The sequence below is a fragment of the Ranitomeya variabilis genome, chromosome 1 (genome assembly GCF_051348905.1).
Source record: "Ranitomeya variabilis isolate aRanVar5 chromosome 1, aRanVar5.hap1, whole genome shotgun sequence".
Lineage (NCBI taxonomy): Eukaryota > Metazoa > Chordata > Amphibia > Anura > Dendrobatidae > Ranitomeya > Ranitomeya variabilis.
The window spans coordinates 712317937-712462115 of NC_135232.1; the positions used below are offsets into that span (position 1 = coordinate 712317937).

Genomic DNA, 144179 nt, shown 5'->3' on the forward strand with positions numbered 1-144179 from the left:
CCAATCCGCTGCGGATCCGCAGCCAAATCCGCACCGTGTGCACATAGCCGAATTCTAACCCTAACCCTAGTTCTAACCCTAGCCCTAACCCTTGCCCTAACCCTAGTGGGAAAAAAAAATATTTTCTTTATTTTATTATTGTCCCTACCTATGGGGGTGATAAAGGGGGGGTTCATTTACTGTTTTTTTTTAATTTTGATTACTGTGATAGGTTTTATCACAATGATCAAAATGTACCTGGAACGAATCTGCCGGCTGGCAGATTCGGCGGGCGCACTGCGCATGCGCCCGCCATTTTGGAAGATGGCGGCGCCCATGGAGAAGACGGACGGACACCGGGAGGCTCGGTAAGTATGAGGGGGTGGGATCAGAGCACAGGGGGGGGGGTGGTGGATCGGAGCACGAGGGGAGCGGACAGGAGGACGGGGGAGCGGACAGGAGGACGAAGGGAAGTACGGGACAGAACGGAGGACTGGGGAGGAGATCGGTGGCGGGGGGCACATCAGGGTTTCCAGCCGTGGTCGATGATATTGCAGCATCGGCAATGGCTGGATTGTAATATTTCACCACTTTTCATAGGTGAAATATTACAAATTGCTCTGATTGGCAGTTTCACTTTCAACAGCCAATCAGAGCGATCGTAGCCACGGGGGGGGCGAAGCCACCCCCCCTGGGCTGAAGTACCACTCCCCCTGTCACTGTAGGTCGGGTGAAATTGGAGTTAACAGCATATGCGTCACAGGTCGGATTGGCTCCGACTTTCATGACGCATACGCTGTGTCACAGGTCGTGAAAGGGGTTATTATATTGATCTCTGAGTCTTTGAATGTCCTCTAACTTTAACTTCATAGTGCTATTGGGATCTATATAATGACAGCAAGAGGGTCCAATAACCTGACACATACCACCCTGTGCTGTTGTTAAGTAATCCAGTACTATAGTATGTTGATTAGTGACTATGATGAGTTGGTTTTGGACAGCAAGAGTAGTATTAAGTATATCCAATATATCCCAAATTTGATCATCTAGATAGTCTCTGGCCCTAACCAATTTATCCCACATTTGTGTAATCATAGGGTAAATGAAAATAGAACTGACAATTTTTATTGGCTATACCCATCTGTACTACATGTGGTCTCCCCGAAGAGAAAAACCAAAACATTATGCCCCTAATTCTTCCACTAGTCCGTTTAACCAGCTTGCAGTGCGATGAGTGGATCCACGTCGGCCTTCCTTCCAGCTTTACTGACGTAGGAGTGATAAGGAGGACCTGATAGGGACCGTCATACAAGGGTTCTAGTCCATGTTTTCTGACATGCCTTTTCACAACCACAAAATCACCAGGCTTCAAGTTGTGACAAGTGTTGGTTTCTGCTGAATCTGGAAGGGAAGAAGAAACAAGACCATGGGTGTTAGCAAGATTTTTACTAAGCTGAATAACATATTGAACAGCACGGTCAGTTTCCTCTGACAACTGCTGAGGCTGGACATTTGCAACTGGGGGCCTGGCACCAAACAATATCTCATATGGGGAAAGGCCATGTTTTGCAATAGGGGTAGTATGAATGTGGTACAGTACAATGGGTAGGAGCTCTGGCCATGGAGCCGTAGTCTCCTGCGTCATTTTGGTCAATTGTCCCTTCATTGTGCCGTTCAGCCTCTCAACTTTCCCACTGGATTGTGGATGGTACGGAGTATGGAGGGCTACAGTGGATCCAAGCATTGTCAGAACCTCCTGATACACATGAGAAGAAAAAGCCGAGCCTTGGTCACTTTCAACGGCTTCTGGAACACCATATCTGCATATGACTTCCATCACCAGTTTCTTTGCTGTAGTTTTTGCAGTCATGTTGGTAACGGGGAATGCTTCCGGCCAACTGGAGAACATGTCGACAACCACCAGACAATATTCATACCTTCCAGACTTAGGCAACGTGATGTGGTCTACCTGGAACCTTTGGAAAGGATAGTCGGGCTTAGCAAGGTGCTTCGGGGGTACACGTTGAAGTTGACCGGGATTGCACGTCTGACAGATGTTACATGCACGGATGAGAGCTGTCAGGACTGTAGAAATACCTGGAGCCCAGTAGAATTTTTGTACCAGGGCTAGGGCCTGTTTTTTTCCTCGATGTGTGGGCCCATGTGCCCACATGGCAATAGCAGGGTACATCCGCTTAGGAAGACACACAAGTTGGTCTTTTTTCCAGAGACCATTGTCCATACGTGCTCCATCAGCCTTCCACTGCTTCACTTCTTCATTTGGGGACATTCTCTGCATCAACATTAAGCGGTCTCGCGGGGTCCGGCAGAAAACCTCAGTCTGGCGCAGATCATCAGGTTCCTGTAGAGTCAGTGTTTCTTGTAACTGTTTACGCTGACAGCGTGTGGTCACCATAGCTGGTATGGTCAGTTCAACAGGTAGGAAGCAGCAGCTTTTGCTTGCATATCCGCAAAGGCGTTACAACAGTCTGTGGACTGTTCCCAGGATCGTGCGCCTTAAATTTGATAATGGCCACCTGAGTAGGTAATTTGATTGAGTCCATGAGGGTTTTAACAGCTTCAGCATTCTTCACTGGAGTCCCGGCGGTAGTAATAAACCCTCGATTGGCTCATAGGGCTCCGAAATCATGAGCAATACCAAATGCATACTGTGAGTCCGTGTATATATTAGCCCGCCTGTCTTTGGCCAGAACACATGCAGTAGACAGAGCCTGAAGTTCGGCTTCTTGTGCTGACTGTGAGGGAGTGCAGCTGCGTGCACTACAGTGTCTTCCGTAGTAACAGCGTATCCGGTGTGGAATCTGCCAAACTCATCAGCATATCTTGAACCATCCGTGTATAACACCAGATCAGGATTTGGAAGTGGATTTTCCTTGACATTTGATGGAGTAGCTGTCTCTTCAGTCAGGAGTTGGTAACAGTCATGTTGGAGGGAATCCTCATCACTGCCATACTTCTTGGGGACCAAGGCAGTAAAGTAGCGGGGTTGATTGTAGTACAGCGATGCAACTTGACGTAGTCAGGCAAAAAGAGTGTACACTGCAGCCGCAAGTGTCGTTGTACGGTCAAATGTCTTGGCTGTTTGAGTGTCAGTATTGCTGCAATATCATGCGGGGCAAAAATGTGCGACTCATGTCCAAGAATTATGTCTGCAGTCTTGTCATGCAATGAGTGAGCGTCGTAAACTGCCCTCATGCAACTTGGTGATGCTCGGGCCACAGGGTCGAGGCGGGCCGAATAATAGCCCACTGGCCGTTGTCTATTGCCATGCGACTGTGTGAGTACCCCTGCTGCGTGTCCTTCATTCTCAGACACATACAAATGGAATGATCGAGTATAGTCCATGATGCCCAAGGCAGGGGCGGAAGCAATAAGTCGCTTAAATTCAGAGAAGGCACGATAAAGGCTTTCCATACAAACCGGTGATCTTTCCTTATAGTTACTTATACCGTCTTTCAGGCATTGTAGAGAGGTTGCATTATGCGGGATGCGTCCGGTATCCACTGACGACAAATAAGTACAGTCCAAAAAAACGCTGGAGTTCAGTCTCATCTTTCGGAAAAGGAAGGGAGCTGACGGCTATTTTCTTTCTTTTGTGAGGTGTCTGACACACTGAAGGAGACAGTGACCCAAAAATATCACTTAACCAAGGCAGAACTGAAGTTTTGAGGCTGAAACCCGACAGTTCAGATCTGCCAGATACTTGAGGATGCTAACAGTGGCAGCAATGGCTTCCTGCTCTGTTCGTGCACACAACAAAAGATCATCCACATACTGAAGCAGCGTGACATGTGGGTGTTCTAACTGCCAGGGTAAAAGACACTCGCCCATATTTTTTGCAAACTGATTGGGACTGTTTTGGGCCCCTTGTGACAAAACTGTCCACGTCAATTGTCGTCCTTGATAAGTGAATGCAAACAGAAGCTGGCAATCTGGGTGTAATGGAATGCTGAAGAAGGCATTAGCAAAATCGATGACTGTTAACCAATCCTGAATTATCTGGGACAAAAGAGTATGTGGATTAGGCACCATCGGAGTTTCTAAAACAGTAGCTGCATTAACTGCCCGTAGATCTTGTACCAGCCGGTACACAGGGGGTTGGCCACAAGGGCGTGTTACATGGGGAAACACAGGGTACCAGGGCACCATTATCGAGTAACGTTTGTATTTGCCTCTTGAGGCCCCGCTCCTGATCATGTTTCAAAGGGTACTGATGGACTTTGGGAAAAGGGGCACCAGGTTTGAGAAACACTTTTACTGGTTCTACAGGCATTTTCCCTATATCATCTGGCCCTTTTGACCAAAGTTTGGGTGGTATCTCTGAGAGATATGGGGTGGGTCGCTGATCCTCAGGCATTATTAGGGGAGGATCTGGGCCTATCAGGGCCACCATAACCGTGGGAAGGGCGTGTAGGATACAGATCTCCTCATTGTGTTCATCTGCATAGGCGTTATATAATGTGAGGACCATCTGACCATCATCTTGGAATTGTATTCTGGAGCGGAACTGTGATAATAAATCTGCCCCCAGTAAATTTACCGGACATGTGGGAGAGATTACGAACTGAGCAGTAACTTCAGGGAAAGGTCCCACAGGGATTGGTTTTGTAAGAGTATGTTTATTGGGTCAGCCATCTACTCCAATTAAAACAAGCTCTTGGTCTGAGAATTGAATAGGGATATCCGTAGGTACATCTGATGGTTTGATTATGGAATTGTCCGCCCCAGTGTCTACCATAAACTTGACGAGGGTGTCTCCGACAGGAAGCGTGACTGATGAGCATGCCCCAGGTTTGGTGGAGGACATTGTGATGGCAGACCCTGGTTGGCCACTTCGTCAGTATGGGCGATTATCAGGATTTTGAGGCTGTCTGTAACCAGTGTATCCCCCAGAGTTCCCAGTATTCAGGTTACGGGTGGAATGGGGAACCTGAAGGTAGCATCTGTAAGCAGGAGTATGACAATCTCTATGAAAGTGACCGGGCCGGCCACAGCGCCAGCACTGCAAGTGAGAATTGGCACGGCGGGGCTGGGGAGTGGGGTTCCCAGACATAGGGTTAAAAGGGATATTGGAGTAGGGAACTGAATTTGTGTATGGTGGGAGGGCAGGAGTTGGAGTCTACTGCTGGGCAAGCCACTGATAAGGAACGAGCTGCGTCCTTGAAGCTGGAGTGGGGCTGAGGTTGGAGCAGGAATCGCTGCGGCTACTGGTTTAACCTTTGCCTTTCCTGTTGATGCAGAGCGGGCTAAATTCTTCTAAAAACTTTTTACTATTTTCAATGCATCATCCGGAGTGGAAGTTTGGATGTCAGGTCGCCAAGCTGTTGAGGGAGGATCTGGAGTGACCCTTCACGGTTGACTCTGTGATTTTCAATTTGATCCACAGAGCGTTGCCAGCAAATGAAAATGACCAGACGGAGACGTGTGTCTCTGTTTGGGAGGATTGAGCAGATCTCTGACCCCCCGTTTATTGTGTCGCACTTTTAATAATCTTAGAAGTTATACTTCAACCAATCAACATAAGAACACGCTCACAGTTCTTAACCTGTAAGAACTCAGGATCAGTCTGTACGTTAAGGTCTCGTAGAACAATACACCTTCAGTCTCATGTCTTGTTCAGGTTGAAACAATCAAGGTCTCATAACTATGAACTTTTACCTAGTAACAGAATTTATCTCAAAACAGCAAGATGAAGTCGAAAAGCACAAAATGAAGCCTGCTTTAATTTTTCTTAGTTTAACCCTTCACACCCCCATATCTCCTGTGACCAGATGTCATTATAGTTCACTCCATATCTCCTGTGTGACCGGTTGTCATTATAATCCCCCCATTTTTCCTGTGTGACTGGTTGTCATTATAGTCCCACCCATATCTCCTGTGTGGCCGGATATCATTATAGCCCCCCCATATCTTCTGTGTGACTGGATATCATTATAGTCCCTCCAAATCTCCTGTGTGACCAGATATCATTATGGTCCCCTCATATCTCTTATGTGACCGGATATCATTATAGTGCCCCCCATATCTCCTGTGTGACCGGATGTCATTGTAGTCCCCCCCATATCTCTTGTGTGACAGTATGTCATTATAGTCCCCCCCATATCTCCTGTGTGATGGAATGTCATTGTAGTCCCCCCCATATCTATTGTGTGACAGGATGTCATTTTAGTCCCCCCCATATCTCCTGAGTGACCACATATCATTATAGCCCCCCCATATCTCCTGTGTGACTGGATGTCATTATAGTACCCCCCCCATACCTCCTGTTTGACCGGATGTCATTATAATGCCCCCATATCTCCTGTGTGACCAGATGTCATTATACACAAAGAAAGAACCTGGCACTCAACTTAATGCTTGTGAGATTTTAATCGTAGTAGCCAAAAACGTTTCGGTCCTATATCTGGACCTTCATCAGTTACTACAAACGTGAGCATAAAAGAAAACACTATTTACAAATATATACAAAAAGAGACAAAAAGAAAAAACATAATGTGCAAAGAAAATATATACATAGTTCGAAGAACCACAAAGTTACAAGATGCAAGATGTCACATCCATGACAAGAAATACTTAGGTCATCTAGATAAAGAACTGGAATAGACAAGTGTCAGGCTGAGTGAGACCGCCGGATATCAAGCATGGGGGCGTGAGACAAAAAACAAGGGTGGAACATACCGTACTATGATGCAAAAGTAGAAAAATGACTGTAGTGTCATATAAGGCACAGCATAGTCTGCGTCTGTGGTAATATAAAGGAAATTACAATGGCATAGGTACGTATGAACGTGTTGTGAGGGAGAGGTAAACAGGGAGGGGGGGTTGGGGAGACAGCATACCTGGTATAGCGCAGATAGGTTTTAGGCACACAGAATGGACTGTGGATGAAGGAAAATAAAAATATCTATAGTATACCATTAGGTATACACGCTCAGAAGACGCAGCCAGTGGCGATCTGTAAGTGGAAAAATGCCAGGGACAATAGTATTATTTACGCTGATTTGTGCTGTGCTTGTGTCCAGACGCGGTATCCCCGCTAGTCTGGTGTGTAGTGAAAGTGCGCGCCTTAAATGGACAGGGGGCGGTGCCGGGACTCTGTCGCTTGGCAACCGAGGGGCGCACAGTGAAGCCAGAGATGGCGCTGCCGGAAGTAAAATGGCCGTGCGTGTCAGCTGTGCTGTGGTCTGCGTACCACAGTGTAGGAGGACGGTATGTGATGGGAGGTTCCTGGAAGAAGGAGGTGCTTGTGACGTCCAAGTGCTGTGATGATTATTACAGCAGTGCAGCTTGTCAGATGGTGAATCTATAGAACAGCGTGTGGAGGTGGAGCAGTCCAAAGGTGCTAGCTTCAGAGGGAGGGGTGGTAGCGAGAAGATGAAGACCCCAACAACATCAATACAATCGGTTCTATGGAGAAAAGGAGGACATTAGAATTGGGGCTCAAAAAACAAATAAATACACAACCATTGGAAAAATATACTGGAAAAGCTAGTAAAACCGGAAACTGATTATTATAGCAGAGGATAGAGGAAGATCCATCATATTGAAGCTTATAATATAACATGGAGGTATTAGTAAGCGGAATGGAAAAATTGATAACCCAAAAATACATGGATGTATACAAATCCTTTACATCTAAGGTGACCAGAACCACGTTTGGAGGGATGTTACCTAAGCCTTTGAGAACATTGAGAAAGGCCCCTGTATCCAGTATGAAAGATTTGGATTTCTGTATCAAAGGGGTAAGGCTAGGTTCACATTGCGTTAAGGCAATCCATTAAGAGCATAGCGCTAGCGGATTGCGCTAACGCAATGTTTCTCTAGGGTCCGCGTTCGGTGTCCCCGATCTGCGCTAGCGAGGAACGGACCTCGCCAGGCCCTCCGGGGCTTACAGGAAGACAATAGCCTGATAATCATAATCAAACCCGCCGATAAAGGCGGGGCCCTCGTTGTAATGAACAAGTTGGACTACCTGAGTGAAATCTCACGCCAATTGGGCGATACTACTATTTACCAAAGATTACAGAGGGATCCCACGGCCAACATACGTCAAAAAATCACTGACACTCTCCATAAATATACCCAATTGGGGATCTTAGACGCCAAGACCTGTGGTTTCCTCACCAACTCTAACCCGGTAATCCCGGTCTTTATATCTTTCCTAAAATACATAAAAGCCTGGAGAAACCTCCTGGAAGACCAATCATGGCTTCCACGGATTCAATACTCTCCCCCATCGCCATATATTTAGAAAAAATCCTTACCCCTTTGATACAGAAATCCAAATCTTTCATACTGGATACAGGGGCCTTTCTCAATGTTCTCAAGGGCTTAGGTAACATCCCTCCAAACGCGGTTCTGGTCACCTTAGATGTAAAGGATTTGTATACATCCATCCCACATATTGAAGGCATTAATTCCGTTCACAAGTTGCTTACACATTCCAGGATGCACGAGGACCAGATTAACCTTTGTGTGGAACTTCTAACCATTATTCTAACTATGAACCATTTTATGTTCCAGGATGATTTTTATCCCCAGATCCGCGGCACCGCAATGGGCTCTATGCCTCCCTATGCAAATTGTTATATGGCTGAATTTGAGGAGAGCCTCATCTACAGTAACCCACTCTACCTCGTCCACGTTCTCCTTTGGAGACGTTATATAGATGATGTCTTCTGCATTTGGGGGGGCTCGTTGGAGTCCCTTGCCTCTTTCTTTGAATGGCTCAATGCATCATGGCCAGGTATCTCTTTTACGATGTCCCATGATCCACACAGGATCAACTTCTTGGACACTATGGTCATACTGAACTCTGACGGCTCACTGTCTACTAACCTATACACGAAGAGTACAGACCGCAATAGTCTATTACACTACACAAGCCTTCACTACTAAGCGATCCATTCCAAAATCCCAGTTCCACCGGGTCTCGAACATCGTTTCAGACACAGACCTCCGCTCTCAAAGGCTGAAAGAGATGACTTCTAAATTCTTAGACCGTGGTTATCCGATTGAGGTTCTCAACAATGCATGTAGACCTTCTACGCCCAGACTCAACAGATCCTCGGCTCGTGTCCCGTTCGTACACTCATTCCATCCGTTTGCTTACATTATACATAAAACGATACGCAGACATTGGCCTTTATTGGCCAGGGCACACCCAGATATCCCGGAGTTTCAAGAACCTTTTTTACCCTGTTTTAGACGGGCCCCCAACCTGAAAGACTCGCTGGTAAAAGCGGACATTGGCACAAATAAATTGGCACTTCGCCAACGATTTCTCCAAAATCCTACAACGGGGACCTTCCCCTGCCTCCATTGTACCCAGTGTAATAACGTCCTTAAGGGTACATCCTTCCACCATCCCCACTCGGGTAAGACCTTCAAGATTCCTGACTTCTTCACATGTGAGACCTCCTGGGTCGTATATCTTATAAAATGCCCCTGTGGCCTGATGTACGTAGGGGAAACCACACAGTCCATCCGCGATAGAATTTCTAAGCACAAATTCACCATACGGTGCAAAAATCTACTCTTGCCAATCCCTCTACATTTTATAACTCAGGGCCACAATCTCACCCAGTTAAAATTTCAGGTGATCGAACACATACCAGCACCCAGACGTGGGGGTAATAGGATTGCCATATTAAAACGTCGTGAGGCCTTCTGGATACACACTTTGGAAACCCTCCATCCCAGAGGCCTTAACAGAGACTACGATCTAATTATAGCATAGATGGTTAGCACTCGACCATGTAGAGAAAAGGTGCTAGTGAAAAGGAACCAAAGATTCCGTAAGTCCAAAATAGATATAGAATCACTGCACTCAATAGATAAGTATGCTTTCAAGTGAATAAATTTTATTTACGGTGGTGGATGAAGCGACAGTATTTTGACGTTTCGGCCGAACTCCGGCCTTTATCACATAGTCGCTGGAAAAAATATAAAACAATATATACAATCAGAATGTTTCATATACAAATATACAAGATATTTACAAAATATAAGAGAGCCAGTCTATCCAGGTTGATATGGGTGCAGATATGAAGATGCATCTAGGCTGGCAACATCCAAGAAAAAGACACTGGGTATCAGTAGTACAGGAATAGGTATAAAGCGTAAATGATTAAATCCAAATTAAATAAAATAAACATGGAGCATACCCTTTAAGGTCACCGAAAGGTTATTGGCACCGTTTATTGGGATATCTCAAATTGCTGATATATATCCTAGAGGTGAAAGGAGAGGGGGAAGAATAGTTAAGAAGGTAGCCTAAATATCACTGGCCAAGTGTAACATTGAGAACAAGGACTTAGATGTAGTTTATGGTGGTGCGTCTCTCAATGATTTAATATGGCGTGACCGTGGGTGGAGGAAGGAAAAAAGAGAAGAAGAACCAAAAGGAGAAAAAAGGGGAAGAATATGCATATGTATATATATATGTACCAGTTTAGTGGATGATCCAGGAGGGGTTTGCAGCAAGCCAAAGGAGCGCTGTCCTGACCGCTGTCCAGTACTTACAAGAAATAGGAGGCGCAGTGGCTCCAGCAAGACTACTGCGCCTCCTATTTCTTGTAAGTACTGTTGCACACATTCAGTGCTCACCCAATAATCGACTCCATCGCCATCACATGCCACTTACCCTGACAACTTTGCCCACTATAGCTCAAGCACCACAGTCAGGACAGCGCTCCTTTGGCTTGCTGCAAACCCCTCCTGGATCATCCACTAAACTGGTACATATATATATACATATGCATATTCTTCCCCTTTTTTCTCCTTTTGGTTCTTCTTCTCTTTTTTCCTTCCTCCACCCACGGTCACGCCATATTAAATCATTGAGAGACGCACCACCATAAACTACATCTAAGTCCTTGTTCTCAATGTTACACTTGGCCAGTGATATTTAGGCTACCTTCTTAACTATTCTTCCCCCTCTCCTTTCACCTCTAGGATATATATCAGCAATTTGAGATATCCCAATAAACGGTGCCAATAACCTTTCAGTGACCTTAAAGGGTATGCTCCATGTTTATTTTATTTAATTTGGATTTAATCATTTACGCTTTATACCTATTCCTGTACTACTGATACCCAGTGTCTTTTTCTTGGATGTTGCCAGCCTAGATGCATCTTCATATCTGCACCCATATCAACCTGGATAGACTGGCTCTCTTATATTTTGTAAATATCTTGTATATTTGTATATGAAACATTCTGATTGTATATATTGTTTTATATTTTTTCCAGCGACTATGTGATAAAGGCCGGAGTTCGGCCGAAACGTCAAAATACTGTCGCTTCATCCACCACCGTAAATAAAATTTATTCACTTGAAAGCATACTTATCTATTGAGTGCAGTGATTCTATATCTATTAGAGACTACGATCTGGCATCCTTTATATAATATAGCCCGGTCTCTTGACACGATATTGGTGACCTCTCATGTGGTCCCCCTGCTCTCCACTACAGAGGCTTAGACCATATGATATTGGTCCTTTTATATGTATTTTTGGGTTATCAATTTTTCCATTCCGCTTACTAATACCTCCATGTTATATTATAAGCTTCAATATGATGGATCTTCCTATATCCTCTGCTATAATAATCAGTTTCCGGTTTTACTAGCTTTTCCAGTATATTTTTCCAATGGTTGTGTATTTATTTGTTTTTTGAGCCCCAATTCTAATGTCCTCCTTTTCTCCATAGAACCGATTGTATTGATGTTGTTGGGGTCTTCATCTTCTCGCTACCACCCCTCCCTCCGAAGCTAGCACCTTTGGACTGCTCCACCTCCACACGCTGTTCTATAGATTCACCATCTGACAAGCTGCACTGCTGTAATAATCATCACAGCACTTGGACGTCACAAGCACCTCCTTCTTCCAGGAACCTCCCATCACATACCGTCCTCCTACACTGTGGTACGCAGACCACAGCACAGCTGACACGCACGGCCATTTTACTTCCGGCAGCGCCATCTCTGGCTTCACTGTGCGCCCCTCGGTTGCCAAGCGACAGAGTCCCGGCACCGCCCCCTGTCCATTTAAGGCGCGCACTTTCACTACACACCAGACTAGCGGGGATACCGCGTCTGGACACAAGCACAGCACAAATCAGCGTAAATAATACTATTGTCCCTGGCATTTTTCCACTTACAGATCGCCACTGGCTGCGTCTTCTGAGCGTGTATACCTAATGGTATACTATAGATATTTTTATTTTCCTTCATCCACAGTCCATTCTGTGTGCCTAAAACCTATCTGCGCTATACCAGGTATGCTGTCTCCCCAACCCCCCCTCCCTGTTTACCTCTCCCTCACAACACGTTCATACGTACCTATGCCATTGTAATTTCCTTTATATTACCACAGACGCAGACTATGCTGTGCCTTATATGACACTACAGTCATTTTTCTACTTTTGCATCATAGTACGGTATGTTCCACCCTTATGTTTTTTGTCTCACGCCCCCATGCTTGATATCCGGCGGTCTCACTCAGCCTGACACTTGTCTATTCCAGTTCTTTATCTAGATGACCTAAGTATTTCTTGTCATGGATGTGACATCTTGCATCTTGTAACTTTGTGGTTCTTCGAACTATGTATATATTTTCTTTACACATTATGTTTTTTCTTTTTGTCTCTTTTTATATATATTTGTAAATAGTGTTTTCTTTTATGCTCACGTTTGTAGTAACTGATGAAGGTCCAGATATAGGACTGAAACTTTTTGGCTACTACGATTAAAATCTCACAAGCATTAAGTTGAGTGCCAGGTTCTTTCTTTGAGTATCACAAGGTCTGGGAACCTACCTGGGCACCACTAGTAGTAGTGCACACGGCCTTATCCTTCAGATGTCATTATAGTGACCCCATATCTCCTGTGTGAGCGGATGTCATTATAGTCCCCCCATATCTCCTGTGTGAGCGGATGTCATTATAGTGACCCCATATCTCCTGTGTGACCGGATGTCATTATAGTGACCCCATATCTCCTGTGTGAGCGGATGTCATTATAGTCCCCCCATATCTCCTGTGTGAGCGGATGTCATTATAGTGACCCCATATCTCCTGTGTGAGCGGATGTCATTATAGTGCCCCCATATCTCCTGTGTGAGCGGATGTCATTATAGTCCCCCCATATCTCCTGTGTGGCCGGATATCATTATAGTGACCCCATATCTCCTGTGTGACCGAATGTCATTATAGTGCCCCCATATCTCCTGTGTGGCCGGATATCATTATAGCCCCCCCATATCTTCTGTGTGACTGGATGTCATTATAGTGCCCCCATATCTCCTGTGTGACCGGATGTCATTATAGTGACCCCATATCTCCTGTGTGAGCGGATGTCATTATAGTCCCCCCATATCTCCTGTGTGAGCGGATGTCATTATAGTCCCCCCATATCTCCTGTGTGGCCGGATATCATTATAGTGACCCCATATCTCCTGTGTGGCCGGATATCATTATAGTGACCCCATATCTCCTGTGTGGCCGGATATCATTATAGTGACCCCATATCTCCTGTGTGACCGAATGTCATTATAGTGCCCCCATATCTCCTGTGTGACCGGATGTCATTATAGTCCCCTCATATCTCCTGTCTGACCAGATGTCATTATAGTCCCCCCCACCATATCTCCTGTGTGACCAGAGAGGATTTCATAGAGCTGGACTCATTGTAGTTATCACACAGATTTATTTACAGAGCAATGTAAGGGGGATTCGCTACGTGGACAGAGAGGTATAGTACACGTCATCACAACTTAAGGGAGAAAGAGGTTCCGCAGGAGCAGCCATGCGCAGCCTGAGGGTTGTGTGAAAGCTGGAAGGAACTTCTGATCAACTCCTCACAATATTCGATGGTGCTTCCTCGGATCAGTTGCAGACTGTGCACATCAACCACCACGTGCGCCCCGTCCTCCCCAAACACCCTGCGGGTGAGAGAGAGACAGCGTGAACCCAACTCCACCTGTGATTCTTTAAAAGTCTCCACATCTACTGAATCATCCAAAATATCTGCAACTGAAGTCACCGAAAGATCCATGCGGTGCCGCCCCACAGAGATCCGCACGCTTCTACCCAACAAAGATGCACGCACTGCTGCCCCACACAGATCCGTGCGCTGCTACCCAGCAGTGATTCACACGCTTCTACTCAACAGAGATCAATGCACTGACGCTTCGCAGAGATCCAGGCGCTAGGATTCTTCTACATGACTAAATACAAGGATGGTAAAGGGTGTGTAGACTTTTTATATCTACTGTATTTTATGATCATCCCGGCTTCTTCTTTACTTACTACTCATCAACTCTCCCCCTCCTCCACACGTCATGTTTCCCCTCCTGCCACTCTCCCTGATTGTATCCTATACTACTTCATTCTCTCAACTCCACTCCATTCCTCCTACCTCTGCTCATCCTCTCCTTCTCCCTTCATTGGCTTGTGGCCCTCTCATTGTCTTCAGCACCCACTCCATTTCTTCTCTCAAGCTTGACCTCCCTTCCCCCTCTGCTCATCCTATTTACCCCCTCCGCTCATCCCCCTATTTTCTCCCCCCCACCTCCACTTGTCCTCCTCTCTCCCCCTCAACTCGTCCTCTTCCTCCCATTTTCTCCCCACATCCCCCTCCACTCATATATACCCCCCTCCGCTTGTCCTCTCTTCCTATTCCCCCCTCCGCTCAACCTATTTACCCCATCCATTCATCCTCTCTCCCCCTCCGCTCATTCTATTTACCCCCTCCACTCGTCCTCCCTTCCCTGCTCATCCTCCCTTCCCCGCTCATCCTCCCTTCCCCCTATCCCTCCGGTCTTCTCCCTTCCTCCTATCCCCCCCCCCCTGTCTTCTCCCTTCCTCCTATCCCCCCCCCCCGTCTTCTCCCTTCCTCCTATCCCCCCCCCTGTCTTCTCCCTTCCTCCTATCCCCCCCCCCCCGGTCTTCTCCCTTCCTCCTATCCCCCCCCCCGGTCTTCTCCCTTCCTCCTATCCCCCCCCCCCCGGTCTTCTCCCTTCCTCCTATCCCCCCCCCCCCCCCGGTCTTCTCCCTTCCTCCTATCCCCCCCCCCTTTGTTATGTTACCACATTGCTTCATGATTTTCACTTCTGCTTTTATGTCCTGAGCCCTGTTCTGCATTTCACCATTTCTCGGCGGCCCCTCACCTGTCCTCGTCTGTCACACATGTGTCCAGAGAGAATTTGTACTGAAATCCCGAGCAGCCGCCGCTGTCCACCTGAAGCCTCAGGAACTCGGGGCCACTGGTCACTTGCCGCAGTCTCTGCAATACAGATGTGACGCCACGTCACTACACAAGATGTCACCTGCTTTATATGGCGAGATATAGAGATCAGCTGGCACTAGGGGATGGCGCCATTCACACCTGGGTTTCATGTGGGGGTGTGAACAAGGCGCCACCCTCCAGGAGCCACAGGTGGGACGGCTCTTACTCGCACACAGCTCTCCGCCAGGTAAACGCCGCCATCCGCTGCCGCGTCAGATGCGCCCCGCACAGGCCGGCCGAATGCTGCCCACAAGGGATGGAGGCTCCTGCAGAAGACAACGGGCCAATTAGAGCAAACCCCCAGCTGTGGCCCCAAGGACAACATGGCACTGAGGGAACAGGAGCTCGTCTCGAATGTCCCCCATACACAAGTGGCCAATGGGGGAAGGGGATAAGCTGCTACCTCTGTCCGGACACCACGAGACCCCTCTGTCCTCTACCTTCCTCAGCCCTCCTCCTCCTCACAAGACCCCTCCGCCTTACAAGACCCCTTCGTCCTCCTCCGTCTTCCCTTCCTCCTGTACCCCAGCTCCTCCGGGCTATCGTGGTGGTCGGGGACCTGGGATCCACTGTGCAACCGAGAGCAAAGGGGGAGGTTTAGGCCTCAGTTGGTCGCGGGTTAGTGTCGCATTGCTGACTACTTGTTCTGTCTGCACCGGACTGGGTACTGCCGCTCTTGTCTCCGCATGTCACACATAAGTAACGACTCAGCAGCAGTGAGAGGACGCAACAGTTGGTGACATGGAGGGAGGCGGAGGAGTACAGGGACTCCAGGGAGGAGCCCCGGGCACCGCTCACCTCCGCCGCGGCCTCAGCAGCACCGAACACACTGCACGAGCTGCCGCCATAGCGCTACAGACACGCCCCCGGGCATCCGCCTCTCTGATTGGAGAACTAACAACATCACGTGACGTCACCTTGGCAATGCGGAAGGGCGGAACAGTCACGAGAAGTCACAAGACCCTTAGCTGAGGTAAGATTCGGAGGATCGGTCGGACGGGTCTGCTGGGGGAGACGAGAGGACGGAGGGGGTCTGCTGGGGGAGAGGGGGGGACGGAGAGGTCTGTTGGGGGAGAGGGGGGGGACTGAGAGGTCTGTTGGGGGAGAGGGGGGGGGACTGAGAGGTCTGTTGGGGGAGAGGGGGGGGGACTGAGAGGTCTGTTGGGGGAGAGGGGGGGACGGAGAGGTCTGTTGGGGGAGAGGGGGGACGGAGAGGTCTGTTGGGGGAGAGGGGGGGGACGGAGAGGTCTGTTGGGGGAGAGAGGGGACGGAGAGGTCTAGGGGAGTGAGAGGGGGTAAGTAGGGTCTGCGGGGAGAGAGGGGGTCGGGGGGTCTGTAGTTTGTGCAGCAGCAGTTTAAAGAACTCGGGCTGCATAAATAAGAGATACTGGGGACAGAGATGATGGGAGTGATACTCTCTGTGTAAGGCCGGTGTCCCACTTGCAAGTGCAATGCGAGAAACTCACGCATCAATATCTGGCACTGCCGCAGGCGGTTCGGACCGGAGCGTTCAGCTGCATAGAAATACTGAACGCGCTGGTGGCAGTGCTGGGTATTGATGCGAGAGACTCGTGCGAGTTTCTCATATTGCAGTTGCAAGTTTGACCCCGGCCTCAGGCTGCTGTCATCTCCCGCAGTTCGGGGCCTTTCCTTTCTATATAGTGATATGGAGACAAAGGAAGAAGGGCACGCATCCCCTCTGTGATCCTCCGTCAGGGTGAATGACTAGAGGAATAGGTGTCCTCTCTCCTGGGAGTGATGGACTTTATAGTGAACACCATGAAGAGCGTAAAGTGACCAACGGCCGCCCAATACGGGGGCAAATGCACCACGTTTCTACTCTCACATCAGGGTCCTTCAGCCACGTGGACACTTTCATGTGCTATAGAAACACAACAAATGCAACAGCAGCTAAACTAAAAGTGCGCAGATTTTATACAAGGAAACGATGACTGTCATGTGAAAAGGATCCCCAAAAAATGCTAATTAGGGATTTAAATACTTGTTATATTCAAAGAATATTCCTGTGTACTCTTTAAATAAAATCTTGCAAGTTTTTGTTGGTATCAGGGTTTTGCAATGCTCTCTGATTACACAGCAAAAAAACTGTTGACGGATTCCCTTTGCAAGCTGAAAAGAATCTGCTGGTGATGAGAAACTAGACTACTTAAAGGGAACCTACCTTCGGATACGCGTGTCCTATCCCGTGGCTGTATCATCTCAATGCTGTGGGTGCCAGTTACTGAGCCGCGCACAGACGAGTCCCCGGTGGCTTTTCCTGCCCTGGATTGACAGGTCTCTGCCTATACGTGCACAGAGGCATGGAGAAGCCGCCCAGGACCCTCCTTTTCCACTAGTCTGCAGCACGGCTCGGTCTTATACTTTTCCAGTGAGAATTGTGTAATTGTAGCAGCTGATATGGAATCTAATAGCCGGTGTCTGTGGTGCCCGATATATGGAGAATTATTTCATCAGTCCAGGTTTGTCTAGCATTACATGGACTTGTCACACCTCCAGATTTCTGCCAGTACTTGTTGATATCAGTGGAGTATTTGTTGTCCCTTGATGTAAGATTCTTCATCTTTTCAGTGTTCATTCAGGTATATATACAGTGCCTACAAGTAGTATTCAACCCCCTGCAGATTTAGCAGGTTTAATAAGATGCAAATAAGTTAGAGCCTTCAAACTTCAAACAAGAGCAGGATTTATTATCAGATGCATAAATCTTACAAACCAAAAAGTTTTGTTGCTCAGTTAAATTTTTATAAATTTTAAACATAAAAGTGTGGGTCAATTATTATTCAACCCCTAGGTTTAATATTTTGTGGAATAACCTTTGTTTGCAATTACAGCTAATAATCGTCTTTTATAAGACCTGATCAGGCCGGCACAGGTCTCTGGAGTTATCTTGGCCCACTCCTCCATGCAGATCTTCTCCAAGTTATCTAGGTTCTTTGGGTGTCTCATGTGGACTTTAATCTTGAGCTCCTTCCACAAGTTTTCAATTGGGTTAAGGTCAGGAGACTGACTAGGCCACTGCAACACCTTGATTTTTTTGCCTCTTGAACCAGGCCTTGGTTTTCTTGGCTGTGTGCTTTGGGTCGTTGTCTTGTTGGAAGATGAAATGACGACCCATCTTAAGATCCTTGATGGAGGAGCGGAGGTTCTTGGCCAAAATCTCCAGGTAGTCCGTGCTATCCATCTTCCCATGGATGCGGACCAGATGGCCAGGCCCCTTGGCTGAGAAACAGCCCCACAGCATGATGCTGCCACCACCATGCTTGACTGTAGGGATGGTATTCTTGGGGTCGTATGCAGTGCCATCCAGTCTCCAAACGTCACGTGTGTGGTTGGCACCAAAGATCTCGATCTTGGTCTCATCAGACCAGAGAACCTTGAACCAGTCAGTCTCAGAGTCCTCCAAGTGATCATGAGCAAACTGTAGACGAGCCTTGACATGACGCTTTGAAAGTAAGGGTACCTTACGGGCTCGTCTGGAACGGAGACCATTGCGGTGGAGTACGTTACTTATGGTATTGACTGAAACCAATGTCCCCACTGCCATGAGATCTTCCCGGAGCTCCTTCCTTGTTGTCCTTGGGTTAGCCTTGACTCTTCGGACAAGCCTGGCCTCGGCACGGGAGGAAACTTTCAAAGGCTGTCCAGGCCGTGGAAGGCTAACAGTAGTTCCATAAGCCTTTCACTTCCGGATGATGCTCCCAATAGTGGAGACAGGTAGGCCCAACTCCTTGGAAAGGGTTTTGTACCCCTTGCCAGCCTTGTGACCCTCCACGATCTTGTCTCTGATGGCCTTGGAATGCTCCTTTGTTTTTCCCTACCCGTGCCCTCCGCTCCGCTAATGACCTCAGGTTAGCATCCTCAATAATCAGAACCTCCCACTCCCGTCTCCAAGACTTTACACGTGCTGCGCCGATTCTTTGGAATGCACTACCTAGGTTAATACGATTAATCCCCAATCCCCACAGTTTTAAGCGTGCCTTAAAAACGCATTTGTTCAGACTGGCCTACCGCCTCAACGCATTAACCTAACTATCCCTGTGTGGCCTATTAAAAATAGAAAAAAAAAACAAAACACATCAGGTTCCTTGCATCGTGTTCTCATACACTTTATGCAGTTAATAGCCCTCTGTGTCTGTACTGCTACATACTTAGGCTGTTAACTGGTTCATGCAGCTTTACATGAACACCCGAGCCTTACACTATGGCTGGTCCAAATAACTAAAGCAATTGTTACCATCCACCTCTCGTGTCTCCCCTTTTCCTCATAGTTTGTAAGCTTGCGAGCAGGGCCCTCATTCCTCCTGGTATCTATTTTGAACTGTGATTTCTGTTATGCTGTTATGTCTATTGTGTGTACAAGTCCCCTCTATAAGTTGTAAAGCGCTGCGGAATATGTTGGCGTTATATAAATAAAAATTATTATTATTATTTCCCATGTTGACCATGTTTGAGTGCTGTTCACAAGTTTGGGGAGGGTCTTAAATAGTCAGAAAAGGCTGGAAAAAGACATAATTAATCCAAACATGTGAAGCTCATTGTTCTTTGTGCCTGAACTACTTCTTAATACTTTAGGGGAACCAAACAGAATTCTGGGGGGTTGAATAATAAATGACCCTCTGAAAAAACGTTTCCCAATTTAAAAAAAAAAATAATCAAAGAAATAACATTTTTTTTTTGCTGCAGTGCATTTCACACTTCCAGGCTGATCTACAGTCCAAATGTCACAATGCCAAGTTAATTCCAAATGTGTAAACCTGCTAAATCTGCAGGGGGTTGAATACTACTTGTAGGCACTGTAGTTTTCAGATGGGGCTACATCAGCGGTTTCTGTCCACGGCGCTGGTGGCTCTTCATTACCTTTGCTTTGTCCACAGTTAGGGTATGTCTCCACGTTCAGGATTGCATCAGGATTTGGTCAGGATTTTCCATCAGTATTTGTAAGCCAAAACCAGGAGTGGAACAATCAGAGGAAAAGTATAATAGAAGCATATGCACCACTTCTGCATTTATCACCCACTCCTGGTTTTGGCTTACAAATACTGATGGAAAATCCTGACCAAATCCTGATGCAATCCTGAACGTGGAGACATACCCTTAGGATTATTTTTTGAATATGAGCTTTTTATCTCCTAAATAGTAATGTTTTGGGATTATTTTTATGTTGTATTTCTTTCCATGTATAAATTAATCCATGCCGTCTTGGTGGTTTTGCGCCGTTTGAGTTTCTGCATTTTATTCCACATACCTGAAGAAGGACCCTGATGTGACAGTCGAAACACGTTGCAATAATCTGCAGTAGAGTTAGCTGTACCTCCCCGATAGCGGAGCATTTCTACATAGTCGGTAAGGAACGTTTCGCTTCACTCTGTGCTTCCTCTTGGCAGCAGGAATCATGTTGCTGGGTCATCCGGCTGAGTTGCTGCTGCTGCTGCTCTTCGTCCCTATTGTGTTCAATGAACCTCTTGTGTACAAAGACTGTGGTGAGTAAATGGGAGTGGGGGATGGGTTGCTCATGATATGGGTTCAGGATCTTACCTGGTATCTCCTTCCTGTAGGCTGCGATAAGGGGAAACTGATAAGTGTGGATGTGTCTCCATGTCCTAAGCAGCCATGTCCCCTGGTGAGGGGCAGTAGCTACAGTATTAATGTGACCTTCATAAGCGGTAAGTTTAGAATCTGTTTTCTCACTCTGCCCCCCCATATCCTTCCACTTCTGTCAGCAGTTGATTGTTGGTCTGTTGTGCACAGATGAGGTGACCCCAAGCTGCAGCGCGATCGTCCATGGCATCATAGAAGGGTTGCCCGTGCCATTCCCACTCCCAGAGTCAGATGGGTGTAAAAGTGGCATTGCCTGCCCTCTTCAGAATGGTGTCACCTACACGTATCTCACCAAGATGGACATCAAACCTATGTACCCAAAGGTAAGTAGGGGGTGCCAGGCGAGCAGAACACCCCCACACACTCTGCAGGCACTCACCTGCCCTATTTATCTGCAGATGAAATTGGTGGTGAAGTGGGAACTGCATGACGCCGACTCCAAGAACCTGTTCTGCTGGCTGATCCCGGTGGAGATCACAGACGGCTGAGTCTCTGCCCCGCATCCCACCCGACCCTCTCTAACCCATGCTGCTGACTGCCATGCAGTTTTAACACAAACAAGAAATTGAAATGTCTTTCTAATTTTGTAATAAAACTTTATTTTCCTGTGTGATCCTACGAGTGCCACAATAAAGCGTTAGCTTCTTGAGCAAGTCTTGTGCCTCATTCATTAGACATGGAGAAGTGGCCCACAGTCGCTGGTGTCACGATCGGTAATATATGAACCCAAAGAGAGATGGGACTGCTGGGGTAACCCCTCACAGTGGAGCAGAAGCCCTCACACCATGGGTGCTGTTTTCAGATAATGACAGGTGAATGACTGCTGGGTCACACACCACCCCATCACTGTACAGGACCTCAGCTATCTACTTCAGGACTATTGTCACCATGCCAATGTAATGAGAGTAGCTGCACACAAGCCCCAGCCAGGAGGACCACTACTGCCCTCATCCAGCAGGGAGCCAGCCCCCAAGCCACTGCACTGTCCTGAAAGTTTCCAGTTGAGTTAACATTGGTTCCAGCTTGTCCTCCTGAGCAGCCCGATAACTGAACTGTAGAAATTCACAGGCAGCATCACACCATCCCGAAACCCTCACAGCCCTCACTGATGGCGAGCTTCAGCAGCCGATGCATCTCCTCATAGGAGTCGTATGTGGGCAAACACAGCTGGTTAAAACTGCAAAGAGAAATCAGCATTATACAAGGGTCACCTGGACATTTGCATCACCGAGCGAGCATACTGACTCCAGCGTCTACATGTTGTACAAGGGCCAACATCAATGATTATTCTGTTTTTGTGAAAAAGCATATTTTGCCAAAGCAAAGAGAAATTTTTTGGGCGAGCCTGTGGCCACAAGTGACAAGAAGGCCAGTGTCCTCCAGTCCAGAAGAGAAGAGGTCATACACCCAGGATACCTCAAAACAGATGTAGAACCAGAAATGTCCAAAATGAAAGCTAATGGTTTTATTTAATGTGCTTCAAAGTAAAGATGACTTCTTCCTCGGGACAAAACCACATGTATACCTGGTATACATGTGGTTGTGTCCTGAGGAAGTCATCTGAACTTCGAAATGCGTTAAATAAAAACACCATCTTTCATTTTGGATATATCTGGTTCTACATCTTACTCGGCAGCGCGGATTACATCCACAAATCTTATTGTATCCGATACGGTCATTTGCTGACCTGTGGATCTGCTGCAGCTGATATCTCCATTAAGATCTATACGCCATGCTAATAGATCTATCAGGTTAGTATAATCTATCAATTTTTTATCCATCGGATAAGACCCTATGTGCGCTGATCTCTCTTACAGTTTCCTCCTTACCCAGGATACCTCAGGACACATGGCAGGGACATGACATAATAGCAGCTCATTGATGTACGTGGTATTCTCACGCAGTTCTGGGACGGCAGCTACAAATCTACATGCCATCAATACGCTGCAGCTTATGAACAATCTAAAGTCTGTTTTAGCTCCCATCTAATCCCTCTCCTGTCCAGATTCAGCTCTGTCACATTATAACAACTTATATAGCCAACTAACATGGTAACAATCATTCAGCTATCTGTACCTATAGGGACTTAGGCTACGTTCACATTTGCGGTCAGCGCCGCAGCGTCGCCGCATGCGTCATGCGCCCCTATATTTAACATGGGGGCGCATGGACATGCGTTGTGCTGCGTTTTGCGCCGCATGGCCGCAAGCGTTGGACGCAAGAAACGCATCAAGTTGCATTTTTTTTTGCGTCCAACTTTCGGCCAAAAAGGACGCATGCGGCGCAAAACGCAGCGTTTTAGCGTGCGTTTTGCCGCGTTTTTGTTTGCGTTGTGCGCTGCGGCGCCGACGCTGCGGCGCACAACGCAAATGTGAACGTAGCCTTAGAGACCCATCATCAAATTCATCATAGCAACCCAAAAAAAAAGGATGACATAAGGTCAGACCAAATACCATAACCAACACACTTTATTAACAATTATTAAAACAAGTGTACAGGAGGTGATACACAAATTGGCGACATATATGAGGACATTGTAAGAATAGCAGGAGGCACGTACACAGGAATGTAAGTCCACAAAAAATTAAATAACTACCACTACTAGTATCAATAGCTTAATTAATCCCATAGGGTGTCATCACCAAATATGAAAAAAATGCAGAAATAATAACAAAAAAATTAGCAAAATGAAACAAATGCACAGAGTGATGCACAGCGGTAGGGGATAAAATCTGCATGCGGAGGCCAGGAAAAATCCCTATAAACCACAATCATAGAATCACCTTAGGCATAGCCATAAACACCAATTAGATGTAGATTCAATATCGGGCCAGTGATAAAGACCAGCATTAGTCAAGCCATAATCCAATAGAAAATGCTGCAGAATTTACCCACCGCAAAGTAGACTGTCAATCCTGGGGACGCGCCTCCGCCCCAACGCGCGTTTCGGAAAACACCCTGATGAAGGTTGTGTTTTCCGAAACGCGCGTTGGGGCGGAGGCGCGTTCCCAGGATTGACAGTCTACTTTGCGGTGGGTAAATTCTGCAGCATTTTCTATTGGATTATGGCCTGACTAATGCTGGTCTTGATCACTGGCCCGATATTGAATCTACATCTAATTGGTGTTTATGGCTATGCCTAAGGTGATTCTATGATTGTGGTTTATAGGGATTTTTCCTGGCCTCCGCATGCAGATTTTATCCCCTACCACTGTGCATCACTCTGTGCATTAGTTTCATTTTTTCATTTTGCTAATTTTTTTGTTATTATTTCTGCATTTTTTTCATATTTGGTGATGACACCCTATGGGATTAATTAAGCTATTGATACTAGTAGTGGTAGTTACTTAATTTTTTGTGGACTTACATTCCTGTGTACGTGCCTCCTGCTATTCTTACAATGTCCTCATATATGTCGCCAATTTGTTTATCACCTCCTGTACACTTGTTTTAATGTTAATAAAGTGTTTTGGTTATGGTATTTGGTCTGACCTTATGTCATCCTTTTTTTGGGTTGCTCTGTCACATTATAGTAAGACATTGCCGAATACCCTGGATGACGCTGCACGCAGAACAACCCGGCACAGATGATATAAAGCCAGACATATGTTTTCTGAAGGTAGCGGGCGTAAGTGGAGAAAATCATGTTCAGAAGAAGACTTCACACACTACAAGTTCAAGCTTGAACTTGTAACTCTATCTGGTAAAAACAAAAGGGACTTTGCATCCTCATCACGTCACTGTCCAATTATCCCAAACGACTCTTCGAAACTTTACACTAGCACCTGAGCCCAAATGTATAAACCTTGATCACCAACCTCAGCACTGATGATCTGGCCACTTAAAAGTGTATTTCCTAGAAAAAGAAATCCCAATATCCACATAATCACCTCAGACCCTGGATCCCCTTCCCTCCCACAACTCAAGCTCACTTTGAACCTGTTACAGAAGTTACCCAAGTGCTCGCTTCTTCTCACCCTACAACCTTCACCAGTGACCCTATTCCCTCACATCTGTCCCTCTCCACCTAACTAAAATATTCAATTTCTCTCTTCCAGTATCTTTCCCTCTTCATTCAAATACACCATCATAACCCCTTTACTTAAAAAAACTCCTCTGGACCACAACTGCTCTGCTAACTACAGAGCCGTCACTAATCGCCCTTCATTTCTAAACCAAAATGCTTGGTCCACACCAGACTGATCTCTCAGATAATGCTCTGCTTCACCCGGTACAATCTGGTTTCCGCTCTTTACACTCTACAGATACTGCCCTCACTAAAGTGTCTAATGATCTAATAACAGCTAAATCTAATAGTCACTGCTGATTCTCTTGGATCTCTCCGCAGCATAAGACCCAGCGGATGACCAGCTCCTCCTCACTATGCTCTGCTGTATCCACCTCAAGAACACCGCTCTCTACTGGTTATCTTCCTACCTTTCTGATAACTCTTTTCACTGTATCTTTTGGTGGCTCTTATGCCTTTGATTTTCCCCATACTTTCAAGGGTTCAGTCTTAGCTCACCTCCTCTTACTGTTGGGACTCCTCAGTTTTCAGTCCTAGATCCCCTTTTACTGTCGGGGTTCCTCACTGTTCAGTCCTAGGTCACTTCCTCTTACTGTTGGGACTCCTCAGGGTTCAGTACTCGCTCCCCTCTTACTGTTGGGGCTCATCAGGTTTCAATCATAGGTCCCCTCTTATGTTTGGGGGTATCTCAGGGTTTAATCCTAGAATACTGCTTTTTACTGTTTAGGCCCCCGCCTCTTCATTTTATACACCACCCCTATTGGACAAACAATTGTAGATTTGGTTTCCCGCACCATCTCTATGCTCATGACACCAGGCCTGCATTACTATAAAACACCAGTGATTGCTCACTGTCTCTAACATCATGTCCTCCCTTTATCTGAAACCAAATCTCTCCAAAACTGAACTTCTCGTATTTCTTCGTCTACTATCCTACCTAAAACCGATATTACAATCCCCTTGAGTGGTTAAACCATAACTGCAGCAGCACTTTCGCTGTCTCAGGGTTATATTTGACAAATAACTTTCCATTATTCCCTATATCTTATCACTTATGTCACCTGCATCTTAAAAACATTTCCAGAATCTAACCTTTTGTCACCTTTGAAACTGAAAAAATCTGTTGCTCTTTTTCATTCTTGTCTGGACCACTGCAACTCTAAATGATCGGTCTTCTTCTAACCAACCTTTCTCCTCTGCAATCTTTCTTCAATGCGGCAGCCAGGATCATGTTCTTGTACGGCCTCTACACCAACGGCTCCACCCTGTCCCTATCATTGCACTGGTTACCCATTCATGACAGAATCTAATCTAATCACTCTCCCCCACAAAGCTCTCTACAGTGCTTCACCGCCCTTCATCTCCTCCTCACCTGTCTATCACCTACCCATCCTCTCCACAATACTGCACCACCATACATCGATCTCCCCCTCACCTATGTCTAACACCCTACCCGCCCTCTCCACAGTGCTGCACCATCGAACATCATCTCATCTCTGTCTACCACCAACCCATCCTCTCTACTGTGCTGCACCACACAAAATTCATCATCTGTCTACCACCCTACTCGTCCTCTCCACAGTGCTGCACCGCACTACTCGTCCTCTCCACAGTGCTGCACGGCCATACGTCTCATCTCTGTCTACCACCCTTCTCGTCCTCTCCACAGTGCTGTAACACCCTACATCTCCTCCTCATCTGTCTACCAACTACCTGTTCTCTCTAGTGCTGCACCACCTTACATCTCCTCCTTATCGGTCTATCACCTACCCATCCTCTCAACAGTGCTGCACCACAATACTTATCTGTCTACCACTGTACCTGTCCTCTCCACAGTGCCGCACCGTCCTACTTCTCCCCCTCATCTGTTTACTACCTACCCGTCCTCTCCACATTGATGCAACATCCTACATCTCTTCTTCATCTCTGTCTACCACCCTACTCGTCTTCTCCAGTGCTGCACCACCCTACATTAATCATCATCTGTCTACCACACTGCTCATCCTCTCCAAAGTGCTGCATCACCCTATATCTCCTCATCTGTCACCTACCTGCCCTCTCCACAGTGCTGCACCGCCCTACATCTGCTCCTCATCTCTGTCTACCACCCTACTCATCTGCTCCAAAGTGCTGCACCACCCCACATTAATCATCTGTCTACCACACTACTCATCCTCTTCACAGTACTGCACCATCCTACATCTCTTGCTCATCTGTCTTCTACCTACCCGTCCTCTCCAGTGCTGCACCATCCTACATATCCTCATTTCAGTCTACCACCCTACCAGTCCTCTCCACAATGCTGCACTGCCCTACGATTCCTCCTCATCTATCTACCACCCTACCTATCCTCTCCACAGCCCTATATCTCCTGATTGTCTACCATCCTTCCTGTCCTTTCCACAGTGCTGCACCACCCCATATCTTGTTCTCCACCCTGCCCCTCCTCTCGTGTTACAAAATTCCACATTTCCTCCACATCTGTCTATCACATATCCAAACCCTCCACAGTGCTGCACCGCCCTACATCTCCTCATCTCTGTCTACCACCCTACCTGTCCTCTCCACAGTGCTGCACCACCCTACATCTCATCTGTCTACTACCCATCCTCTCCACAGTGCAGCACCATCCTATATCTCCTCATCTGTCACCAACCTGTGCTCTCCAGTGCTGCACCACTCTACATCTCCTCATGTCTACTACCTACCTATGCTCTTCACTGTGCTGCACCACCTTGCATATTCTAATCTGTCTACCACCTACCCATCCTCTCCAGAGCTGCACCACCATACATCTCCAACTCATTTCAGTCTACCACCCTACCTGTCCTCTCCACAATGCTGCACCACTTTAGAATTCCTCCTCATCTACCACCCAACCTATTCAGTGCTGCACCACCCTATATCTCATATGTCTACCACCCTACCTGTCCTCTCCAGTGCTGCACAGCCCTAGATCTCCTCCTCATCTGTCTACCACCCTACTACCGTCTACTCCAGTGCTGAACCGCCCTACATCTCCTCATCCATCAACAACCCTATCTTCTCCGCAGTACTGCACTGCTCTACATCTCATCTCTGTCTACCAACCTACCTGTCCACTCCACAGTGCTGCACAACCATACATCTCATCTATCTACAACCTTACCTATCCTCTCCACAGTGCTGCACCACCCTACATCTCATGTATCTAGCACCCTAGCCCTCCTCTCCACAGCAGTGTACCACCCTGCATCTCCTTATCTCTTCTAACCTACCTGTCCTTATCACAGCACTGCAACACCCTGCAACTCCTCATCTATCTACCACCATACCCGTCCTCTCCACAGTGCTGCACTGCCCTGCATCTCATCTCTTCTAACTTACCTGTCCTTACAACAGCACTGCACCACCCTGCATCTCCTCCTCATCTATCTACAACCTTACCTATCCTCTCCACAGTGCTGCACAACCCTACACCTTCTCATTTATTTACAATCCTACCTATCCTCTCCACAGTGAGCACCATCCTACATCTCCTCCTCTTCTATCACCCCACCCATCCTCTCCCCGCAGTGCTGCACCACCATGCATCTCCTCCTTATCTACCACCCTACCCATCCTCCTGCATCTCCTCATCTATCTACCACCCTACCCGCCCTCTCCACTGTGCTACACCACCCTACATCTCCTCCTCATTTATCTACCACCTACCTGTCCTCTCCACAGTGCTGCACCATCCTACATCTACCACCCTACCCTCCCTTTCCACAGTGCTGCACCATCCTACATCTCCTCCTCATCTATCGACCACTCTACCCATGCTCTCCTTTCTGTAACTGATCTAAATCCTTCTCCAATACTTCTCTGGTGCTGTGCCAGTTTTCTGGAATACGCTAGTCTGGACAATATGATTAATACCTAGCCCCCAAATTTTTAAGCAAGCCCTAAAATCACATGTGATTAGGCAGGTCTATCACCTTCACCGTTCTAACTCTTCCCTGTTCTCTATTTCTAAACTTTCCTCAGACTCTGTCCTTTCTAACTCATCTGTGTCCACATCCTCCATGCACCCATTAGAACTTGGTGACTGCACTTAGACAGATCCTGGCTGGTGACGTATCTTACAGCTGAAATGCTTTATTTATTAGAATGATGGCCGGGCCGTACAAGACAAGCTTGATACCCATCATGTCCCCCTATTTCCTCATGGATGTAGATTACGAGTAACAGGACCTTCAGTACTCCTGTAACTAGTAAACTGTGTTCCTCTATAATGTCTGATATTATCTGTACTTGTCCCACATATTGTACATCTATGCGGAATATGTTGCCACTATAGAAATGAAATTAGTATTATTATTAGCAGAGCAAAGCCCCAAACCGGTGACAGCGGTGGCAGAACCTTGGCCAGGCGACCGAGCGGCGGCGGCAGCAGACCAACGGGCTGCGGCAGCAGAGCCCTCGCTAGGCGACCGAGGGTGGTGGCAGCAGAGCCCAAGCGACTGAGGGGTGGTGGCAGCACACCCCAGGCCATGCGACCAAGGGATGAAGGCAGCAAAGCCCAAGCCAGGCAACCGAGGGTGACGGCAGCAGAGCCCAGGCAAGGCGATCGAGGGGCGACAGCAGCAGAGCCTTGGCCAGGTGACCTTGTAACCAAACAGCCTGAAAGAAGCAGCTCCACAACTGAAAGCTCCGACATGTGGCATTTACCAGGTGTGTGCGGTGGGCAACGTGCCATGAGCAGGGGCTCCAATGATCTGGAAGCTTGGACACAGAGATGCGAATCCCCCGGGAGGCAGCTGAGAGCAGCCGGTTGTGAACTGCAGCAGACGAGCCAATTCCTCCTGAGTGAAGCTGTAGACGACAGCCCAGAACCATGTCATGACCTACAGGGACCGACAAGATGACAAAGGTGAGAAGGACATTGGAAATACTGAGCGCAGCAATACTGCCAAGGGCCTGGAGTGAGGTGAAGCATTCTGTACAGAGAGAAAAGGAGAGGTAAGAGGGGCATTACATACAGAGAGGAGAGGTAAGAGCAGCATCGTATACAGAGAGGACAAGTAAGAGAGGCATCGTATACAGAGAAGAGAGGTAAGATAAGAGGGGCATCATATACGGAGAGGAGAGGTAAGAGGGGCATCGTATACAGAGAGGAGAGGTAAGAGTGGCATCATATACAGAGAGGAGAGGTAAGAGGGGCATCGTATACAGAGAGGAGAGGTAAGAGCAGCATCGTATACATAGAGGAGAGGTAAGAACGGCATCGTATACAGAGAGGAGAGGTAAGAGTGGCATCATATACAGAGAGGAGAGGTAAGAGGCATCGTATACAGAAAGGAGAGGTAAGAGCAGGCATCGTATACAGAGAGGAGAGGTAAGAGGGGAATCATATATGGAGAGGAGAGGTAAGAGCAGCATCATATACAGAGAGGAGAGGTAAGAGTGGCATCATATACAGAAAGGAGAGGTAAGAGGGGCATCGTATACAGAGAGGAGAGGTAAGAGCAGCATCGTATACAGAGAGGAGAGGTAAGAGTGGCATCATATACAGAGAGGAGAGGTAAGAGTGGCATCATATACAGAGAGGAGAGGTAAGAGGGGCATCGTATACAGAGAGGAGAGGTAAGAGGGGCATCGTATACAGAGAGGAGAGGTAAGAGTGGCATCATATACAGAGAGGACAAGTAAGAGAGGCATCGTATACAGAGAGGAGAGGTAAGAGGGGCATCGTATACGGAGAGGAGAGGTAAGAGGGGAATCATATACAGAGAGCAGAGGTAAGAGCGGCATTATATACAGAGGAGAGGTAAGAATGGAATCGTATACAGAGAGGAGAGGTAAGAGGGGAATCATATACGTAGAGAAGAGGTAAGAGAGGCATCGTATACAGAGAGGAGAGGTAAGAGAGGCATCGTATACAGAGAGGAGAGGTAAGAGAGGCATCGTATACAGAGAGGAGAGGTAAGATGCATCGTATACAGAGAGGGGAGGTAAGAGTGGCATCATATACAGAAAGGAGAGGTGAGGTAAGAGCGGCATTGTATACAGAGAGGAGAGGCATCATATATGGAGAGGAGAGGTAAGAGCATCATATACAGAGAGCAGAGGAGAGGTAAGAGCGGCATCATATACAGAGAGGACAAGTAAGAGGCATCGTATACAGAGAAGAGAGGTAAGATAAGAGGGGAATCATATACGGAGAGGAGAGGTAAGAGGGGCATCGTATACAGAGAGGAGAGGTAAGAGGCATCGTATATAGAGAGGAGAGGTAAGAGCGGGCATCGTATACAGAGAGGAGAGGTAAGAGCGGCATCATATACAGATAGGATAGGTAAGGGTGGCATCGCATACAGAGAGGAGAGGTAAGAGCAACATCATACAGAGAGGAGAGGTAAGAGCGACATCATATACAGAGAGGATAGGTGAGGTAAGAGCGGCATTATATACAGAAAGGAGAGGAGAGGTAAGAGCAGCATCATATACAGAGAGGAGAGGTAAGAGGGGCATCATATACAGAGAGGAGAGGTAAGAGGGGCATCATATACAGAGAGGAGAGGAGAGGTAAGAGCAGGATCATATACAGAGAGGAGAGGCAAGAGCGGCATTATATACAGAGAGGAGAGGTAAGAGCAGCATCATATACAGAGAGGAGAGGTAAGAGGGGCATCATATACAGAGAGGAGAGGTAAGAGGGGCATCATATACAGAGAGGAGAGGTAAGAGGGGCATCATATACAGAGAGGAGAGGAGAGGTAAGAGCAGGATCATATACAGAGAGGAGAGGCAAGAGCGGCATTATATACAGAGAGGAGAGGTAAGAGCAGCATCATATACAGAGAGGAGAGGTAAGAGTGGCATCATATACAGAGAGGAGATGTAAGAGGGGCATCATATACAGAGAGGAGAGGTAAGAGCAGCATCATATACAGAGAGGAGAGGCAAGAGCGGCATTATATACAGAGAGGAGAGGTAAGAGGCATCGTATACAGAAAGGAGAGGTAAGAGCAGGCATCGTATACAGAGAGGAGAGGTAAGAGGGGAATCATATATGGAGAGGAGAGGCATAAGCAGCATCATATACAGAGAGGAGAGTAAGAGCAGCATCATATACAGAAAAGAGAGGAGAAGTAAGAGCGGCATTATACACAAAGAGGAGAGGTAAGAGTGGCCTTATCTAAGAGAAAAGTAATGTGGAGCGAAAGTTGTCAACGGGATGTGACTGGGGAGCGGGTAATCATTATTGGGGTTTACGAAGTTTGAGAGGTATTAGAAAGCACATTCAGGACAATGAATGAAGCTTCGCCACGTTCATTAGAGGAAGGCACAGAATTTTGGACTGGAATAGAAGTGCTCCCATGTGCTGGCAGAACCATTGACTGGAGGAGCTGATCTCCTGTGTGTTAGCAGAACTATGGACTGGGGGAGCAGATCTCCCGTGTGTTATCAGAACTATAGACTGGGAGAGCAGATCTCGCGTGTTTTCAGAACTATGGACCAGAGGAGCAGATCTCCCGTGTGTTATCAGAATTATGGACTGGGGGAGCAGATCTCCCGTGTGTTATCAGAACTATGGACCGGGGGAGCAGATCTCCCGTGTGTTATCAGAATTATGGACTGGGGGAGCAGATCTCCCATGTTTTATCAGAACTATGGACTGGGGGAGCAGATCTCCCGTGTGTTATCAGAACTATGGACTGGGGGAGCAGATCTCCCGTGTGTTATCAGAACTACGGACTGAGGGAGCAGATCTCCCGTGTGTTATCAGAACTATGGACTGGGAGAGCAGATCTCCCGTGTGTTATCAGAACTATGGACTGGGGGAGCAGATCTCCCGTGTGTTATCAGAACTACGGACTGAGGGAGCAGATCTCCCGTGTGTTATCAGAACTATGGACTGGGAGAGCAGATCTCCCGTGTGTTATCAGAACTATGGACTGGGGGAGCAGATCTCCCGTGTGTTATCAGAACTACGGACTGAGGGAGCAGATCTCCCGTGTGTTATCAGAACTATGGACTGGGAGAGCAGATCTCCCGTGTGTTCTATGGACTGGGAGAGCAGATCTCCCGTGTGTTATCAGAACTATGGACTGGGGGAGCAGATCTCCCGTGTGTGATCAGAACTACGGACTGAGGGAGCAGATCTCCTGTGTGTTATCAAAACTATGGACTGGGGGAGCAGATCTCCTGTGTGTTATCAGAACTATGGACTGATTCACCATGTGTACGAAGAGAGCAAGGCACTCACCGTCCCACAAACAATGTCCTTTATTATGGATACATGTAAAACAGAGGTTGGTTAGAAGTGCAGGCCAGCCCAAAACAGCCGTCGTCCGATGCAGTTTCCAAGTGAAAGCCTCCCTGCCTGTTTTGCATGTATCCATAATAAAGGACATTGTTTGTGGGAGGGTGAGTGCCATGCTCTCTTCTTACACATGCTGAATTTGGACATAAGGTACCGTCACACTAAGCGACGCTGCAGCGATACAGACAACGATGCCAATCGCTGCAGCGTCGCTGTAGAGCTGTCACACAGACCGCTCTCCAGCGACCAACGATGCCGAGGTCCCTAGGTAACCAGGGTAAACATCGGGTTGCTAAGCGCAGGGCCGCGCTTAGTAACCCGATGTTTACCCTGGTTACCAGTGTAAAATGTAAAAAAACAAACACTACATACTCACCTTCGCGTCCCCCGGCGTCCGCTTCCTGCACTGACTGAGTGCCGGCCCTAACAGCAGAGCGGTGACGTCACCGCTGTGCTGTGCTTTCACTTTACGGTTGGCGCTCAGTCAGTGCAGGAAGTGGACGCCGGGGGACGCGAAGGTGAGTATGTACTGTTTGTTTTTTTACATTTTACACTGGTAACCAGGGTAAACATCGGGTTACTAAGCGCGGCCCTGCGCTTAGTAACCCGATATTTACCCTGGTTACCATTGTAAAACATCGCTGGTATCGTTGCTTTTGCTGTTAAACACAACGATACACGCCGATCTGATGACCAAATAATGTTCTGAACTTTAATCAACGACCAGCGATATCACAGCGGGATCCAGATCGCTGCTGCGCGTCAAACACAACGATATCGCTAGCCAGGACGCTGCAACGTCACGGATCGCTAGCAATATCGTTTACTGTGACGGTACCCATATGCTTGTTCTTCGGCTGATCGGCACCCGTGTCCCTGGAGATTTAATAAGCCTTGTATCGTCAAGAGTTGTGCAGCGGTGCCTTTCATCTTTCCCTTTGTTGTACGGATGTGATTTACTGAGAACTATGGACTGGGGGAGCAGATCTCCTGTGTGTTAGCACAACTATGGACTGGGGGTGCAGGTCTATGTATAATTCTGTTCTCATACTATGATACATGATGAATAACACCAATAATCTGCCAGGGATGATCTCTATGCATGAAAGTATAATTTAGGTGTCCAACTGGTGAGCTGTAACCCTTCAGTGCTGGAGTCCTGGGTTCAAATCCTACCAAAGACTACATCTGCAAGGAGTTTGTATGTTCTCCCTGAGTTTGCATGGGTTTCCTCTGAGTTCTACGGATCTTCCACATTCCAGACATAGTGATAGAGAATGTAGATTGTGAGCCCCAATGGGGACAGTGATGATGTCTGTAAAGTGCTGCTAAATATGGTGGAGCTATGTGAAGGGAGGAAAATTAATAAACTGTAAAGTTATGTGTTGTCAGGCCAAAATAAATCGCAATAAATAGGTGGTCCGAAGTTCAAAGCAATTTTCCTCCAAAATCCTTCTCTGTTTAGTTCCATAATCCAAACTATTTTCTAATATACTTGCAATAAAAATTACCCATCATTGCTCTATTTAACTGCGACCGCAGCCTCTGCCCACTGATGTTTCATTTTAGGGAGAGGGCAGAGGCGATCCCAGTGTAGTATAGGTGACCGCAGCGTTTACAGTCTCTGCCCCCTGATGAGCCTTCATTTCAGGGAGGGGGCATAGGCGACCGCATTGTCTGCAGCCTCTGCCCTCCGATGATTCTTCATTTCAGGGAGAGGGCAGAGGAGATCACAGTGTCTGCAGCCTCTGCCACAGATGACGCTTCATTTCAGGGAGGGGGCAGAGGTGACCACATTGTCTGCAGCCTCTGCCCCAGATGACGCTTCATTTCAGGGAGGGGGCAGAGGTGACCACATTGTCTGCAGCCTCTGCCCCAGATGACGCTTCATTTCAGGGAGGGGGCAGAGGCGACCGCAGTGTCTGCAGCCTCTGCCCCAGATGACGCTTCATTTCAGGGAGGGGGCAGAGGCGACCACATTGTCTGCAGCCTCTGCCCTCCAATGATTCTTTATTTCAGGGAGAGGGCAGAGGAGGCCACAGTGTCTGCAGCCTCTGCCCCACATGATGCTTCATTTCAGGGAGGGGGCAGAGGCGACTGCAATGTCTGCAATCTCTGCCCCAGATGACGCTTCATTTCAGGGAGGGGGCAGAGGAGAACGCAGTGTCTGCAGCCTCTGCCCCAGATGACGCTTCATTTCAGGGAGGGGGCAGAGGCGACCACAGTGTAGTATAGGCGATCACAGTGTCCACAGCCGCTGCTCCTCATGACGCTTCCTTTGTGTATTCCAGCATGCATTGTGAATTCTCAATCAAAGTGTCATAAAAAAGGAAGTGGAAAAAAATAGAAAAGCCATTAGATCAAGTAGTGAGGGAAGGATGGAGAATTTTTAATGGAAGTATATTAGAAAATATGAAAAGGACATCACTGCTGCACTCAGTAATATGTGGAGAAACCGCTCAAATCCAAAACCCCTTCAATCCGAAGAGACTGCTGACCATCGGTTATGGTAGTGCTGAAAGGAGAAGGATTAAATATATCCAGGATAGGAGATGAAGTTTCTCTATGACTAAGGGCAGCAATGCCAGAAACGAGTCAGTAACTTCTCCTCCTAGCATGGATATTTTTAATCCTTTTTTAATGAAATGGAATAAATCATTTAATATTTTCATGCACAACTTTCCAATCAGGACCTTCTCCTTTTGCACTAGATTAGAAAATAGTTAAGATTATGGCACTAAATAAAGAAAATTACTTTGGACTTCGGACCAACCATTTAAGTTGTCATCTTTAAACAAAAGTCACAAGAACACCAAAGGGGCAGAGACAAGAACCAGGGAAATCATGATGAAGCACCAGCCTATATCATGGGAGGAGGTGTACTAGCAAGAGGCCTCTTTGCTCAAAGTACCTCCATCAATTACCTCCTGGATGACTCTAATTCTTACCTTCTCCCGGAAATACCAGGAACCCCCAATGACCACAGCATGAGCCTGGAAGTCCTGCACGGCTATGTGCCCAGTACCACACATAAGGAGCTGAAAAAAAAGCATATAATCCTTGTCCACAACAAGAGCTCAGATCTAAGATATAAATCATCCAGATATAGGGAGGTAGCGGGGGTACGAGACCTATCTACACCTGCACCTATAAAGCATCAGTGGCAACGTAATAATGGTCAGAACACCAAGCAATGTGTGATGTTGCAATGTTACATCAGGCAGTGGTGTGTTATCTGTGAGAGAACAGAATAATTTTGTGTCTGTGGTCTCCATCTTGCCTAATAACTTCTGTGTCAATGGTGATCAAATAAATAACTGATGGAAGTTTTCCTTATTCTGTGACCCTATTTAAAGTGCCTACATAGTTATTACATAGTAACATAGTTATTAAGGTTGAAGGAAGACTTTAAGTCCATCTAGTTCAACCCATAGCCTAATCTAACCTGCCCTAACATGTTGATCCAGAGGAAGGCAAAAAAAACCCATGTGGCAAAGAGTAAGCTCCACATTGGGGAAAAAAATTCCTTCCCGACTCCACATACGGCAATCAGACTAGTTCCCTGGATCAACGCCCTATCAAGGAATCTAGTGTATATACCCTGTAACATTATACTTTTCCAGAAAGGCATCCAGTCCCCTCTTAAATTTAAGTAATGAATCACTCATTACAACATCATACGGCAGAGAGTTCCATAGTCTCACTGCTCTTACAGTAAAGAATCCGCGTCTGTTATTATGCTTAAACCTTTTTTCCTCCAGACGTAGAGGATGCCCCCTTGTCCCTGTCTCAGGTCTACGATTAAAAAGATCATCAGAAAGGTCTTTGTACTGTCCTCTCATATATTTTTATACATTAACATAAGATCACCCCTTAGCCTTCGTTTTTCCAAACTAAATAGCCCAAGTGTAATAACCTATCTTGGTATTGAAGACCCCCCAGTCCTCTAATAACCTTGGTCGCTCTTCTCTGCACCCGCTCTAGTTCAGCTATGTCTTTCTTATACACCGGAGACCAGAACTGTACACAGTATTCTAAGTGTGGTCGAACTAGTGACTTGTATAGAGGTAAAATTATTTTCTCCTCACAAACATCTATGCCTCTTTTAATGCATCCCATCATTTTATTTGCCTTTGTAGCAGCTGCCTGACACTGGCCACTAAATGTGAGTTTGTCATCCACCCATACTCCCAGGTTTTTTTCATTGACGGATTTGCCCAGAGTTTTAGAATTAAGCACATGGTTATACATCTTATTACTTCTACCCAAGTGCATGACCTTACATTTATCCCCATTAAAGCTCATTTGCCATTTATCAGCCTAAGCTTCTAGTTTACATAAATCATCCTGTGAATGAACAAATTAAGAAAGATTCTCCATTTTGTGCTTTTCGACTCCAATTTGCTGTTTTAAGATACATTTTGTTATTAGGCTAAAGTTCACAGCTGTTATGAGACCGTGATTGTTGCAATCTGGACAGGACATGAGACTGAGGGTGAATTGTTCTACGAGACTTTGACGTACAGACTGCTCCTGCATTCTTATAGGTTAAGAACTGTGAGCGTGTTCTTATGCTGATTGGTTGAAGTATAATTTCTATGACTATGAAATGTGATACACAATAAACGGGGGCCCAGAGATCTGCTTGATCCCCCCAAACAGATACACACGTCTCCGTCTGGTCATTTTCAGTTGCCGGCAATGCCCTGTAGATTAATTTGGGAATCACTGAGTTAACCGTGAAGGATCACTTTAGATCCTCCTTCAACAGTGGGTGCCCGAACGTGGGGCCGCAAACAGGAACTCCCCTGCCCCCCTGAGGACAACAAGACAAAGGACCCTCGGATCGGATACAGACACAGGAAAATTGGGACTGATCATCCCCCACAACAACCACGGTAAGTTGGCAGTTATACTGTCCAGACTGACCGTTTGGTGTGGTTTTCCTGTGTTTGTGCTGCAAAGAGGATCTGAGGTTTGTCCCCGATGGTGGGGTGATTTTTGGGTGGAATCATATAGAGGTGTAGTTCCGTTGGGAGTCCAGTGCTCGAACCGTACCTCATAAGGGACGGACACCCCAGATTGACCAGTGATGTAATTCTCTTTATAGTCAAAATATTCTGAATTCCTGATCGCTGTTAGAATCAGGCGCGGTGAGGTGATCAAAGATGGGTAGGATGCGTAACTCAGGAATATATAGATATATATGTATATTTCCAGAGATGTCCGGAGGGTTAGTTTGAGACGCCCCCCTCCTCCTTTCACTGAGTACCACGTTTTTTGGGTTGTCCCAGTGGGGGACAGGTAGACCCAGTGGAATAGACTATACGGCCGCTCTGGTAATGTGAACGACTAAAGTAAGGATATTTAGCTCTAAAGTAGAATCATGTTTCCGTGGAAGAACAAGAAGACTTTGAATTTGTGTGATGAATCTGATACTGTTAGCCCAAAGACAGGGAAAGAAATCTGTCAGGAATGTGGGAAAAATATTCTCAATTATGGGTTTTTCTAAGGTGGTCTGGCACATGAATTGTGTGATGAAGGTTTTGTAGAAATTAATAGAAATATTGTAAGTTGAAGTTGGAAGTTGAAAGTGAAATATGGTGCCTAGTTTTAGAAGGAAACTTGTAAGTGATTGTTTGGTTATCAGTGTGATTGAAAGATTGGTAAAAGATTCACCTGCTCGAGTTGAGTGGTTGATATATAGCAAATTGAGGATCAACAGAGGAAGTGAATTCTGTTTTTGTCACATTGAAAAAGGAAAGTTGTCTATTACTATGACAAAAAACTGGATATTTTGTGGTGCAAAAACGAACTGAGAAAGTGACTGAGATTAATGTGTCGGGAAAGCAAACAATTAAAAATTTGGGACAGGGGGTCTCCCTGCTAGATAATATGGTCCCTCCCCAGGAAATTAAGCCTCTACTCCCGACTGTAAGCCCTATGCCCCTTAACCCAAGGCACCAATATATCCTGGACTGCCGAGAAGTTCTATGGGCATCTTATGGTAGTATTTAAAGATCTGGGATTCTCATAGTAAAATAAAGCCCATATACACCTTTTTGTAGTAGCTTTAATGTCCGGCCTTAAATCTGAATTGAAAGAGGCAATAATGTCATTCAGACCCGATATTGAGACTTCAACTCCGGATGATGCATTAAAAGTAGTAAAAAAGGTTTTCAGAACTTAGCCCATTCTGCATCAGCAGGGAAATCAAAGGTTAAACCAGTAGCCGCAGCGATTCCTGCGCCAACCTCAGCCCCCACCCCAGCTACAAGGACACAGCTGGTTCCTTATCAGTGGTCCACGTAACAGACTTCAGCTCCTGCCCTCCCCACCTTACACAAATCCAGTCCCATACTCCAATATCCCTTTTAACCCTATGTCTGGGAATCTCCCTCCCCAGCCCCGCCATGTCAATTCTCAGACCAAGAGCTTGTTTTAATTAGAGTAGATGGCAAACCCAATAAACATACTCTTACAAAACCCATCCCTGTGGGACCCTTCCCTGAAGTCACGGCCCAGTTTGTAATCTCTCCCATATGTCCGGTAAATTTACTGGGGGCAGATTTATTATCACAGTTCCGCTCCAGAATACAATTCCAAGATGATGGTCAGATGGTCCTTACATTATATAACCCCTATGCAGATGAACACAATAAGGAGATCTGTATCCTACATGTCCTTCCTACGGTTATGATGGCCCTGATAGGCCCAGATCCACCCCCAATAATGCCTGTAGAACCAGTAAAAGTGTTTCTCAAACCTGGTGCCCTTTTTCTCCAAGTGCATCAATACCCTTTGAAACATGATCAGGAGCAGGGTCTCAAAGGTCAAATAAAAGGTTAATCGATAATGGTTCCCTGGTACCCTGTGTTTCCCCATATAACACGCCCTTGTTTCCCATTAAGAAAAAGACCCCACCCAGCCAACCCCCTGTGTAGCGGCTGGTACAAGATCTACGGGCAGTTAATGCAGCTACTGTTCTGGAAACTCCGGTGCCTAATCCACATACTCTTTTGTCCCAGATACCTCAGGATGCTGCTTGGTTCACAGTCATCGACCTTGCCAATGCCTTCTTCAGCATTCCATTACACCCAGATTGCCAGTTTCTATTTGCATTCACTTATCAGGGACGACAATTGATGTGGACAGTTATGCCACAAGGGGCCCAAAATAGGCCCAATCAGTTAGCAAAAAATATGGGCAAGTGTCTTTTACCCTGGCAGTTAGAACACCCCTATGTCACGCTGTTTCAGTATGTGGATGCTCCTTTGTTGTGTGCACGAACAGAGCAGGAAGCCATTGCTGCCACTGTTAGTTTTCTCAAGTATCTGGCAGATCTGAACTGTCGGGTTTCAGCCTCAAAACTTCAGTTCTGCCTTGGTCAAGTGATTTTTGGGTCACTGTCTCCTTCAGGGTGTCAGACACCTCACAAAAGAAAGAAAAATAGCCGTCAGTTCCGTTCCTTTTCCATAAGATGAGACTGAACTCCAGCGTTTTCTTGGACTATGTACTTATTGTCGTCAGTGGATACCGGACGCATCCCGCATAATGCAACCTCTCTACAATGCCCTGAAAGACGGTTCAAGATATGCTAATGAGTTTGGCAGATTCCACACCGGATACGCTGTTACTACGGAAGACACTGTAGTGCACGCAGCTGCACTCTCTCCCTCACTGTCAGCACAAGAAGTAGATCTTCAGGCTCTGTCTATTGCATGTATTTTAACCACGGACTCACAGTATGCATTTGGTATTGCTCATGATTTTGGAGCCCTATGGGCCAATCGAGGGTTTATTACTACCGCCCGGACTCCAGTGAAGAATGCTGAAGCTGTTAAAACCCTCATGGACTCAATCAAATTACCCACCCAGGTGGCCATTATCAAGGTCAAGGCACACGGTCCTAGGAACAGTCCACAGACTGTTGGTAACCCCTTTGCGGATATGCAAGGAAAAGCTGCTGCTCTCCTACCCGTTGAACTGACCATACCAGCTATGGTGATCACGCTCTCAGCGTAAACAGTTACAAGAAACACTGACTACAGGAACCTGATGATCCACGACAGACTGAAGTTTTCTGTCGGACCCCGCCAGACCGCTTAATGACGATGCAGAGAATGTCCCCAAAGGTATCAACCACTGAGGACTCTTAATTCTAAATATTTTCCCAAAGGAAGAAGTGAAGCAGTGGAAGGCTGATGGAGCATGTATGGACAAGGGTCTCTGGAAAAAGGACCAACTTGTGTGTCTCCCTAAGCGGATGTACCCTGCTATTGCCACGTGGGCACATGGGCCCACACAACGAGGAAAAAGAAAAAACAGGCCCTAGCCCTGGTACAAAAATTCTACTGGGCTCCAGGTATTTCTACAGTCCTGACAGCACTCAACTGTGCATGTAATATCTGTCAGACCTGCAATCCCGGTCAACTTCAACGTGTACCCCCGAAGCACCTTGCTAAGCCCGATTATCCTTTCCAAAGGCTCCAGGTGGACCACATCACGTTGCCTAAGTCTGGAAGGTATGAATATTGTCTTGTGGTTGTCGACATGTTCTCCAGTTGGCCGGAAGCATTCCCCGTTACCAACATGACTGCAAAGACCACAGCAAAGAAACTGGTGATGGAAGTTATATGCACATATAGTGTTCCAGAAGTCGTCGAAAGTGACCAAGGCCCGGCCTTTTCTTCTTATGTGTATCAGGAGGTTCTGATAATGCTTGGATCCACTGTAGCCCTCCATACTCTCCACAATCTAGTGGGAAAGTTGAGAGGCAGAATGGCACACTGAAGGGACAATTGACCAAAATGATGCAGGAGACTACAGCTCCATGGCCAGAGCTCCTACCCATTGTATTGTACCACATTCGTACTACCCCTAAGGCAAAACATGGCAGGTCCCCATATGAGATACTGTTTGGTGCTAGGCCCCCAGTTGAAAATTTCCAGTCTCAGTAGTTGTCAGAAGAAACTGACCGTGCTGTTCAATATGTTATTCAGCTTAGTAAAAATCTTGCTAAAACCCATGCTTTAGTTTTTTTCTTCCCTTCCAGATTAAGCAGAAACCGACACTTGTCACAACTTGTAGTCTGGTGATTTTGTAGTCGTGAAAAGGCATGTCAGAAAACACGGACTAGAACCCTTGTATGACGGTCCCTACCAAGTCCTCAGTATCACTCCTATGTCAGTAAAGCTGGAAGGAAGGCCGACGTGGATCCACGCATCGCATTGCAAGCTGGTCAAACAGACTAGTAGCAAATAAGGGGACATAATGTTTTGGTTTTTCGCATTTTCCATATTATTGGTAACCGCATGGGACAGCCTAAATTCCCCAATATCCTTGAATAAGTCTGTACAATTTTATAAAAGATTAGTATTACAGATGGGTATAGCCAATAAAATTGTCAGTTCTATTTTCATCTACCCTATGATTACACAAATGTGGGATAAATTGCTTAGGGCCACAGACTTTCTAGATGATCAAATTTGGGATATATTGGATATACTTAATACTACTGTTGTTGTTCAAAACCAACTTATCATAGTTACTAATCAATATACTGTAGTACTGGATTACTTAACAGCAGCACAGGGTGATATGTGTCAGGTTATTGGACCCGCTTGCTGTCATTATATAGATCCCAATAGCACTATGAAGTTAAAGTTAAAATTAGAGGACATTCAAAGACTCAGAAATCAATATGATAAAGACAATGATCCTAATAAGGACAGTTGGTGGGCAGACACCTTCTCCTTTTTTAATCCAGCCAATTGGTTTAAGGGACTTGGGGGCTGGATAGCTGGAATCTTGCAAAGTTTGTTATATATTGTTGCCTTTATCCTTGTTATGTATGTAATACTAAAACTTGTTCTTTGGTGTACACTATGTTCCAAATTATTATGCAACTGACATTTTTATCGGATTTTCCTAAATGGTTGGTGCAAATGACAGTCAGTCTAATAAAAGTAATCACCCGTTAGAGTATACATCGAATTTTATTGAAGAAACCTCCCAATGATAACAGTATAATCTCCAAAATGAATAAACACTTAAAATGCACTGGTCCAAATTATTAGGCACAGCAGAATTTCTAAACATTTGTAATTTGTAAACATTTCTAAACATTTCGCCTCCTGACGAAGCCTGCTCGGCGAAACGTACGTCGAGGCCCTCTCCTGTCCACACCACGCCGGAGCCCGCCATGTCCCAAGGTAATATATCGGCTATTTGTCCAGCATATACATTTTATGCCTAGGACTGGTGGTTAGGCACCGGATGTACTTGTATGCCCTATTCTGAGTTTGCACAGGCTTTAATGGCACTTGATTTGCTGGAGTTGCTCCTTGGATATATTTGTTATCTTAGCATTTATTCTATCCTTTTGGAGGTTCTCCTTAGCGTGCGCTGATACTATTATCACCTTGTCTTTTTCTGGGCATTTTCTTTTGCTCAGTGTGCAAATTCAGTATTTACCTTTATTGTTACCATTATATTTCTGGGCGTTTTCCGGTAGGGTTGTGTCCAGGTTATCTGGACTCGCTGTGTCCTTTCCCAGCCACCTATTAACATCTTGTTGGCTGTTGGTACTTGTTGGCATGTTTTCTTTCCCTCCTCCACCGTTTTTGTCTATGTTTGATTATTGCTTTTCTGTGTATTTGACACTTTAATAAAATTATTTCAGTTCTGGTACCTCTCTTGCTTGGTTGCTCTTTTGTTATTCAGAAGTGTTCTTTCCAACCTGCAACCTAGCATATTGTTTATAGGTTTACATGTTATGGCATAGAGGTAAGCCCTTTGCTGGCCAGGAGGGCATTTTTTGGTTAAGGAAATTTGGGATATATTGGATATACTTAATACTACTGTTGTTGTCCAAAACCAACTTATCATAGTTACTAATCAATATACTGTAGTACTGGATTACTTAACAGCAGCACAGGGTGATATGTGTCAGGTTATTGGACCCGCTTGCTGTCATTATATAGATCCCAATAGCACTATGAAGTTAAAGTTAGAGGACATTCAAAGACTCAGAAATCAATATAATAAAGACAATGACCGTAATAAGGACAGTTGGTGGCAGACACCTTCTCCTTTTTTAATCCAGCCAATTGGTTTAAGGGACTTGGGGGCTGGATAGCTGGAATCTTGCAAAGTTTGTTATATATTGTTGCCTTTATCCTTGTTATGTATGTAATACTAAAACTTGTTCTTTGGTGTACACTATGTTCCATATTATTATGCAACTGACATTTTTATCGGATTTTCCTAAATGGTTGGTGCAAATGACAGTCAGTCTAATAAAAGTAATCACCCGTTAGAGTATACATCGAATTTTATTGAAGAAACCTCCCAATGATAACAGTATAATCTCCAAAATGAATAAACACTTAAAATGCACTGGTCCAAATTATTAGGCACAGCAGAATTTCTAAACATTTGATATGTTTTAAAGAACTGAAAATGCTCATTTGTGGAATTAGCAGCAGTAGGAGGTCACATTAACTGAATAAAAAATCTATTTAACTCCAAAACATTTTAACGGGCCAAGTTACATGTTAACATATGACTAGGGTTGAGCGACTTTTATTTTTATAGGATCGGGTCGGGTTTCACGAAACCCGACTTTCTCAAAAGTCGGGTCGAGTGAAATCGGCCGATCCTATAAAAAAGTCGGGGTCGGCCGAAACACGAAACCCAATGCAGTGCAATGGGATACTATGGTTCCCAGGGTCTGAAGGAGAGGAAACTCTCCTTCAGGCCCTGGGATCCATATTAATGTGTAAAATAAAGAATCAAAATAAAAAATATTGATATACTCACCCTCGGACGCGCCCTGGTACTAACCGGCAGCCTTCCTACCTAAGAATGAGCGCGTGAATGACCTGCAGTGACGTCGCGGCTTGTGATTGGTCGCGAGCGGTCACATGGACAAGCCGCGACGTCATCTAAGGTCCTTCACGCGCTCATTCTTAGGAAGGAAGGCTGCCGGAAAGAAGCAGGGCGCGTCCGAGGGTGAGTATATTCCTATTAGGTATATACTCACCCTCGGACGCACCCTGCTTCTTTCCGGCAGCCTTCCTTCCTAAGAATGAGCGCGTGAAGGACCTTAGATGACGTCGCGGCTTGTGATTGGTCGCGTGACCGCCCATGTGACCGCTCGCGACCAATCACAAGCCGCGACGTCACCGCAGGTCATTCACGCGCTCATTCTTAGGAAGGAAGGCTGCCGGTTAGTACCAGGGCGCGTCCGAGGGTGAGTATATCAATATTTTTTATTTTGATTCTTTATTTAACACTTAAATATGGATTCCGATACCGATTCCCGATATCGCAAACATATCGGAACTCGGTATCGGAATTCCGATACCAGATTCAGAAGATTGCCAACCTCATGGCCGACCCCACACAGGGGTCGGGTCGGGTTTCATGAAACCCGACTTTGCCAAAAGTCGGCGACTTCTGAAAATGGCCGACCCGTTTCGCTCAACCCTACATAGGACCCCTTCTTTGATATCACCTTCACAATTCTTGCATCCATTGAACTTGTGAGTTTTTGGAGAGTTTCTTCTTGTATTTCTTTGCATGAAGTCAGAATAGCCTCCCAGAGCTGCTGGTTTGATGTGAACTGCCTCCCACACTCCTAGATCTTTTGCTTGATGATACTCCAAAGGTTCTCTATAGGGTTGAGGTCAGGGGAAGATGGTGGCCACACCATGAGTTTATCTCCTTTTATGCCCATAGCAGCCAATGAGGTATTCTTTGCAGCATGAGATGGTGCATTGTCATGCATGAAGATGATTTTGCTCCTGAAGGCACATTTCTGCTTTTTATACCATGGAGGAAAGTTGTCAGTCAGAAACTCTATACAGTATACTTTGCAGAGGTCATTTTCACACCTTCAGGAACCTTAAAGGACCCTACCAGCTGTTTCTCCATGATTCCGGCCCAAAACATGACTCCTCCACCTCCTTGCTGAGGTTGCAGCCTTGTTGGGACATGGTGCCATCCACCAACCATCCACTACTCCATCCATCTGGACCATCCAGGGTTGCTCAACGCTTATCAGTAAACAAGACTGTTTGGAAATTAGTCTTATGTCATGTATGTGTGGGCCCAATGCAACCATTTCTGCTTGTGAACACTGTTTGGGTGGCCGAAGAGTAGGTTTATGCAACAAAGCAAGCCTTTGAAGGAGCCTACACCTTGAGGTTCGAGGGACTCCAGAGGCACCAGCAGCTTCAAATATCTGTTTGCTGCTTTGTAATGGCTTTTTAGCAGCTGCTCTCTTAATCTGATGAACTTGCCTGGCAGAAATCTTCCTCATTATGCCTTTATCAGCATAAACACATCTGTGCTCAGATACAGCCACAAATCTCTTAACACTATGATGATCACGCTTAAGTTTTCGGGAAATTTCTAATGTTTTCATCCCTTCACCAAGGCATTGCACTATTTGATGCTTTTCAGGAGCAGAGAGATCCTTTTTCTTTCCCATGTTACTTGAAAACTGTGACCTGCTTAATAATGTGGAACATCATTTTTAAGTAGTTTTCCTTTAATTAGAATCACCTGGAAAACCAATTATCACATATGTTTAAGATTGATTTCAGTGATCCATTGAGCCCTGAGACACAATACCATCCACGAGTTTATTTGAAAAACAAAACAACTAAATCTTTATCACACTTAAATCCAATTTGCATAATAATTTGGAACACAGTGTATTTCTGTATGTATTAAGAAATTTTGCACTAAGACAACTAATGATGAAACCAAAAGCATTGCCACCCCTGCTCTTCTCTACACCGATTTCACAAAGTTATCTGATGGAAGATGTTGAAGCCAAGCGCATGGCTATCTTCAAAAGATCCCCACCACTTAATAATTGTTATTCGTAAATTCTAGTATACAGGGGGGGGGGGGGGGGGGGACGGGTACGCCACAACAGCCATGGCTGGTAACATGGCACCAGCCATGTGAAGACCAGTAGCCCTCGAGCTTATAGCTTGGGATAGTACCTCTGATGCTGGACATTAATTAACAAAATTTATCTAGGGGGGAATGTGAAGGAACAAATTAAGAAAGATTCACCATTTTGTGCTTTTCGACTCCATTTTGCTGTTTTAAGATACATTTTGTTATTAGGCTAAAGTTCACAGCTGTTATGAGACCTTGATTGTTGCAATCTGGACAGGACATGAGACTGAGGGTGTATTGTTCTACGAGACTTTGACGTACAGACTGTTCCTGCATTTTTATAGGTTAAGAAATGTGAGCGTGTTCTTATGCTGATTGGTTGAAGTATAATTTCTATGACTATGAAAAGTGATAAACAATAAACAGGGGCCCAGAGATCTGCTTGATCCCCCCCAAAACAGAGACACATGTCTCCTTCTGGCCATTTTCAGTTGCCGGCAACGCCCTGTAATTTGGAAATCACTGAGTTAACCGTGAAGGATCACTTTAGATCCTCCCTTAACAATCCTGTAATATAAAATGGGCTAATAAACCAGAAGTTCTGAGCCCACCATACAAGGCTGTGCTGTACTGAGTTCCCAAGCGCGCGTTAAACAAATCTTATTAATTTGGAGTTATAAAAGCCATAGAAGAAAATGTATTTCACTAACAAAATTTGGTGCCGAAACCCAGGAAAAGACCTGCATTACACCACGAAACACCAGTAAAAGTGAATTTTAACGCTGAAGCATAAGACACAAGGCTTTTCATACTTTTGTATTTCACTTTTACTGAGAACTTGGTCTACCTCCACTACAAGTTATTTTGCATTAAATAATCCGGTCCAGTAACTTGGAGAAATCTATTTTTATGAACTGTGTGCATGTGATGGGATCCGTATATAAGTATGAAATGTAGTGGTAACTGTACTTGGAGGATTGATAGTGTTGAGGGGTATCTTGTAGCCTGTTTACTTGGTGTTTAGGTGGCTTTGGAGACTGCCTACATATAATTGTAGGATTTTAAATGTCTCTGGTGCCTACCTACATATGAGAAAAATGTGCTGATATAGGCACTTATAAAAGCTTCAAAAGTGCCGAGAACCAGAGCTGAACAGCTTGGGGGTAAATAGAAATAGATACATCTAAAGGAAAAACAGCAATAGTTAGAAAATGTGAAGTCAGGGATGATGTAACAGACTGTAAAAGAATGTGGGAGAAATTGGAATCCCCCTGGTCTGGTCTGTATGGGCTTATGAAAGCAAAATGCTGGCTTACAAGTCAATGGTTGAAGCTGAGCAGTGGAATGTGTTTGAGGACGTAATTAGTGGGGAAGTGTGAAAAAAGCACTGAGTAAAGGAGTGTTGTGTGGATGTTTTGACAATGGACTGGACCAACTTGGAGACCACTGCTGGATGCTCCAGAGCGGCATTACAAGCGGCAGCTAACAGAGCGCCGACTGGTAACTGCAAGAAATGTAATTCTTTATTCTGGACCTTCGCCATGTAATGACAGTTTGTAGTAAAAACTCCCCAAAAATGTGTGGAAGCTTATCGTAACCGCGAATGGTGTATTTCATTAATTTCATTGCCCACATCTTCTATGTTAAAGGGGTTGTGCACTACTAGGACAGCCCTTCTCATTCCCCACAAATGGCCCCTACACAATAATAAAGCATATATTCACCCCCTGCCGGCGTCGTTCCAGCAGTGTCGGCACTCGCAGTTCTGGGTCCCTCATGCGATTGTTGCGACACGTGTCTCCGCTTTCGGACAGATCGAACATGAAGAGGAAGTCCAGGCTGCAGCTGATCCCCGACTTCCTCTTCATGATCAATTCGACAGGAGGCGGGGACAGTGACACCAGGGTCACATGTCACAACAACCCCATAGGAGCGCGAACAGAACAGTGTCAGCTCAGGAGCAGAGTATAGGCTTTATTATTTTATCAGGGCAAAGTGTGGCGTATGAGAAGGGTTATCCTAGTAGTGGACAAGCCCTTTAAACACTAGAGCTAATGATATAGCGATCTGGTAATATTATGTTCCCCTTTGGGCCTGAAGAAATAGAAATAACCTTATTTACATTACACAGAATTCATGACAATTTGTTAAACAGCAATAAATGGCCGATTCTTACCTCTAGTTCATTCTCATCGAATATGCCCAAGAGATTATCAGGGACGAGCTCATTGAGTCCTGTGGAAACAGAGGCCACAGTTAGAGCTGGTCAGCATGAGTCCCCCTGCATTGATCACCACGCGTCTCCCTGCACTAAGGCTAAGTTCACAGTAGCGTTTAGGTCTGCAGTGTGGTGCTGCGGACTTCTTTTCTTAAGCTCCGCCTACTCCTGCATGCGTCCTGCGGACCTATCTTTTACATTGTATACGCAGGGACATGCGTTGTATGCAGATGCGTCCACATGCACTTTGACGTGCCCGCTCAATGCAAGAAAATGCAACATGTTGCATTTGGCGGGCACGTCAAAACGACGCATGCGGACGCATCCAAGGCATGTCCCTGCGTACACAATGTTAAAGATAGGTACACAGAACGCATGCGGAAGTAGGCGAAGCTTAAGGACAAAAAGTCCGCAGCACCACGCTGCGGACTCAAACTCTAATGTGAACCCAGCCTAAATCCCCCATACTGGTCACCATGCATCTCCCCATGCTGACCCCCTGTGATGTTCACCATGCATCCTCCCACGCTGACCCCTGTGCTGCCCACCCTACGCTTGACACTATGCATCCCCCCCGCGATAACCCCCTGCACTCGTTACCATGCATCCCCATGCACTGACCCCAACCATCAGCTCACCTTTCAGGAAATGCTCCACCTCCTCCCGCACCTGATTACAGAGACGATGCTGCGCCAGAAGGTTCAGGTAATAGATCTTATTGTCATTGGAGACTGGAATGTGCGAACCCCCAGGCACCAGGTCCACCATCTGCAAGAGGAAGAAGACTGGCAATCCACAGACATGGCATACTGGACAGGAGGATGGGCGGCTGGCACGTGATGTCCCGTCTGTATACTGTACGGGAAGACAGGCCACATGGTGTCCCATCTGTGTACTGTACGGGAGGCTGCAACGTGATATCTCGTCTGTATATAGTATATGAGAACGGGCGGCTGACACGTGGTGTCTCATCTGTAGACTTCACAGATTTACTCCAATATTAGTCACTGACAGTTCCTTTCATGTTCGATAAAACACGATTACGAGTTCACACACAGCACCCACCTTCTCCAGCTGACCCCCGCGGCCATACTTCTCTTCAGCAAAGACCAGGTCTGCATCAGAGATGTCATGGGACAAAACATACAGAACCTTGGACTGGAAAAAATCAGGGTCGTCCGTTTCGAAGAACTGAAGAGAAAAATAAAATGATGAATCTCCTCATGTGTCCCCACCCTCCCCTCATCAGGTCCTGTTAGTCCCGAATCACCCCCATCCTTTTTGCGAGTCCCGTCTGCTCCATCCCCATCCCCGCCTTCAGGGGTTATGTCCATTTTCTCACCCTGCGGGTCCAGGTGACATATACTGCTCACACCCTGCTGGATCCATCAGTCGCCATCCACATGTGGGGGTTGGCAGGCAGAAGGGCAGTATGGGAAATGTCTGCGCTCAGCAGCCCCATTCCCAGTTCTGCAATGTGACTGTTGGGTGGTCAGAGGAGGGACACCATGCCTCACCTTATAATGCACACGAAGTCCAATGATCTGTGCCAGGAAGGAGCGGGTGAACCGGGCCCTCACCAGCTGCTCATAACCTCCCCCTTGAGACGACTCAAACAGGCATTTTCCTACAACCCTACCAGCAAACTCGTACAGCTTGATGCGTAATCCTGGTGGGCGACATGGATTTGGGTGTACCTAGAAGAGAAACCCCCAAATTATAAAACCCCAAAGACGGCGGGGAGGGAGAGGCAGTCAAGACAAGGACGGCAAGGAGGGAGAGAGAGGCAGTCAGACGCTAACAGCGGGGACGGAGGGAGAAACAGTCAGATGTGGACGGCGGGGAGGGAGGGAGGCAGTCAGATGGGGAGGAAGAGAGAGGCAATCAGATGCGGACGGCAGGGAGGGAGAGACAGTCAGTCGCGGACGTTGGGGAGGGAGAGGCAGTCAATCGTGGATGGCGGAGAGGGAGACGCATTCAGACGTGGACGGCGGGGAGGGAGAGGCAGCCAGACGCGGAAGACAGGGAGGGAGAGGCAAGAGGCAGTCAGTCACGGACAACGGGGAGGGAGAGGCAGTCAGACGTGGATGGCGGGGAGGGAGAGGCAGCCAGACGCGGACGGCAAGGAGGGAGAGGCAGTCAGTCGCGGACAATGAGGAGGGAGAGTCAGTCAGATGTGGACGGCGGGGAGGGAGGGAGAGGCAGTCAGACATGGATGGCGGGGAGGGAGGGAGAGGCAGTCAGAGGTGTACTGTGGGGAGGGAGAGGCAGTCAGATAAGAACGGCGGGGAGGGTGGAAGCAGGTAGCTAGACGTGAACGGTAGGGGAGGGGGAAGAAGTCAGATGTGGACGGAAGGGGAGGGGAAAGAAGTCAAACGCGGACAGAAGGGGAGGGGAAAGTAGCCATACGCGGACAGCTGGGAAGGTCATGGACTCACCAGGCCTTGACTTGTGTCACTAAATCGAGTAAAGAGTTTGTTGTTTGTATCAAAGAGAACTTTACAAATCAGCTGAAACCACTCCCGCCGCGGACCACCCCAATCCAGAGCTGCCAACGAGAGATAATGTCAAAGGGACAGAGAGAAGTCAGAGCCACCAGAGCGAGCAGACACTCACCCTCTTCATCCTGGAATATCACTTCAAAGCTTTTGCTCCAGTCAGAGGCAGAAAAATTTCTTGTTGCTCGTAGCGACTGTAATAAAAGACAGATATTATGGGGTAACAGGGGGATGAACCGGGGGTCACAGGGGGACACCCGATATGCAGGATATAGACTTGTGGACACCGCAGGACTACTACTCACACTCTCCAGCAGCGCATGGCGGCAGACTCTCAAGGTGACTTTGCTGCGATTCTTCTTGCAGTGAATCATTTTAAGCTCTTTCTGGAAAAAACTAACTTTATCCTGGAAAGTCTCTGATCCACCTGAAAAGCAAAACCGTTGTTAGAAGCGGTCCATGGACCATGTCCATCATGGGGTCCACCGCCACTCATCTATAAAGCCTACCACCCCACCAAATGGCACACAGTCATCACAGCCCCACAGCTACACAGCCGTCCCTTCCCTACAGGCACGCAGCCATCATCCCCCACTACAGTCATGTGGCTGTCACCTCCCCCCCACCCACACATACACAGACAGAGACATGCAGCCATCACCTGCCCTCACAGCCATGCAACCATCACCCCCCACTACAGTCGCCCAGCAGTCATCCCCCCCACACACATGCCAGCATAACCTCCCCCACACAGGCACGCAGCCGTCGCCCCCCCACAGGCATGCAGCTGTCACCCCCCCCCCCACAGGCACGCAGCCGTTACCCCCACATACAGGCACGCAGCCGTCACCAGCCCCACACACAGGCACGCAGCAGTTACCACCCGCACACACAGGCACGCAGCCGTCACCAGCCCCACACACAGGCACGCAGCAGTTACCACCCGCACACACAGGCACGCAGCTGCCACCCCTCCCACACACACACACCACCCCCCACTACAGGCACGCAGACGCCACCACCCCCACACACAGGCACGCATCCTTCACCCCCCACTACAGGCACGCAGCCGTCACCCCCCACTACAGGCACGCAGCCGCCACCCCCCCCCACTACAGGCACGCAGCCGCCACCCCCCCCTACAGGCACGCAGCCGTCACCCCCCACTACAGGCACGCAGCCGCCACCCCCCCCACTACAGGCACGCAGCCGCCACCCCCCCCACTACAGGCACGCAGCCGCCACCCCCCCCACTACAGGCACGCAGCCTTCACCCCCCCCACTACAGGCACGCAGCCGTCACCCCCCACTACAGGCATGCAGCCTCCACCCCCCACTACAGGCACGCAGCCTCCACCCCCCACTACAGGCACGCAGCCGTCACCCCCCACTACAGGCACGCAGCCGTCACCCCCCACTACAGGCACGCAGCCGTCACCCCCCACTACAGGCACGCAGCCGTCACCCCCCCACTACACACACACACAGCTGTCTCCCCCTCCCACAGGCAGCCGTCACCCCCTTCCCCCCACTACAGGCACGCGCCCTGTTGTGAATTCGGTTTGTGGGCTCCCCCGGTGGTCTGTTATGGTAGTGTCTCTTATGTGCCTTCCTCCATCTCTGATTACCTGTCGCCACCCTCTAGGGGAGTTTCCTATTTAAGGCTGCTTGGCTGTTAGTCACATGCCGGCCAACAATGTGCTAGTAGCATTCTGTTGCATTCACCTGCCTCAAGTTCCAGTTCAGCTAAGTTGAATTTTGTTTCTTGTTTTTGCTATTTTTGTCCAGCTATCTGCAATGTGACTCTTCAGTGCTGGAAGCTCTTGTGGACAGAAAATTACTACTCCAGTGGCATGAGTTGTCACTGGAGTTTAAAGTAATTTCTGGATGGTGTTTTTGAATAGTGATTTTTAGGTCGACCGTGAAGTAACACTTTCCTGTCCTTCTGCTATCTAGTAAGCGGACCTCACTGTGCTAAATCTGCTGTTCATCCTACGTATGTCATTTCCTCTGAACTCACCGTCAATATCTGTGGGGGCCTACTATCATCTTTTGGGGTTCCTCACTGGAGGTAAGGCAGGCCTGTATATTCCTCTTATAGGGGTAGTTAGATCTCCGGCTGGCGCGTGGTGTCTAGGGCATCGTAGGTACATCCCCCGGCTACTGTAAGTGTTGGGTCAGGTTCAGGTCACGGTCGACCTTAGTTTCCATCACCCGAGAGCTAGTCCGTTTTGTATTTTTATTCCCCTGGTCATTGGGGTAACCATAACAGTTTGGCCGGCCTGTAAAAAATCTATGTGTTAAAATATGCACTAAAGCAGGAAGGAGGAGAAAAGGTTTTTTTTTTTTTTTTCTGTGTTTGAAAGTGCACCTTAGTTTGATCATTTGTATTCCTTGCTTAAACTGCAGTCTTCAGCCTTTTTTTTTTCTCCTCTCCTCTTAACCTCTGAATGCTTGGGTTACACCCATTTGAAACATGGATCCACAGAGTTTAGTTGCAGGTTTGAATAACCTTGCGACAAAAGTACAGAACCTACAAGATTTTGTTATACGTGCTCCAATGTCTGAACCTAAGATTCCTCTGCCTGAATACTTTACCGGAGACAGATCCCGGTTTTTGAGTTTCAGAGAAAATTGCAAATTGTTTTTGTCTCTGAGATCTCACTCTGCTGGTGATCAGACTCAACAAGTTAAAATTGTTATTTCTCTGCTGCGGGGTGACCCACAAAGTTGGGCATTTGCATTATCGCCAGGGGATCCTGCGTTGTTGAATGTAGATGCGTTTTTTCAGGCTTTGGGGTTGCTTTATGAGGAACCTAATTTGGAGATTTTGGCTGAGAAAGCCTTGATAGCTCTTTCCCAAGGGCAAGATGAAGCTGAGATATACTGCCAGAAATTCCGTAAATGGTCGGTGCTTACTAAATGGAATGAGTGCGCTTTAGCAGCTAATTTCAGAGAAGGTCTCTCTGATGCCGTGAAGGATGTCATGGTGGGGTTCCCTGTGCCTACAGGTCTGAATGATGCCATGAAATTGGCTATCCAGATTGATCGGCGTTTGCGGGAGCGCAAATCTGTGCACCATATGGCGGGGTCTTCTGAGGAAAAATCTGTGCACCATATGGCGGTATCTTCTGAGCAAAAACCTGTGCACCATATGGCGGTGTCTTCTGAGCAAAGACCTGTGCACCATTTGGCGGTGACCTCTGAAAAGGCATTAGAGCATATGCAATGCGATCGTGTTTTGTCTAGAGGCGAACGTCAAAATTACAGGCGCAAAAATGGATTGTGCTTCTACTGTGGAGATCCAGCTCATGTTATATCAGCATGCTCTAAACGTATAAATAAGGTTGATAAAAAGGTTGATAAATCTTTTTCTACAGGTACCTTGCAGTCAAAATTTCTTTTGTCCGTGACATTGATTTGTACCTTATCATCTGTGACTGTGAATGCTTATGTGGATTCTGGCGCCGCTCTGAGTCTCATGGATTGGTCCTTTGCCAAGCGTTGTGGGTTTGATTTGGAGCCGTTGGAAGTTTCTATTCCCCTGAAGGGTATTGATTCTACACCTTTGGCTAGCAATAAACCACAATATTGGACACAAGTGACTATGCGTCTTACCCCAGACCATCAGGAGATTATTCGTTTCCTTGTATTATATAACCTACATGATGTCTTAGTGCTTGGATTACCATGGTTACAGATTCATAATCCCGTCTTGGACTGGAAATCTATGTCTGTGTTGAGCTGGGGATGTCGGGGGATTCATGGGGATGCACCTTTGGTTCCTATTTCTTCATCTACTCCCTCTGAGATCCCAGCATTTCTGTCAGATTTTTATGATGTCTTTCAAGAGCCTAAAGTTGATTCTCTCCCTCCCCACAGAGAGTGTGACTGCGCTATTGAATTGATCCCCGGTAGTAAGTTTCCTAAGGGTCGCTTGTTTAATTTGTCTGTACCTGAACATACTGCTATGCGGGAGTATATCAGAGAATCCTTGGAAAAGGGTCATATTCGCCCCTCGTTGTCTCCACTAGGGGCAGGATTTTTCTTTGTGGGTAAAAAGGATAATTCTTGGGTGACAGCATCCGATGTTCATGCTCCCGATTTGGTTCGTGCATTTCATAGTGCTCATCCAGGTCGCCCTGGTGGTTCTGGTGAGGGTTCGGTGCCCCCTCCTTAAGGGGGGGGTACTGTTGTGAATTCGGTTTGTGGGCTCCCCCGGTGGTCTGTTATGGTAGTGTCTCTTATGTGCCTTCCTCCATCTCTGATTACCTGTCGCCACCCTCTAGGGGAGTTTCCTATTTAAGGCTGCTTGGCTGTTAGTCACATGCCGGCCAACAATGTGCTAGTAGCATTCTGTTGCATTCACCTGCCTCAAGTTCCAGTTCAGCTAAGTTGAATTTTGTTTCTTGTTTTTGCTATTTTTGTCCAGCTATCTGCAATGTGACTCTTCAGTGCTGGAAGCTCTTGTGGACAGAAAATTACTACTCCAGTGGCATGAGTTGTCACTGGAGTTTAAAGTAATTTCTGGATGGTGTTTTTGAATAGTGATTTTTAGGTCGACCGTGAAGTAACACTTTCCTGTCCTTCTGCTATCTAGTAAGCGGACCTCACTGTGCTAAATCTGCTGTTCATCCTACGTATGTCATTTCCTCTGAACTCACCGTCAATATCTGTGGGGGCCTACTATCATCTTTTGGGGTTCCTCACTGGAGGTAAGGCAGGCCTGTATATTCCTCTTATAGGGGTAGTTAGATCTCCGGCTGGCGCGTGGTGTCTAGGGCATCGTAGGTACATCCCCCGGCTACTGTAAGTGTTGGGTCAGGTTCAGGTCACGGTCGACCTTAGTTTCCATCACCCGAGAGCTAGTCCGTTTTGTATTTTTATTCCCCTGGTCATTGGGGTAACCATAACAGCGCCCATTACACATTCATCATTGCATTACCAATGTTCAAGTGCAGGAAACGAGTAAAAGTGGCAGCTATGATGTTCCGCTCCTTACAGCAGATTTCTACTGGGGGCTGCAGCCCATCATCAACTTGTAAGGACAAAAGGCCATGCAAAGGGTCCGGGGGCAAGTAAAGAAACTAGGAAAGATACAGACATAGACAAATTAACGGGATCAACCGTAATGCAGAGCGCCACACCCGCCCGCAACCCTCTGACAATGTGATAAAAGGCGTGAGGCCATGAACTTTCCACATTACACCCAGATATGTAAACAGATCAGAAGGTGTACGTTGGACATTTCTCCATTTAATCAGAAAAGAAAATGTCTCATTTTGGAACTGATGGCAGCAACATCTTAGGACAGTTGTGCATGGGTCCCCAGCGTCGTGCAGTGTCTCCTCTTCTCACAACAGTCTGTAAATGTTGGGGAGGTGAGGAGACAGTAACTGGAGTTTTGGGAGAGGAACATTGTCCCCTTTTAGTCTGTCAGAATTACACAACTCGATAGTTCTGGGTATCTGCCAGATTTTTCATTTAATAAGTTCTATTGGCTGGTCCAGACTGCAGGTGGCCAGTGGATCCCTCGGATTCGGCGGAGCCATACTGCTGTCATGGAGGCAGGATGGGGTTTATCATTGTCCTGATGAAATAAACAAGGTCTTCCCAGACCTTACAAGTTGTATGGTTAGAGCAGATGTTGGTCTAACACCTCTATATACACACTCAGGATTGATGTCACCTCCACTAATGTCCCCATGACAAGGCGGATGGTCATTCTGCTCCATGACAAGCCGGATGGTCATTCTCCTCCATGAAAAGCCAGATGGTCATTCTCCTCTTGAGTATGCAGGACCCAGTGTGCGTGGTTTTCATAAAGAATTCCACATTTTAATTCCTCCGACCATAGAACATTTTTCCATTTTGCTATCTATTATTTGCTATCTATTTGTTATCTATTATAACTGATCTTTGGCCCAGAGAAGAAGGTAGAGTTTCTGGATTGTGCAGATATACTGCTTATTCTTTGTATGGAGTCTTCTCTTACATTTGTAGATTGCATGGTGACCTGCAATCACAGATAATTTCTGGATTATTCCTGAGCCCATGCAGTGATTCATGCCTGTATACAGTGCAGTCTGAGGGCCTGGAGGTCACAACCCTCCCATACGGGCTGTTGGCCTTGTCTCTTGTGCAGATGCATTTCTCCAGAATCTCTGGATCTTGTGATATTTTGCATTGTAGACGGATTATATTAACTCTTCCCAATTTTACATTGAGGAACATTTCTGAAGTTGTTCCAGTCGTTAGACGCAGTTCTCAGATTGGTGACCTCTGACCATCTTTGCTTCTGGGAGACAATGCCTCTCTCACATGCTCCATATATACGGTCATGTGACCCACGGGCTCTGGTCCATCAGTACCACTTCTGCAGCATTTTGTAATCAACACCTTCGAGATGTCGCTGCCATCAATTTCTAAATTAATTTGTCTTTCAAACGAAAAAAAGAAATGTCCAACGTCCAGCTTCTGATCTGTGTGATAAAATGTGGTGACGACATTTCCAGGTCATTGTTTTTGCTTTCTGCACATTTTACACAGTGTACCAAATTTTGGGGAATTTGGGTTGAATATGAGAGCTCTGGTAGGAGGAGGCTGGTGACCCACCTTGGTCCCAGGACACACGCGGAAGGTGAAGAGACGCCAAGGAATGATCCGCAGGTAGAACTCCTTGATGGAGAGTTGCTGCAGCAGAAAACACAATGATGAGGAGAGGTGCAGACAGTGGAAACCACGTGCATCCATGCTCACACACCTTTGGGGAGATGTAGAAATACACCTTCTTCGGCTTCTTCACCCTCTCCAGGGCAGAAAAACTGAATAATGGGGTGCTGTCCTCTCTCTGCCTGGGGGAAGATGGGTTTTGCTGCCCAGAAACATTAGGTGGACTAGAAGGAGGATATAGATAACCCTCGAAGAAAACGCCCACTCCAGAGCACGACACATTATTATCCACCACCACCTTCTCCGCATCTACAACACAAGAGGCAACAGTCACAAACCGGCAAGGACTACAAGAAGCAGCATACACACAAGGAGAAGCTCACCACTTAGGACGATGATGTAGAAGTGTCCATTGCTAATAGGACGTCCCTGGTAGCGCACAGTGGCCTGGAAACATCCCGTCTGCAAAAGAGTCAGTGGCATCAGCACCCGCTGTTGTTTTCCATGGCAGACTGTTGTTCGGCAGCAGCCATCGGCCATTCCCACAACGCCAAGCTAGAAAGTGAAAAGAGTCATCTCCAAAGGGGTCTGCTGACGGAGCAGGCGCATGCTGTGGCGACAGGGCCGGGAAGGGGGCCATAGTCTTATGAAGGGGCAGAGCGGACGCTCACCTGACTGAGGCTCAGGGTGTAGCTTTCCAGGTCCTTCTCACTGCAACTGGCCGCATTTCCATACTGGTCACGTGGAGCAATCTGTAGGGTGTGCTGCTCCCCGCAGGTCAGGACCAGGGTAGAGAAGTGGCAGACAATATGTGTCTTGGCAGGAACGACCACACCTTTAAGGAGCAGGCAGTGAGGTCACACTTTTGATACTCAGCATTCAGCCTCTGGGCGCTGCAGCACCTCTTACCTGGTTGGAAGACCTTATAGTATGGACTATTCCCAACACTGAGGCCGCCCACACTGATGCTGATCTGATACCTCCCAGACTGCCGCACCGTGAAAGTGGCTTTCACCACGTTCCTCATGGGATCCTGGACAGCCTCCAGAGTCACCGGGACTTCGACTGACAGCTCCGTGTGAGAGATGCGAACTCGCAGAGCGGCCGTGCCGGTGATGGGAAAGGGATGCCCATTCCTATAGAATAACTGAGGAAAGGCCAACAACTCAACATGGAGCAAGCAGGACGGGAAGCATGTTCCCAGCAGGGCGTCAGGGGTCTTACATGCACTCGGAATCCCATGGACTGCCCCACCTCGCAGGGCTCAGCCCAGTCCCAGGACACCTGGCAGGAGCGAGGCTCCAGGTACTTCCCCTGCACATAGTTGTAGATGGTACGCTCCGTGCCGCGTTCCCGACCTTCATGATGCCAGAACGTTAGGACACGGGAACTTAATTCAAAGAGGAATTTAATCGTGACCAGGAACACGCACATCAAGCCCGTGACGCTGCCTGCAAGAGAAAGAGGGATCAGGAAGGAGCCCGAATGTCAGAAAGCCACACTACCTGGCCAGCGGTGCTCACCAATAACATACAACATCAGGACGGACGACGGACGGCGTCTTCATAGCATCTCCAGCATGTCGTCTCCTGCCAAGAGATCAGATATCCCAGATCAGCGGCTCTCAGCCGGGGCGTCAAGTGGCCCAAAGCAACCAGAGCACAGCTTTCATCCCTGAGACTTTTCAGAAAACATGTAAGCTGCACAGTGATTGACCACACCTGACAAGAAACTGGGGTGAATCAGCATGGTGGTAATACATGTGGTACCCAGACAGGTCAACACAAAGGGATGTAGAGAGGTAGCAAGTGACCACTGCAGCCAATCACTGGTCATACCCCGAGCTCACATGTTGTGCTGAACTCTCATCAGTAAAGCTAGCAGAGCAGCGGACAGCAGGGAGGCGGCGCAGCACCTGTACACCCGACACCTCGATTGTCACCCTCTACGCCCCACAGCCCGATAGTCACCCTCTACGCCCCACAGCCCGATAGTCACCCTCTACGCCCCACAGCCCGATAGTCACCCTCTACGCCCCACAGCCCGATAGTCACCCTCTACGCCCCACAGCCCGATAGTCACCCTCTACGCCCCACAGCCCGATAGTCACCCTCTACGCCCCACAGCCCGATAGTCACCCTCTACGCCCCACAGCCCGATAGTCACCCTCTACGCCCCACAGCCCGATAGTCACCCTCTACGCCCCACAGCCCGATAGTCACCCTCTACGCCCCACAGCCCGATAGTCACCCTCTACGCCCCACAGCCCGATAGTCACCCTCTACGCCCCACAGCCCGATAGTCACCCTCTACGCCCCACAGCCCGATAGTCACCCTCTACGCCCCACAGCCCGATAGTCACCCTCTACGCCCCACAGCCCGATAGTCACCCTCTACGCCCCACAGCCCGATAGTCACCCTCTACGCCCCACAGCCCGATAGTCACCCTCTACGCCCCACAGCCCGATAGTCACCCTCTACGCCCCACAGCCCGATAGTCACCCTCTACGCCCCACAGCCCGATAGTCACCCTCTACGCCCCACAGCCCGATAGTCACCTTCTACGCCCCACACCCCGACAGTCACCTTCCACGCCCCACACCCCGACAGTCACCTTCCACGCCCCACACCCCGACAGTCACCTTCTACGCCCCACACCCCGACAGTCACCTTCTACGCCCCACACCCCGACAGTCACCTTCCACGCCCCACACCCCGACAGTCACCTTCTACGCCCCACACCCCGACAGTCACCTTCTACGCCCCACACCCCGACAGTCACCTTCTACGCCCCACACCCCGACAGTCACCTTCTACGCCCCACACCCCGACAGTCACCTTCTACGCCCCACACCCCGACAGTCACCTTCTACGCCCCACACCCCGACAGTGACCCTCTACGCCCCTCAACCCAATAGTGACCCTCTACACCCCACACTCCGATAATCACCCTCAACGCCCCACATACGGGGCTCGATACCACATCGGATTCAAAAAAATTTCCGGGTCTCCGTTCGGAAACGCGGGTCACGTGACTACAGAGTCGGTTCCGGGTGCAAAGGTGGGACTTCCGCTTTCAGTTGCCAAAGAGCCGAGGCCGGAAGTGACGTCATAATCCTCCGCCACTGAAAGCAGCAACATGGTGAGTGCGGGAGCCAGGGCCGGAGTCGTCCATGATCACCTCCCTGTCGGGCGAACTCTGACCTCTCCAACCTGGCAGGCGCCCCCCTACCTGGTTTGGCCTCTTCTGCCGGCTCCGTCCCTGTCCTCCTCTCCCCTGCCGGCGACCTCCCACCTGGCCTCCTCTCCCCTGCCGGCGCCCCTACCTGGTCTCCCGGCACCGTCCCTGTCCTCCCCTCTGGTCTGGCCTCCTCTCCCCTGCTGGTGACCTCCCATCTGGCCTCCTCTCCCCTGCTGGTGACCTCCCATCTGGCCTTCTCTGACCTCCCCTCTGGCCTGGTCTCCTAAGTGGCGCCATTTAAGCCTCATCTATTTTCCTTGTAAGGACATCCTGATCTACTAGCTGATACGGTCTGCACTGACTGTCCTATCAATATATGACTGACTGTAGTCATCAACCAGTACGTAACTGATGAAGGTCCAGAGAACTGAAACGTTTTTGGTACTACAATAAAATCATTTCTCACTTTCAGCATTAAGTTTAGTGCCAGGTTTCTTCTATTTAGTCTTATGGTGTGGGAACCTACCTGGGCACCTCTTACAGTAGTGCTCACGTCCTTTATTCTCTTCCCTCATGGCCTAACCTCCTTTTGCCGGTTTGTCCACTTTCCTTGATGCCAACTTTTATACTTGACACTTCTTGGAGCAGCCTGAACTCCAGTGGCCCACAGTCATTTAACCCCAGAAGTCACTTTTTTGTTTCCCGCTTTGATTTCCATCTTCGTGTTGGGCTGCGTTCAGTTGTCTACAGAGCAGCGCTCCCTGTGTGTGAATTATTGTTAGGGTGAGCCAGTATTGCTCTGTGTCGTCTTCATCATCGTGTGCACTTATCTTCCAGGGGAAACAGAAGAAAACAAAGAAATATGCAGTGATGAAGCGGAGGCTCAACTTGAGGGACCCGCGCATGTGAGTAGAGACCAAGAATGGACTCCAGAGAAAGGAAGAGTCTGCAGCTCCGCTCTAAACTCTGCATTCCCTTATTTCTAGAAAAGAAAAGGATCGAGCAGCGTCTCAAAAGAAGAAGTTAAAGGATCCAAGCACCATCAAGGAGAGAGAAGTGTACGACAATAAGCGGCGTTCAGTGATGTCACTGCTGATCTGTAGTGATGGATAGGAGGCATTCTCAGTGTTGTCACCGTTGATCTCTAGTGATGGATAGGAGGCATTCTCAGTGTTGTCACCGCTGATCTCTAGTGATGGATAGGAGGCATTCTCAGTGTTGTCACCGTTGATCTCTAGTGATGGATAGGCAGCATTCTCAGTGATGTCACCGCTGATCTCTAGTGATGGATAGGAGGCATTCTCAGTGATGTCACCGCGGATCTCTAGTGATAGATAGGAGGCATTCTCAGTGATGTCACCTCTGATCTCTAGTGATGGATAGGAGGCATTCTCAGTGATGTCACCGCTGATCTCTAGTGATGGATAGGAGGCATTCTCAGTGATGTCACCGCTGATCTCTAGTGATGGATAGGAGGCATTCTCAGTGATGTCACCGCTGATCTCTAGTGATGGATAGGAGGCATTCTCAGTGATGTCACTGCTGATCTCTAGTGATGGATAGGCGGCATTCTCAGTGATGTCACCGCTGATCTCTAGTGATAGGAGACATTCTCAGTGATGTCACCGCTGATCTCTAGGGATGGATAGGGGGCATTCTCAGTGATGTCACCGCTGATCTCTAGTGATGGATAGGAGGCATTCTCAGTGATGTCACCGCTGATCTCTAGTGATGGATAGGAGGCATTCTCAGTGATGTCACCGCTGATCTCTAGTGATGGATAGGAGACATTCTCAGTGATGTCACCGCTGATCTCTAGTGATGGATAGGAGGCATTCTCAGTGATGTCACCGCTGATCTCTAGTGATGGATAGGAGGCATTCTCAGTGATGTCACCATTATCTCTAGTGATGGATAGGGGGCATTCTCCGTGATGTCACCATGATCTCTAGTGATGGATAGGGGGCATTCTCAGTGATGTCACCGCTGATCTCTAGTGATGGATAGGAGGCATTCTCAGTGATGTCACCGCTGATCTCTAGTGATGGATAGGAGGCATTCTCAGTGATGTCACCGCTGATCTCTAGTGATGGATAGGAGGCATTCTCGGTGATGTCACTGAGCCACTGTGCTGCCCTATATATAGTACAGTGCTAACCACTGAACCATCGTGATGCCCTATAGATTCTACAGTGCTAACCACTGCCCCGTCCTATAGATGGTAGAGTTCTGACCACTGAACCCTCGTGCCGTCCTGTAGATGGTACAGTGCTGACCACTGAGCCACCGTGCCGTCCTGTAGATGGTACAGTGCTGACCACTGAGCCGTCCTGTAAATGGTACAGTGCTGACCACTGAGCCACCGTGCCGTCCTGTAGATGGTACAGTGCTGACCACTGAGCCACCGTGCCGTCCTGTAGATGGTACAGTGCTGACCACTGAGCCACCGTGCCGTGCTGTAGATGGTACAGTGCTGACCACTGAGCCACCGTGCCGTCCTGTAGATGGTACAGTGCTGACAACTGAACCACCGTGCCGTCCTGTAGATGGTACAGTGCTGACCACTGAGCCACCGTGCCGTCCTGTAGATGGTACAGTGCTGACCACTGAGCCACTGTGTTGCCATTTAGTCTTTCTTGCTCTGTATAGTTTGGCTCACGTCATCACTGTTGAGAGCCTCTCGATGTGTCCACCATGGATTTATCTAATGATTTCCTGGGTTAGGATCAGGCATGTATTATTTTATTTGGACCTGACCAACCCGCGCACAGACCTGCACTCCACATTATCACATTGACGCTGATCACATAGTTGTTTGTAGTACGATCCCACTGAACGTTGGTGCAGATGTGTTGAGGAGCACAGGACGCACATGAGAATTTTTAAACCATGTTATATCCTATAGTGTTTTTGGAAATGCTCTTCTGAATGTTGCGTTTGAGTCGTGTGGGTAAAATATCATCACATACGATTGTGACACATCGGGGGGGATGTCGCACATGTCTAACGGTGATGCCCCTTCTCTAACTTGGTTGTGGCACCAGTCAGAAGAAACGTGAAGTATAGTGTAGTAGATCGTGGCACAGCTGAGATGGTGCACAAAGAGGGTTCCCAAACCCACAGGTATATAAAATAAACTTTGGCACTCAACTTGCAATTATATGGAAATTTTTAATGGCAGCCACTCGTACAAACGTTTCGGTCAGAGACTTTGACCTTCTTCAGTGTACTGCAGTAATATTAAACAATAAAGCAAATAATGTAAATGACAAAAAACAGAAAATCAAAAAAAAAAAAAAAACAACATAAAACAATAAGAATAACAGAATATAAGGAGACTAGTATATATTGTGCATATATAGTGATGGATGGGAGAGGGGATGGGGATAGTATAAAAGAATATAGAGAAGCACTCATACCTTGGTCCCTAAGGCACTATTAGTATGTGGCTGGAAGTCAGGATAAGGTCCTATATGTGGATCCTAAGATAGAAAGTATGTCTATTGAGCTGGGTGCAAAATAGGGGTCATAATAAGATGTTAGGACTAACCCATGTATCCGTATGGATGGGGATACGATGGTGAGGGACGGTGTCTTGAACCGTGCTGTTACTCGTCTGGAAAGTAGATCAGATCTAATGGAATGAATAGATAGTACGTTCGTATATTTGGACTTGAATTGTCCAGAAATAACAGCGGTGTTAGCCCAAACATATAGGCAGGACATTAAGTATATGTGGCAGAGGAAAATTCCTATGTTGATCCCATGTTAATAATAATAGTACATACCCAATATGGTAGTGAACCACAGTGTTCACACTGGAGTAAAGATCCAAGAGTGGACTCAGATTAAGGAATCCCTTTGCCTATAAGGGGAAAAGTGTCCGGATTTAAAACAAGCAATGACAGGGCTCCAAAAGGGCAGAAGCGCTGACAGTGGTGACAGGTCTTACCAGGTGCAGGCAGAGGTCTGGATCCAGAACGCGGTGTCCACCGCTGGTTCTAATGTGTGCTGCCATGGTGTAAAAGCGCCGTTATATGGCTAGGGGGCGGGACTGTCGGTAGCGTGAAACCGGAAGTGCGTCACCGGAAGTGACGCGCTATCAGTGCCGGTGACACTGTGCGTGTCAGCGCTGTAAAATAGTGATGGAGGTGCGTTCCACCTCAATTTAACATGCCGTAAGAGCAGGCGGTGGGACTAACTAAGTGTGGGAGGGGTTAAGGGACTACTTAGCTAGTAGAAGCGGCGATAACTGTGTATATTAGTATGTCATCACACATAAACAACCTGGCATTAGAACGGAGGCATGAAAATAACAGTAAAAGAGGATTTAGAGTTAAATCAGAAAAATAGAGACCAAGGTGCTGAGGTAGGAATCCAGAGGGAGGGAGGAACGGGATGTGAACATTTTCGTGCCGTCACATTCAATATTGAGGATTCTGTAAAACAAAATCGCGTATTAATACAATGCTTATAAATATGAGTATGTACATGTGCATAATGAAGGAACAATATAATGACAGTTATTATATCAAAACCGAATATATGCAAAGGAGATCATGGAAGACCATTATAGGAAGGCCAGGAGATCATAGTCCCTGTTGAGACCCTTAGGTGTCATGGTTTCCAACTCGTGTATCCAGAAAGCCTCTCTTCTTTTGAGGATCTGGATACGATTGCCCCCCCGTCTTGGTATTGGGACATGTTCTAATACCTGAAATCTAAGCTGAGGTATAGTGTGTCCTGCGTCAGTGAAGTGGTGGGGTAATGGCAATAATGTATTTCTGCATCTTATTGTGGACTTGTGCTTACTGATACGGTCCCGTATCGGTTGTGAGGTCTCGCCAATGTATAAAAGGCCACATGGGCATTTAATGGAGTACACCACAAAGGATGTATCACAGGTACTGTAGTCTTTAATTTGGTATCTTTTCCCCGAGTGTGGGTGAAAAAAATGATCTCCCTTTAAAACATTTCCACATTGGTTGCAGTGGAGACATGGGTATGTGCCAGTCCTGGGTCTAGAGAGAAACCTTTGGGTGGAGGATCGTGAGCCCGAACCAATGTCAGCCTTGACCAGTGTGTCACGGATGTTGCGTGATCGTTTATAGCACGGTAGGAAATGATTACGAAACTCAGGTATATCTGGATATGCCTCCTGTAATATCCTCCAATGTTTTCCACAATAAGATGCAGAAATACATTATTGCCATTACCCCACCACTTCACTGACGCAGGACACACTATACCTCAGCTTAGATTTCAGGTATTAGAACATGTCCCAATACCAAGACGGGGGGGCAATCGTATCCAGATCCTCAAAAGAAGAGAGGCTTTCTGGATACACGAGTTGGAAACCATGACACCTAAGGGTCTCAACAGGGACTATGATCTCCTGGCCTTCCTATAATGGTCTTCCATGATCTCCTTTGCATATATTCGGTTTTGATATAATAACTGTCATTATATTGTTCCTTCATTATGCACATGTACATACTCATATTTATAAGCATTGTATTAATACGCGATTTTGTTTTACAGAATCCTCAATATTGAATGTGACGGCACGAAAATGTTCACATCCCGTTCCTCCCTCCCTCTGGATTCCTACCTCAGCACCTTGGTCTCTATTTTTCTGATTTAACTCTAAATCCTCTTTTACTGTTATTTTCATGCCTCCGTTCTAATGCCAGGTTGTTTATGTGTGATGACATACTAATATACACAGTTATCGCCGCTTCTACTAGCTAAGTAGTCCCTTAACCCCTCCCACACTTAGTTAGTCCCACCGCCTGCTCTTACGGCATGTTAAATTGAGGTGGAACGCACCTCCATCACTATTTTACAGCGCTGACACGCACAGTGTCACCGGCACTGATAGCGCGTCACTTCCGGTGACGCACTTCCGGTTTCACGCTACCGACAGTCCCGCCCCCTAGCCATATAACGGCGCTTTTACACCATGGCAGCACACATTAGAACCAGCGGTGGACACCGCGTTCTGGATCCAGACCTCTGCCTGCACCTGGTAAGACCTGTCACCACTGTCAGCGCTTCTGCCCTTTTGGAGCCCTGTCATTGCTTGTTTTAAATCCGGACACTTTTCCCCTTATAGGCAAAGGGATTCCTTAATCTGAGTCCACTCTTGGATCTTTACTCCAGTGTGAACACTGTGGTTCACTACCATATTGGGTATGTACTATTATTATTAACATGGGATCAACATAGGAATTTTCCTCTGCCACATATACTTAATGTCCTGCCTATATGTTTGGGCTAACACCGCTGTTATTTCTGGACAATTCAAGTCCAAATATACGAACGTACTATCTATTCATTCCATTAGATCTGATCTACTTTCCAGACGAGTAACAGCACGGTTCAAGACACCGTCCCTCACCATCGTATCCCCATCCATACGGATACATGGGTTAGTCCTAACATCTTATTATGACCCCTATTTTGCACCCAGCTCAATAGACATACTTTCTATCTTAGGATCCACATATAGGACCTTATCCTGACTTCCAGCCACATACTAATAGTGCCTTAGGGACCAAGGTATGAGTGCTTCTCTATATTCTTTTATACTATCCCCATCCCCTCTCCCATCCATCACTATATATGCACAATATATACTAGTCTCCTTATATTCTGTTATTCTTATTGTTTTATGTTTTTTTTTTTTTTTTTTTTTTTTTTGATTTTCTGTTTTTTGTCATTTACATTATTTGCTTTATTGTTTAATATTACTGCAGTACACTGAAGAAGGTCAAAGTCTCTGACCGAAACGTTTGTACGAGTGGCTGCCATTAAAAATTTCCATATAATTGCAAGTTGAGTGCCAAAGTTTATTTTATAGAAGAAACGTGAAGGCGTGACAGATATTCAGGTTTTTTTTTTTTGTTTGTTTGTTTGTTTTTTTTAAACTTTGAAAATTAAAGGGAACCTCTAGAGCCACCTTGTGGAGCACTAATGCTGCATTCTAACAAGGTGGCTCTTTTAGTTCGGGTCCCTGCCAACGCTGCAGTATTCGCTTTTATAACATGCACCTCATACCTCGATTTAGACCTGGGGGCAGGTCTTTCCCCCCTATTCCAGATGCCTCACAGCCGTCACTCATGGCCTCTGCCCGCCGGGCACCGCCTCCTTTTCATTAGCATCCCCGGCGTTTGCGCTGTAAGTTTGTTTTGTTTTTTTTTTGTTTGGGTTTTTTTTCGGGCATGCGCAGTAGCGCTGCCCTTCGAACTTACAGCGCAGGTGCCGGGGACGCTAATGAAGGAAGAGGAGGTGGTGCCCGGCGGGCAGAGGCCATGAGTGACGGCTGTGGTGCGTCTGTGTTAGGGGGAAAGACCTGCCCCAGGTCTAATTCGAGGTATGAGGGGCACATTATAAAAGCGATTATTGCAGCGTTGGCAGGGACCAGAACTAAAAGAGCCACCTTGTCAGAATGCAGCATTAGTGCTCCACAAGGTGGTTCTTTTAGTTAAAAACGCCTGGGGGGGGGGACGGGGAGGTGACAGGTTCCCTTTAATAAAAATGTAAATTTTTTTTTTTTCTCATGTTTCGCGCTCTCCAACACTATTACCATAGGAGAAAATCTAACAAAATATAGAGGAAAATGAATGGTTAATTGGCCTGGAGCAGCTTCCTGTGGCTGCATTATGTTGGGTGGATGTTCACTTTTCATATTTGTGTCTCCGTTTAGTCCTCAGGTCCCATCTTGCCTGTTCTTCCAGTATAATACTAATCTCGGACCCCCGTACTATATCCTCGTGGACACAAACTTCATTAATTTCTCCATTAAAGCCAAGCTGGACCTGGTGCAGTCAATGATGGACTGTCTGTACGCCAAGTGTAAGTTACTCTTGCCTCCCAGGAGTAGCTGCATGGAGTTTCTGACGTCTCTGTGTGACACCGCTGGCTTAAAGAACTGTGTTCATGTTATCTTTCTATAGGTGTTCCCTGTATCACTGACTGTGTGATGGCAGAACTGGAGAAACTTGGGCAGAAATATAGAGTAGCTCTCAGGTAAGATCTGACTTATTTTGCTTGTAGTTGCATATATTCTATGGATGATGCAGCAGCCTGCATCACAAATCACACTCAGCATGATAGATCTGGGGAGCGCTGGCATGGCGAGAGCATGGTGGATCTGGGGAGCGCTGGCATGGCAGGAGGACTGCGGGTTTGGGGAGCGCTGGCATGGCAGGAGGTCTGCGGGTTTGGGGAGCGCTGGCATGGCAGGAGGACTGCGGGTTTGGGGAGCGCTGGCATGGCAGGAGGTCTGCGGGTTTGGGGAGCGCTGGCATGGCAGGAGGACTGCGAGTTTGGGGAGCGCTGGCATGGCAGGAGGACTGCGGGTTTGGGGAGCGCTGGCATGGCGGTTGTGTGTATTGGATTATGGTGGGAGGTTAGCGGGTGCTTGTATAGCGGCTGTGTGTGGCAGCTGTATGCTGGGCGCTGGTAGCTTTTGTACAATTTGGCTGATGTGTGTTATTACCTGTTTTCCTTAAAGGTTTTTTTTGGGACTTTTACATTGATGGACCATCCTTAGTATAGGTCATCGATGTCTGATTTATGGGTGGTGCTACACCAGGCCGGTCAGCTGCTCTTGGTGCCGTTGGTGAAACGGTACCCGTCCACAACCGCTATACCACATCTGCGCAGCCCTGACTGCCACAGGCACCAATAACAGCTGATTGACGTGGGTGCTGAGTGTTGCTCTTCTACTGTACAGACAGAGGACCTATCCTAAGGTTGGGCCATCAATGTTGAAGTCCTGAATAGCCCCATAAGTGTAATTGTTTTTAGGATCGCTAAGGACCCCACCTTTGAACGCCTTCCGTGCACACACCAAGGAACCTATGCAGATGACTGCCTGGTGCAGAGGGTGACTCAGGTGAGTGCTAGTAAGGAGATGGGCCCTGACGTTGGGTGGTGGCGGACTCTTTCTTTTCTTTTTTTTTTTTTTAACATCTAATAGAATTTATCTTCTCTTTTTGTATAAAAGCACAAATGTTACATAGTGGCCACAGTGGATCGAGATCTGAAAAGGCGGATACGGAAGATTCCTGGTGTCCCCATCATGTACATCTCTAACCACAGGTGAGCAGTGGTGGTCCTGGCTCTGTAACGCTCCTGCGTGTGATTTTGGCCTCTGCAGCTTGCTCTTTTTGCTTTCTTTGCAGATACAACATTGAGAGGATGCCAGACGACTACGGGGCTCCCCGCTTCTAGCCTGTGACTGATGCCCATCACGGCCTGGGTTGGTTTCTCTGCTCATGAAACCCCCTTCTGGGGCATTCACTTTGCCAGGTTCCATAGACTGAAGCCCTAATACCGATGCGTGGACCAAAGTTACCCAGGGCTGTTGTTCAGCCTGCAGCCGGGTCACCCCGCTGGGGCCTGCACCAGTGCATAATTTGTACAGTGATTGTCGTCAGAAAACTTTTATTTCTTCTTAGGGTGTCCTTGGTTTGTCTTCATACGTTTTACTACGAGCATCAAACCTGTGCCATCTTCCCTCAAGGATTCATTGCAGTTTCCTGACTTATCGGTGTTTCTCAGCCTTCTCTGCTGTGATTCTTGCCGCCTCACACATGATGTCTTCAGTTCTATAAATCTGTGCTCTGGACCTTAACGTTTGGCTGAACCTGAGCTCCACACGCCGGCTTCTAGTCCCCATTCCTATGGCTTGTGATCTCCCAGTGACCTGCCTTGATATCCTTCTTCCTAAATACCCATCCCAAAAAGAGAAAGAAACCTTATGTTTCCTGAATATCAGAAGGACGGTACAATCAGGGCAAGACGTGATGGGGCAGCTTTCTAGTATTGGGGTCAAGGGTTTTCAACACTCATTCTCTGCGCCACGCTCCAACTGATTATGCAAATTGGGTGTAAGTGAAGTATTGATGTAATTTTTTGTTTTCTCGTAACCTCATGTGGATGGTTTGTCTCGGGGTCTCTGAATCACTGACATCAGTTTCAAACCCCTGTGATAACTAGTTGCCAAGTGCCCGATTACAGGAAGACGACTTAAAAGGGTTTTCCTACAAAAGTTGATTGTAATCAATAAATCTTTGGATAATAATAATTTCCACAATTGGATGCGATAAATTAAAATGTTCCTGTGCTGAGAATCTTATAAATGTGCCCTGCAGTGTGCTGTGTAGTGGTCGTGTCTGACCGTTCTTCGCTTACCACACTGCCCGAGAGCTGTGGTATGATCAGACCATGTTCCTGTACGGTCAGACGCCATTACACAGTACAGCAGGGGACATTTATAAGATTACCTCAGCATAGGAACATTTTATCATCCAATTGTGGAAATTATTTGTTGATTAAAATCAACTTCTATTTGTGGGAAAATCCCTTTTAGGGCCACATATGTTCTACATTATTAAGCATCCGCAGGTTTCAAGCAATATAGTCAAAAAAACATAACCCCTTAGTGACTGAGCTAATTTTCACTTTAAAGGGATTGTCCACTACTAGGACAAACCCTTCTTAAACTACATGTTTGACCCCGATAAAATAATAAAGCCTATATTTGCCTCCCGTGCCGGCTCCGTTCCCGCAGTGTCAGCATTCACGTTTCCGGGGCTGTGCTGTGATGTTGTGACACATGACTCCAGTGTCCAGTCAGCACTGGGGTCACGGTCTCCGCCTTTTGGACACACTGAACATGAAGAGGAAGTCTGGGATCAGCTGCAGTCCGGACTTCCTCTTCATGTTAAATTTGTCCGAAAGATGGAGACAGTGACGCCAGTGCTGAGTGGACACCGGAGTCACGTGTCACAAGAACAACACGTGAGCCCCGGGGGCGAGGAAGTGGTGACACTGCGGGAAATGCACCGACACGGGAGGTGAGTTATAGGCTTTGTTTTATCGGGGCTGAACATTTAGTAAAAGAAGAGGTTGTCTTAATCACGGACAACCTCTTTAATATCAGGTAAAATTTTACAATTCTTACCAGTGTCCCTGTATGTGGTAATAATTCTGGCACATCAACCGATCCCACTAATTCTGAGACTTTCTCATGACCTATTGTACTTCATGATAGTGGTAAAATTTAGGTTGATATGTTTTGCATTTGTTTGTGAAAATATCGCCAGTTTGACAACTCATAAAAATACCTCAATTTTCAAGCTTTCGTTCTTTATATTCGTAAACCAGCTAGTCATTCTGTACAAAATAGTAAATCACAGTTGTCGCCAGGGCTGTGGAGTCGGTAACCCAATCCTCCGACTCTTCAATTTCCATGACTCCGACTCCACGACTCCGACTCCCTTACACATGGCTCATGTTTAAGTGATAAATTTACTGTAGTAAAATGGTAACATCAGGCTTTTAATCATTATTATGATACAATAATCAAGCCATTTAGATAGAACATAACATATATTTATTGGAATACAACTTTAGAGCAAAAATCTTTTGCGTATTTACAATTTATTATACACTCTGCAGTAAGGGGGGGGGGGGACAGTTTTCTCCAAAAACTTACTGAATAGCATTTGTGCAGTCTATGAATTTGTTCTGAGAAATAGTATCGCCTCCATCAGATCCTCCTTCATAGATGACCTCACATCTGACCTAATTATTTTAAGGCTAGAGAACAACTTCTCTACACTAAATTGGATTGGTGAGAAAGCAGTAACCACATGGGCAACATCTCACAATTTTAGGGTATAAAGGAATTGCCTCGTGCACAGTCAGTTTTGATGAACAATTGAACTCTTGTACTTTTAGAGCAAGTGAAAAATTTTGCTGAAATATGGTCAATCTGTTTTCTATGGGAGTGGAATCTTTTTCCCTGCAGCAACACTTTGCCTGCTCCATGTCATCCAATACTTGTCGAAATCAAACTCCTCATCTGATGAGGATGAAAGAACGTAAGCAGCAGCACTGGCAGGACCCGAGTCCTCTTGCTCCTGGCCGTCCTGTAGCGCATCCTAACTGCTACCTCAGTCAAAGCTTCTTTTCCTTTAGTAAGCTGTTGATCATCCAGCAATATACGATGACTCGGGTCCACATAAACAGCTGCTAGAAGAGTTTTATTTTCTAATAGCAGTGTCTGTCTCTGTTTCATTGAAGCAGCAATGCCATCTGCGATTAAATCTCCTCTTTGGGACAGGCAAAACAACAAGTTCTTCCACTCCTATATAAAAATGCCAGGAGTTAAATCCTCAGCTTGGAACTTTTTAGTCACTGTAAATGGGTGATGAAGCAATTCCTTCAATTCAGCCACCTGTGTCCATTGACCTTCATGTAGTGTTACCTGGGGCTTGGCCATAGCTACAAGGAAGGGTTTCAGCTCAAGCAGTTGCTCAATCATTAAATAGGTGCTGCCCCACCGAGTGGCTTGATCCACAATTGCCCCTTTCCAGCACGTCTCTTCAGGATGGAATCAATTTTAGGGGTTCTGGCAGCAATAGCCAATTTCCTCACTTTGCTAATCAGAGTTCCAGCATGTCCCTCTTGCAGACTATCTCTTATTGCCAGCTGCAGCATGTGCACAACAGAAGCGCATGTGATGAATAGGAAAGAGGTGTGCAGCAGCTTCAACAAGATCATCTAATTGTAAAGAATCATTTTGCTGTTCTTCTGTAGTAATTAGTGATGAGCGAGTGTACTCGTTGCTCCGGTTTTCCCGAACACGCTCGGGTGGTCTCCGAGTATTTGTAACTGCTCGGAGATTTAGTTTTTGTTGTCGTAGCTGTATGATTTACAGCTGCTAAGACAGCTTGAATACATGTGGGGATTCCCTAGCAACTAGGCAACCCCCACATGTACTCAGGCTGGCCAGCAGCTGTAAAATCATGCAGCTGCATCAACAAAAACTAAATCTCCGAGCAGTTACAAATACTCGAGCAACGAGTACACTCGCTCATCGCTAGTAGTAATATCGGTTTGTTCCTCCCTTATGGGAACAGGACTGTGGCCTTCCATCTCCAACATACTGAATGTGAAATGTTCTTCTAGCTGCTGTTCACCTTCATTATTCTCATGCATCGGTTTAATTGTACTTATCGTGTTTGAAGCATTAGCAGTTACAACAGCAAGGACCTGTTCTTTTTTTAGTTCATAATCTTGCAGAACTTTTTCCACTCAGGTCTGGAGAAACTGGCTGCTGTGAAGAGCTTTAGTATCTTTTACTGCCAGCGTCTTAGTAACAATTTTTTTGTTATCACAAACATATCGAACGTTGATAGCAAAATAGATCACTCTGTGACTTGTGCAGGCAATCCATTTTAAGAAACACAAAGCATCTCTTGAAAGCCTTTTTAAGATCTTCCTTTTGGTTAAGGGCTTCTTCAATCACTAATTTTCTAAGACTTTCTCTTTCCATAGAAACACCAAGTTTGCGTGCCATTTCTCCATTAAGAGCAGTAAAAGCTGGTAGTGCAATTAATGATAACGGTACTCTATCCTCCTTTGCCTGGTGGGAAGTGCTGGACTCTGGTGTCTTGGTGCTGCTGTGATCTTTTTCAATCACAGCTTTGTAAACCTCTGGGTGGCAGTGTTGTAAATGTTGATTTGGATTGGAAGCTCTTGAAGGAGCATTTTTATCACTTCCTGAGTATAGCTGATTTTGGCATCACAGCATTTGTTTTCATCTGGGTCACTTAGGCTACTTTCACACTTCTGTCTTTTTGCCTCCGTTGCAATCCGTCGTTATGGCAAAAAAACGGATCCTGCAAATGTGCCCGCAGGGTCCGTTTTTTTGCCATACACTTTAATGAACGATGGATTGCGACGGATGGCCACACGTCGCATCCGTCGTGCGTGTTTTAGCGGTCCGTCGTGACAAAAAACGTTCAATGTAACATTTTTTTGTCTGTCGGATCCGCCATTTCCGACCGCGCATGCGTGGCTGGAACTCCGCCCCCTCCTCCCCGCTCATCACCGTGGGCAGCGGTTGCGTTGTAAAACTGTATCCGCTGCCCACGTTGTGCTACATTTAGCACAACATCCGACAGTTTGCGACAGCCCCGTACTGACGGAAGTGTGAAAGTAGCCTTATACACTGGCACACAAAATGTTTATTATCTTGAGTAACTGCGAAATGCTCAAATACAGATAACTTCATAAGATGCTTCTTACATTTAGTAATTATGTAAATTCGCTCTCAAAATTTTGTCCTGTAAAAAAAAATAAGGTACCGTATATTGTAATTCTTGCAAGAATAGGGAATCATGCACTGTATAATGTAGATAGAAATAAAACAATCTTTGCATAAATTAATAGGACAGATAAGTATAAAGTTTGTAAAATATGTTGTTGGATAGCTTTACTCTGAACTTTCTAATGTCAGGCTTGTCTCAGGGTACAGCTCACTAAATGCTTCACATCATACACTGTGTGCAGAATTATTAGGCAAGTTGTATTTTAGAGGATTATTTTTTATTATTGATCAACTATGTTTCTCAATCGAAACAGAAGACTCCTAAATATCAAAGCTTAATATTTTTGGAAGTTGGAGTGTGTTTTTTTTTTTAGATTTGGCTATCTTAGGAGGATATCTGTTTGTGAAGGTAACACTGTGCAGAATTATTAGGCAACTTAATAAAAACCAAATATATTCTGGTCTCACTTGTTTATTTTCACCAGGTAAACCAATATAACTGCACAAAATTTAGAAATAAACATTTCTGACATGCAAAAACCAAACTCCCCAAAATTAGTGACCAATATAGCCACCTTTCTTTATGATGACACTCAACAGCCTTCCATCCATAGATTCTGTCAGTTGCTTGATCTGTTTACGACCAACATTGCGTGCAGCCACCACCACAGCCTCCCAGACACTGTTCCGAGAGGTGTACTGTTTTCCCTCCCTGTAGATCTCACATTTTATGAGGGACCACAGGTTCTCTATGGGGTTCAGATCAGGTGAACAAGGGGGCCATGTCATTATTTTTTCATCTTTGAGACCTTTACTGGCCAGCCACGCTGTGGAGTAGTTGGAGGCATGTGATGGAGCATTGTCCTGCATGAAAATCATGTTTTTCTTGAACGATACCGACTTCTTCCTGTACCACTGCTTGAAGAAGTTGCCTTCCAGAAACTGGCAGTAGGTCTGGGAGTCTAGATTCACTCCATCCTCAAGCCGAAAAGGTCCCACAAGTTCATCTTTGATAATACCAGCCCATACCACCTTGCTGGCGTCTGAGTCGGAGTGAAGCTCTTTGCCCTTTACTGATCCAGCCTCTGGCCCATCTTTCTGGCCCATCAAGAGTCACTCTCATTTCATTAGTCCATAAAACCTTTGAAAAGTCAGTCTTGAGATATTTCTTGGCCCAGTCTTGACGTTTTATCTTATGTTTCTTGTTCAAAGTTGGACGTTTTTCAGCCTTCCTTACCTCGGCCATGTTCCTGAGTAGCGCATACCTTGTGCTTTTTGATACTCCAGTAACGTTGCAGCTCTGAAATATGGCAAAACCGGTTGCAAATGGCATCTTGGCAGCTTCACGCTTGATTTTCCTCAATTCATGGGCAGTTTTGCGCCTTTTTTGCGACCCTGTTGGCTATTTGCCATGAAACGCTTGATTGTTCGGTGATCACGCTTCAAAAGTTTGGCAATTTCAAGACTGCTGCATCCCTCTGCAAGACATCTCACAATTTTGGACTTTTCAGAACCCGTCAAATCTCTCTTCTAACCCATTTTGCCAATAGAAAGGAAGTTGCCTAATAACTAAGCACACCTTATATAGGGTGTTGATGTCATTAGACAACACCCCTCATCATTATAGAGATGCACATCACCTGATTTACTTAATTGGTAGTTGGCTCTAAAGCCTGAACAGCTTGGAGTAGGACAACATGTATAAAAAAAAATCATGTGATCAAAATACAAGTTGCATAAAAATTCTGCACACGGTGTATTTCTTCACAGTCTGTGAAGAGGGGAGGAGAGAGGGAGCATGTTTGTGCGGAATCATATTCCAGAACACACACACACACACACACACACACACACACACACACACACACACACACACACACTCACACACACACTCATCAATCCTGCTACTGTATTTCTGAATTTGAGATGTTAGAAAACATTTTTTCCCCTTATATTCTATGTATAGTGTATATAAGTCATCAGAGCAGCTGATTTCTCCAAACATGAGCTAAGAGGAAAAGCAAACTAAAACATCAAGCATACAGAGACAACATATACTGGACTATTGATGTATGCACAGTTTATTAAAAGTTTAGATATGCTTTAGGAAGTACTTGCCTTTTTAATCCTGCTTTCCTGTTCACTCCAGAAGTTCTGAGATGAATAAAGGCTTTCATTCCCTGTGTGTTTATTTTTTTTCCCTTATCTGTAGAGGAGGAGCTTCACTACTTATCATGAACATAAACTGCAGCACAGATTCATCTCCGCTAAAAGTCTAGACCTTAGATTATGAATAGGACAAACCTTTAAAAGATATTTCATATCTTTCCCAAATTTTTATGAAAATTTTTTTCCCCACAATCTCCATTGAACTGTACCCAATTTATTATATATTTTAGGAGTCTGAGTCGGTCCATTATATTCTGACTCCACCAAAATGCATAGCCCTGGTTCTCGTGTGTCTCCTGTCTGTCTGTATCGTGTCCCGCATGTCTCCTGTCCGTCTGCATCGTGTCCCGCATGTCTGCTGTCCGTCTGCATCGTGTCCCGTGTATCTGCTGTCCGTCTGCATTGTGTCCCGCATGTCTATTGCACGCCTGCATCGTGTCCCGCATGTCTGCCGCACGCCTGCATCATGTCCCCGTGTCTGCTTTCCATCTGCATCGTGTCTGGTGTCCGTCTGCATCATGTCCCGCGTGTCTGCTGTACGCCTGCATCGTTTCCTGTGTGTCTCCCGTCTGCCTGCATCGTGACCCACTGGTCATTTTATTTTGTTAGGATGTTAGGCTACGTTCACATTTGCGGTGTGCGCCGCAGCGTCGCCGCCGCAACGCACAACGCAGACAAAAACGCAACACAACGCATGCACAACGCTGCGTTTTGCGCCGCATGCGTTCAACGCATGCGGCGCAAAACGCAGCTTTTTTTGTAAACGCAGTTGCGTTTCCAACAAAAAAACGCAGCGTTTTGCGCCGCATGCGTTTTTTGTGCAGTGAGTCATTCTTCATCCCACCCACCAAAAAAAGTGTCTACACAATAGATAAGGGCCACCAATGGCTAGAAGAGGGTTGGTGTTTATGTAATTGTGTATATATACCATGGCAGACATGAATTCCTCCCATTTGCTGGTATTCATGATGGAGCGTCCCTTGGACAGTGTTATCATGGATATGGAGATGGATTTAGCCTTGGCTCATGCCTATGCTGTCGCCTGTGCTCATCAAAGAGAAAGAGAAAAACGGAGATGGATTCATCGCAGATTTTGGATACACCCTATCTTGGAAGTCCGGGAGAGCCGTGGAGCATACCATAGCTTGTTTGGCGAACTGAATGAGAACCTGGAGAAGTATTTCGAGTACACCAGGATGTCTCAGGAGAGCTTCCGGTATCTTCTGCGTCGGGTGGAAGGAGCCATCAGCAGGCAGGATACTCAGCTCCGGAGAGCTATATCCGCAGAGGAGCGGCTGCTGGTGACTCTACGGTATGTAGCTGTTTGAATGACTTGAGATATGTTCGGCTACGTTCACATCTTCCCTTTTTTTTTTTTTTTTTTTCTTAATTTTTGTTGGGGGTGGTATGGTCAATGTACTTTTAGGCTGTGTTTCTACGGTCAGTAAGCTTGTTTGACGCTGCAGCGTCAAACAAGCAGCGTCCAGATGTTCCAGCATAGTGGAGGGGATTTTATGAAATCCCGTCTCCACTATGCGTGGAAACCCGCACGCGGAGGCCCTGCGACTCCGGACATGCTGCGCGTCTTTTCAGAACACAGCATGTCCGTACACCTTGCGGGGACGCAGCGTCCCCGCAAGGTATATCACAGGGCCCTACGGCGAGGGGTGCGATGATCCCGGATGTGTACTGTACACATCCGGCACCATTGCGTCCCAGGAAGGGGGCGGGGCTTATCGCCGACCGGCTTCGCCGCTGCAACGATAGCGCCGCGTCTCCGGACAGTGGAGACATACCCTTATAAATTGCAATGTACTAATGTAATTTCTTTATCTTCTTGGCAGTTTCCTGGCTACCGGAGAGACCTTGCGATCCCTTCAATTTCAGTTCCGGATTGGAGTCTCCACTCTCTCGGGAATTATTGCTGAGACCTGCCGCGCTTTGTGGGATAACCTCCGGGAAGAATTTTTACCCGTCCCTACAAGCGATATCTGGTTGGCCAACGCCGAGAAATTTGAGGAAGTGTGTTCGTTTCCAAACTGTATTGGCGCGGTGGATGGCAAGCACATTCGTATTACCAAGCCAGGGAAAAGTGGATCCCTTTTCTATAACTACAAAAAATATTTTTCCACTGTGCTGATGGCAATTGCCGGTGCGGACTGCCGTTTTCTGGCAGTCGACATTGGTGCTTTTGGCCGGTCAAATGACTCGCGCACATTCAAAGAGTCTGATATGGGCCAAAAATTATATGGCAACAATTTCAATTTCCCCCAGCCACGACCTCTTCCCCACACCGAAGGCCCTGCGATGCCATTTGTTGTGGTTGGGGATGAGGCATTCCAAATGTCTGCCAACCTATTGAAACCCTACTCAAGTCGGGGCTTGGACCACACGAAAAGGGTGTTCAATTACAGACTGTCCAGGGCCAGAAGGACTGTGGAGTGCGCCTTTGGCATCCTTGTCTCTAAATGGCGGATATTAGGATCCGCCATTAATCTGAAAACTGAGACAGTGGATGAGGTGGTGAAGGCGTGTGTGGTTCTCCACAATTTTATTCTGGCCAAAGAGAGACTGAACGTTGATCTGGATGAAACCATAGCCAACCCATTGCCCAATTTCCATGATCATCCTCTGAGGTCAAGCGTGGAAATTGCGCAGATGAGGGACCGTTTTGCGGCCTATTTTGTGTCAGATGTTGGCCGTCTGTCATGGCAAGATTCAATGGTGTAATAAACTGTTGGACTGTATTCTGGTGTGACTATGCTAAAAATAGTTCACCAATGTAAATGTGCCTTATCTAAAAAACTTGTAAACCTTTGTTTTTAAAATGTTGTGTTTTAATAAAAAAAATTTCTTACGTTTTCTACCATGCTTCCAAGACAAAATTTATACCATACCATATTTATTTGTTTGTCAGATCGCCGTGTATCGTTGTGTTTGATAGCAAAATCAACGATACCAGCGATGTTTTACACTGGTAACCAGGGTAAACAACGGGTTACCAAGCGCATGGTCGCGCTTATGTTTACCGTGGTTACCAGTGTTAATTGTAAACTAAAAAATAAAAATAAATATACTCATCTTCGCGTCCCCTGGCGTCCACTTCCTGCACTGAGTGAGCGCCGGCCGTAAAGTGAATGCACAGCACAGCGTTGCTGTGAGGGACGTCACTCAGTCAGTGCAGGGAAGCTGACGCCGGGGGATGCGATTGTGAATATTTTTTTTTTTTTTTCATTTTACACTGGTAACCAGGGTAAACATCGGAAGTGCGCCCTGCGCTTAGCAACCCGATGTTTAACATGGTTACCCGGGGACCTCGGCATCGTTGGTCGCTGGAGAGCGGTCACACAGACAGCTCTCCAGCTCCCAAATAGCGATGCTGCAGTGAATTGCATCGTTGTCTGTTTTGCTGCAGCATTGTTAAGTGTGAAGGTACCTTTACAGTATGTGTCCACGTTCAGGATTGCATCCTGAATTGCTCAGGTTTTTTCATCAATATTTGTAAGCCAAAACCAGGAGTGGAACAATTAGGAAAAGTAGAATAGAAACATATGCTCCACTGCTGTATTTATTACCCACGCCTGGTTTTGGCTACAAATATTGAATTAAAATCCGGACCAAATTCGGATGCAATCCTGAGCGTGGACACATACCCTTTTTCTTTGAAAATAACTCATACACTTTAGTGTTTGGAAACACCTCATACAGCAATGAACGACACCCAAAGAAACGGTCAAATTAAAAAATCCAAAAATACTGTCTGACATTGCATATATGAGGCGTTTGAAGCACAAATAAACGGCGCACGGAGTGAATTACCGAGCATTGTACTTGAAAAGAAGACCAAATATTGTATACAAAAAAATAAATTTTTATTGGGGGGAAACAGAAAAAAAGGGAAAAGCAAATTAGGGGGTATCAACATCCGAGGGTGGATCAACATCCGCTACCAGCGGTGACCGGTAGCTTCGAGTTCTGGACCTGAGAGTGGGAGTGGTAGAGGAGGAGGAGCCGCCATACTGAAGGAGGCTTGAGGGCAGGTCCAAACCCCCCGCAGGGTACACTGGGGAGACCGCCTCGTCAGTGGAGGAGGGAGGAGGCAACACAAGCCGCCTTCTTTTTTGGCTTGGTTGGCCCTGGCTGCTCCTGCTGTGGCTAGAGCCACGACGAGATGGTGTGTGTCCTGGAGCAGCCAGAACCTGTGCCTCTGGGTGTGTGTCTGTGTGCCTCCTCTTATGTTTTCTTTTTTTTTTTTCCCTGCCTTCGGCGGCATCTCCCCCAGAAGCACTCCTACGGGAGGATGAGGGCCTGGCAGGAGCAGGAGTGGGCCGCACACTGGTATGGTGGCTGTGGTGGCGTCGCCCGGCACTTGGACCAGGGTGGGGTGGCTGGAGTGACTCTGCAGCAGTAGTCGGAGTCACGCTAGCCAGCGACGGCACTACGGGCAGTGTCGCTGACTGCGCGACCCGAGACTGCTGCAGAGCCCTCACGTAAGAATTGTGGCAGTCCTGCATCACCGAAATCTGGAGTTCCGGCGTAAGGTTTTCCACCATGCCCTTAGCAATTGTGCTTAAAAAATGTTTTGCCGGATTTGTGAGCTCGGCTTCCAGGATTTCAAGGCGCCGTCCCATACTGGACATTTCATCTCTCAACGCCTTGAAACCGTTCTGGAACACCGTGCCCAAGTGCAAAAATTCAGGCATGACTGACCTGTCCGAGGCCCGCTGGCGCTGTCGGGAATTCCCGAACGAAGGTGCGCCAGAGGCCTCGGGCAGGGGAAAACCTGACGTACCGGCAGCCGGTTCTCCAGATGATGGTGGTGCAGGCCTGCTGTCGCTGTGGGATGGCTGTGACGGCTCAGATGGCGATCCATGAAGTTCCGCTTCACAGGGGGGAGCTCGCTGGAGGGTGCTGCTGTGTGTCCTGTGAAAAGATAATGTAAAAATTAGTCTTCAATTAATAAACTATCACATACGCCAACTCCTGTAAAAAAATGTTCATTACATGACACAACAAAACATTACAATCCCCTGTCTCTCACTCTGTGTGGCCTATAATAAATTGCTGATTGTTATCGCCAGCTGACCATTAGGGCTCACGATAACAATCATGGACATACCGACGGCAGAAAATGACTGTACATTCCCTCTGCCAAAGGCAATGCATACCCCTGTCATATTTTGAAAAAATTTTGGTGTGAAATAATAATTTCAAGATGCCGTCTATGTCTCAAAAATAATAGAAAATTTAAGGTCTATAAAAAAAAAATTTAAAAAAAAAAACAAAAAAAAACTTTGCTGATCTGATCGCAGGAATGTCCATGACGTTAGGATCTTGTGATCGAGACGTCATCATTATTCCTGCGATCAGAACTACACTGACTCAGAACGTAACCTGTCATGGACTACAAGGACTCTCGCTTAACCTAAAAAAAATACCGTGGATGGCCAATATGCTACGCTGACTACATTGATGGCCAAGACACTATGTGCCTGGGAAATGTACTATGTGGATACGTGGCTAGAACGTGTACTATGTGGCTGCGATATAGTGGCCTGCAAACATACTATGTGTGTGGATGCACAATGTACGTGGCTGGGCAATGTACTATGTGGCTGTGCAATATATGTGTCTGGGCAATGTCCAATGTGCAATATGGTATGTGGACAAAATACTTACTGTCGGCGGCCAAGGATTGGTCTTAGGAACTGTAATTGTCGGTTGTATTTATATGGAACCGACTTGGCCGCAGCAGCACCACTCCTCGATTGCTCCTCCTCAGCACGCAGCCCCTTATTGAAACGGTCCTTCATGGATCGCCATCTGGTCCTCAACTTTGTCACTGTGAATGCAAAGAAAAAAAAAGGTTACATATGTAGCATTTTAAAATGATAAAACAACCGTGTGTGATGCAAAGTTTAGGCGTTGATAGCATCACACACGGTTGTGTTTATCCTGGCAAGATGGGTCATAGCAGCGTATCAGCAATACTCACTAAAGGTGCCTTTGTCCTTGGCGGAGGCACTGTCAAAGCCATCCCACAGCGACTTTGCCACCTCTGCCCACAAACGCCTAGAAACCACCTGGTCCATGTGCCGGGGGTCACGGCTGTCCCACAACGGGCCACGCTCCTGGATGCTGGAGATCAGGAGCTCCACATCGATACTCTCCCTGTGGTCCCGTTGTGAAACCTAGAAAAAATAGAAAACAAAAAGGTTACAAATAGGCAAATATAAACAACCATCATCAGCACCTGGCATGATTTGTACCTTTGCCCTATCCTTTGCCATTTTATGTATGTATATTGATGGTTTCTAAACCTGTATTTTTGAATGTTTTTGTGCAGGGAGTTCAACTGTATGTTACCTTCCCCCAAATACTTGCTGCCCTGAAAAGCTATATGTAATTAAGCTTAGTAAACAGCCCTAGTGAAACCAGGTTGCTCCTAATGTTCCTCCCAGCAGGATGCCACAAAAAAAAAAAAGATAAAAAAAAAACAACAAATACTCACTTGCCGGCCTGACGACCCATCTTGGCACCGATCTCCCTGCTCCCGCTGTGTGCCTTCCCCCTCACTTGAAGAAGCCTGTAAAAAAATGTATACAAAAATTAGTGACAATGCTACAAATGGCAGCGAATAGTAAGCAACTGGACATAATTACTCACCGCACTCCCCCTCGCCGATTGGCCAGATGCTGGAGAACTCGCCATTATTGCAAGTTTGCTCTGCAATGAAAAAATGAGCAAAAAATCACATTCAAAGCAATGCCACATACAATAAAACATTAAAACAACCACAATTGACTGTTGACTGATAGGACAATGCAAACTCAAAAAGCGACACCACAACGCCATACATTACAAGAGAAGACAATAGAAGAAACAATACAAGAATAGACCCAAACAAAATTAAGCAAAAATAGACACCTATGTCCAAATTTAAAAAAAAAATAAATACAAAAATAAAGAGGAAAAAAAAAGGCACAATGAAATAGCAAACTGCACGCCATACTTTACAATAGCAACAAGACATGATCCAAAACAACACCATCTGGTGACATCTACCACAGAAATACATCTGAAAAAGGCGATAAATACCATTATAGATAATAAGCAATAAACATTACAGGACAATATACAGCAACCCAAAGAAAAACCATAGTCAAATAGAAAAGAGAACACAAGAAATTTTTAAAAAAGGGCCCAAACTAAAAAAAAAAAAAAAATAAATACTACACACTTGGCTATGGAAACATTCAAGACAGGAGATATATATATGGAAGCCATACAGAAAACGAATGGCATATAGCAGCACGGAACAATACAATACAAATGAAACATCATAAATGTAGCCCCCCACCAGCAAGAAAAGACACTCAAGGAAAGAAAAAAAAATGCCAACAGCATAATAAAACCCAGCAAGACATGAGCCTAGAAAACGCCATACGGTTACCCCAACAATAGAAGCCAGAAAAAGACATGCACCACAAATTTTACAATAAAAAATCTTACAAAAAAAAGGCATTGAACATCCGCATGACACAAGAACAACCAAAATATAAATCCAAAACCAATCCAAACCCAGCAAGGCCGCACACAAGAAACGCCAGCATATATCAGAAACACATTAAAAAAAATGTTATTATTCAATAACAACCTACAGTGCCATAACCGTACAATATCACAGAGCAAACATTGCACAAATTAAATCAAAAAAAAAAATAAAACACAGAAAAAAAATTATGCAAAGAGAAATATATACTTACAGGTTTGGAAAGCAGGTTGCTCCTCTGTGTCTTGTGTGGATAGCCTGGTGAAAGACAATGGCAAACCCCCACCCCTTTTTTTATATATATAGTGCTTTTTTTAAGTGTCTAGACAAAGTCTAGACAATGTTTTGCATTTTTGTAAGAAAAACGCATGCGTCGTACAACGCATCACGACGCAAGTACTTGCGTCGTCTGCGTTGTCAATGCAAGTCAATGGGAAAAAAGGCGCATCGACGACGCAAACACGACGCAAACACGACGCATGCGTTTTTTAAAAAGTCTGCGCCGCCCAAAAAATGCAACATGTTGCGTTTGCCGCGCCCTGGCAGGTGCGCCCTAACGCCGCATGCGGCGTACGACGCACCACAACGCATGACAACGCATGTACATGCGGCGCCATGCGGCCCCAATGTTAAAGATAGGGCCGCACGACGCATGCGGTGCGTTGCGGCGGCGACGCTGCGGCGCACACCGCAAATGTGAACGTAGCCTTAGAAGGGTTTCAGCAGCATTTTCTCATTATTTTAACATGATAAATCTATATCTTTGTACTGTTAGCAAAATATTAACATTTCAGTGGTTGATACCTTTTAATGGCTAACTGAAAAGATGGTACATTGCAGCTTTCAAGACTCTTCAGGTCTCTTCATCAGGCGTAGTATAACACAAGGTATTATTACTACAGTAGGTAACTACTGAAGGTAACTTCAAATCTCAGAAAGACAGAAGAGTCGGGGACTATAAATTTATGACTGGTGACACAGAGCAGGAATGAATGTGTCTCATAGATTTGTGTCTTTCTATATCGGCTAAGGATTGTGCTTCTCAAACCTTGTGGGGGCATCACAACCATAGACCAGACCTCAATCACAGGACAATAACATTTTCACCCTCCGTATCTATGAACGGATCCAATATTTATGGCCATGACGTTCTCTCCTGCGCGAGGACCTGCCATGACGTCATGGTCATGTGACCGCAACGTCATCACAGGCCCTGCGCGCCTGCACGAGAAGGACCAGCCATGATGTCACGGTCATGTGACCATTACGTCATGGCAGGTCCTTCTCGCACAGGCGCGAAGAAGCTGCGGTACCATGGGACAGGCAGGGACAGCGTCAGGAGCGCCAGGAGCAGGTGAGTATTTCATATTCACCTGTCCGCATTCCATCCGCCGGGCGCCGCTCCATCCTCTTGCAGTGACTGTGCAGGTCAGAGGGCGCGATGACGTATTAGTGTGCGCGCCGCCCTCTGCCTGAACAGTCAGTGAGGAGAGACGGGACAATGAGGAGCAGCGACGAGAGGTGAGTATGTGATTTTTTTTATTTTTATTGCAGCAGCATTACATGTGGCACAATGCTGTATGGAGCGTCTATGGGGCCATAAAGAACTGCATGGAGCATTATATGGGGCATCTATGGGGCCATAACTGCATGGAGCAATATATGGGGCATCTATGGGGCCATAAAGAACTGCATGGAGCATTATATGGAGCATCTATGGGGCCATAACTGCATGGAGCATTATATGGGGCATCTATGAGGCCATAACTGCATGGAGCATTATATGGGGCATCTATGGGGACATAACTGCATGGAGCAATATATGGGGCATCTATGGGGCCATAACGCACTGCATGGAGCATTGTATGGGGCATCTATGGGGCCATAACAGCATGGAGCATTATATGGGGCATCTATGGGGCCATAACTGCATGGAGCATTATATGGAGCATCTATGGGGCCATAACTGCATGGAGCATAATATGGGGCATCTATGGGGCCATAACTGCATGGAGCATTATATGGGGCATCTATGGGGCCATAACTGCATGGAGCATTATACTACGTGACTGGGCAAAATACTACGTGACTGGGCAATATACTATGTGGACATGCATATTCTAGAATACCCGATGCGTTAGAATCGGGCCACCATCTAGTATATATATAAGAGGCATCTTGATTACTCGCTAATCCCGCCCCCTGCACAGTAGCTCCGCCCCCACCCCATTGCTACACACACAATCCCGCCCCCCACCCATTTACTACACACAATTCCGCCCCCACCACATTACCACACAATCCCGCCCATCACATTGCCACACATAATCCCGCCCCCCCACCACATCACACTTGCTAATCCCGCCCCCTGCACAGTAGCTCCGCCCCACCACATTACCACACATAAACCCGCCAACCACATCGCCACACAAAATCCCGCCCCCCACCCCATTACCACACATAATTCCGCCCCCACCACATTACCACACATAATACCGCCCGCCCACCACATCACCACACATAATACCGCCCCCCACCCCATTACCACACATAATCCCGTTCCCCACCACATAATCCTGCTCCCCCACCACATCACACTCGCTAATCCCGCCCCCTGTACAGTAGCTCTGCCCCCCACCACACATAATTTCACCCACCACCCCATTACCACACACAATCCCGCCCCCCCACCACATTACCACACACAATCCCGCCCCCACCACATTACCACACACAATCCGCACCTCATCACCAGACACAATCCCGCCCCCCACCACATCACCACACATAATCCCGCCCGCCCACCACATCGCCACACATAATCCCGCCCCCCCAACACATCACCACACATAATCCGGCCCCCCCAACAGATCATCACACATAATCCCGCCACCCCACCACATTACCACACATAATCCCGCCCCCCACCACATTACCACACATAATCCCACCCCCCACCACATTACCACACATAATCCTGCCCCCCACTACATCACCACACATAATCCCGACCCCCCACCACACATAATCCCACCCCCCACCACATCACACTTGCTAATCCCGCCCCCTGCACAGTAGCTTCGCCCACCACATCACCACACATAATCCTGCCCCCCACCCCATTACCACATGCAATCCCGCCCCCCCACCCCATTACCACACACAATCCCGCCCCCCACCACATTACCACAAACAATCCCACCCCCACCACATTACCACACACAATCCCGCCCCCCACCACATTACCACACACAATTCGCACCACACATAATCCCGCCCCCCACCACATCACCACACATAATTCCGCCCCCCCACCACATCACCATTCATAATCCCACCCCCCAACACATCACCACACATAATCCCGCCCCCCAACACATCACCACACATAATACCGCCCCCCCACCCCATTACCACACACAACTCCGCCCCCCCACCACATCACCACATAATCCCGCCCCCCACCACATCACCACATAATTCTGCCCCCCCACCACATCACCACACATAATCCCGCCCCCCACCACATTACCACACATAATCCCGCCTCCCCACCACATTACCACACATAATACCGCCCTCACCACATCACCACACATAATCCCGCCCCCCCACCACATTACCACACATAATCCTGCCCCCCCACCACATTACCACACATAATCCCGCCCCCCACCACATTACCACACATAATCCCACCCCCCCCACATTACCACGAGGCTCCGTCCCCACACATTACCACACGAGGCTCCGTCCCCACACATTACCACACAAGGCTGCGTCCCCACACATTACCACACGAGGCTCTGTCCCCACACATTACCACATGAGGCTCCGTCCCCACACATTACCACACGAGGCTGCGTCCCCACACATTACCACACGAGGCTCCGTCCCCCCACATTACCACACGAGGCTCCGTCCCCACACATTACCACACAAGGCTGCGTCCCCACACATTACCACACGAGGCTCTGTCCCCACACATTACCACACGAGGCTCTGTCCCCACACATTACCACATGAGGCTCCGTCCCCACACATTACCACACGAGGCTGCGTCCCCACACATTACCACACGAGGCTCCGTCCCCACACATTACCACACGAGGCTGCGTCCCCACACATTACCACACGAGGCTCTGTCCCCACACATTACCACACGAGGCTCTTTTCCCGCGTAGAGGCGTATAAACCATCATTTCTTGATAAGTATCATGTTTCTTACTCTCTGCTGTCATGCCTTGCAATTGTTTACTATTTTCGGCTGATAATCAGAGCTGAAGATTGATGTTTTTCACATTGCCTTGAATTTTCAGCTTCAGACATGGTTACTACTCAGTCAACCTATTAGGTTAACAATATATATCAATAGAGTGTACCAGGGTCAGCCATCGCTGAGTGGGGGCGCCATATCCGCTGACAACTAGGGTGCCAACCCCCGCAGCTAGGCAGGTGTATATCAGCAAGGGACAGTGAGAGTTAGTATTTTTGTTTTCACATGCACTTTTTTGTTTTTGCACTATTATCTTTGTCCGTGTACTGCACCCTGTTTTAACCAAGCTATTATCATATGGCTTAAGTCCATCCATATTTTCCTGTCAAGTATAGCTGTTGGCCCGTATGAGACACTTTAACTAGGGCTCATCGCAGGAGATATAGGGCCAGCCGACGGTGAGTGTGGGCGCCAATCTCGTTGTAATATTATCTAGGGTGCCAACCTCCACTGACAGGTAGAAATTAATATAGGACTAATATTGCAGGGGCTATCTAGAGTGCACGGTTGTGTGATATATTTTTTGTGAATAATTGTCTGGCTGTTTCATGGTTTTAAGATTAAGATGAATAAATTTAGTATTTTATCTTTGTTATCAAAATTATAAGGTTATTCTTGATGGTTCTAAATCTCCCTTGTGCACAGAAATTTAGTTTAGTGGCTGCAGAATAGCCTACATTATTGTTATTTATATTAGGCTGCTTTCACACATCAGGTTTTTTCATTCCGGCTGATTGCGGCTCTTTTCAGAAAAAACGGAACCGTTTTTTCCCATTGACTTGTATTAGCGCCGGATTACGCCGGATGGCCTTGCATTCCTTCTCTTTTTTTTCCAGATCCGCCAAACATTTGATTCCGGTGTCTGGAAAAAACGTCTACTGTAACGTTTTTGTCTGCAGCGAAAAAGGTGGAAGGGCCGGATCCGGCTCTTCCGGCTTTTCGCTACAATGCATGTCTATGGACGCCGGAATGCGCCAGATCCGGGAAAAGGCGGATCCGGCCGTCTGATCCAGTTTTTTTCTTCTGAACATGCTCAGAACCTATAGGGCTGCCCCCAGGACACATATATAAAAGAATGCCATTGAGGCCCTCACTCATTTCCAGCCTTCCAGCAAGAGAGCCAACACCCTGCCACATCCTGCCTTCCAGCAAGAGCCTGCCTGCCTGCCTTCCAACAAGAGCCTTGCCTGCCTGCCAGCAGTAGCTTTGCCTGCCTTCCAGCAAGAACCTTGCCTGCCTGCCAGCAGTAGCCTTGCCTGCCTTCCAGTAAGAGCCTTGCCACACCCTGCCTTCCAGCAAGAGCCTGCCTGCCTTCCAGCAAGAGCATTGCCACACCCTGCCTTCCAGCAAGAGCCTTGCCTGCCTGCCAGCAAGATCCTGCCTGCCTTCCAGCAAGAGCCTTGCCACACCCTGCCTTCCAGCAAGAGCCTTGCCTGCCTTCCAGCAAGAGCCTGTGCAGCGCCCCCACTGCCGCAGGGCCGAGGGGTACCCGGTCCCGGGCCTCTGAGTCTCTGCTCTGGGGTTGTCACGGTGGCTAGGCCCCGGTCCGTGACCCTGCCGAGAGGCGCGCAGTGAATAATAGATATGATGGATAGCTGATGGTGGTGGTGAGGCTGTAGTGGTGCAGTGCAGTAAATAACGAGGACACCAGGTTGCAGTCTCTTTACCTCTTTACTGAAGATCTCTGGGTCCTCAGTCCGGAATCCGGATAACCAGGCTGCGCAAGTCCGGCCAGTCCAATGGCACCTCCAGAGTTCTCTTCACAGGTGGAAATCTGTGCCTTCCTTCTAGCGCTATGTGTTGCGGTCCTTCCCTGCTGTGCTTACGGAAAGTCCCCACAACTGTTGTGTCCGTTTCTTAAGTTCCCTCACAACTCGATTAGATGATGTTCTGCTAATTCTCCGTCCCTCCCTGATGTTACGGTTAGAACGGCACCCGTTTGACGGGTAGGCTCGGAGCTCTTCCGGGACCCTAAAGTCGCCCCTCTCCACAAGTTGCCCCCCAAGACTGCATAGGTGATTTAGGTGAGGCAGCCCGCCTTAGACTGACTGTCCTGCCGCTGTTTAGAGTATTGCTTGAAGCTGAATATTGTAATACTCCCTCGGCGTTCCGGCCGCCGGTTGTGCGCCTCAGTAGAATGTTGCCTCGATCTTACAGCACGACCCCTACTGGTATTCTCCTTGTTGCTTTGATCTCGTTTCTCACTCAGCACAATCTATCTCGCTTCCAATCCCTTCTTGGGCACCGCCGCTATACTGAGCAGGCACGGTCCCGTTACGTTCTCTCTTGTTGCCAAGTCTCTGTCAGGATCCCACCCCTGACAGAGACCCTACCGAATCTTCTCCCGCAACACCCTCTGCCACAAGGTGTTGCCTGGTTCCAACCCAGTCAGCTTTCTGTCTAACTTCCTGCCTGACCCCCAGTTTTACCAGTGTGTGAGGAGTGGCCTAATGAATAGAACCCTTAGCTCCCCCTGGAGGCCCGGCGGTGAAATGTATTGGTGTCTGTGATACCTGATCAGATGAACTCCTTCAGTGCCATCAGACGTACCATAGCTCCCCTTAGTGGCGGAGCCACAGTACTGCAACGACCAGGACTCTGGGGCGCTGCACTCCCCCCTGGTTAAATCCAGTACTCCGGGACTGGGAAGAAAACAACAATACAAGTTAGCAAAAAGACATACAATTTTGTTGAGTGCAATAACAATAAGTATATTTGAACAGAGCTTCCCTTTATGGGAGGTGAGGACACTTGAACATTACAAACATGGTTAAATATCATAGCAACATGCTATAAATAACTTTTCTTACCCAACCGGGTATTCTACTTAGTACAAATTCTTGAACAATAATTTAACATTGCCTTTAAGGACGTACACTCTGAATCCGCTAAAGACCTTCTTATAATCACATTATAAGGCAATTTAACTTTTACATTCTCCTCCTTTAAATCTGCAGGACCGCCTGTCCTAACGGCGCCAGACCTACTGCCTCTCCTTTCTTACAGGACCGCTCCTTTCAGCCCGAGCCTTCTGTCTTTTCAACTACTATACACAGTATAGAACATAACATTACTTTCAGTTTAGGATCAATGAGCCATTTCTTCAAGGCCCCTAAGAGGACTCACTAACTAACCCCGTACGGGTTCACTCTCTGTCCTCATCTTTCTATCAACATTATCAAACATTTCTCACAATTTAACTTGTTAAATACATATAACTGTTACATGTAAGCATCATCATCACTTTTCCTTTTGTTAAGACATTATTGCTATCTCTCAGTCTTAAAGCAATACCATTCTTTAAATGCAACAAGTGAACATCCCCTTTAAGAGGGGACCAAGTCTCTATGAGGTAGCATATCTTCTCAAGCTACCAGTCCATACTCAGCAAAGGCTCCGGTGTGGTATCTTCACAAAGAGTCCTTCTTTAAGTAAAACCAGTAGGGAGCACCTTTAAGAAGGTGCAAACTATTTACAGAGTGTTTGTATCATGCACTGTTCATGATTGCGGCAGTTCTGGAAACTTGTGCAAAACTTTAGAAAAAGCAAACAAAACAATAGGGATCCCGGATCAACAAAGGGATCCCTTTAAGAGTTTACCCTAAACGGGTTTAGCAGCAAAACAGCAGAGAAACAGTTAACTATTTACATTTAATGCAGTATCTTACTCATTTTTCGGTAACCCCCACCGAGGCTTCACCTGGCAGGTGGCCCTCTGCAGGCCAGGCGGGTCGGACTCCAAGCTCACTCCCGCGGCAAGGTGCACCCCGTGGGTTCGGGTCTCCTGCACGACCAGGTCGTGCGCTGCGATGAGTGTCTGCGTGGGTCGATGGATAATGCTGGCAGCAGCGGCAGCAGCAGCAGCGGCCTCAGCAGCCAGCTCCTCCCCCTCGGTTCGGGATACCGCCAGAACAGCCGTGCAGCACTGCATATCCCGGGCCCACCAGCTGCTCCCTTTTAGGTGCCGGCGGTACGTGACCACATCCCCCGGCTTCAGGAAGGACTTGGCGCCGTCTCCGCACAGGCAGGGCTCCACTTCATCCCGGGTGATGCGGACTCTCAGGGTTGTCCCAATCTCCTGCACGAAGCCCTTTCCCGTCTGGGGCAGGTAAACGATCACGACGCCCCACTTCGGCAGGGAGCCCTCCAGCAGCTCTCCGCGTGCTTCCTGCTCCACTTCCCGCTGGAACTCTGCGATCAGGTGGTTTCGATATTCCCCCCAGGGGAAGGGCCCGAGGTCATGCCCCCCCGGTGCATTGGTGCCAGACAGCGGGGATACCGGGGCGTCACTGGTCGCAGCAGTGGCCGGGTCGTGCGCAGGGGTGAGGTGGCCTCCCCGGGGATCGCGGCACTGGGTACCTTCACTTGCGGTAGCTCCTCCTGCGCCGCTCCCCTCTCCTGTGGAAGGCGTATGAACCAGGGACCGTCCAGGCACGGGATGCCCCATCGGCAGCTCCCACGGATACAAGTCTTCCAGCGGGGGCATATCGGAATAATCCACTGGTGACGGGGGTCGATGCGGGGCCATTCTTTTCTGCAGGCCTGCCCTGGTCTCCAGTCCCACCTCATCTGAGTCATAGTTTCGTTTCTTCGGTCTCCGCCCGCCATAGAAGATCAAGAGGCGGATCTCTCCTGTCGACGGGCCCGTCCTTAGGATGCAGCAATATTTAGACTGGGCGGCCATTGTCCTTCGCGCTCTTTAGTTTGTCTACGCCTATTCCACGCCCCTCTTCTCTTCCTGCGCTCTCCTCAGCGCTGTAATGGCGGCGGATTTTTGGCGGTAAATGGCGCAGCACAGTCTTTGCAATAAAGTACAGTCCAAGCACAGCAAATCACAGTTCCAAGGCACACATGACCTGATTCTTCAGGCTTAAGTAGATCCTGTTCGTGACGCCAAGTTTGCAGCGCCCCCACTGCCGCAGGGCCGAGGGGTACCCGGTACCGGGCCTCTGAGTCTCTGCTCTGGGGTTGTCACGGTGGCTAGGCCCCGGTCCGTGACCCTGCCGAGGGGCGCGCAGTGAATAATAGATATGATGGATAGCTGATGGTGGTGGTGAGGCTGTAGTGGTGCAGTGCAGTAAATAACGAGGACACCAGGTTGCAGTCTCTTTACCTCTTTACTGAAGATCTCTGGGTCCTCAGTCCGGAATCCGGATAACCAGGCTGCGCAAGTCCGGCCGGTCCAATGGCACCTCCAGAGTTCTCTTCACAGGTGGAAATCTGTGCCTTCCTTCCGCCGGTTGTGCGCCTCAGTAGAATGTTGCCTCGATCTTACAGCACGACCCCTACTGGTATTCTCCTTGTTGCTTTGATCTCGTTTCTCACTCAGCACAATCTATCTCGCTTCCAATCCCTTCTTGGGACCGCCGCTATACTGAGCAGGCACGGTCCCGTTACGTTCTCTCTTGTTGCCAAGTCTCTGTCAGGATCCCACCCCTGACAGAGACCCTACCGAATCTTCTCCCGCAACACCCTCTGCCACAAGGTGTTGCCTGGTTCCAACCCAGTCAGCTTTCTGTCTAACTTCCTGCCTGACCCCCAGTTTTACCAGTGTGTGAGGAGTGGCCTAATGAATAGAACCCTTAGCTCCCCCTGGAGGCCCGGCGGTGAAATGTATTGGTGTCTGTGATACCTGATCAGATGAACTCCTTCAGTGCCATCAGACGTACCATAGCTCCCCTTAGTGGCGGAGCCACAGTACTGCAACGACCAGGACTCTGGGGCGCTGCACCTGCCTGCCTTCCAGCAGTAGCCTTGCCTGCCTTCCAGCAAGAGCCTGCCTGCCTTCCAGCAAGAGCCTTCCTGCCTGCCAGCAGTAGCCTTGCCTGCCTGTCTTCCAGCAAGAGCCTAGCCTGCCTGCCAGCAGGAGCCTAGCCTGCCTGCCAGCCAGCAAGAGCCTACCTGCCATCAGCCATGTCTTCTTCTGGGAGCCCTCCCTCTAGTCGGCAGCGCATTGAGGTGAATATATCTTTTGTATATAATTTCTCGCTCAAGCGCTCTCGCAGTCTCTGTCTTGCTCTCTCTCTGTAGCTCTCTGTCTAGCTCTCTCTCTGTCTAGCTCACTCTCTCTTTGTCTAGCTCTCTCTCTCTCTCTTTTTGTCTAGCTCTCTCTCTCTCTCTTTGTCTAGCTCTCTCTCTCTCTCTCTATATATATATATATATATATATGTATTTCACCATCTTTATATATATGTATTTCACCATCTTTCATTTTTGTAGGAAGCTGCTGCTGCAGAAGAGGTGCTTCCGGAAGAAGACCGAAGGGGTGGAGAAAGATCTGGAGCGGGATCATAATTGGTATGTTTCTTTCATGCATCGCGGAACCACAAACCACACACTACACCCAACACATAAGAACAAAAGATTACAAGAAAGAACAATGTACACAACACATAGAAACAGATCATTGGACACATCGCACAACATGAACAGAATGATCATTATAGATATCAAAATGTACACAACACATAAAAAGGCAAACTACAAGCACATAATTGTTATGTTTTTCTTTAGAGTTCGGATTCTGGTGCTCCATCAAGAGGTAATCCTAGTCGTTCCCAGGGTCGTCGGCGTGAGAGTCGTGGCGGCCGTCATCGTGTAAGCATCTTTTTTATTTTTTTGGTATTTTCTTTGTTTTGAATCTAATTTTATTTTTTTTTGGCCTTTTTTATAACAGGCTTCACAGTGTGTTCCTGATTCGGATGGTGAGGAGGTCGGCCTCAATATTGACCTCCTCATCGATCTGATCCGAGAAAGGGAGCCGCTGTGGAACATGGGTGACCGCCGCCATGCTGATGTCATAGTGACCCGTCGACTCTGGGAACAAGTATGCTAACAGCTAGTTGAGAGGTGGGGGGACCTCGATGTTCGGGCCAAGACTCAAGAACGTAAGTACACACAGTTCAGTTATGTTGATGCATTCAAAGGATTGTATCTTAACCAATTTGTTGTTTCTCCTTTTTTTTACAGGTGAGAGGATTGTGAAGCGGTGGCGGTCTATCAGGGATCGCTTTAAGAAAAAGTTCAACAAAGAGATGCGGGCCCCGAGTGGTTCTGGAGGACGCAGGAGCAGATGCAAGTATGCCCAAGCCCTGTCGTTCCTCAGGTCAACGATGGTGACTCGAAGGTAAATATCACCCACCACATGTAATAAGCAATGTTTTACATGTCTAACCCTCTTTTGTTGTTTCAGCAAGGGCCATGCAATTTCAGCATATTAATTCCTTTTTTTTTTTCTTTGTTCCACAGCACTGTCGGGAGCACTCGGGAGCCTGCAGCGGCATTGAACCCTTCTGGGGCGATCCCTCAGGAGTCCGCCACCAAGGGACACTTCGACACTCCCCGCACCTCTGCACCTTCACACTCTGCACTTTCCCACTCTGCACTTTCCCAGCCTTCCCACCCATCTGATCCCTCGGTCCCATCCACCAGCGCTGGAGCATCCTGGCCGGTTCCATTGCATGAATCTGCTGGTGAGGATATAGCTTTTCCTGTACCCCACCCCTCTGCTGCTGCCACCTCTAGTACACCTGTGGCTTCGGGGCGCCAGCGGCAGAGGGGTCAGGTACAGAGCTATGTGCCCGAGTTCTTGCACCTGAACGCATCATTTCAGAACTGTCTCAAAGTTTTGTCCGAGCAAACGGCTGCAGGTTTCAATTTAATAAATAAAAGCATACTCGAGTTGCATACACTTCTGCTAACGATGCGTTCAGAGGCAAGTCAGTCACCGAACCACACTTTTTTCCGGTCAGTACTCGAGCAAATGGAGAAGCTATCTACTGATCAGCAGATGCAAGTAATGGAAGCCTGCCAGTCTACTCTAGCGCTCATTGCCTCCAAAGCCACCGCACTTTCCACCGCACTTGCCACCCCTCCTGCACCTGCCCCCCTTCAGCCACTGTCCATCACTACAGCCACTACCATCCTCCTGACCCGTACCAGCAACGTGCCCGAGCCCCATCCCACCAACCTCACCATTACCCACATCGTGACCGTGCCCCGTCCCACCATCCAGACCACTACCAGCGCCCCGCCCGTGCCCCTTCTCACCATCCAGACCAGTATGAACATCCTTCCCCATACCAGTTTCCAACAACATCTTCCGCACCTCCTCTCCCAGCCCACTACCACCAGCCTCATTCACCCGTCATGTCCCAACCCCCTTCTCCACCCCTCAACACTTCAGCCTCCCAATCCTCCCAAACCATCAGCCACACCCCTCCATTATACCAAATTCCTAACCCAACTCCCAGTTTCCTGTCCACCTGTTCACTTGCTTTCTCCACTCCTTCACCACTACCTATTGATCCTTCCCCACCACCACCACCACATTCCTCTCTCCAAACTCCCACTGTCGAAGTGTCCCTATCTGACAGCCCCTCCAGCACTATCTCCTCCCCGACATATTCAAACCTCTAAGTTTGAGGTTATTTTTTTTGTGTTGCCAAACTGAATTTTATTATTGTTTTGTTTAAAAAATTGTATTAAAACTGTGTTTTTACAGCAAATTTGTATTTTATTTTATAAGGTATAGTTAACACTTGGGTTAAAGATGGTTTATTGGTAGAGGTAAAATACTTTGGGTAGAACCCAAAGAGGTACACAACTTGGGTAAAAGAAGGTAAAATACTATGGGTAGAACCCAAAGAGGTACACAACTTGGGTAAAAGAAGGTAAAATACTTCGGGTAGAACCCAAAGAGGTACACAACTTGGGTAAAAGAAGGTAAAATACTTTGGGTAGAACCCAAACAGGTACACAACTTGAGTAAAAGTAGGTCAAATACCGTTACAAGGTCAAAGACAAATTGTTCAAACTCTCTCATCCTGCCAGTCTATTCTTCCTTCCGGTGACATAAAGTATTCTGCGAATTGGTCCCTAATTTGGGAAACTGTCACAGAACTTCTATACGTTATGTTGTTATAATCAGCCAAGGTGGTTTCTTCAGAGTGGTCCTTCATGGAAATCTGTTCCTTGGAAATCACAAAATTGTGCAGAACACAAGCTTTCACCACCTCGTCAACAGTCTCTGTATTCAAGTTTATAGATGCCAGTAGAAGTCTCCATTTGGCGGTCAAAATCCCAAAAGCGCACTCCACCATTCTCCGTGCACGTGTGAGGCCGTAGTTAAAAATTATTTTCGTTTGGGTTAATCCACGACTGGAGTAGGGTTTCAGCAGATGTTCTGACAGCTGGAAGGCTTCATCCCCAACACAAACAAAAGGCATTGGTGGCCCAGAGGTTTGAGGCAGTGGTCTTGGGGGGGAGGAATTTTAAGGTGTCTCCATACAAATGACGCCCCATTGCAGACAGTTTGAAAACTTGGGAATCATTAGAGCGGCCATATGCCCCAATATCCACCGCTACAAATTTGTAATCCGCATTGGCGTTGGCCATCAGCACAATGGAAAAGTACTTTTTATAGTTAAAATATTCTGATCCAGATGCAGCCGGTTTCACAATACGGATATGTTTCCCATCCACCGCGCCCAAGCAATTGGGAAACTGACACACTTGCTGGAATTTCTCGGCTACTTCCAACCAATTCTCCATTGTGGGATGTGGTATAAATTCATCGTGCAAAGAGTCCCACAGTGCACGGCAAGTGTGCTTTACAATTCCAGAGATGGTGGAAATTCCCAATCTGAACTGGAAATGTAGTGACGAAAGGGATTCTCCTGTAGCAAGGAATCTGCAAACAAAATCAAGGCAGAAATTACTACAAAATCAAATTACAATCAATTAAAGTGTCCTACAGGAGTACATACAATAAAAATGGCTTACCGAAGAGTGACCATCAGACGGTCGGCCGGTGAAATAGAGAATCGGCCATATGTATCACTCCTTCGGATGAGATGTTCAATTCGGTCCACCAATAGATCAAAGTTCTCCGCTTTCATCCGCACATATGAAAAAATTTCTCTGGGTTTCCTCTTAGCTTAGTGAACATATATCCCCTTAAAAGCAATTTTTATTTTTAATTATTTTAAAATTACACCACCCAGTGCTTTATGGCACAAAAAAATTGCCTAAAAATGATATAGACCAAGGTCTAGCGCATACCCTGCAATAGCCTATTCTATCACCTGCCTGGCTGTGGAGGTTGGCACCCTAGTAACGATTTTTTGGCGCCCCCACTCACCGTGGACTACCCCTCACTGCCCTAGATCACCCTATACTGCAGGTGTGAAAACAATAATGCATAAGAACAGAAATGAAGAAAGCAAAAAAATGGTCCAAATAAAAACCAGAAAAAAGCAATATAATGAACTCAGCAAAAAAAGGCCAAAGCAGGATAATGCCTATGGCTTAATCATAAATTAATTTGCTAGTCACTAATTGGCAACAGGTATGCTATCAGATATGCCACATATAAATATTTAAGCATCAAAAAACTACCACCTACACCACTAAATACTAATATCATAATCTGTGCCCATAAATGCACAGCCCGAATAGCCACAAGGATCACCATACAAATCCCATATAGGGCCCGGGCTATATACTTGATCAATGGTATACATGTCTATGTATATTATGCTATTAGCCCTATTGTACGGGGGCAACTGTTTTATGGGCTGATACATATGTGGCTAAATAGACGATGGTAAAAAATTGCAGTTATCTTTGCTGAATGCAGCTATCTATGCTAATGGGCGTGTTGCAATATATTGTTATAAACTATCATGACAAATAACAGATAGTTTACCTATACCACTAAGAGACTCTATCTTTTTACCCGGGTCATCTATTCGGGATATGCATTTATGGGCACAGATTATGATATTAGTATTTATTAGAGAATCTGGAGCACATGAAAGTGGTGTAGGTGGTAGTTTTTTGATGCTTAAATATTTATATGTGGCATATCTGATAGCATACCTGTTGCCAATTAGTGACTAGCAAATTAATTTATGATTAAGCCATAGGCATTATCCTGCTTTGGCCTTTTTTTGCTGAGTTCATTATATAGCTTTTTTCTGGTTTTTATTTGGACCATTTTTTTGCTTTCTTCATTTCTGTTCTTATGCATTATTGTTTTCACACCTGCAGTATAGGGTGATCTAGGGCAGTGAGGGGTAGTCCACGGTGAGTGGGGGCGCCAAAAAATCGTTACTAGGGTGCCAACCTCCACAGCCAGGCAGGTGATAGAATAGGCTATTGCAGGGTATGCGCTAGACCTTGGTCTATATCATTTTTAGGCAATTTTTTTGTGCCATAAAGCACTGGGTGGTATAATTTTAAAATAATTAAAAATAAAAATTGCTTTTAAGGGGATATATGTTCACTAAGTTATGGTTTTGATTCCCAGTATATTAACATGTTTTTCGAGTTTCCTCTTAGCTCCATGTGCAGAGTAGAAAACACACCACGGGTCATTCTCTGTGCGGTGATGGGGTGGATCCACAAACGGCGTCGGCGCAGACGCATGATGCGTTGTCTCTCTCGCTCCTTCTCCAGAACAATTGCTTTCAAGCAATTCGCCTCCACAATGAAATCCACGTTGTTCTGCAGAATCTTCGCAATAACGACATCCATCTTCTCTCCAAACACTTGCTCCTCTCCAACCTGTCACTGATGGGCTGTAGAAAGACTGTATATATAGTTTAGAGGGGGCCAATCACATTTTGGAGCCTCCCAGGGGCGTTCTTAAAAACCGGATCTGTCAAAAACCAGATGAAAAACCAGACGAAACGGATGCCAACCGGATGGGACGTATCCGGTTTCTCGCCAGATCCAGACATCGGATCCGGCTGAAAACCGGATCCGTCCCATCCGCTTTTCACAAATTACGCTGGATCCGGCACTGCGGCACGACGCCGGAATCGGCATGCGGTGAAAAAACTGATGTGTGAAAGTCTATAGCCTTAGCTATATGTTCTGAAATTCTCTTCTTAATTTTTCTTGTAGTATAACCTATGTAACGAATATTGCATGCCTGGCACTCTATACAATATATAACATGGTCAGAATCACAATTAATAAATTATTTTATTTTATAAATAATGTTGTGATTGGAAGAAAAAGTAGTTCTTTTATTGTCTGCAAATTGGCAGACATTACATCTGTTACTGGAGCATTTGTAAAATGCTGTTTTATTCATGGCGTGGTGGGAAGAAATTTACATATTTACAGAGGATAATCCATTTCTCCCATACCTTAATTAGTATGGGAGATATGTGGATGATATCTTGCTAATTTGGCAGGGTGATGTAACTCATTTTTCTAATTTCATATCTTACTTGAATAATAACAAATGTAACTTGTGTTTTACTTGCGGTATTCCATCAAATGAGGTCCCCTTTCTAGACGTGCTTCTCACAGGCAGCAACATAACACACAGGTTTAATACCTCTCTTTACAGAAAAAAACAATTCTGGTAACACGATCCTGATGTCTTCAAGCGCACATCCCCGACACACCATTCATGCTTTTTCTAGGGGTGAGCTCACTAGAGCGAGAAGAATCTGCTCCAGCGAGGAAGGTTTTCACAAGGAGAGCAGTGCTATCACCAACAGGCTGCTTGACAGGGGATATAAAAAACCCAACATAAAACACGCATTCACAAATGTTTCCAAAATCCCACGTGCTGATTTATTGTATTCTGATAACACAAATCTAAATGACATTTCTGAAAAAAAGGTTACGTTTTCCACCGCTTATAGTAGTCAGTACAATAAAATTAAGCAGATAATACTCAAATATCTCCCTGTAGTCAATGGGGATGGATTATGCAATATAGAGTCTGCCTATGGGGAGTGCATTATACTATATAGTCTGCCTATGGGGAGTGCATTATACTATATAGAGTTTGCCTATGGAGAATGCATTATACTATATAGAGTCTGTCAATGGGGAGTGCATTATGCAATATAGAATCTGCCTATGGGGTGCATTATACTATAATTTGCCTATGAGGAGTGATTTATACTATAGTCTGTCTATGGGGGGTGCATTATACAATATAGTCTGCCTATGGAGAGTGCATTATACTATATAGATTATGCCTAAGGGGGTGCATTATACTATATAGAGGCTTTTGGGGAGTGCATTATACAGTATAAAGTATGACTATGGGGTGCATTATATAATATAGAATATGCCTATTGGGTGCATTATACTATATAGAGTCTGCCTATGGTGGTGCATTATACAAGATAGTCTGCCTATGGAGGGTGCTTTATGCAATATAGAGCCTGCCTAAGGGGGTGCATTATACTATATAGAGTAGGCCTATGGAAAGTGCTTTATACTATATAGAGTACCTATGGGGAGTACATTGTACTATACAGGGCTATGGGGGTGCATTAAATTACATAGAGTCTGCCTATGGGGCTGCGGCAGGAGGGGCCGAGAGCAGCAACAGTAACACCTGGTGACCGGATCTCGGTAGCATGGCCTCAAGGAGAATGGAGACCAAGCCAGTCATAACGTGTCTGAAGACCCTGCTCATCATCTACTCCTTCGTCTTCTGGATTACCGGTGTCATCCTACTAGCGGTGGGAGTGTGGGAACTCCACCAATACTCCCTATCTCCTCATCGGAACTGGAACTACAATAATTGTCTTCGGACTCTTTGGATGCTTTGCCACTTGCTGTGGTAGCTGGTAGCTCATGGATGCTGAAACTATGCGATGTTTTTATCCTATGGGGAATGCATTATACTATATAGAGTATTCCTATGAGGGGTGCATTATACTAATGAGTCTGCCTATGGGGGGTGCATTATACTAATGAGTCTGCTTATGGGGGGATGCATTATACAATATAGAGTCTGCCTATGGGGAGTGCATTATACAATATAGAGTCTGCCTATGGGGGTGCATTATGTTATAGAGTCTGCCTATTGTGGCGTGCATTTTACAGTATAGAATCTGCCTATGAGGGGTGCATTATACAATATAAAGTCTGCCTATGGGGAGGCATTATGCAATATAGAGTCTGCCTATGGAGAGTGCATTATACTATATAGCGTCTGCCTAACAGGGTGCATTATGCTATATAGAGGCCTATGGGGAGGGAATTATACAGTATAGAGTCTGCTTAAGGGGTGCATTATACAATATAGAATCTGCCTATGGGGGTGCATTATACTAATGAGTCTGCCTATGGGGGTGCATTATACTAGTGAGTCTGCCTATGGGGGGTGTATTATACTAATGAGTCTGCCTATTGGGGCGCATTATACAATATAGAGTCTACCTATGGGGGTGCATTATACTACAGAGTCTGCCTATGGGGGACATGCATTATACAATATAGAGTCTGCCTATGGGGCGTGCTGCCTGTGTGGCGTGCATTATACAATATAGAGTCTGCCTATGGAGGGTGCATTATACTATATAGAGTCTGCCTATGGGGGGAGCATTATAGAAGATAGAGTCTGCATATGGAGGGTGCATTATGCAATATAGAGTCTGCCTAAGGGGGTGCATTATATTATATAGAGTCGGTCTATGGAAAGTGCTTTATACTATACTAGCTGAAGAGCCCGGCATTGCCTGGGCATAGTAACTGCCGTCCTGCTCTGTCCCTCCGCAGCCCTGCTCTCCACTGGCCGTCCTGCTCTCTCCCTCAGCAGCCCAGCTCTCCACCTGAATCCAGCTCTCTCCCTTAACAGTCCTGCTGTCCACCCGCCATCATGCTCTCCCTCCACAGCCACGCTCTCCATTCGCTGTCCTGCTCTATCCCTCCGCAGCCCCCTTTGCATCCGTGTCTCGCTCTCCCTCCACAACCTCACTCTCTCCCTCCACAGGCCTGCTTTCTCCCTCCACAGCCCCGCTCTCCACACACTGTCCCATCTATCCCTATGCAGCCCCGCTTTCCATCCGTGTCCCGCTCTCTCCCTTAACAGCCCCGCTGTCCACCCACCATCATGCTTTCCCTCCACAGCTCCGCTCTCTCCCTCCACAGCCCCGCTCTCTCTCTCCACAGCCCCGCTCTCTCCCTCCACGCGCTGTCCCGCTCTATCCCTCCACAGCCCTACTCTCTCCCTGGCAGCTCAGCTCTCCACCCGCATTCTGCACTTTGCCTCTGCAACCCCGCTCTCCAGACACCAGTGAGCATGGCTATGTGGAGTGGGCATGGCTTGATACATACACACTCACACACACACATACATACACTCAGCTTTATATATATATAGATATAGATAGAGTCAGCCTATGGGGAGTACATTGTACTATAGAGAGCTATGGGGGTGCATTATGTTATATAGAGTCTGCCTATGGGGAATGCATTCTACACTATAGAGTCTGCCTATGAGGAGTGCATTATACTATATAGAGTCTTTATGGGGTGCATTATACTATAGAGTCTGCCTATGGGGAGTGTATTATACTATAGAGTCTGACTATGGGGAGTGCATTATTATACTATACAGTCTGCCTAAGGGGGTGCATTATACTAGAGTAGGCCTATGGAAAGTCTTATACTATATAGAGTCTGCCTATGCTAGTGCATTATTCTATAGTCTACCTATGGGGAGTACATTGTACTATAGAGGCCTACTATATACTATATAGAGTCTCCCTATGGGGGTGCATAATACTATAGAGTCTGCCTATGGGGAGTGTATTATACTATAGAGTCTGCCTATGGGGAGTGCATTATACTATACAGTCTGTCTATGGAGGGTGCATTATAATATAGAGTCTGCCCATGGGGAGTACCTTATATAATATAGTCTGCCTATGGGGGGTGCATTATACTATATAGAGTGTGCCCATGAGGAATGCATTATAATATATGGAGGCCTACTGGGGCTGCATGATGCTATAGAGGCCTATGGGGGTGCATTATACTATATAGAGTCTGCCTATGGGGAATGCATTATACTATATAGAGTTTGCCTATGAGGAGTGCATTATACAATATAGTCTGCCTATGGGGGTGCATTATACTATATAGAGTCTGCCTATGAGGAATTCATTATACTATATGGAGGCCTACTGGGGCTGCATTATACTATATAGATGCCAAACATAGAAACCCGATATAAATCTGGTATCACTGTAACCGCACCGACCCGAAGAATAAAGTTGCCTAATCAATTATACCGCACGAGGAATAGCATAAAAAATAAAACTAACTCTTCACATGCTGTTGATTTTTTCATTCTGCCTCCCAAAGATCGCAGTAAGGCTTGGTGCACATTTATCCTGCGTTCTGTGCTGAGCGCGTACACAAGGGTTTCCATGTAAATATCTGAAATACGTGATTCAGACAGAACCCCAGGTGGAAGATTCCGTATAATGAGGCTGGTGGAGGTACTGTAGACACCATAGGACCTGTGATCCGGCGGTGTCCGTCTTTTTAGGATTGCATAAATGTGCCGTCAGCCACAGTTTTGTGCACTTCTGAAACGAAGGACACTGCTGAACAGAGGCCAGACGGAGTGCAGAGTAACTCTGCTGCCTCATTATAGTAAATTGATCCCTTGGAGGTTCCATCTGTCACGTCACTCGGAGATTTAGATGTAAGTGCTCAGTGTAGAGCGCAGGATAAATGTGATCATAAATATTATGTAAAATTTTGCCAATAAAAGCTTCAACTCAATCCACAAAAAAGCAAGCTCCCACTTAGGTCAGTCATCTGCTAAAGGAAATATAGGGGGTTTCTACGTTACTGGTAGCACAAAGGCTCTGGAAAAGCAAAATGGCTCCTCACCCCACAAATGAAATTCAGAAAATTCTCCGCTCCCAAATCCAAATGCCCCCCTTCCTTCTAAGCCCCACAGTGTACCTAAACTACACTTAGCGCAGACATGTTTGGCAATTATGTAGTAATCAAAGCCCACCTAATTTACAGGTGCATGCCTCCAGAAACATGAGCTGGGCATAATGCACTGGTGACAACAGCGTACTGGTCACTACAACGTACTGGTCACTACAACGGCAGTTTGTGTTATGACCCCAATGGCAGAGGGTCTCAGGAATCAATACCAAGTCTGCAAACACAAAAAAAACAGCTCATAGGGCAGTGGTAACTGGGCTGACCATATATCTAATCCTAGCACCACAAATAGAAGTAGCCGGGGCACGTGCCTACGTTGGTTCTAGACGTCTCGCGCCAGCCGGAGAACTAACTAACCCTAGAAGGGAAAAGAAAGACCTTTCTTGCCTCCAGAGAAAAGACCCCAAAAGTTGGATACAAGCCCCCAACAAATAATAACGGTGAGGTAAGAGGAAAAGACAAACATAAGAATGAGCTAGGTATTTAGCAAAGAGAGGCCCACTAGCTAATAGCAGAATATAGTAAGATGACTTATATGGTCAGCAAAAACCCTATTAAAATATCCACGCTGGATATTCAAGAACCCCCGAACCGTCTAACGGCCGGGGGGAGAACACCAGCCCCCTAGAGCTTCCAGCAAGGTCAGAAATCACATTTAGTACAAGCTGGACAAAAATAGTAGCAAAGCAAGTAACTCAAAAAACAAAGAAGCAAGACTTAGCTTAATTTTGCAAGAGCCAGGACCAGCAGACAGGAGCAACAGAAGGATCTGATTACAATGATGCCAGGCACTGGACTAAGGATCCAGGAAGTTAATATAGCGACACCCCTGGACTAACGACCCAAGTGAGTGCCAAACAGAAAAAAGACAATCCCAGAGTCATACCACTAGTGACCACAAGAGGGAGCCAAAAAGTCTAATTCACAACAGTACCCCCCCCTTAAGGAGGGGTCACCGAACCCTCACCAAGACCACCAGGGCGATCAGGATGAGCAGTGTGAAAGGCACGAACTAAATCGGCCGCATGCACATCAGAGGCAACCACCCAGGAATTATCCTCCTGACCATAGCCCTTCCACTTGACCAGATACTGAAGCCTCCGCCTGGAGAGACGAGAATCCAAGATCTTCTCCACCACGTACTCCAACTCGCCCTCAACCAACACCGGAGCAGGAGGCTCAACAGAAGGAACCACAGGTACAACGTACCGCCGCAACAAAGACCTATGGAACACGTTGTGAATGGCAAACGACACAGGAAGATCCAAGCGAAAGGACACAGGATTAAGGATTTCCAATATCTTGTAAGGACCGATGAAGCGAGGCTTAAATTTAGGAGAGGAGACCTTCATAGGAACAAATCGAGAAGACAGCCATACCAAATCCCCAACACGAAGTCGGGGACCCACACCGCGGCGGCGGTTGGCAAAACGCTGAGCCTTCTCTTGTGACAACTTTAAGTTGTCCACCACATGATTCCAGATCTGCTGCAACCTATCCACCACAGAATCTACCCCAGGACAGTCAGAAGGCTCCACATGTCCCGAGGAAAAACGAGGATGGAAACCAGAGTTGCAGAAAAATGGCGAAACCAATGTAGCGGAACTAGCCCGATTATTAAGGGCAAACTCAGCCAACGGCAAGAAGGTCACCGAATCATCCTGATCCGCAGAAACAAAACACCTCAAATAAGCCTCCAGAGTCTGATTAGTTCGCTCCGTTTGTCCATTAGTCTGAGGATGAAAGGCAGACGAAAACAACAACTCAATGCCCATCCTAGCACAAAAGGATCGCCAGAACCTGGAAACAAACTGGGATCCTCTGTCAGACACAATATTCTCAGGAATGCCGTGTAAACGAACCACATTCTGAAAGAACACAGGAACCAGATCGGAAGAGGAAGGCAGCTTAGGCAAAGGTACCAAATGGACCATCTTAGAAAAGCGATCACATACCACCCAGATGACAGACATGCCCTGAGACACCGGGAGATCTGAAATGAAATCCATGGAAATGTGTGTCCAAGGCCTCTTCGGGACAGGCAAGGGCAAGAGCAACCCGCTGGCACGCGAACAGCAAGGCTTAGCTCGAGCACAAGTCCCACAGGACTGCACAAACGACCGCACATCCCGTGACAAGGAAGGCCACCAAAAGGACCTAGCCACCAGATCTCTGGTGCCAAAAATTCCCGGATGCCCTGCCAACACCGAGGAATGAACCTCGGAAATGACTCTGCTGGTCCACTTATCAGGAACAAACAGTCTGTCAGGTGGACAAGAGTCAGGTCTACCAGCCTGAAATCTCTGCAACACACGTCGCAAATCCGGAGAAATGGCTGACAAGATAACTCCCTCTTTAAGAATACCAACTGGTTCTGCGACTCCCGGAGAGTCAGGCACAAAGCTCCTTGAAAGAGCATCAGCCTTCACATTCTTTGAACCTGGTAAATACGAGACCACAAAGTCAAAACGGGAGAAAAACAATGACCAGCGGGCCTGTCTAGGATTCAGGCGTTTAGCAGACTCGAGATACATCAAATTTTTGTGATCAGTCAAGACCACCACACGATGCTTAGCACCCTCGAGCCAATGACGCCACTCCTCAAATGCCCACTTCATGGCCAACAACTCCCGATTGCCAACATCATAATTCCGCTCAGCAGGCGAAAACTTCCTAGAGAAAAAGGCACAAGGTCTCATCACAGAGCAACCAGGGCCTCTCTGCGACAAAACGGCCCCTGCCCCAATCTCAGAAGCATCCACTTCAACCTGAAAGGGAAGTGAGACATCAGGCTGGCACAAAACAGGCGCCGAAGTAAACCGGCGCTTCAACTCCTGGAAAGCCTCCACGGCTGCAGGAGCCCAGTTAGCAACATCAGAACCTTTCTTGGTCATATCCGTCAAAGGTTTAGCAATGCTAGAAAAATTAGCAATAAAACGACGGTAGAAGTTAGCAAAACCCAAGAACTTCTGAAGACTCTTAACTGACGTGGGTTGAGTCCAATCATGAATAGCACGGACCTTGACTGGGTCCATCTCCACCGCAGAAGGGGAAAAAATAAACCCCAAAAAGGGAACCTTCTGTACTCCAAAGAGACACTTTGAGCCCTTAACAAATAAAGCATTCTCACGCAAAACCTGAAAGACCATCCTGACCTGCTCAACATGCGAGTCCCAGTCATCAGAAAAAAACAGAATATCATCCAGATAAACGATCATAAATTTATCCAGATACTTCCGGAAAATATCATGCATAAAGGACTGAAACACTGAAGGAGCATTAGAGAGCCCAAAAGGCATCACCAAGTACTCAAAATGACCTTCGGGCGTATTAAACGCGGTTTTCCATTCATCTCCTCGCTTACTGCGCACAAGGTTGTACGCACCACGAAGATCTATCTTGGTGAACCACTTGGCACCTTTAATTCGGGCAAACAAGTCTGACAACAAAGGCAAAGGATACTGAAATTTAACAGTGATTTTATTCAAAAGCCGATAGTCAATACAAGGTCTCAAAGATCCGTCCTTCTTGGCCACAAAAAAGAATCCCGCACCAAGAGGGGAAGAGGAAGGACGGATATGCCCCTTCTCCAGAGATTCCTTGATATACGAACGCATTGCGGTATGCTCAGGTACAGACAGATTAAATAGTCTTCCCTTAGGAAATTTGCTACCTGGAATCAAATCTATGGCACAGTCACAGTCCCTATGAGGAGGCAGAACACTGGACCTGGACTCGCTGAACACATCCTGATAATCAGACAAATACTCAGGAACTTCCGAAGGAGTAGAGGAAGCAATAGACACCGGCGGGGAATCACCATGAATACCCTGACAGACCCAACTTGACACAGACATTGCCTTCCAATCCAAGACTGGATTATGAGTCTGTAACCATGGCAAACCCAAAACGACCAAATCATGCATTTTATGCAGAACAAGAAAACGAATCACCTCCCGATGTTTAGGAGTCATGCACATGGTTACCTGTGTCCAAAACTGCGGTTTATTTTCCGCCAATGGCGTAGCATCAATACCCCTCAGAGGGATAGGATTAACCAACGGCTCAAGAACAAAACCACAGCGCTTGGCAAATGACAGATCCATAAGACTCAGGGCAGCACCTGAATCCACAAACGCCATAACAGGGTAAGAGGACAATGAGCAAATTAAAGTCACAGACAAAATAAATTTAGGTTGCAAATTACCAATGGCGACAGGACTAACAACCCTTGTTAGGCGTTTAGAGCATGCTGATATAACATGTGTAGAATCACCACAGTAAAAACACAACCCATTCTGACGTCTATGATTTTTCCGCTCATTTCTGGTCTGAATTCTATCACATTGCATCAAATCAGGTGTTTGTTTAGACAACACCACCAGAGGATTAGCGGTTTTGCGCTCCCGCAAACGCCGGTCAATTTGAATAGCCAGCGCCATGGAATCATTCAGACTTGTAGGAATGGAGAAACCCATCATCACATTCTTAATGGCTTCAGAAAGGCCATTTCTGAAGTTTGCGGCCAGAGCACACTCATTCCACTGAGTAAGCACGGACCATTTCCGAAATTTTTGGCAATACACTTCAGCTTCATCCTGGCCCTGAGAAATAGCCAGCAAGGCTTTTTCTGCCTGAACCTCAAGATTGGGTTCCTCGTAAAGCAATCCGAGCGCCAGAAAAAACGCATCAATATTAGCCAATGCCGGATCTCCTGGCGCTAGCGAGAAAGCCCAATCCTGAGGGTCGCCCCGTAAAAAAGAGATAACAATTTTAACTTGCTGAACTGAGTCTCCAGATGAACGGGGTCTCAGAGATAGAAACAATTTACAATTATCCCTGAAATTCCTAAACTTAAATCGGTCTCCAGAAAACAGTTCAGGAATAGGTATTTTAGGTTCAGACATAGGACCACTGGTAACAAATGTTGTATGCTTTGCACACGAGCAGCAAGCTGGTCCACACTTGTAATCAAGGTCTGGACATTCATGTCTGCAGCAAGCTCAAGCCACTCAGAGGTAAAGGGGAGGAAGAGAGGGAAAAAAAAAAAAAAAAAAAAAATTCTGAATTTCCTTTCTTATATCCCACTTCTGCAATGCATTAAACATTCAATGTTGGCCTGGCATACTGTTATGACCCCAATGGCAGAGGGTCTCAGGAATCAATACCAAGTCTGCAAACACAAAAAAACAGCTCATAGGGCAGTGGTAACTGGGCTGACCATATATCTAATCCTAGCACCACAAATAGAAGTAGCCGGGGAACGTGCTTACGTTGGTTCTAGACATCTCGCGCCAGCCGGAGAACTAACTAACCCTAGAAGGGAAAAGAAAGACCTTTCTTGCCTCCAGAGAAAAGACCCCAAAAGTTGGATACAAGCCCCCAACAAATAATAACGGTGAGGTAAGAGGAAAAGACAAACATAAGAATGAGCTAGGTATTTAGCAAAGAGAGGCCCACTAGCTAATAGCAGAATATAGTAAGATGACTTATATGGTCAGCAAAAACCCTATTAAAATATCCACGCTGGATATTCAAGAACCCCCGAACCGTCTAACGGCCGGGGGGAGAACACCAGCCCCCTAGAGCTTCCAGCAAGGTCAGAAATCACATTTAGTACAAGCTGGACAAAAATAGTAGCAAAGCAAGTAACTCAAAAAACAAAGAAGCAAGACTTAGCTTAATTTTGCAAGAGCCAGGACCAGCAGACAGGAGCAACAGAAGGATCTGATTACAACGATGCCAGGCACTGGACTAAGGATCCAGGAAGTTAATATAGCGACACCCCTGGACTAACGACCCAGGTGAGTGCCAAACAGAAAAAAGACAATCCCAGAGTCATACCACTAGTGACCACAAGAGGGAGCCAAAAGGTCTAATTCACAACAAGTTTGCAATTTTCACTCAGCAACATCCACTGTTGCTTGTTTCTGGAAGACACCCATGGAGTCAAAATTGTAGCTACGTCTGTAGATAAATTACCAAAGGGTTATAATTTCCAAAATGGGGTCACTTGAGGGAGGATTCTGCTTTTCTAGCACTTAGGGGCTCTTTATATGGAATCTGAAAACTACCGTATATTTCAGATGCACTTTTTTCACAAATTTTTTTTAGGGAAAATGGGGGTGTGCCTTATGGTCGGAATATACTTACAAATCCTGTGGCGGCAGTCCCGGTGGCGGTGGTCCCTATGCAGCCTCCCTTCCCAGGCTGGTGCGGCGGTGGTGATCTGTGTTGCGACACTGGTGGGGCTCTGTGGTGTGGTGGGGCTCTGTGCCGTGTGGGGGGCTCCGCCGGCATTTTGTCATAGCCCGTAGGCCCCTGCAGCTCCGTTGCTGCGATGCGGTGGCCTCTGAGAAAATGGCCGCTGTCCAGACACACATGTGATGCCAATGTAATCAAAGCACCCCTAGATGAATTCATTGAGAGGTTTAGTTTGTAAAATGGGGTCACTTATGGGGTTTCTGCTGTGTTGGCACCTCAGGGGCTCTGCCAATGTAACATGGCACCCTCAAACAAGTGCAGCAAAATCTGCACTATAATATGGCGTTTCTTCCCTTCTGAGTTTTGCACTGTGCCTCAAAAGTACGGTAGTTTTCGATCACATATAGGGTATCGGTGAACTCATGAGAAATTCCACAACAAATTTTGGGGTCCATTTCTCCTGTTACCCTTGTGAAAATACAAAATTTGAAGCTAAAAAAGATGTTTTGGGGAAATTTTTTTTTATTTTGTTATTTTCAAGGTTTAACGTTATAAACTACTGTGAAGCACCTGGGGGTTCAATGTGTTCTATACACTTCTAGATAAGTTCCCAAAGGTTTCTAGTTTCTAAAATAGTGTCAATTGTGGGTGTGTTTCCACTGTTTAGGCACATCGGGGGCTCTCCAAAGGCGACATGGCATCCGCTAATTATTTCAGCAAATTTTACATTAAAAAAGTCAAATGGCGCTCCTTCCCTTCCATGATCTGCCGTGTGCCAAACAATTGTTTTCCTCCACATATTGGGTATCTGCGCACTCAGGAGAAATTGCACAATAAATTGTAAAATTTGTAGCTAAAAAAGATTTATCTGGGAAAAATGTGATTTTTTTTATTTTCACGGCTTAACATTATAAACTTCTGTGAAGCACCTGTGGGTTCAAGGTGCTCAGTACACATCTAGATAAGTTCCCTAAGGAGTCTAGTTTCCAAAATGGGGTCACTTGTGGGGGGTTTCCACTGTTTAGGCATATCAGGGGCTCTCCAAATGCAACATGGCATCCGCTAATTGTCAGAACATTTTACAATCAAAAAGTGAAATGCAGCTCCTTCCCTTCCGACCCCTGCCGTGCGCCCAAACAGTAGATTTCCCCCACATATGGGTATCGGCATGCTGAGGAGATATTGCACAACAAATTGTGTGGTCCATTTTCTCTTGCTACCCTTGCGAAAGTAAAAAAAACTAGGACTAAGGGAATTTTTTTGTGAAAGAAAAGTAAATGTTTATTTTTTCCTTACACATTCCAAAAATTCCTGTGAAGCACCTGAAGGGTTAATAAAGTAAATGAATGTGGTTTTGAGTTCTTTGAGGGGTGCAGTTTTTAGAATTGTGTCACTTTTGGGTATTTTCTTTCATACAGACCCCTCAAAGTGACTTCAAATTGTGATGTGGTCCCTAAAAAATTTTTGTAAAATTTGTTGAAAAAATGAAAAATCGCTGGTCAAATTTAAACCTTTATAACGTCCTAACAAAATAAAAATGTTGGTTCTAAAATTGTGCTGATGTAAAGTAGACATGTGGGAAATGTTATTTATAGAGTTTGATATGACTCTCTAATTTAAGGGAATAAAAATTAAAAGTTTGAAAATTGCTAAATTTTCACCAAATTTCCTTTTTTTTCACAAATAAACGCAAGTCATGTCAAATCAATTTTACCACTATCATGAAGTACAATCACAAGAAAAAACAGTCTCAGAATCAGTGGGATCCATTGAAGCGTTCCAGAGTTATAACCTCATAAAGTGACAGTGGTCAGAATAGAAAAAATTGGCCCAGTCAAGGTGAAAACAGGCTTCAGGGTGAAGGGGTTAAACTATATAGAGTCTGCCTATGGGGAGTGCATTGTACTATATAGACTATATAGTACAATGCACTCCCCATAGGCAGACTCTATATTATAGAGTCTGCCTATGGGAGTGCATTATACTATATAGAATCTGCCTATGGGGAGTGCATTATACTATAATGAGTCTGCCTATGGGGGGTGCATTATACTATATAGAGTTTGCCTATGGGGAGAGCGTTATACAATATAGAGTCCGCCTAGGGGGGTGCATTATAATATATAGAGTCTGCCTATGGTGGGTGCATTATACAATATAGAGTATGCCTACGGGGAGTGCATTATACAATATAAAGTATGCCTATGGGGAGTGCATGATACTATACAGAGTTTGCCTATGAGGAATGCATTACAATATACAGAGTCTGCCTACGGGGAGTGCATTATACAATATAGAGTTTGCCTATGGGAAGTGATTTATACTATATAGAGTCTGCCTATGACGGTGTGTGAAGGAGAAAATGTCTAATGAAATCAATTATTAAAACCTTATATAAGTCAGTTCAGATATGGTGAGCAAGATGGCGATTGTGTCTTTGAAACTGTCTTGAAGATCCTTGAAACTGACCTGGAAGGAATCTTTGGAATGCAGGAGTGAAGGCACTGGAATACACCGTATTTGGAAATGAAGCTTGGAATGAACCAATCAGAGTGACACTAACTATTCTGAAGTTGTGCGACCTCCCCCATTTCCTGTGTTCAGTATTATCCTTTGTTCAGAATAAAGCAGTTGTGAGTGAGCCATCACTGAGAAAGGCTGTGTGTATCGTCTTTGTGAATCTGATACATTCTGGGCCTCTAAGCTAGCACTCAGCTTATATTTGGTCATGTACAAGCAATCATATTGATCTCACTTTAAGAGATCACCCTCACATTTTGGCTCCCAACGTGCGGCCCATTGAGGATGTACAATCCCCAGACATTGACACCCGGAATGGATCGAGGAAGAGCGTCCAGAGTGGTTCAACTAGGAGACTGATCACCTCCATAAAAACACGGTAAGTCTGCTGATTCTTTTATGAATCTGTAGTACTTGCCTGTGTTTCTCGAACCATTCTGTGTGTTCTGTACTCGTGTTTGCCGAGTGTCTGTGCTGCCCTAACACGGTGGGTGTGGGATACGTACACCTGGTGGCCTTAAAAGAACCCACGGCTACTGGCTGTGAGGAACACAAACCGTGATTGATTGCTTCTAACCTGTTGCATGTTTTGTCTTGAATGTGCCAGCACTGTTCTGGGGTATTGAGTCTGCTGCTTGTGTGTAGCAGGCAGGGGGATAGGAGGTTGTCTATGATACGGTGAGCGCAAAGTTGCTCCTAGAAGTCTCGGGTGCGGAGCATGGCATGATAGAATCACGGGTGGTCAAACCACGTAGTGCAAAAAAACGGTAGAAACCTCTTTGAACCCTAACATTGTGCACAAGGTCTGAGATAGAAATCCCAGTTACAGAGGACAGTCAGTTTTTGTGTTTGTCCGTCCATCTGGTTATGTGTGTCTGAGAGTGTTGTCCCTCTTCCAGAATTAGCCGTCCTGTCTCTGACCGCATGTGAGATACAGCGAGATTTGTGTTGGTGCTGGGGTGTGCGCAAATTCTGTGTGGTACCAGGTAACTCGGCACGGTGCGAGGGGAGACACAGCGTTAATACAGCAAACACGACTCTTTCTCTGTGCGGTTCATAGATTTGGGCTGGGACGTCAGGTGACTGGATAACAACTCCGTCTTTTTGTTTGTCTAAAGCCAGCAGAAAATGGATAAGTTTTTGCAGTTCCGTAAAAGAGGAGGGAATGTGATGATGGCAGATAAGACTGCTGTATGATAGTGTTTGCCAGAGGGGGGAAGAAGTGTATATATAGAATATGAGGTGATTTGATGAAAATATGTGTATTCCCCGAGAAAGGCAGATTACAGTAGTTAGAATGGCAGGGAGTTATTAAAGGAAAGAAAGGAAGTTGGAAGATGAGGAATTTCTGCAAGTAAGTCTAGCATGGTGCAGAACAGAAAATTGTCTGTCTAAGGAAAGTTGGGTGACTGACTTAATGAGGGTTTTCTGGAAATGTATTGAAGTAAAAAAGAAGATCTTTAAATGATGATGGCTTGTTAGATCAGGCTGAGATATTATGGAAAAACCTGTGCAATTAGAGGTGATGTGCAGGAAGAAAAACATGGTGATAAGTTTTAGTATAAGAAAGTATGAAACAAGATGGTGCTGAACGCCATGCTGCTCCCAGTTTGTCTCCACCCCTTACATTGTGTATGTAGGAACTAGAATTTAGTTTGGGTGGAGACCTGTCCTGTATGTGGTGCCCCCTGTTGGCACATATGAACTATTGAACCTATTTCTAAGCTAGGATTGTATCCTTTGTTATTCCCCCCCACCACCATTCATGTGCATAGTGTGCCTCTTGTCCAGTGCCCCAAATGCTATGCCCCCATAAGTCTTGGCCATGCCCTCAATGAGTATTATACCTGCACTGGATGGCACCAGCACCCCCTTCAGGCCCTGCCCTCTAGTTCTTTTCTTGATAAAATCCAAATGGATGCAGCAGTTATTAATACGTCTGTCTTTTACTGTCATATGAGACTCACTAGGACAATTACTCGGCCAGGGTGGGCAGCCCACCTCAACCCCCTTCATTAACAATGCAGAGCTGGTGGAACAATTAATGGAGGCATTGATGTTACCAGTCCAGGTTGGCATAATCAAGGTAAAAGCACACACAAATGGTGACTCCGTGGAGGTAGAGGGCAACAGAAGGGCGGACGAGGCTGCTAAAGTAGCAGCAAGGCGGCCTAGGGAGCAGTGGACGGTGGCGGGGAGTCAGCGTATTCCAGCCACACTGAGCCTAGATGTCCTGAAATCCCTCCAGCTGCCAAAACAGAGAAGGAACACAGGGGAGAATGGGAGCTGAGCTGAACTCAAAAGGAGTATGGGATAATAAGGATAAATTGTATATACCAAGGTCCCTGTCCCTAATTATGGCGCAAGCAATATATGGCCCCACTCACGCTCAAAATGTCACATGTGTACCATGGTAAATGCCTTCTGGATCGCTCCTGGTTTCAGTTACGTAGCGGCAAAGCTTGTACAGTCATGCCTCATCTGTGCACAGCACAACCCAGGTAAAACTGTAAAAAAAAAAAAAAATCCCTAAGAAAGCGACACTCAGGCCTCTCTACCCGTTTCAGAGACTGCAGACTGAGTACATACAGCTACCCAAGGTAGGAGTGTATGAATCTTTCCTAGTATGTGTAGATCTGTTCTCTGGTTGGCCGGAAGTCCATCCAGTAAATGTGCTAATTAATGCTAAAATTACACTTAAACTTAAAAATTCAGAAGGCTATGACAGACACATGAAAGAATTAAAGAATTGGGTAGAGCGTTTGTCTCTTGCACTCTCTTCAGTCAGACCCACTCCAAATAGAAAGACAGGCTTATCTCCTTCTGAAGTCCTGCTTGGTAGTGCCCCAAAGACTGGTCTGTACTTCCTATAAGTACTACAGCCTATGTCCAGGCCTTGCAGAAAAAGACTTAATGTGGTGCATAAACCTGTATTGTCATCCATTCCAGATCCTAATGAAAGTGCAGACGTGCATCAGCTGAATCCATCCACCCTACTTCCTCTTTCCAGGGGGGATTCAGTGGACCTCGACCACCCATGGCCAGAAACCACCAACCCTTTAAATGACCTTTTACCAGATGAACTAGGTCCCTTCAATCATGACTGTCTTGAGCACATGCTATCAGAGACTCAACATTTACCTAGGGTATCGGAAACACCGCTACCAGGAGCCGACCTTAAGGTGTATACAGATGGATCCAGATATGCTGATGATATTGGACAATTTCACACCGGATGGGCTGTAGTGACCCAAGAGAACTTATTTCAGCTGGATCCTTGCCACCTTCAATGTCAGCACAGGAAGCCGAACTCAAAGCTGCAACTGAAGCCTGCAGGATTGCAGAGGGGAAGGTGGTTAACATCTACACAGACTCCAGATATGTTTTTTGAATTGCCCATGATTTTAGATGACTGTGGGCCACTAGAGGGTTCCAAACCTCAGTTGGGACCCCTGTGAAGAATGTCGAAGCAATTCGCCAGCTAATGGAGGCTCTGACGCTCCCGAAGACAGTAGCAGTCCAAGGCTCATGGCAAGTTGGGCTCTGCAGAAGCAAAAGGAAACTACTTTGCAGATCAGATGGCAAAACAGGCAGCCCTGTGGGAACCAGGGAAAGAGGAAGTAGGGGTGTATGTGGTTACAAGAAGTAAAAACAAAGCTATGCGGAAAAATGAAGAACCACAGCTACCTCCCGTGACCAAACTAAAGATACATCAGGACCAAATGGAGCCTGAGGAAATAGACCAATGGATCAGCAAGAAGGCACTGAAAGGTCAAGATGGATTATGGCGAATAGATCCTGACCAAGACAAGTCTACCCACAGTTTGCAACCCGGGGACTTCGTCCTGGTTAAAAGGTTCACTAGAAAATCACCTCCTGAGACCAGATATGAGGGTCCGTACCAAGTTCTCCTGACAACGCCTACCTCAGTGAAACTCGAAGGGAGATCAACATGGATCCACGCTTCACATTGCAAAAAAAGTGGACCAACCACCCGAGTAATACATATCCTTGCCATCATCTACCTAATGTTGTTATGTATAGGAAATGGGTAACAGGTAGCTGTTGTCACGCTGCTGCCGCCTCTCGCCGCCTCTTCCCATACTTACTTGTCCTCGGCGGCGCGGCGCGGTTGTTCCTCTGCAGCGTCCTCCTCTCAGCGCTCTCTCTCTCCTTCTGCTGGTCGGCTTGTGCGCACGCGCGCCAGGTTCAATTCCGCGCGTGCGCACTTCTAAAACCTCTTCCTATGCCCCCGGCTCTGTCCTCTCTATCACCCTGGAGGACTTTCACCCGGAGGTAATGCGCAGCGCTCCTATTTATATCCGCCTCTTCCTTTCTCCTGTGCCTTTGGTCGTTTGTGCTACATTTTGCCCTAGGCCCCTCTGCGTTCCTGTGTTCAGTGCTTGTCTCCTGATTCTTTGTTTTCTCTCCCTTCGTCCAGTGCTCTGCTCGTCCCTGTGTTCCTGTGTTCCTGTCCAGTTCCTGCCTGTCTGCCAGCTCTCCCGTCCGTCCTGTGCCCTGCTTGTTCCGGTGTTCCTGTCCAGTGCCTGCCTGTCTGCCAGCTCTTCCGTCCGTCCAGTGCCCTGCCCGTTCCTGTGTACCTGCCCAGTACCTGCCTGTCTTCCAGCCCCTCCGTCCGTCTGCGCTCTACTCATTCCTGTGTTCCAGTCTGTTCCAGCCCGTCTTCGTCCACGGTACCCTGTTTGTCCGTTACCTGTGTTTCTTGCCCCGTATTCGCCAGTCCTTCTACCCGGCTCGTTCCAGTAATTCCTGTTCAGTCCTAAGCCTGCCTCCTCGCCCTCAGTATCTTCCTTGGTATTCTAGTTCGTCTCTGTGTCCTAGGCTCCCCTTAGTTACCTTTCCCGGTCCCTACTCTCTAGCCTCTGTCTCCTTCTCCAGCTAGGAATATCTTCCTTTATCTTGGTCCCCCAGCTCCCGTGACAGTAGTCCCTCTCGGGCCTGTCCCTAACTCTCCCTGTATAGGGGGAGGTCCATCTGGTCCACTCGCCCGTGAGGGGTTCGCTGTCACGGTCCAGAGGGTCCACTCCTTTTGCTCTATAGAACGTCACAGCTGTAACTAAAGAAAAGGGAATTATTACTTTCTGGTACAATTCCTCGAGTACAGTGGTAGCTACTTATGGGTTTGATGCCCGTGATATAATACAGGGAAGTGGGTGTGGGGAGCCAGAAGCGTCACGACTCTCGCGAAAGACAACAGTTTGTATTCTTTATTTGTGGTAATTGGGAAAGAAGAAATAAAAACTGTGGTTCTTGGGCATCTGTAGGATGGGATACAAGTGATAAAGAGTGGGGATATAAACCGACCCCTGACTTCAAACAAAAGAGTAATAAAGGGAAGTCCTTACTTACGCGGAAGGCCATCATGCCTTTTCATCTTATCCCTGAAGGTTTGCCTTTGACTAATCAGAAACAGCCCCAATGTATGAAAAGGGGAATTGCCCCCAAAGAAAGCTTTGACCCTCATGTGTATATTGATGCTATAGGGGTACCAAGGGGGGTGCCTGATGAGTTTTAAGCAAGGGACCAGGTTTAAACAGGATTTGAGTCTATAATCCCTATTGTAACTGTCAATAAAAACGTAGAGTGGATTAACTACATATATTATAACCAACAAAGATTCATAAATTGTACTAAGGATGCATTAAAGGGGATAGCTGAACAGTTGGAAGCTACATCCACTATGGCTTTCCAAAATTGGATGGCATTGGATATGTTACTAGCAGAGAAAGGAGGGGTATGTAAAATGATTGGAGAAACTTGTAACTTTAACCCCGATAACACAGGTCTGAATGGAAAGGTTACCTTAGCTATAAAAAAAACTTGAATCCCTATCTGAGGAACTTAAGAATAAATCAGGAATTGGTGATCTTTAGGATATTTGGTTTGAATGGATGGCAGGATGGCAGAAATCAATGACACAGATTGGTACAATTATTATGGTAATCCTTATTTTCATGTATGTGGTTTCTTGTTGTATATTTCCTTGTGTTAATGCACACCAAACAACAGATCCAGAATTGAGCGGCACCAGGTAATGTGGATAATCTTCACAGGCTGTGACTATAGAGGACAGATTTTTCCAAAGACTTCTAACACAAAGCTCTATTCTTGCATGTACGGGAGGTGCTCTTCATATAACAAGAAAATAGAAATCCACATTATTCTGACTCATGGGTATGTAGAACGCAGTGGTGCCTGGATAGGCCAATTCTTTTGGGCGCTTCCGTATTGACCTGTACTCACGTTCATACCGATTTATCAGATAGCTTAACTCAGCCACGTTCTCATGTAAGAAGACTCCAGGAAAAGAGGATTGCTTTAACTGAAATTCTTGTATTATGATGAAAGCAGCAGGTAAAAAGGAATATTCAACAGAGGACATGTAATAGGATGCATACAGATATGGGGATGATGACAAAATGGAGAATAAGGGCGTGAACAAACATACATCACAGGACTACAGTGAGAGAGTTGGGACAAAATAAAGGGAAAGGCAAACTTCTGCCTAGAAAGAAAGGATGGAACACAAACAATGCAAACATTAAATGATTTCTCAAGTCGTGGGACATGACACTCCCCGTCTGAAATCCTTGGATTTCACGATGTCCGTAATTTTTCGAAGTCGTTCGAACCTGAAAAAACAAGAGGAAGAAAACATGCATGCAATAATAAACATAAAAGATTTTTAAGTCCAACTCGTTGTTGTTGACCCGTAGATCACACCGAAAGATAAGTTCAAGTATATAAAACCCATCTTCAGATTGGGGAAGCCGCAAACATGCAAACTCTTCCACCAACCCAGAATCCAATGGGAATGTTAAGGGTTCAATCCAATGGAAAATGTCAACATTCAATAAACTGGGGAATGAGGAGGAATGCTCCCCGCCGTGAACAACGTCCAGGAGCATGTTCAGTTCATGTGATGTCCTCCTTTCGTAGAAGCAGCACGAGTTCAGTGACCGGGCGGAAGAAGGTTCGGGTAGAGCCCCCTTTTGTCACCTTAACTTCTACCTTACGAGTCTTTCCGTCCTCACCGGGTAGGACTTTGGTGATAAGTCCCATTGGCCAGTCATTACGATGAGCCTCTTTGTCCTTTAAGAGAACAAGGTCTCCTTCTTGGAGATTGGGACTGGGCGTCTGCCATTTGTGACGGTTTTGAAGCAAGTGTAAATATTCGGTCTTCCAGCGATGCCAAAACACATTAGCCAGGTGTTGAACTTGTCTCCACTGACGTTTGTAAATGTCCTTGTTATCGAAATTCCCAGGTGGGACTGTAGCGGCTCCAATCTTCTGTGTAAGGAGTGTAGCTGGAGTAAGTATCGTTGGAGCATCGGGGTCGGATGATACTGGAACCAAAGGTCTAGCATTTATTATGGCTGACACTTCTGCGAGGAAGGTGACCAGAACTTCATGAGTAAGGGGAAGTTTATGGTCCAGCAACATGGAGTCGAGGATCCTTCGTGCAACACCAATCATGCGTTCCCAAGATCCACCCATGTGTGAAGAGTGTGGAGGGTTGAATACCCAAGTGCATCCATTGTCGGACAAGAAGTTGTCAAACTGCAGTTCCTTGCAGGCTCCTACAAAGTTTGTGCCGCAGTCGGACCGGAGTTGTTTGGCAGGTCCCCGGATGGAAAAGAATCTTCTTAGGGCATTGATGAAGCTGGAGGTATCCATGGATTCAATAACCTCGATGTGAACTGCACGGATACTGAGACAGGTGAATAGGACAGCCCATCGCTTACTGTTCGCGGCTCCTCCACGGGTTTTCCTGGTAACAACCGACCATGGCCCGAAGACGTCTACACCAACATATGAAAACGGTTGGTCCATGCTCAGTCGATCTGCTGGGAGGTTCGCCATTTGTTGTTGTTGGTGTTTTCCTCGTAACCTTCGACACTTGACACATCTATGGAGAACTGAAGAGACGCACCTCTTCATTCCCATGATCCACAAGCCAGCAGACCTGATGGCACCTTCAGTAAGATGTCTGCCTTGGTGCTGTACTCGTTCGTGATAGTGCCGAATCAACAGAGTAGTGACGTGATGTCGACCTGGAATGATGATAGGGTTCTGCTCCTTATCGTATAGGTCTGATTTACTTAAACGTCCTCCCACTCTTAGAAACTTGAGATGATCGACTACTGGATTCAAGTCGAGTAGAGTGCTGTTTTTGGACACGCTGACTCCCTTGGTAATACTGCCAATCTCATGTGAATATTCTTCTTGTTGCACACACCTGATGATAACTTGTTCAGCATGGTCTATGTCGTCGGCAGTAAGACGACTCTTACACACGTGCCAACCATGGCACCCTGAGGGCTTGTCCTTTGTAAAACAGCGAGCAATGTGAATGAGACGAGCTACAGTTCGTACAACGGAGGACCAGCTTGAAAAGTGTTCAAAACGATGAGACTTCAAACCTTGCCTAGATGTCATTGAAGTATAGTGAGCAGAGATAGTTTGTCTTATCTCCTTGTCAGACTCTGGTTCCACCAGCTCATAAGCATTTTTGGTGTTGTTCGCACAGAAATCTTCGTACAGGAGACTGGGAGGCGTCAACCACATGTTGTCACCAAGCTTAGAAGCAGCTGCGAGTCTTGTACCTCGGTCGGCTGGGTTTAAATCGGTGGAGATGTGATGCCACTGCTCAGGGGTAGAAAAACTTCTGATGCGCTCAACTCTGTTGCTCACATATGTATAGAACTGCTTTGTTTGGTTGTGAATGTACCCGAGTACCACCCTGCTGTCAGTGTAGAAAGTAAAGGAATCAATTGTAATGTCCATTTCGTCTTGTACAACTTCAGCAATTTCTACTGCCAATACCGCAGCACAAAGCTCGAGTCTGGGTACAGAGTGTGCAGGCTTTGGAGTTAATTTGGCTTTACCCAGGATGAAACCACAGTGTACCTTGTTAGCTCCTAAGGTCATCAGATAAGCTACTGCGGCTATGGCTTCTGTAGATGCGTCAGAGAAAATATGGACTTCTCTTCTGATTGCAGTCGAAGGTGATCTTGGAGAATAACAACGTGGGACTTGGAGTTGCTCTAAGAACTTCAGAGACTTCTTCCACGCCTCCCACCTTTGCTGTTTCTGAGTTGGGAGCGGGGTGTCCCAATCCGTGTTCTCGGCCGTAAGCTGTCTTAACAGTATCTTGCCTTGAATAGTGATGGGTGCTACAAACCCGAGAGGATCATAGATGCTATTTATGACAGATAGGACTCCTTGTTTGGTAAAGGGTTTGTCATAGGGTGACACTTGGAAAGTGAAGGTGTCCCGTTTGATATCCCACAGTAGACCAAGGCTGCGCTGTGTTGGAGGAACATCGGAACCCAAGTTGAGGTCCTTTAGGTTTGTGGCATGGTCCTCAGATGGAAACGCGTTCATTACCTCTTGACTGTTAGAGATAATCTTGTGGAGTCTGAGGTTTGATGTGGATAGCATTTCCTGTGTTCTGGAGAGTAGGTCAATTGCATCTTCGCTTGTGGGCAAGGACTTGAGCCCATCGTCCACGTAGAAGTTCTTCTCTACAAATTGCCGAGCATCGGAACCGTACTCTCTCTCACCTTCCTGGGCTGTCCGTCTCAGTCCATAGATCGCCACAGCAGGTGAGGGACTGTTGCCGAAGACATGGACCTTCATCCGGTAGTCTATGACCTGATTGTTGACGTTGTTGTCCTTGTGCCATAGGAACCTAAGATAGTTTCTGTTGTCTTCTTTCACAATGAAGCAATGAAACATCTGCTGAATGTCGGCCATTATGGCAACAGGTTCTTGTCTGAAGCGGATCAATACTCCAAGGAGGCTGTTGTTCAGGTTGGGCCCAGTTAGGAGCAGGTTATTGAGAGAGAGGCCTTCAAACTGAGCACTGGAGTCAAACACCACTCTGATCTGATTAGGCTTGCGAGGGTGATAGACACCAAAGGATGGAAGATACCAACATTCTTCTCCCTCCCTCAGTGGTGGCGCAGGTTCAGCATGATTTCTGTCAAAGATGTTCTGCATAAAGTCAATGAAATGCTTCTCCATCTCTGGTTTCCTCTTTAGGGTACGCTTTAAGGATGAGAACCTTGCAGTTGCTTGCTGCAGGTTGTTCGGCAACCTCACTCTTGGGAAACGAAAGGGTAAAGGAGCTACCCAACTGTTGGAGTCGTCTTGAACAAATTCTTTATCCATAACCTTTATAAATTCTTTATCTTCCCTTGTGGGTGCCAACTTGTTGTCATTACTTGTGGAATCGAACACTGATGACCCGAGGTTTTCTTCCCAGGACTGGAGTGTGTTCATGTTGTTGAAGGATTCCTGTTGCCACTTGGTGTTGCTCACTTTCTCTTTCACCCAGTAGTGATGTGGGCATGGTTGGAAATGGGTGCTGCGACCATTTGACAAAATGTGTGTCTTGTAAGAGGAGATGTTGTTAGGTCTCTTCATCTTGTGTATGCAAACATTGCCTATGATTACCCAGCCTAGATCTAAGCGTTGGGCAAATGGTGCATCGTGTGGTCCATTAATTTGCTGACGCACCTTGTGCAGCCGGAGGATGTCTCTGCCTAGCAGAATCAGGATATCTGCACTGTTGTTGAGGGCTGGTATCTTGTTTGCTATCCCCTTGAGATGTTGGTGATGAAGAGCAGCCTCTGGCGTTGGGATCTCTTCTCGATTGGATGGAATCTGGTTGCACTCGACCAGTGTAGGTAACGGTATCTCGACGGTGTTCTCGAGAGATGTCGCTGTAAGACCACTGGCCCTTCTCCCATAAACCTCTGTAACACCACTGCAGGTACCTAAGGTGTAAGGGTAGGCATTTCCCTTTAAGTTAAACATATCAAAGAGTTCTGACCTTGCAAGTGATCGGTTGCTCTGATCATCCAGAAGGACGTACACCTTCACGGCTTTCTCTGGGTGACCGTTGGGATATACGTTCACCAGGCAAATCTTCGCACAGGACTTGTCCCAGAGGTCTTCTCCGCAGACTTCTGTGCATGAAGAAGATATTGTGGTATGGCTTGCAGTTTGAGCTGCGTCCTCCCCGCCATGGCTCGTGGTGGGGGAAGGAGTAAGTGTAGAGTCAGGACGGAATGGGTGGAGTGCTTGTACGTGGTCCTCACTGTCACACTCCATGCACTTAATTGTAGTTTTACAGTCTTTAGCAAGGTGTTCAGTAGAAGCACAACATCTGTAGCATACCCCGAACCTCTTTAGAAGCTCCTTGCGTTCCTGGAGCGGTTTCTTCCTGAAGCCGATGCACTTTTTTAAGGGATGTGGCTTCTTGTGGATGGGACATTCACGATTTGGGTTCTCTATCTTTTCACCTTTGTTACTCTTGTCTGGGGCTGGTGTTGGTAAGGGAAGAATATCCGTCTTCTTCACTGACACTGGACCTCTGCGGTTTCTGTCGTTCGAGCGTGCGCTGACGTATTTAGAAGGAGGTGAAGCTGGGCCACTGGATTCTTGGTAAGAAAAGCTTGGGTCGTTCTTGCGCTCTGCCACGTCTTTTATAAACTCACAGAAGTAGGAGAATGGAGGAAATGACACTTGATGGTCTTTCTTGTATTTTGACCCTAGTGTAGTCCACCTTTCTTGCACGTTGTACGGTAGCTTGGAGATAATGGGATTTACTCCACGAGCAGTGTCCAGGTAGCTGAGGCCAGGTAGGTGGGTGTCTGCCTTGGCCAGCTGGAGCTCTAACAGCAAGTCACTGAGCTCTAGGAACTTTGAACTGTCCTTGCTTGATATCTTTGGAAAACTCTGTAATCGCTTGAACAGTGCGTCCTCTATGGCTTCTGGACTGCCAAAGTTTTTCTCTAGTCTTTCCCATGCAGCCATGAGACCAGCCGTTGGATTACTGATATGTACAGACCTGAGTCTCTTGACACGCTCGGTGGATTGTGGTCCTAGCCATCTGATTAGCAGGTCCAGCTCTTCGGCAGCAGTGATGCCGAGGTCACTAGTTACGGTTCTAAAGGCATTTTTCCAACCTCTGTAATTTTCAGGTTGGTCGTCAAACCTTGTGAGACCGGTTTTAGTAAGTTCGCGGCGAATCATGTACCTTGCGAAGTCGGACATGTCTGTTCTTTCTGACTTAGGATGCACGAATGTGGGCTGAGCGGTGTTGTACATAGGAGTGGAGACGTCTTGGACTTGAAACGTGGGTAAGTATGGAGTGGCATATGCATTTAGTCCAGCAACCGGTTTGGTGGGTATAGTCTCTGCTACATGCGGAGCTGGCACTGTGCGGTTGTCGAGAGTATAATGACCTGCCGGTATATTGGGTTGCGTGTAGATAATAGCCTGTGGAGTTTGATGAGATGCAGGGTCTTGGCGCATACTGGAATACGAAGGAAGTTCAAGTTTGGGAGCATTGTACTGACCTTGAGTGTAGGGTTCTGTAAGTTGATCGGCATCCTGGTGTCCTGGAGAAGCATGAACGCCATCAGAAGTGTTAGTGATGATCTGCGGTTCGCCATTTTGGCTTAGCACGTAGTCTCTTGTGCGTTCAATAGGGTCCTCCGCCTCCACTTCACACAAACTGATGCTGTCTCTTTGACTCCCACTGATAGCTCGCTCCAGGATCCTTAACTCCGCCATGGCTGTTGCGTGCTCACATTCCTTCTCCAGAGCTTCCTTGCGTGCTGCATCCGCATCCATTTCTGCTCTCTTTTGTGCTGTGGCTGCATCCATTTCTGCTCTGGCTGCTTCTATTTCTGCTCTCTTTTGTGCTGTGGCTGCATCCATTTCTGCTCTCTTTTGCGCAAAGGCTGCTTGTATCTTAGACGTTTCTGCCTTAGCACGTGCCCTTATAAGCTGCTGGCTGAGAGTGGAATATTTTGATGAACTTGACCTAGATGAGCGTTTTGAGTGCTTAGACGATTTGGATGAGCGAGATGATGCATCTGGTGTCCGTGCAATTTTAGCCTCTATCTTTGTCTTAATGTCGCGTACGGTGCAGTCCCTTTCAGAATTAAGCTGCTGGAAACTTTGCAATTCTTTTAAAGTCTCTGGCAAATTCAGTTTCTTCAGGAGAATAATGTATTGGTCAGTCTTCTCCATATACCTTTGGTATGCTGTGCATAATTGTTCTAGGGCTCCCTCAAGTGGTAACTCATGAGAAGCAGGCCTTGATACAGTGTCTATGTGACTCAGCACTTTCTCCCACAGTGAAGACACATCACTATATACAACACATTTTTCAGTCTCTAAATTCTCCATGACTTTCCATGTAGGTTTAACTGTACGTTTTCCTCTTTCACTAGCTGGTGGATGGGGATCTGGGTCTCTGTCCTGTGTTTGTAAGTCTGGTAGGGACATTGTATTCCTTGCTTCAGACATGATTTGCTTGCAGGCAGGAAGAGTGGATGATGAGGGTTATACTTCTCACTGTTTATCTGCAGTGTGTGCTTCTATGCACACTGGGGTCTGGCTGGGAACTGGGTTACTGTGTATCTGGGAAATGTCCTTTTCCACTGAGGTTCAGCACAGACCTTGAGTTACTGTCTCTGAAGGCAGGCTATTCCTTTTTACTATTCTGACTCATGGGTATGTAGAACGCAGTGGTGCCTGGATAGACGTTTCCCTTTGGGCGCTTCCGTATTGACCTGTACTCACGTTCATACCGATTTATCAGATAGCTTAACTCAGCCACGTTCTCATGTAAGAAGACTCCAGGAAAAGAGGATTGCTTTAACTGAAATTCTTGTATTATGATGAAAGCAGCAGGTAAAAAGGAATATTCAACAGAGGACATGTAATAGGATGCATACAGATATGGTAGAGGCTAAATCCAAGTCGGCTAAAGGACCTCTGCCCATGTGACCGGAAGGGGCGGTGCCTCTTCCTCCATAGAACAGACAGAGCAGACACGAGGAAGCTGTGGATGTCATGGCGGGATTTCGTGCAGGATTTGGTTTTGGAGTGTTTTGTGCAGGATTTGCCTCTTCCTCCATAGAGCAGAGCAGACAGGAGGAGGCTGTGGATGTCATGGCTGGATTTCGAGGATTTTTGTGCAAGATTTGGGGTATTATAGGGGTCATTCTCCAAAGTCATAGATCAGGTAAGTGGGAGTCTGCCTGGGGAGAATGGGGTGGTGTTGCTTGCATGGGGCTGCTGGGGAGAATGGGGTGGTGTTGCTTGCATGGGGCTGCCTGGGGAGAATGGGGTGGTGATGCTTGCATGGGGCTGCCTGGGGAGAATGGGGTGGTGTTGCTTGCATGGGGCTGCTGGGGAGAATGGGGTGGTGTTGCTTGCATGGGGCTGCTGGGGAGAATGGGGTGGTGTTGCTTGCATGGGGCTGCTGGGGAGAATGGGGTGGTGATGCTTGCATGGGGCTGCCTGGGGAGAATGGGATGTTGCTTGCATGGGGCTGCCTGGGGAGAATGGGGTGGTGATGCTTGCATGGGGCTGCCTGGGGAGAATGGGGTGGTGTTGCTTGCATGGGGCTGCTGGGGAGAATGGGGTGGTGATGCTTGCATGGGGCTGCCTGGGGAGAATGGGATGTTGCTTGCATGGGGCTGCCTGGGGAGAATGGGGTGGTGATGCTTGCATGGGGCTGCCTGGGGAGAATGGGGTGGTGATGCTTGCATGGGGCTGCCTGGGGAGAATGGGGTGGTGATGCTTGCATGGGGCTGCCTGGGGAGAATGGGGTGATGTTGCTTGCATGGGGCTGCCTGGGGAGAATGGGGTGATGTTGCTTGCATGGGGCTGCCTGGGGAGAATGGGGTGGTGATGCTTGCATGGGGCTGCCTGGGGAGAATGGGGTGGTGATGCTTGCATGGGGCTGCCTGGGGAGAATGGGGTGGTGTTGCTTGCATGGGGCTGCCTGGAGAGAATGGGGTGATGTTGCTTGCATGGGGCTGCCTGGGGAGAATGGGGTGATGTTGCTTGCATGGGGCTGCCTGGGGAGAATGGGGTGATGTTGCTTGCATGGGGCTGCCTGGGGAGAATGGGGTGATGTTGCTTGCATGGGGCTGCCTGGGGAGAATGGGGTGATGTTGCTTGCATGGGGCTGCCTGGGGAGAATGGGGTGATGTTGCTTGCATGGGGCTGCCTGGGGAGAATGGGGTGATGTTGCTTGCATGGGGCTGCCTGGGGAGAATGGGGTGATGTTGCTTGCATGGGGCTGCCTGGGGAGAATGGGGTGGTGATGCTTGCATGGGGCTGCCTGGGGAGAATGGGGTGATGTTGCTTGCATGGGGCTGCCTGGGGAGAATGGGATGATGTTGCTTGCCTGGGGAGAATGGGGTGGTGATGCTTGCATGGGGCTGCCTGGGGAGAATGGGGTGGTGTTGCTTGCATGGGGCTGCCTGGAGAGAATGGGGTGATGTTGCTTGCATGGGGCTGCCTGGGGAGAATGGGGTGTTGCTTGCATGGGGCAGCTGGGGAGAATGGGGTGGTGATGCTTGCATGGGGCTGCTGGGGAGAATGGGGGGTGTTGCTTGCATGGGGCTGCCTGGGGAGAATGGGGGGTGTTGCTTGCATGGGGCTGCCTGGGGAGAATGGGGTGATGTTGCTTGCATGGGGCTGCTTGGGGAGAATGGGGTGATGTTGCTTGCATGGGGCTGCTTGGGGAGAATGGGGTGATGCTTGCTTGGGGAGAATGGGGTGATGCTTGCATGGGGCTGCTGGGGAGAATGGGGGGTGTTGCTTGCATGGGGCTGCCTGGGGAGAATGGGGGGGTGTTGCTTGCATGGGGCTGCCTGGGGAGAATGGGGGGTGTTGCTTGCATGGGGCTGCCTGGGGAGAATGGGGGGTGTTGCTTGCATGGGGCTGCCTGGGGAGAATGGGGGGTGTTGCTTGCATGGGGCTGCCTGGGGAGAATGGGGTGGTGTTGCTTGCATGGGGCTGCCTGGGGAGAATGGGGTGGTGTTGCTTGCATGGGGCTGCCTGGGGAGAATGGGGTGGTGTTGCTTGCATGGGGCTGCCTGGGGAGAATGGGGTGGTGTTGCTTGCATGGGGCTGCCTGGGGAGAATGGGGTGATGTTGCTTGCATGGGGCTGCCTGGGGAGAATGGGGTGATGTTGCTTGCATGGGGCTGCCTGGGGAGAATGGGGTGATGTTGCTTGCATGGGGCTGCCTGGGGAGAATGGGGTGATGTTGCTTGCATGGGGCTGCCTGGGGAGAATGGGGTGGTGTTGCTTGCCTGGGGAGAATGGGGTGGTGATGCTTGCATTGGGCTGCCTGGGGAGAATGGGGTGGTGTTGCTTGCATGGGGCTGCCTGGAGAGAATGGGGTGATGTTGCTTGCATGGGGCTGCCTGGGGAGAATGGGGTGTTGCTTGCATTGGGGAGAATGGGGTGGTGTTGCTTGCATTGGGCAGCTGGGGAGAATGGGGTGGTGATGCTTGCATGGGGCTGCTGGGGAGAATGGGGTGGTGATGCTTGCATGGGGCTGCCTGGGGAGAATGGGGGGGTGTTGCTTGCATGGGGCTGCCTGGGGAGAATGGGGGGGTGTTGCTTGCATGGGGCTGCCTGGGGAGAATGGGGGGGTGTTGCTTGCATGGGGCTGCCTGGGGAGAATGGGGGGTGTTGCTTGCATGGGGCTGCCTGGGGAGAATGGGGTGATGTTGCTTGCATGGGGCTGCTTGGGGAGAATGGGGTGATGTTGCTTGCATGGGGCTGCTTGGGGAGAATGGGGTGATGCTTGCATGGGGCTGCCTGGGGAGAATGGGGCTGATGTTACTCGCATGGGTCTGTGTGGTGTGCAGGTCAGTGTGTGTGATGTCACTTGCGGTGGGGGGGTGCAGGAAAGTATAGTGCTACGTGTGTGGGGGCGAACAGGGGAGGGGATGAATGATGATGGAGATCTGAGGGATTGATATTACTTAGCATGAGAATCTCTGCCTGGTGGTGAGGGGTCGGTCCTGTTTTTTTTTTTTTTTTTTTTTTTTTTATATACATAAAATGTGTTCTCATTAATATTATTGGGGACACATGCTGTCAGGTTGATGACTGAGCTATGACCTCTGGGAGCGAAGCAGCTTTACAACAATGTCTCCAGATCCCTGACTTTATTCTCCCCTCGCACTCTGTGCTGGTCAGTATTAGCCCGGTGGCCACTGGTGTCAGCCACTACTTGTATCCAGTTTTCTGCATGATTTTTTTTCTGTTTTATTCTAGGTATTGTGACTTTTCCCCATCCTGTGCCCCCCAGAGCAGTGACCTCCCTGCAGATGTCATTTCATCACTGGACTTCTTTTCACCAAGTGGAATGGCGGTGCCCCCACAATCCATGTGAGGACCCAAAGGGATGACACTGTGGGCTTCTGATAATGTCAGATTGATGAGTATAATTACTAAATTTGTCTCCCTCCCCCGCTCTCCGTCTCCCCCGCCCCGGCTCCGTCTCCCCCGCCCCGGCTCCGTCTCCCCCGCCCCGGCTCCGTCTCCCCCGCCCCGGCTCCGTCTCCCCCGCCCCGGCTCCGTCTCCCCCGCCCCGGCTCCGTCTCCCCCGCCCCGGCTCCGTCTGTTAAAGGGAACCTGTCACCCCCAAAATCGATGGTAAGCTAAGCCCACCAGCGTCAGGGGCTTATCCTACAGCATTCTGTAATGCTGTAGTTAAGCCTCCAATGTATCTTAAAAGATGAGAAAAAGAGGTTATATTATACTCACGCTGGCGGTCCGATCCAAGTCGCGGTCCGATCCAAGTCGCGGTCCGGTCCTGGGCCTCCCATCTTAATAGGATGACTTCCTCTTCTTGTCTTCACGCTGTGGTGCGCAGGCGCCGGGAAAGGTCAGAGGGGCCTGCACACTGCAGTACTTTGTGCTGGAGCCGCAGCGTGAAGACACGAAGAGGACCAAAACAAAAGTCAAGGGTGCTCACTATACTTAGGCAGGGGTGCTCTGGAGAAAAAGAGTCCAATATACAGGTCCTTCTCAAAAAATTAGCATATAGTGTTAAATTTCATTATTTACCATAATGTAATGATTACAATTAAACTTTCATATATTATAGATTCATTATCCACCAACTGAAATTTGTCAGGTCTTTTATTGTTTTAATACTGATGATTTTGGCCTACAACTCCTGATAACCCAAAAAACCTGTCTCAATAAATTAGCATATCAAGAAAAGGTTCTCTAAACGACCTATTACCCTAATCTTCTGAATCAACTAATTAACTCTAAACACATGCAAAAGATACCTGAGGCTTTTATAAACTCCCTGCCTGGTTCATTACTCAAAACCCCCATCATGGGTAAGACTAGCGACCTGACAGATGTCAAGAAGGCCATCATTGACACCCTCAAGCAAGAGGGTAAGACCCAGAAAGAAATTTCTCAACAAATAGGCTGTTCCCAGAGTGCTGTATCAAGGCACCTCAATGGTAAGTCTGTTGAAAGGAAACAATGTGGCAGAAAACGCTGTACAACGAGAAGAGGTGACCGGACCCTGAGGAAGATTGTGGAGAAGGACCGATTCCAGACCTTGGGGAACCTGAGGAAGCAGTGGACTGAGTCTGGTGTGGAAACATACAGAGCCACCGTGCACAGGCGTGTGCAGGAAATGGGCTACAGGTGCCGCATTCCCCAGGTAAAGCCACTTTTGAACCATAAACAGCGGCAGAAGCGCCTGACCTGGGCTACAGAGAAGCAGCACTGGACTGTTACTAAGTGGTCCCAAGTACTTTTTTCTGATGAAAGCAAATTTTGCATGTCATTCGTAAATCAAGGTGCCAGAGTCTGGAGGAAGACTGGGGAGAAGGAAATGCCAAAATGCCTGAAGTCCAGTGTCAAGTACCCACAGTCAGTGATGGTGTGGGGTGCCATGTCAGCTGCTGGTGTTGGTCCACTGTGTTTCATCAAGGGCAGGGTCAATGCAGCTAGCTATCAGGAGATTTTGGAGCACTTCATGCTTCCATCGGCTGAAATGCTTTATGGAGATGAAGATTTCATTTTTCAGCACGACCTGGCACCTGCTCACAGTGCCAAAACCACTGGTAAATGGTTTACTGACCATGGTATTACTGTGCTCAATTGGCCTGCCAACTCTCCTGACCTGAACCCCATAGAGAATCTGTGGGATATTGTGAAGAGAAAGTTGAGAGACGCAAGACCCAACACTCTGGATGAGCTTAAGGCCGCTATTGAAGCATCCTGGGCCTCCATAACATCTCAGCAGTGTCACAGGCTGATTGCCTCCATGCCACGCCGCATTGAAGCAGTCATTTCTGCCAAAGGATTCCCGACCAAGTATTGAGTGCATAACTGAACATTATTATTTGATGTTTTTTTTGTTTGTTATTAAAAAACACTTTTATTTGATTGGCCGGTTGAAATATGCTAATTTATTGAGACAGGTTTTTTGGGTTATCAGGAGTTGTAGGCCAAAATCATCAGTATTAAAACAATAAAAGACCTGACAAATTTCAGTTGGTGGATAATGAATCTATAATATATGAAAGTTTAATTGTAATCATTACATTATGGTAAATAATGAAATTTAACACTATATGCTAATTTTTTGAGAAGGACCTGTATTATAGATAACTCCGGCACACCATAAATCTTCAGCAGTAAATGTATATTTATTATCTCAATTCAGTAGACAGCGGGATGCCATACAGAAAAGAAAAACGATCACAATTGTGGGTATCCCCAACGTTTCGGCATCAAATAGCCTTTCTCAAGGGGTATCAGTTTATTTGTGATGCGACCAACAAGGTGAAAGGCTCCCGCTTAATCTTTTCAACGTCCGGAACAAGGCTCCAAGTAAGGACAAAATGCTGCGGTCAGGTTTTGTCCTTGTCATTTTGTCCTTACTTGGAGCCTTGTTCCGGACGTTGAAAAGATTAAGCGGGAGCCTTTCACCTTGTTGGTCGCATCACAAATAAACTGATACCCCTTGAGAAAGGCTATTTGATGCCGAAACGTTGGGGATACCCACAATTGTGATCGTTTTTATTTCTGTATGGCATCCCGCTGTCTACTGAATTGAGACACGAAGAGGACGTCATCTGATGAAGATAGGAGGCTCCGGACTGCGATGCCCATCGGACAGGACTGGGACTGTCCCTGGGTGAGTATAATATAACCTCTTTCTCATTTTTTAGGATACATCGGGGGCTTATCTACAGCATTACAGAATGCATTACAGAATGCTGTAGATAAGCCCCTGATGCTGGTGGGCTTAGCTCGCCCTCGATTTTGGGGGTGACAGGTTGCCTTTAAGCACCACAATACAATTTTTGCAGCTAAAGCACAGTGGACTTTGGTAAAAAAATGTGTTTTTCTTTTGTTATTAATCTGTCTTTAATGTTTAATTCATTGTTTTGATTTCTAAAACTCTTTATTATTGATTTGTATGTATGCATACTTATATATTTCTCTTTTTTATTTCTAACTATTCATCTTGTAATAAACTTGTTTGACAGCTATGAGTTGAAATTTCATTTCCTTGCGGATTTACGTTCTATGGGATAATGGGGAAGAGACAAAAGGTCGGGGGTGCAGTAGCTCTGGTGGTGGTGAGGCGGCAGAATGGTTATTGCAGGCTGTAGGCTTTCCTGAAGAGATGAGTTTTCAGGTTCCATCTGAGGGATCCAAGGGTGGCGGATAATCGGACGTGTTGAGGCGTGGAATTCGAGAGGATGAAGGATATTGGGGAGAAATCTTGGAGGTGGTTGTGTGAGGAATAAGTGTGGAGGAGAGTAGGAGGTCTTGGGAGGATCGGAGATTACGTGAGGGAAGATAGTGGGAGATTAGTTCAGAGATATAGGGAGGGGACAGGTTGTGGATGGCTTTGTAGATCAGTGTTAGTAGTTTGAACTGGATTCGTTGTGGAATTGGGAGCCAGTGGAGGGATTTGCAGAGGGGAGAAACAGGAGTAGCGAGGAGAGAGGTGGATTAGCCGGGCAGCAGAGTTGAGGACAGACTGGAGTGGTGCAAGAGAGTTAGCGGGGAGGCCACAGAGGAGGATGTTGCAGTAGTCGAGGCGAGAGATGATGAGGGCATGCACAAGCATTTTAGTAGATTAAGGGCAGAGGAAGGGACGGATTATGGCAATATGTTTGAGTTGGAGGCGACAGGAGGTGGCAAGAGTTTGGACGTGCGGTTTGATGGACAGGGCAGAGTCGAGAGTTACCGCGAGGCAGCGTATTTCAGGTGTGGGAGAGAGCGTGATGCCGCTTACCATAATAGATAGATCAGGTAGGGGGGATACGCGAGATGGAGGAAAGATGAGTTCGGTATTGTCTACATTGAGTTTTAGGAAGCGAGAGGTGAAGAAGGAGGATATGGCTGCTAGACACTTCGGGATTCTGGACAGCAGAGAGGTGACATCTGGGCCAGAGAGGTAGATCTGAGTGTCATCAGCATACAGGTGATACTGGAAGCCATGGGACTTTATGAGTTATCCTAGGCCAAGGGTATAGATGGAAAAAAGTAGGGGCCCCAGGCCAGAGCCTTGAGGGACTCCAACAGAGAGAGGGCGGAATGAGCCAATACAGTCTGCTGTGCCTGCGCAACGACCGCAGAGTTGCCCAGATCTTCCTTACTGATTACTGGGTGGCCACCCTGCTGGATCCCTGCTGCAAAGACAAAGTACCATTATTTGTTCCGTCACTGGAGCGGGATGCCAAAATGTGTGAATACAAGCACATGCTGGTAGAGGCACTACTGACGGCATTCCCACCTGACAGAAGAAACACAACGCAGAGGAGGAGGAAGTCGCCAACGCAGCTGTGGCACCACCTCAGAAGGGAGGGTTAACATGGCTAAAATGTGAAAAAAATTCATCAGCATGACACAGCATGCATCCAGCACCACCATCTGATACGGTCTATACAACCAGGTGCCAGTGTTATAACAACATGGTGGAAGAGTACATGTCTATGTCCACACGTCTGCATATACTAAGTTGGGTCTGCCCATTTAACTTCTTGGTTTCCAAACTGGACACATGGCCTAGGCTTGGAAGTGCCGGCATGCCCCGTGGCAAGTGTAATGTTGGAACATTTGTTTATCAGAGCAGGGGATATCACACATAGGCGCATCCACCTGTCCAAAGCCAACGTGGCCACTCTCGCCTTCATTAAAAGAAACCAGGAGTGGAGTCCACAGGACTTGTCTTTGCCTTTGGCAAACCAGACAAAGGTACCATCTGCACCCAGACATTGTTATATTTTATTTGCCATTTGTTTTATTTTGGGGCCTTACCAAAAAGGAAGAGAAATAAAATCCACCAAAATAATGGCCTGCCTCTTCCACCTACACTGCAATGTCCACCTACATCTCCTCCTCCACTAGGACATCCGACTACTGTATCTACATTGTTCTTTTTTATTTTATACTATGTTCTTTTAAATGCTGTCCCTAAAAAAAAAAAAAAAATCCTCCAAAAAACTGTTGGATACCTCATCCCCTGCCTCTTCCACCTTCATCGCCACATTCGCCTCAAGCTCATCCACCTACTACACCTCCTCCTACATTTGGACCTATGCCTCTTTTTTCAAGATTATTATTACTTTTTATTCTCTGTTATTTTAAGTGATCTTACTATCCACATTTGTTTTCAGGGCTATTGTCCTGCTTACCCCCTTTTTGTTCTATTTTTCACCTTTACCGCTTACTACCCCCATTTTACCACGCGAAAGTACGAGACCACATTAACTGTGAGCTGGTCTCATTATGCTGGGAAGGGCCCAATAAAGATTTAACTTTTCAGCTTATTAATCAGTGAACAGCTGTCTGCTTTTTCTTTGCTGGTTATTAAAAAATGGGTGGACTCATCCAAAAAATTAATTGGGGCCCCCTCTATTTTTAATAACCAGCTACGGCAAAACAGACAGCTAAGGGCTGATATTAAAAAGCTGTGAAGGTCCATGGATATTGGCCCCTACCAACACTAATGAGACTAGTCCTCAGCCGCACGAGAAATGGAGCATCTATTAGGGTATATTTCCACTGTCAGGATGGCCGGCGGTATCGCCGCAGCGGCGAAGCCCCGCCCCCTTTCTGCGACGCGATCATGCCGGATGTGTTAACTCTTCACATCCGGGATGATCGCTCGCTCCCATAGGGCCCTGTGATATGCCTTGCGGGGACGCTGCGTCCCTGCAAGGTGTACAGACATGCTGCGATCTGAAAAGACGCGCAGCATGTCCGGAGTCGCAGGGCCGCCGCGTGCGGGTTTCCACGCATAGTGGAGACGGGATTTCATAAAATCCCCTCCACTATGCTGGAACATCTGGACGCTGCTTGTTTGACGCTGCAGCTCTGCGCAGTGTCAAACAAGCAGCGTTTCCTGACCGTGGAAACATACCCTAAGAAGCGCTAATTCTTGAGCATCGACTCAGCTCTTCCTGATTGCATGTGTGCAGTGGCAACTGGGGTAATATATACAGCTCTGGCCAAAATTAAGAAACCACCACATCAAAACCCTGCCATGGGCAGCCCATTCTCCAGACCTGAACCCCACTGGAAACCTCTGGAATGTAATCAAGAGGATGATGGATAGTCACAAGCCATCAAACAAAGAACTGCTTACATTTTTGCGCCAGAAGCAGTGTGAAACACTGCTGGAAAGCATGCCAAGATGCATGAAAGCTGTGATTAAAAATTATGGTTAGTACACAAAATATTAATTTCTGAATAGTGATGGGGTCGAGCAAATTGGAATACTCGGGTACTCAGCCAGAACAGCGAACCCAATATAAGTCTATGGGAGACCCAAGTACTTTTACTACGATCTCCCCCGGGGGTCCTTTTAAGGTCTAAAAATGATGGAAACACTGCTCAAAAGACACAGGAACATCATGGGGATCGCCCCTGAAAAAATTCCTGACTCCTAGTTCACAGCCTTAATAATTTTTTTCCGAGATTCATGCCATTTTTCCTGGTGCCACAAAAAACACATTAAAACGAAACCAAAATGGGTTTTGCTGGCCTCTAAGGCCAAATATTTAACCCCAGGCCGAAAATTTCCTCTCCCTCTTAGGCTGCCGTCACACAAGGAGTATTTGGTCAGTATTTTACATCAGTATTTGTAGCCAAAACCAGGAGTGGGTGATAAATGCAGAAGTGGTGACGTGTTTCTATGATACTTTTCCTCTATTTGTTCCACTCCTGGTTTTGGCTACAAATACTGATGTAAAATACTGACCAAATACTGCTAGTGTGACGGCAGCCTTAGGCTTAGTTCAGACGCAGCGTTTTTGAAGCGTTTTTCAACTTTAACATTGCTTTCAACCACTACAAATGCATTCACTGGGAAATGTCATTGTAACATTTAACTGGCCATGTGGTGTGTGACACATAAGCAGACCCATCTTGTTTCATTTATAAAGGAGGGACTCTTAAAGTCACAGAGCCTATTTTTACTGGCATCAGGCGGCATTAATCTTCTTAAAGGGCCAATATGAAACAGTGGGTCTCCTAAGCTGTTGTAGCCTATGCTGTGAGTGGATGGGCTGCCAAGAATTACGACGCACCACAGTACCCCTGTCATAAGATGTCCAGGGGGGACTCCTGAAAAAGTGTTGCATTGAATTCAAGGCCTGCCCTGCTACCAATTCATATGCACCCCAATAAGCCTTTGAACCCACATAGTGGATGGGCCCATGAAAATCCACTTCACAATATGCATTTTGTACTCCGTACTCCTTTGTTTTACACATTGGCGGCAAGGCCAGCCCTGCTGCATAGTCATATGCACCCCATTAGGCCTTGGAACACACATACTGGATGTGCCCATGAAAATCCACTCGTATTTTTTATGGTATGATGGTTCCCTCTTTGCAGAATTATTTACAGGAAATTTGGCAATTGTGTTTGCCATGTTTTTAACACTAAGGTTCAGATACGGCTTTAAAAAAGTCTAATCCTAGCAATACAAAGCAATTTCATTGCAAACTACAAAAATCAAGGAATATTAAGATTGAATAGTGTGAGTGCGTACATTTTTGTATATGTTACCAATAACATACAAAAGTTAATGATTACATATAAGGATTACATAGATATACTGATTACGTGTATATATGAAGATTAACTTCATACAGTCTACTTAGATCATCACCAAGAGGCTTTTAAATATCATCCGTCTGGAATATCCGAGAAGCAACACCAAGACAGAGAACCCCTTTTAGATTACCTACACTGCATGGGCGTCCCCAATTATGCAGGTATCAGCACACTGTACATGTACAGGTACCCCAGTTTTGGTATCTGTCTTAGTCATGTTTCTCTGGTCTTATATAGTGATTTACACTATGTAGTAACTCTAGTTTCACCCAGACCTTCAAGTGACCAGCTTTCACGGGTGTATTAAACTGAGATATCATGGAGTCATGAGACGAGTGGCCATAAACCACTAGAAAATAAAAACCACAAGGATTTAGATCAAACCACCACAGGCAGAGTTTCAGTAAACCTTAATGTTTTACAACGACAAACAGCAAACATAGAGGCTTCAAACTGTTTCTGAAGTGAGAAAACAAACATTTATCAACATGGTGCATTATGAGCATTGTCTGTCACATTTGTAAATGTTTTACAAGACATGCAGCTATGTGATTGTCTGAATGCATTCGGTGTACAGTATTTCAATCTTGTTTACAAATCGCCATTTGTATATTCGCCATTTGTACATTTGAGGCAGCCAAAGTTATCGCTCTCAAGGAGAGAAACTAATATAGTGGACAAAGAAATATTTGTAATAAACTACTGAGCCAAACTAACATCATTGCATTATCAAATTTATATGAAGTGTATTGTGTCCAATTTACGCAACCAGGCAACACAAAAAGGAGCTTTTCCAGTGAGCTCTTTAAGGTACACAAATGTGAAGTGTTTGCTATCAAGGATGTGGTTTCACCAATGGGGGGTACCTTTTTTAAAAATATACTATTGCCATCACAGCCACCCATGCCCAAACTTCACGGGCCTATAACAATACAAAGCATGTTCACCCAGGTCATGTTGTCGGAGATAAGGAAGAGACATTGCAGGAGACAGTTAAGAATTAGGGCCAATGTAGTGGTGTGGGTCTCTGAGACTTGTAATGAAGTGCATGATCTGCCAAACAATTCCCCAAAGGGGGTACTGTCAAGGTGAAAAGATATATCTTCATACACTTTTTGTACTGTTGTATTCTTATACTGTGAAACAATAAGTTTTTCCCATCTGCTAGCTAATATAGATGTAATTGTATTTAAAATGGCTGCCAGTATTCACCTTTGCCCTACTTTTTGTCTCTGAGGAAAGAAGTATCATTTCTTCTTAAATTGAAACTTGAGGAATGTGAAGAAAGGAGGATTCGCCAGGAGACATCAGGACAAATCAGAAAGACTGAATACTAGACATATACTGCTTAAACCCCGCCCAATGCATTCCTTCTCCTAACACACAATATAGTACTGTGTATCCGGAAATAAACGCAGTTGCTGTGATCGTGGCCGATACTGGTAGACGCACGAGCATCAACTGAGATTGAACCAGCTATTTGTCTGACTCATTCTTACCCGGTACCAAATGCTCTGCTCATACTTTAATTTGGGATGACTGGTGAATGAGGGTTATTGTCGTGACGACCCCGACAGTACCTTTTTTAAAAGTACATTAGTGCCATCGCATGCCCCTAGCCCAAATATTAACGGCCTATAACAGTACTGAGCATGTTTACCCTGGTGATCTAGTGGCAGGAACATTTTAGATTGCAGGAGAGCAAGTTAAGAAGTCAGCCCAATGGAATGTCATGCCCAATTCCACAATGTGGGATCTTTTTAAAAAAACTAAGAGTGCCATCACAGCCCCCTTGGCAGGGCCGGACTGGCCATCGGGCAGTTCTGGCAAATGCCAGAAGGGTCGGTGGCAGTAGTGGGCCACTCGAGTGTGCCGCTGTCAGCACACTCCCCCCGTTGTCGGCACACTCCCCCCGTTGTCAGCACACTCCCGGCCCCGCATTCAACTATACCGGCGTCATAGACACCGGTACAGTTGAATGCAATGATGGAGGAGAGAGCGTCTGCTGACGCTCCCTCTCCCATCATTCCCCGCTCTGCCTGCCGCTGACACTGTGGGTGCGCGATGACGTCATATCATCGCGCACCTGCTGTGTGACCGGGCGGGCAGACTGCAGCTGCTGAGACCGGAGCCAGGAGCAGCAGCGCGGGGCAAGAGGAAAGGTGAGTAGACTTTGTTTTTTTATTATTACATATCAATGGGTGATAACTGGATTGTAGGGGGGGGCTGGCTGCATTACATTCTATGGGGCAGTGCTGCATTACATGATTTTATGGGGCTGGGCTGCATTACATGATTCTATGGGGCAGTGCTGCATTACATGATTCTATGGGGCTGGGCTGCATTACATGATTCTATGGGGCAGTGCTGCATTACATGATTCTATGGGGCTGGGCTGCATTAAATTCTATGGGGCAGTGCTGCATTACAGGATTCTATGGGGCTGTGCTGCATTACATTCTATGGGGGCTGTGCTGCATTACATTCTATGGGGACTGAGCTGTAATGCTGGATACAGCTGTAATTATATGTTATATAGTCGTGTTACACTCCCCTCACTTCTTGTAACCTACAATTGTACAAAGATATTATACAGTCACCAGGCGACAAGTGGGCCTGTGTGACTTCAAATGCCAGGGCTGAATTTTAGTCCCAGTCCGGCCCTGCCCCTTGGCCAAAATGCACCGTACAGAGCACGTTCACCCTGGTGATCTATTGGCAGATACAGGACAGATTGCAGGCGACTGTCATGATTCCAATGGCAGGGAATCACCAAAAGGGCAAGCACAAAAATAGGACAAGCTCTAGGGTGATGGAACCTGAGCTGACCGCGATCCTGAACTTAACACAAACACTATCAGCAGCCGGGGAACGTACCTACGGGGACTCTAGACGTCTCGCGCCAGCCGGAGAACTAACTTCCCCTAGAAGATGAAAAGCAGACCTCTCTTGCCTCCTAGAGAAATACCCCAAAGGGATAGCAGCCCCCCACATATAATGACGGTGAATTAAGAGGAAGGCACATGCGCAGGTATGAAAACAGTTTTAGCAAAATGAGGCCCACTAAAGCTAGATAGCAGAAGGATACAAAAGAGATCTAGGCGGTCAGCGAAAAACCCTTTCTTCAAAAAACCATCCTGAAATTACTGGGACCCATGTGCCAACTCATGGTACATGGGGAGTAATTTCAGCCCACTAGAGCAACCAGCAGCAAAGACTCATATGTATGCAAGCTGGACTAAAAACATGATAAGGCAGAACACAAAAAACAAGAAAATCAGAACTTAGCTTGTCCAGCAGATTATAGGAGCAGGTAGCAGAGGCAAACAGAGACACTCTGATTACATTGATAGCCGGCAAGGGAATGACAGGAAAGCTAGGTTAAATAGGAAACACCCAGCCTATGATGGACAGGTGGAAACCAGAGACCGCAACCCACCAAAGTCACCCAGTACCACTTGTAACCACCAGAGGGAGCCCAAAAAAAGAATCCACAACAGGCGACTGAGTTAAGAAGTAGGCCCAATGTAATGTCATGCCCAATTTCCCAATGTGTTGTCCTTTTTGGACTTAAAAAAATATTGCCAGCACAGCCCCTTTGCCCAAAATTCACTGGCCTATAACAGTACAGAGCACGTTCACCCTGGTGATCTACTGGCAGGTACAGGACAGTTTGCAGGAGACCGAGTTAAGAAGTAGGCCCAATGTAATGTCATGCCCAGTTCCCCAATGTGTTGTCCTTTTTAAAAAAAAATAAAAGAGTGCCATCAGAGCATCCTTGGCCAAAATGCACCGTACAGACCACGTTCACGCTGGTGATATATTGGTTCTGGAGGAGGAGGATTAGGATAAGGAGGAGGATAAGAACAAACAGACCAAATCTGTAAGCGTATACCCATGTTGGGTT

General features: G+C 46.9%; 5 protein-coding genes and 1 long non-coding RNA gene across 9 annotated transcripts; 3 read left to right on the forward strand and 3 right to left on the reverse strand.

Moving 5' to 3' along the window:
• Positions 1-13689: 13689 nt before the first annotated feature.
• Positions 13690-16196, reverse strand: ISCA2 (iron-sulfur cluster assembly 2). The gene is made up of 4 exons (XM_077267429.1): positions 16089-16196; positions 15457-15556; positions 15172-15287; positions 13690-13944 (listed from the first exon to the last, which is right to left on the reverse strand). Exons 1-4 carry the CDS (start codon positions 16136-16138, stop codon positions 13770-13772), a joined length of 441 nt encoding a protein of 146 aa, XP_077123544.1. The 5' UTR covers positions 16139-16196; the 3' UTR covers positions 13690-13769.
• Positions 16197-16203: 7 nt separating this feature from the next.
• On the forward strand, positions 16204-21558 carry NPC2 (NPC intracellular cholesterol transporter 2). 2 transcript variants are annotated; one of them, XM_077267427.1, is made up of 5 exons: positions 16204-16263; positions 20696-20791; positions 20867-20974; positions 21060-21232; positions 21308-21558. In XM_077267427.1, the coding sequence occupies exons 2-5, from the start codon at positions 20704-20706 to the stop codon at positions 21395-21397; spliced, it is 459 nt and encodes a 152-aa protein (XP_077123542.1). In that variant the 5' UTR covers positions 16204-16263; positions 20696-20703; the 3' UTR covers positions 21398-21558. The 2 variants fall into 2 exon arrangements, with proteins under 2 accessions (XP_077123542.1, XP_077123543.1); XM_077267428.1 differs by having other exon boundaries at positions 16210-16263; positions 20699-20791.
• AREL1 (apoptosis resistant E3 ubiquitin protein ligase 1) lies at positions 21485-61664 on the reverse strand. Of its 2 annotated transcripts, none has more exons than XM_077267423.1 (19): positions 61482-61664; positions 60055-60120; positions 59756-59982; positions 59441-59678; positions 59203-59366; positions 58915-59086; positions 58623-58840; positions 58475-58552; positions 56805-56946; positions 52165-52286; positions 51978-52053; positions 51800-51909; positions 50879-51058; positions 50427-50552; positions 50000-50129; positions 49320-49378; positions 36172-36261; positions 29629-29804; positions 21485-22086 (listed from the first exon to the last, which is right to left on the reverse strand). In XM_077267423.1, the coding sequence occupies exons 2-19, from the start codon at positions 60068-60070 to the stop codon at positions 21984-21986; spliced, it is 2427 nt and encodes an 808-aa protein (XP_077123538.1). In that variant the 5' UTR covers positions 60071-60120; positions 61482-61664; the 3' UTR covers positions 21485-21983. The 2 variants fall into 2 exon arrangements, with proteins under 2 accessions (XP_077123538.1, XP_077123539.1); XM_077267424.1 differs by having other exon boundaries at positions 60055-60252; positions 61482-61588.
• Positions 61607-72862, forward strand: FCF1 (FCF1 rRNA-processing protein). Of its 2 annotated transcripts, none has more exons than XM_077267426.1 (8): positions 61607-61673; positions 62550-62617; positions 62699-62770; positions 69421-69569; positions 69671-69743; positions 70527-70614; positions 70726-70820; positions 70904-72862. In XM_077267426.1, the coding sequence occupies exons 1-8, from the start codon at positions 61671-61673 to the stop codon at positions 70950-70952; spliced, it is 597 nt and encodes a 198-aa protein (XP_077123541.1). In that variant the 5' UTR covers positions 61607-61670; the 3' UTR covers positions 70953-72862. The 2 variants fall into 2 exon arrangements, with proteins under 2 accessions (XP_077123541.1, XP_077123540.1); XM_077267425.1 differs by lacking the exon at positions 61607-61673 and adding an exon at positions 61825-62153.
• An 8636-nt stretch (positions 72863-81498) lies between these two features.
• On the reverse strand, positions 81499-84666 carry LOC143778993 (uncharacterized). Its single transcript, XM_077267430.1, has 4 exons — positions 84524-84666; positions 84008-84203; positions 83692-83854; positions 81499-82935 (listed from the first exon to the last, which is right to left on the reverse strand). The coding sequence occupies exons 2-4, from the start codon at positions 84102-84104 to the stop codon at positions 81921-81923; spliced, it is 1275 nt and encodes a 424-aa protein (XP_077123545.1). The 5' UTR covers positions 84105-84203; positions 84524-84666; the 3' UTR covers positions 81499-81920.
• A 47301-nt stretch (positions 84667-131967) lies between these two features.
• On the forward strand, positions 131968-141749 carry LOC143760061 (uncharacterized). Its single transcript, XR_013212247.1, has 2 exons — positions 131968-132544; positions 141515-141749. It is a non-coding gene; the product is annotated as an uncharacterized LOC143760061 (long non-coding RNA).
• Positions 141750-144179: the final 2430 nt, after the last annotated feature.

Excerpts from the sequence above, each read along its gene's own strand:
- ISCA2 (XM_077267429.1), bottom strand. The coding sequence starts at position 16,138 with ATGGCGGCAGCTCGTGCAGTGTGTTCGGTGCTGCTGAGGCCGCGGCGG. Across the intron at positions 15,288-15,456 it reads TGGCGGAGAGCTGTGTGCGA|AGACTGCGGCAAGTGACCAG; the intron begins GTAAGAGCCGTC and ends TCTGTATTGCAG. Across the intron at positions 13,945-15,171 it reads TGTGTGACAGACGAGGACAG|GGTGTTTGGGGAGGACGGGG; the intron begins GTGAGGGGCCGC and ends TCTCACCCGCAG.
- NPC2 (XM_077267427.1), top strand. The coding sequence starts at position 20,704 with ATGTTGCTGGGTCATCCGGCTGAGTTGCTGCTGCTGCTGCTCTTCGTC. Across the intron at positions 20,975-21,059 it reads TAATGTGACCTTCATAAGCG|ATGAGGTGACCCCAAGCTGC; the intron begins GTAAGTTTAGAA and ends TGTTGTGCACAG. Across the intron at positions 21,233-21,307 it reads TCAAACCTATGTACCCAAAG|ATGAAATTGGTGGTGAAGTG; the intron begins GTAAGTAGGGGG and ends ATTTATCTGCAG.
- AREL1 (XM_077267423.1), bottom strand. Across the intron at positions 59,367-59,440 it reads CTATAAGGTCTTCCAACCAG|GTGTGGTCGTTCCTGCCAAG; the intron begins GTAAGAGGTGCT and ends TGCTCCTTAAAG. Across the intron at positions 51,910-51,977 it reads GATATTCCAGGATGAAGAGG|CTCTGGATTGGGGTGGTCCG; the intron begins GTGAGTGTCTGC and ends TCTCGTTGGCAG.
- FCF1 (XM_077267425.1), top strand. The coding sequence starts at position 62,124 with ATGAAGGTCCAGAGAACTGAAACGTTTTTG. Across the intron at positions 62,154-62,549 it reads AGAGAACTGAAACGTTTTTG|GGGAAACAGAAGAAAACAAA; the intron begins GTACTACAATAA and ends CTTATCTTCCAG. Across the intron at positions 69,570-69,670 it reads GGACTGTCTGTACGCCAAGT|GTGTTCCCTGTATCACTGAC; the intron begins GTAAGTTACTCT and ends ATCTTTCTATAG.
- LOC143778993 (XM_077267430.1), bottom strand. The coding sequence starts at position 84,104 with ATGGACCAGGTGGTTTCTAGGCGTTTGTGGGCAGAGGTGGCAAAGTCG. Across the intron at positions 83,855-84,007 it reads CAAGGACAAAGGCACCTTTA|TGACAAAGTTGAGGACCAGA; the intron begins GTGAGTATTGCT and ends TTGCATTCACAG. Across the intron at positions 82,936-83,691 it reads CCAATCCTTGGCCGCCGACA|GACACACAGCAGCACCCTCC; the intron begins GTAAGTATTTTG and ends ATCTTTTCACAG.